This window comes from Callithrix jacchus, chromosome X (genome assembly GCF_049354715.1).
Source record: "Callithrix jacchus isolate 240 chromosome X, calJac240_pri, whole genome shotgun sequence".
NCBI lineage: Eukaryota > Metazoa > Chordata > Mammalia > Primates > Cebidae > Callithrix > Callithrix jacchus.
Window position 1 is genome coordinate 103,147,361 of NC_133524.1, and position 121,896 is coordinate 103,269,256.

Genomic DNA, 121,896 nt, shown 5'->3' on the forward strand with positions numbered 1-121,896 from the left:
TGATTTTATCTTAGTATCACTGAAGGAGGGATTGAAGACAGAAAAAACAGTCTTTTTTTATTAGCTTTAGTTATTTTATTGCTGTATGGTATTCCATTTTATTTAAAATACCACAATGTTTTTATCCATTTTTCTATTTACAGTTACATTCAAGTTTTCAATATTACAAACAACATTGTTTTCCATGTTTCTTTATGAAGACGTCAGTTACTTTATGGTATAAGTACTAGCTAAGCCCTATAAGCACACCTTACATTTTAGAAGGTTTTGACAAATGTTCCTTCAACATGGTTATATCAATTTACAATGTAGAGTAGTGGGAGCACCAATACATTGTAATAAACAGTTTTGAATCATTGACATCACCCCTCCCCAACCCCCGGAAGCAATGGTCTGGTGAGAAGAGCATCTCTATGTGATTGGAAAGGGAGAACATAGCAATTACGAATCATTGAACACATTGCTGTCCTGCTGCACCAGAAAAGAACACCCAACCAAACTCAGTTGATGCCAACCCACAGAGCATTTACCAGCCCTAGCCAGAAGGGAATCCACAGATCCCAGTGGTCCAAACTTGAGTTCCCACAAATGTCACAACTGAGGGCTAAATGGCTCTGTGTCTCTAAGCAAAACTTGAAAAGAAATCTAGGCCATAAGGACTGGAAATCTTAGGTCAGTCCTACTGTTGATCTGGGTCCAGAGACAGTGGACTGGGGGAACACATGAGACACCAGCCAGGGAAACCTAGTGGAATCCTGGCATCACCCCTCCCCTCACTGCAGGTCACACAGCTCATGCCTCAAAAAGAGACCCCTTCCTTCTGCTTGAAGAGTGGAGAGGGAAGAGTGGGGTGAATTTTGCCTTAGATCTTGGATACCAGCTAGGGTACAGCAGGATAGGGCACCTGTCACAGGCACAAAGCCCCTTTCCAGGCCCTTGCTTATGGACAACATTTCTAGACACACCCTATACCAGAAAGGAACCCACTACCATGAAGGGAGGGACCCAGTTCAGGAAGCATTCATCATCTGCTAACTGAAGAGCTCCTGGGCCCTGAATAACTAACTAGTAGTGATACCCAGATACTACATCAAGGGCCTTGTGTGAGCCTCTGAGATTTGCTAGCTTCAGGTAGAACACCAAGAAGATTCTCAGGTTCCCCAGTTCTAGGATCTGACTCTTAGACAACATTTCTGGACCTGCCCTGGGCCAGAGAAGAGCCTGCTATACTGAAGAGTGAGTCTCATGCCATTGAGCATTAATCAAAGGCTGACTTAAGAGCCCTTGGGCCTTAAGGGAACATTGGCAGTACTCTGACAGTACTCCCCATGGCCTGTGGTGTTGCTGGCTATGGGGTGAAGCACCTCTGCCTTTGTTAAGGTGTGGGAAGAGTGACGAAAAATGTGTCTTGTGGTTTGAGTGCCAGCTTGGCCGTAGTACAATAGAACACCAAGAAGACTTCTAAGGTTGTTGACTCTAGTCCCTGACTCCTGGACAGCACTTCTAGACCCATCTAGGGCTTGAAGGATCTAGCCACACTGAAGAGGAGGACACAGGCCTGCCTGGTTTTGCTGCCTGCTGACGGTTGAGTCCCAGGGCCCTGAGCAAACATAGGCAGTGACCAGGAAGTGATTACGACAGGCTTTGGGCAACAACCAGTGTTGTAATTTCATCAGGTTTTATTCTGCACAGTCATACTGGTGGTGGCCACAGGGGTAATTCTGTCACTTCACTCCCAGCTTTAGGTGGCTCAGAATAGAGAGAGAGAGAGACTCCATTTGTTTGGGAGAAAGGAAGGGAAGAGAACAAGTGAAAGAAGGGAAGGCTCTATGAGTCTGCAAGAACTACAGCGTTACTGGGCTTGGGGTACCCACTAAAGCAGACACCTGAGATAACAACACTCAATACTTTTTAAATATCTGGAAAGCCTTCCAAAGAAGGATGAGTACAAACAAGTCCAGAAGTGGGTGCAGTGAAGTCTATGACAAATACCTTACTCTTCTGTGCCCAGACACTAAAGAATATCTACTAACATTAACACCATTCAAGAAGACATGACATCATCAAATAAATTACATACAGCACCAGGAACCAATCCCGGAGAAACAGATATGTGACATTTGAGACAGATAATTCAAAATAGCTCTGTTGAGGAAAATCAAAGAAATTCAAGATAACACAGTGCATGAAGTCAGAATTCTATCAGATAAATTTAACAAAAGACAAATAATTTAAAAGAATCAAGAAGAAATTCCAGAGCTGAAAAATGCAAATGAAATTTTGAAAAGTTTATCAGTCTTTTAATAGCAGAATGAGTCAAGCAGAAGAAATAATTAATGAGCTTGAAGACAGGTTATTTGAAAATACACAGAGAAGACAAAAGAAAAAAATTTAAAAAAACAATAAAGCACACCTACTAGATTGAGAAAATAACCTCAAAAGAGCAAACCTAGAGTTGTTGGCCTTAAAGAGTAGGTAAAGAAAGAGATATGAGGTAGAAAGTTTGTTCAAAGGGATAACAACAGACAACTTTCCAAACCTAAAGGAAAGAAGGATATCAATATTTAAGTATAAGAGGTTGTAAAACACCAAGCAGATTTAACCCAAAGAAGACTACCTCAAGGCATTCAATATTCATACTCCCAATGATCAAGGATAAAGAAAGGATCCTAAAAGCAACAGGAGAAAATAAACAAACAACATACAATGGAACTCCAATACCTCTGGCAGCAGACCCTTCAGTGGAAACTTTATTGGCCAGGAGAGGGTGGTACAACAGATTTAAAGTACTAAAAAAATTTTTTTTACCCTATAATAGTATATCTGGTGAAAATAACCTTCAAATATGACAGAAAAATAGACTTTTCCAGACAAACAAAAACTGAGGAATTTCATCAACAAAATACTTGTCCTACAAGAAATGCTAAAGAGTTCTTCAGTCACAGAGAAAAGAACATTAGTGAGCAGTAAGTAATCACCTGAAGCTATAAAACTCACCAGTAATAGTAAGTACACAGAAAAACACAAAATATCATAACACATCACACTGTAACTGTGGTGAGTAAACCACTCTTATCCTAAGTAGAAAGACTAAATATGAATCAATCAGAAACAGTAACTACAACAACTTTTCAAGACATACACAATACAATAAGATATAAATAAAAACAACAAAAAGTTAAAAACCAGGGGGACATAATTAAGTTATAGAATTTTATGTTTCCTTTTTGTTTGTTTGGAGTTTTTTGTTGTTGTTGTTTATGCAAACAGTGTTAGGTTGTTATCAGCTTAAAATAATGGGTCATAAAGATTGCATTTGCAAGCATCATGATAACCTCAAACCAAAAAACATACAATGCATACACAAAAAATAAAAATCAAGAAACTAAATCACATCACCAGAGAAAATCAACTTCACTACAGGAAGAAAGGAAGGAGAGAAAGAAGGAAAAGAAGACTACAAAACACCCAGAAAACAGATAACAAAATGGTAGCAATAACTCCTTACTTATCAATAATATGAAACATAAATGGACTAAACTCTCCAATCAAAAGACAGGCAGTAGGCTGGGCACGTTGGCTCATGCCTGTAATACCAGCACTTTGGAAGGCCGAGGTGGGTGGATCAGGAAGTCAGGAGTTTGAGACCAGCCTGTCCATTATGGTGAAATCCCATCTCTACTAAAAATACAAAAATTAGCCAGATGTGATGGCATGCACTTGTAATCCCAGCTACTCGGGAGGCTGACACAGATGACTTGCCTGAATCTGGGAGTAAGAGGTTGCAGTGAGCTGAGATCATGCCATTGCTCTCCAGACTGGGCAACAGAGTGAGACTCCCTCTCAAAAAAACAAAAAGGACACATTGATCTGTCGCCCACAAGAAACACACTTCACCACTTCACCTATAAAGACACACACAGACTGAAAATAAAGGAATGGAAAAAGATATTCCATGCCAATAGAAACCAAAAACAAGCAAGAGTAGCTATTCTTATATCAGAAAAAAAATAGATTTCCAGACAAAAATTATAAGAGACAAAGAAGGTAACTATATAATAATACAGGGGTTAATATAACAAGAGAATAGAACATCACTGCTGTTATTCGACACAATACTAGAAGTCCTACCTAGAGGAGCAAGATCAGAAAAACTCAAAACCCAGCAGAAGACAAGAAACAACTAAGATCAGAGCTGAACTGAAGAAGATTGAGATACGAAAAACCCTCCAAAAAATCAATAAATCCAAGAGCCGGTTTTTTGAAAAGATCAACAAAATAGACAGACCACTAGCCAGATTGATTAAAAAAAAAAAAGAGAGAACAACCAAATAGATGCAATAAAAAATGATAAAGGGGAAATCACCACAGATTCCACAGAAATTCAAACCATCATCAGAGAATATTACAAACAACTCTATGCACATAAACTAGTAAACCTGGAAGAAATGGATAAATTCCTGGACTCCTGTCCAGGAGGAAGCTGAAACTATGAATAGACCAATAACAAGGGCAGAAGTCGAGGCAGCAATTAAGAGCCTACCACACAAAAAAAGCCCAGGTCCAGACGGGTTCACAGCCGAATTCTACCAGACACACAAAGAGGAGCTGGTACCATTTCTTCTGAAACTATTCCAAATAATCCAAAAAGAAGGAATCCTTCCCAAATCATTCTATGAGACCAATATCATTCTGATACCAAAACCCGGCAGAGACCCAACAAGAAAAGAAAACTTCCGGCCAATATCCATGATGAACAAAGATGCAAAAATCTTCAATAAAATATTGGCAAGCCAATTGCAACAGCAAATCAAAAAACTTATTCATCATGATCAAGTAGGATTCATCCCGGGGCTGCAAGGCTGGTTCAACATACGCAAGTCTATAAATGTAATTCACCACATAAACAGAACCAAAAACAAAAACCACATGATTATCTCAATTGATGCAGAGAAGGCATTTGACAAAATTCAACAGCCCTTTATGCTAAAAACCCTCAATAAACTCGGTATCGATGGAATGTATCTCAAAGTAATAAAAGCTATTTATGACAAACCAACAGCCAATATCATACTGAATGGGCAAAAACTGGAAGCATTCCCTTTGAAATCCGGCACTAGGCAAGGATGCCTTCTGTCACCACTCCTATTCAATATAGTACTGGAAGTTCTAGCCAGAGCAATCAGGCAAGAAAAAGAAATAAAGGGTATTCAAATAGGAAAGGTGGAAGCCAAATTGTCTCTATTTGCAGACGGCATGATAGTATACCTAGAAGACCCCATCGCCTCAGCCCAAAAACTCCTGAAACTGATAAGCAACTTCAGCAAAGTCTCAGGATATAAAATCAATGTGCAAAAATCACAAGCCTTCCTCTACACCAATAACAGACTTAAAGAAAGCCAAATCAAGAATGAACTGCCATTCACAATTGCTACAAAAAGAATAAAATACCTTGGAATACAACTCACAAGGAATGTAAGGGACCTCTTCAAGGAAAACTACAAACCACTGCTCAACGAAATCAGAGAGGACACAAACAGATGGAGAAACATTCCATGTTCATGGTTAGGAAGAATTAATATCGTAAAAATGGCTATACTGCCCAAAGTAATTTACAGAATCAACGCTATCCCCATCAAGCTACCATTGACTTTCTTCACAGAACTGGAAAAAACCACCATGAACTTCATATGGAACCAAAAGAGAGCCGGCATAGCCAAGTCAATTCTAAGCTAAAAGAACACAGCAGGGGGCATCACACTACCGGATTTCAAACTATACTGAAAGGCTACAGTAATCAAAACAGCATGATACTGGTACCAAAACAGAGATATAGACCAATGGAACAGAACAGAGGCATCAGAGGCAACACAACATATCTACAACCATACAATCTTTGATAAACCCGACAAATACAAGCAATGGAGAAAGGATTCCCTGTTCAACAAATGGTGCTGGGAAAACTGGCTAGCCATGTGCAGAAAGCAGAAGCTGGACCCCTTCCTGACACCTTACACCAAAATTAACTCCAGATGGATTAAAGACTTAAACATAAGACCTGGCACCATAAAAACCCTAAAAGAAAATCTAGGCAAAACCATCCAGGACATAGGAGTAGGCAAGGACTTCATGAACAAAACACCAAAAGCATTGGCAACAAAAGCCAAAATAGACAAATGGGACCTAATCAAACTCCACAGCTTCTGCACAGCAAAAGAAACAGTCTCTAGAGTGAATCGGCAACCAACAGAATGGGAAAAAATTTTTGCAGTTTACCCATCTGACAAAGGGCTGATATCCAGAATTTACAAAGAACTCAAACAGATTTACAGGAAAAAAACAAACAAGCCCATTCAAAATTGGGCAAAGGATATGAACAGACAATTTACGAAAGAAGACATATATGAGGCCAACAATCATATGAAAAAATGCTCATCGTCACTGGTCATCAGAGAGATGCAAATCAAAACCACATTGAGATACCATCTCATGCCAGTTAGAATGGCGATCATTAAAAAATCTGGAGACAACAGATGCTGGAGAGGATGTGGAGAAAGAGGAACACTTTTACACTGTTGGTGGGAGTGTAAATTAGTTCAACCATTGTGGAAGACACTGTGGCGATTCCTCAAGGCCTTAGAAATAGAAATTCCATTTGACCCAGCAATCCCATTACTGGGTATACATCCAAAGGACTATAAATCGTTCTACTATAAGGACACATGTACACGAATGTTCATTGCAGCACTGTTTACAATAGCAAAGACCTGGAATCAACCCAAATGCCCATTGATGATAGACTGGATTGGGAAAATGTGGCACATATACACCATGGAATATTATGCAGCAATCAGAAATGATGAGTTCGTGTCGTTTGTAGGGACATGGACAAATCTGGAGAACATAATTCTCAGCAAACTGACACAAGAACAGAAAATGAAACACCGCATATTCTCACTCATAGGCGGGTGATGAAAAATGAGAACACATGGACACAGAGAGGGGAGTACTAAACACTGGGTTCTATTGGGAGGAAAAGGGGAGGGCCAGTGGGAGGGGGAGGTGGGGAGGGATAGCCTGGGGAGAAATGCCAAATGTGGGTGAAGGGGAGAAAGCAAACAAAACACACTGCCATGTGTGTACCTATGCAACTGTATTGCATGCTCTGCACATGTACCCCAAAACCTAAAATGCAATAAAAAATAAAAATAAAAAAAAAAATCTTCTGCATAGCAAAAGCAAACAATCAACAAAGTAGAGACAACCCACTGAATGGGAGAAAATACTTGCAAACTACTCATCTGACAAAGGAGTAATAACCAGAATATACTAGGAGCTCAAACAACTCTATAGGTTAAAATCTAATAATCCAATCAGAAAATGGCCAAAATATTTGAATAGGCATTTCTCAAAAGAAAACATAGAAATAGCAAACAGGCATATGAAAAGGTGCGCAACATCATTGATCATGAGAGAAATGCAAATTAAAACTACAGTGAGATATCCTCATCTTATCCTAGTTAAAATGGCTTATATCCAAAAGACAAGCAATAATAAATTCTTCTGGGGATGTGGAGAAAAGGGAGGGAATGTAAACATTTACAAACACTATGGAGAACAGTATGGAGTTTCCTCCAAAGACTAAAAACAGAGCTATCACATGATCCAGTAATCTTACTGCTGGGTGTATATGCAAAAACATGAAATCCATATATCAATGAGGTAACTGCACTCCCACGTTTACTGCAGCCCTGCTCACGACAGTCAAGATTTGGAAGAAACCTAAGTATCAATTAACAGATGAATGGCTAAAGAAAATATGGTATATATACATGATGGAGTACTATTCAATCATAAAAAGGATGAGCTCCTGTCATTTGCAACAACATGGATGCAACTGAAGATCATTGTGTTGAGTGATATTAGCCAGGCACAGGAAGAGAAACATTACATGTTCTCACTTACTTGTGAGATCTAAAAATCAAAACAATTGAACTCATGCAAGTAGAGAGTAGAAGGATAACTACCAGATGCTGGGAAGTACAGGGGAAGTCGGGGGGTAGTAGGGGTGGTTAATGGGTACAAAAAAATAGAAAAAATGACTATGATCTAGTATTTGATAACACAACAGAGTGACTATAGTCAATAATAATTTAATTGTACACTTTAAAATAACTAAAAGAGTGCCATTGGGTTGTGTGTAACAAAAATGATACAGGCTTGAGAGGATGGATACCTCGTTCTCCATCCTGTGATTATTACTCATTGCATGCCTGTATCAAAGCATCTCATGTACTCAATAAATACACCTACTATGTACCCACAAAAATTAAAAATTAAAAAAGAATTCAAGTGGCCAGAACATAGTTTGGTATATTTGTAGGAGAATAAAACAATTTCTTTTTTACTTTCATAAACTACTTCAGGGAAATGTCCCCAAATCCACCATAATCAGTAAAGAGAATTTCAAAGAATTGTGTGTGGAGAGTATTTGGTTCCAGAAAATACACCATTTACTTTCTATGACATAGTCCAGTCAATGATCAGTGGACCTCTTATCAGAACCAGGCTGAACCTTTCAAAGATGTAATCTCGCGAAACAAGGAGAAAAGCTATGACTTACATGATCCTCCAGTTGGGCTTGCTGCTGTCATCAGGTCTGTAATTTCTAGTAGCTTACATTTTTCCCATTAACAATCTTATAAAATAGATGAACCCAAGTTAATATTAACAGGAGTTTCACTGGTACATATCCAGGATAACACAAAACAAACTAGCAGCTTTATACTGTTAGGCACAAAAGGTGACGAGGGAGATCCAGTCTCAGCCCTTCAAGAATACCTCCAGCCTTTCAAGAATACCTGTTTTCATGGAGCTCAAATCAAAAGCAGTGGTTCTTGCCCCTGGCTACACAGTAGAATCACCTGACGTTCTTAAAAAATGCTCATGCCTGGACTCCACCTCCAGGTACTCTGTTGTAGTTAAACTCTTTAATTATTTACCAGACTATGAGTTGGTTCCTTATATAGTTTTTCATATGGAGGTAGCAACGTGACCAAATAGATCATTCAAATAGATATTGATTAATATAATAATACAACAGTAGATGTGAGGGAGAAATATCTGTGGGCATAAGGAGAAGAGAACTGGTAAATCTGCTTGAGGGAATCAGGGACTGCTTCACCAGAGACATTATATTTGAACTGAGTTTTCTTTTTTAACATTCAAAAGTTTCAAGACCTATAAAGGAGCTAGGCACAGTGGCTCATGCCTATACTGTAATCCCAGCATTTTGGGAGGCTTAGGCAGGAGAATCACTTGAGCCCAGGAGTTTGAGACTAGCTTGGGAAACACAGTGAGAACCCATCTCTACAGAAAACTTTAAAAATTAGCCAGGAGTCGTGGCACACGCCTGTAGTCCCAGCCACTTATGAGGCTAAGGCAAAAGGATCACTTGAGCCCAGAAGGTCAAGATTGCAGTGAGCTGTCTTCACACCATTGCAATCCAGCCTGGGTGACAGAGTGAGACGCTGTGTCAAAAACATACAAAAAGTACAACAATAAAAAACACAAACAACAACAAAAAACTACAAGGAAGTACTGAGAATAACATAACAGCACCTAGATGCCAGTCACACCATTCTAAAAAAAAGTTTATGTATTTTCTTTTTGTCACATTCCTTGAGAAAGAAATAAACAATTGTAGATATGGTTAAATTATTCTTTATTCCCCTTCTCAAGCCCATTATCTCTCTTCTATCCCCAGAAGTAAGAATTATTATGATGCATTCCCAGTCTATATTTTTACTTCACATATATATGCCCATTAATTATTTAGTATTGTTTTGTGTGGTTTACAATAAGGTAAACAGTATCATACTTTATTTCATTCTTCAACTTGGCCTTTATCAGGTAACATTTTTTGAGATATATTTATATTTAGGCATGTAGCTATGGGTCCTAAATTTTGATGCTCAAACAATATTCACAAAACTTTAAGTGCTCAAAAATTCCAAAGACAGCGAAATCTTTCCAAGATGTACTGAGGAGCTGCAATTTCTTTTTTCCATGAAGATTTTGCCAATTCTGGCAGAGGGTAGCTGATGGGGAATGAACAAACCAGATGAGATTTCGGTGGCTACAGAAAAACAGAGTGACAAATTTGAAAACTTGAGAGGACTCACACACATAATCAGAACCCCTCTAAAGACATTTGCTAAATTCCAAAACTGAAAAAAGAGGGGGCCTAAAAATTTAAGTTGAAATCCCTCTGGAAAGTAGAATGGAATTTCCAATACTTTCTCAAGACCTAGGAGACAAAAACACCCCAAGTGGAGTGATGCTGAGAGTATTTCACCATATTCAAGGGGCAGGAGTTGGACACAGAGAATAATTGACTTTGATAACGTGCAAGAGCTTTCCCTGGAAAAAATCTGTCAATATGAATCAGTAATCTGCTGACAATTAAGGTTCTGGCCTAGGCAGAAGGATGTCTCTGGAAACTGATAATATGCACATGCTATGTCCCTGCAATTTCACTCCTCTTTTTACATACAACAGAAAGGTATATACTTACTCACCAAAAAACCTGTACAATAATATTCAGAGGGGCCTTATTCATAATAGGCCAAAACTGAAAATTACCCAAATGTCCATCAACAGTAGAATGGATCAATAAAATGTGGTATTAATATACAACAAAATACCATACAATGATGAGACTGAACAATCTATAACTACATGCAAAATATAAATGAATGAAGTAAACATACTGCTGAGTGGAAAGATAAAGCCAGACACCAAAATAGTATAAACTGTATGATTCCATGTAATTTTTAAAACATCACAGATAAAGCTAATTTGTGGTGTTAGAAGTCAAGACAATGGTTTATTTGGGTGATAACAGTAAGGGGACATAAATGTGGCCTCTAGGGTATAGATAATATCCTCTTGGTGCTGGTTACATCGGTACGTGCCCTTCATTAAAATTTATTGAGCCAAATATTTATGATTTGTGTACTTTTAATATGTGTTTTACTGCAGTTTAAAAAATAAAAAGTTTAAGATAAGAAAAGCAAAAAAAAAAAATGTCACACAGGTTCCACCTCAAGGGATTTGTTTCTTATAAAGCTGTGATAGGTCCTGGAACAGTATTTTTCATACATAGGATTACTGGACAATCTTTTCTCCTTACCTGATGCTGGGGAGGATGTGGAGAAATGGGAACACTTTTACACTGTTGGTGGGAGTGTAAATTAGTTCAACCATTGTGGAAGACTGTAAAAATTGACATTTAAAAAAATTTTGCCTCCTTTATGGATTGTATGTCATTGTCTTCTAACTTTGTAGGCATTATTATGTCATTGTGCCTGGTGGTATGTTTATTGCAAATAACTTATTCCTATCTATTATTTTATTTTCACTTTGCTTAAGATGTACTTTTTTAATCATAAGGCTTTATTCTTATGGTCAAATTTTCTAATATATTCCTGTATGTATTTAATGTTGTTATTATTTCAAAAATCCTTTCCATCTGTTGTAGTATAAAATATACTGTTATTAATGTTTTCAAGATTTTTTACACTTTAATCTTTAGTCTAACTGGAATTTTTTTACATTGTGAAATGTAGGGCTCTTGTAGTTTTTTTTTTTCCATATGGTAAGTGTATTGTCCCACCTCCAGTACTGATGCAATCATCATTTCCCCTTATATTTATCATTCCACCTATCAAATACCAAATTCCCATTTATGTTTGGTTTGTTTCTGAGGTTTCTACTTGACTACACTAATGCATATGTATACTAACATTTCACTTCTCTAATTTCTATAACTTTTTCACAAGTTCCCATCTTTCACCTTGTCTTTTTCCCAAATTTTCTTGCCTCCTTCTGCATTTTTATTTTATCTATGTGGATTTTAGAATCATTTTATTTGGTCTACTAGAATTCCTATTAGGAGCTTGTTTGAAATTACACTAGATTTATGGATAGATTTAGAGAGAAGTGACACTTTATAATATCAATCTTCTAATCCAAAATCATGGTATATCTCTCCATTTATTTTAGTTTTATTTTAATTATCTCAATTTTTAAATTCCTTCCATAAATATCTTGACGTCTGTTTTAGATATTTATATATTTGCTGCTATTGTAAATTAATGTGTGGTGTAAGAACACTATTCGTTTTTGTATGTTTATTTGTATCTAACAATTTTACCAAACTCTCATTTTAGTTGTATTAATGTACCTGCAGATTTACTGGATTTTCAATGTAGTCAATGACGTTGAGCACGGGCATAACGCAGAGATACTGTGGTTCAGTTCCTGACCACTGAAATAAAGCAAATACTGCAGCCAAGAAAATCACATAATTTTGGGCGGTTCCCAGTGCATATAATAGTTATGTTTATGGCTGGGCATGGTGGCTCACACCTGTAATTCCAGCACTTAGGGAGGCTGAGGTGGGTAGATCACCTGAGGTCAGGAGTTCAAGACCAGCCTGGCCAACATAACAAAACCTCGTGCCTACTAAAAATATAAAAGTTAGCCTGGCGTGGTGGTGGGCACCTGTAACCCCAGCTATTCTGGAGGCTGAAAGAGGAGAGTTGCTTGAACCTGGGAGGCAGAGGTTGCAGTGAGGTGAGATTGCACTATTGTACTCCAGCCTGGGTGACAGAGTGAGACTGTCTCAAAAAATAAATAAATAAAAGTTATGTTTACACTATACTGCAATTTATTAAGTGTGAAATACCATTACATCTTTAAAAAGGATAAGCCTTAATTTAAAACATTTCACTTAAAATGTTAACAATCATCTGAGCCTTCATCAAGTTGTAATATTTTTGCCAGTAGAAGGTTTTGTCGTGACGTTGATAGCTGCTAACTGATCAGACTGGTGGTTGCTGAAGCTTGGAGTGACTGTGGCAGTTTCTTAAAATAACACAACAATGAAGTTTACTGTATAGATTGTCTCTTCCTTTCATGAAAAATCTCTCTGTAGCATGAATTGCTGTTTGATATTATAGCATTTTACTCACAGCAGAACTTCTTTGTAAATTGGAGACAATCCTTTCAAACCCTCTGTTGCTTTATTAACTAAATTTATGTAATATTCTAAATCCTTTGTTTTCATTTCAACACTGTTCACAACATCTTTACCAGGAATAGATTCCATCTCAAGAAACCACTTTCTTTTCTCATTCACAAGAAGCAACTCCTCATTTGTTCAAGTTTTATCGAGATTGCAGCAATTCAGTCACATCTTCAGGCTCCACTTCTAATTCTAGTTCTCTCGCTATTCCTACTACATCTGAAATTACTTCCTGAACTGAAGTTTTCAACCCCTCAAAGTCATCCATGATGGTTGGAGTCAACTTCTTCCAAACTCCTGTTACTGTTGATATTTTGGCCTTCTCCCAAGAGTCCCAAATGTTCTTAATGGTATCTAGGATGGTGAATCTGTTCCAGAAAGTTTTCAGTTTGCCTTGCCCAGATTCACCAGTAGAATCACAACCTATGATAGCTATAGCCTTATGAAATGTATTTCATAAGAAATAAGACTTGAAAGTAGAAATTACTCCTTGATAAATGGGCTGCAGAATGGATGTTGTATTAGCAGGCATGAAAAAAAATGGCACAATTCCTTGAAAAGAATAACTGGCTACCTCGAGGCAAGCTGACTATTTTGAATCTTTCCACTCTGGAAGCAACAGTGATTTTTCTCTGACATGAACAGATATATATTTTGCTTTTTGTGCATGTAGAGCCTTAACTAATACTACTATCAAAAGGCTATTGGAGCACAAGACCTCACATAATATTGTGTCAAAACATGGGACCCATTTTACATCAAAAGTATTACAAAAGTGGGCCAATGACTATGAAATTCACTAATCACAAGAAATATAGTAGCACTTGGAAGCTTCTGTCATGAAAGAGCATTGGGAAAGCCTGCTGAAGGCTTACTGAAGTGCCAATTCAAAGGTGAAAGTTTACAGAACGTGCTCCTTCCTCTGAGACGGTATACACTTGACCCTTTATATCCATAAATCTTGCATCCATGGAATCAACCAGCCATGGATTGAAAATATTCAGAATAAAACTCATCTTTACTGAACATGTACAGACATTTTTCTTGTCATGATTCCCTAAACAGCACAGTAAAGCAACTATTTACATAGAATTTTATTGTATCAGGTATTATAAGTAACATAGAGATCATTTAAAGTATACAGAAGGATGTATATAGGTTATATGCAAATAGTATGCCATTTTATATAAGGGACTTGAACATCCATAAATTTGGGTATCTGCAGGAAGTCTGGAATCAATACTCCATGGATACCAAGGGATGACTGCACTAACTTGAATCAGAGACCAAGTCAGTGGTGTGTCCCTCAATAGGATGAAATCATGGGTCAAGGAAACAATGGATGGAATTAGGAGTAGCCCCAATCTTATTATTCCCAATGACACAGTGGAGAACTTTTTAATTCCTGTCCATCTGGGAACAGTGGAGTTGTGGGTTAGAATCCCAAAAGGACAAACACTTCTGCCATGAAAATCAGAAATAATCACATTAAACTATAAGTTGTGGAAGCTGCCTGAAAACTTCATGATCTTCACATTCAGGGCATAGTAGGTAAGAAGAGGAGTTACCATCTGTTCTGGACTTCCTGCGGACATTGGATGGAAGTCACCCAAAATTTGATTCAGACAACAAAGCTGGATGACATCACGTATACACTAAGATGGTTACTTACATAATGAGGCTTTCTAGACAAGGGCTGGCCTGCTAAATTGGTAAAAAAAAAAAAAATAGCTTGAGAGAATAGGTGAAGCAGATTGGCTTGAGGTTCTTGCAGTGGCTAGGGGGTGGGGCTAGGGTGAAGATCTCTTTGCATGAACAAGGGCTTGTGTGGTTTGAACCTCACAATGGTGCCACAGAAGGGGAGACTTTGGTTTTCTTACCCATTAGCTCATGTGTCAAGCATAAGGGAAAGAGGGAGAAGTGAGGATTAAAAGATGTCAGCAGTCAAACATCAATGTCAGACTCTACTACACACTGTAGACAGGGGCAAGTGACTCTGATCATTAGGAAGAGGAAGGCATGTTTTTAAACAATGAGGGCAAGCAGAATATGCTTAATACCCAGTGATTAAATGGGTGCCTCTTGGTACTTACTTGCCAAATTTTGATGGTAAATGGACAAGAGCAATGACCTTGGCCAAAGATAAATGTAGTAGCCAATGGTTTAAGGCTCATCAGGAATGTCACCAAGTAAATTATAGAGACCATGTGAGGGGAAGGAAAATCTCAAATGAATAGTGGAAGAGGGAAATTATTAGCATGAGTTATGATCATGAGACCAGCCTCTGTGGCAAAAGCTGTAGTACATTCCACAAATTTTCTTTCTGTTTTCCCCTCACAAAGAAAGATGCACCAGAAACCTGGAGGAGCTATTTCCCAGACTTACACGAAGAAGTTTATTTGATCAGCAAAATGGGTGAACAGTGTTGGACATGGAGGTGCCCCATACAGATTCTTTTCAAGAAAGGATGTATTGTCTTAGATGTCAGGAGTCCTGTCAGCAGGCAGTCTTCAGCTTTTAGCCCATCAAAGACAGTCTCAGTTGCAGGAAACATCTCACTCTGATACACTGAGTGATCAAGGAGTGTGTGTGGAGGCCCAGACATTTTGACTCGATGCAAGACAACTCGGGCCACTTTTACTCCAGATCTCTTCATGCAGTCAGCCAAGAGACTGTTGCTATTTGGGCCTGCATTTCACCTTGACTTCTGCCCCTGCCTAATTCTGCTTTCTTCCAATTTTTTCCCCACAGGTATATATCTCAAGAGCACTCCCACATAAACATCCTGTACAATAAATACTGTTTCAGAGTCTGCTTTCAGAAGAGGGGATGGCATATACAGACAAAAGGAGGTCGTCAAAGGATATGGGCATAGAGAGGTAACAAACTTCAGTAACACTAGAGACAAAAATATAGACTAAACAGGTGATTCCTACTTGAACAAGTGGAACATGGGTGAAACATTTAGAAAAGAGTCTGATTAGAATACAGAAAAAGAAGAGTATACAAGATATTATGTGAATAAATGACACTAACAATCTGAAAAGGAAATTAAGAAAATAATTCTATTTACAAAAACATCATAAAAAGTAAAATACTTAGGACTGAACTAAGAAGGAGAAATACTTATACACTGGAAAATATGAAGTGTTGCTGAAAAATTAACAAATACACAAATAAGTGAAAAGACATCCCTTTCTCATAGATAGGAAGACAATATTGTTAAGATGTACACGCTACACAAAACAATCTACAGATTCAATGCTATCCTTACCAAATCATAACAATATTTTTTGCAGATATAGAGAAATTTATCTTAAAATTCATTCAGAATTTCAAAGGCCCCAAATATTCAAAATAATATTGAAAAAGAACAACGTTCAAGGTTTCACATTTTCTGATTTCAAAACATACAACAAAGCTGCAGTAATCAAAACAATATGGTACTGACATAAGGACAGACATACGAGAACAATAAAATAGGACAGAAAGCCCAGAAACAAACCCTCACATACATGGTAAAATGAGTCTCAGCAGACATGCCAAGACAATTCAATGGGGAAAGGACACACTTTCAAAAAATTATATTACAAAACAATGGATATCCACAAGCAAAGGAATTAAGATGGACCAATACCTTACTCCACACTAAAAAAAAATCAACTGAAAATGGTCAGAGTCCTAAATGTAAGAGGTAGAATCATCAGACTCTTAGAAGAAAACATAATAATAAATCTTCATGACATTAAATTTGTCAATGATTTATTGGATATGACATCAAAAGTCCAGGGAACAGAAAAATAAAGTGGACTACATCAAAAATAAAATTTTCGTGCATAGTACATGTATTATGGACTGAATTATGTTTCCTCAAGCTTCACACATTGAAGCTCCAACTCCCAATGTCACCGTATTTGGAAATAGGGCTTTTAGGTGATAGTGTAAAGATAAAATTAAACAATAAGGTCAGAGTTCTAATCTGATAGGATCCAGGGACTTATTAGAAGTGGAGGAGAGGGAGAGATTTGTCCCTTCACATGCAAGGAACCAAGCCAAGGCCGTGTGAGGATACAACAAAAAGGCAGCCATGAGCAATCAAGGAAGAGAGTCCTCACTTTAAGCTAAATGAGCTGGTACCTTGCCTCCAGAACTGTAAGAAATTAATTTATATTGTTTAATCCACCCAGTCAATATTTTTGTGACAGACTGAGAAGATTAATACTACATGATAGAAGAATTTATGTAATTTGCCTCAGAGTGCACAAAAAGTGATGGTCACATTGGATTCTAAGCCCAAGTCTGAGACCTGCCAAATACAGGCTTTTTTCATCTCGCCAAATATTTTTTGAAAAGCTGATGCTCTAAAGAGGTGTGAGAAGGATATTCATGCCATTGTCACGCATCTCCCTGAAAGTATCCTCTCCATTGAAGTTTCTTGGAATAACTAACAGAGCTGTGTGACCCGTACCTCCCCCATGAGAGATGTCCTTACAATGTGCAGCAGTGGCCAGGGGGAGCATGTCACTCTGGTATGAGGAGACCTGTTTATGCCAGTGAGAAGAGATCCTGAATTTCCTCTTCTATTTTCAAATGATCTTAACATTGATCTTTAAATTTACACTTAGGGCTTTACCTTAAAAGCAAATCTAGTTCACTAAAACCTTGATGAACCTCAGTTTGAGGGTGTGGATAAGGCATACAACTTTTCCTTTGACTTACCTTTCCATATTACCTTTTATCTCCTACTGGAATGCAGAAACCCTGGGAAAGCAGGTCTCAGAAAGGATTTTGACAAATGTTCACATCACCCAATAACTTTGCCAGTGGTTCCAGCCATTTTTCAATGAAGAGAATGTTTCCCATTTGCAGTTCTAGTTGGTTCTTTAGAAAATTCAGTGAATAGATCAGGTGCTGGAAGCCATGCAAGATCTCTACTGTTGATGAGTCTCTGAGGTGGAATCCCAAGCACCCCAGGATCTGAGTTTGGGTTCTGGAGTAGGCCACAAGGGAAAGCATTGCCCAAACTGTAAAAATGCTCATAAGAGAAAAGACAGTGTTTTATGTGGGATATCCACAATGAACCTCTAATACAGGTTGATTGCAAAGTCAGAATTAATGAATGACATCTTATATAGAGCAGCATTTTGTTGGGATAAATGGTAGGTGGTTACCTCGCCTTCAGAGCTGTTATGTGATATACAGTTAATTGTAGCATGAAGCTCAATTACCAAGAGAACCAGCTAGAGGGACAGTCACATTTTGGAAAAAAGGTATACTCTGTAAGAGATGAAATAAGAGAATCATTAGGGGAGCTTTGATGGATGAAACACTCATAGCCAGCGAAACAAAATTATCTCCTACCTTGATTTAAAAAAGAATAGCAAATTTTGATGGTGCATTCATCAGGGGCTCAGTGGAGCTCTCTCTTCCTTGAAAAACTGATGATTCGTCAAATGTGGGCAAGGCGTAGGAGAAGTGGCTTGCTGGGGCACAGAAATAATGCCATGGCCTCTCATTTAGATGTAATAGTGAAATTATGAAAATGCTGTGAGTAAATTAAATTCATGGTAATTGAAGCACTTTTTATTTAAATCAGAGGCAGCCTTTTGAAGAAAAAGGAATCTTTGGGTAAAACTAGTATTTCCTCGGCATATACTATTATCTGTAGATTAGAATTTTGGATTGTGTTTTTCTTTAATTTGGCTTTTTCTTAAGATAAAAACTATAAAAGATGAGATGAGAGAACATTCATACTTTCTTTGACTAAAAGAAAATGGAGAATAATTTTTGCATAATATGTTTTGTTGGGAAGAAAGGGTGTGAGTTTGTGGAGCCATGTGCAAGATCCCGTGTTGAAATCCATGCATTTGTGCAATGCATGGAAGCCACAGAAGTATTTTTGAACAAAAAGAACACAAAGATGTAACTGTCTACATTTTACATTGTTTTTTTATCATCATTATCATCTAAAGAGTCATTTTAAGTTGCAAGGCATTTAACACTATTAACCTTAATATATATGTGTATTATTTATAAATTGCTAAAGAGGAAGCCTGAATATGGTCTTACACACTCTGAGCTTGGAAAAGTACAAGGCAATGGAATAAGGGGGTCAGCTGTGGAATCACCAATGATCACAGACATGAGTGGTCAGAGGGAAGAAATCGATGGAGTCAGTACAGGGCTCCTTCCTTAGACCTCCATCCTATTACTGGGTGATATAATCCACTCCCAGAAACTCAACTTCTACCTCACAAAATTACATATCTCTAACCCAGATTGCTCTCCTGTGTTCCTAGCCATTTATCCAGCTGCCTATTAGTTATACCTTCCAGGATGGTCTACACATATCTCAGTCTCAAAGTTTCCAAAAGCAAACTCATCATACCCTCAAGCCTTCTGGTTCTCCTTCATTCCACATTTTAAATCGATCATATCACTCTCTACTGAAACCCCCGTGCCAAAAATCTGGGCATTGCCCTAGGGGTTTTCTTCATTCTTATTGCCCAAATTTAATGAGTTATGATTTCCTGTGAATATTATCTTCTAAATATCTCTCAAAATTTCTCACTTCTTTCGATCCCTGCTGCCACTGCATCAAGTCCAAGGCCTGAACTACTGCATCAGCTCCAAACAAGCCACACTGCCTCCTATCTCCTCTATCTCAACCTCTCTTCTTTATGCTTTATCAAATCTCTATATTGTAATCATAGTCCTCTTTCTGTAAAAGTCACTGAGACAGGTAGGAAGCCAGTGATCAGATGGTTACACTTAGGCCTTGGCTCCTGGAGCTAGCAGTTCAGACCTCACAGTGATTTGGAACTCTGACTTGCTAATAGAGATGTTAAAAGTTCCCAAAAGAAAAAAGTACTTATAAAGTATGCCCAAGAAGCCATTTGCATGTCTCAGAAAGAAAGACCTTTTCAGCTCTATAATACATTCTGTATTGCAAAACTAGGTATTCCTAGCTACTCATTAACCCTAGCATTAATGGCAAAATGATATTTTCAAAGTCAATACCCAAAACCAAGTCCAAAAGGAACAGAGTGAAAAATGATAAGGATGGAAATTTGTGTGATTGCTTTGACTGCCAGATCCTTCATATAAAGCAAAAGAGGAAGAGGACTGTCAGAGCTGGAAGGCATCAGTCCCTGCTAGGAAAAGTGTCTTTTCATCAGGCAGAATGAGGCAAAAGCACCAAAAGCCAGCAGGAGAAAGTTCTCACTATTGGGCTAAACAATGCTGGGACTGGTAGCCTTTTGAGGGAGAAAAGTGTATATACACAGAGGCTGGATGAGCCTCCTAATGGTGCTGTAGAAATTCTTTGAAGATGAAATGATGTCAAAGGTAGCTTTCAACACTAGACCTCTGGTTCTGCACACATATACTTCTGTTCAGGGTAAAAATCAGTCCTGTCTTTTGCTCACTAAAATCCCCTATTCCCTCCCTTGGCCATATTACTCCAAAAGAGGATGCAGAAGGAGACAAAGATAGTGGAATATAATATTCCACTGTCCACTATTAACTATGTACTTATTATATGCAAAGAAGCAATGGAAACAAAGAGAACTGGGCTCAGTCAGGAGACATGAGTTCAACCTTGCCACCAACAGTTTCTAGCTCTAGTAGAGGTAGTAGGAGGAGCAGTAGCAGTAACAGTAGCAGCAGCAGTAGTAGAAGTAGTAACAGAAATTCCTGCATTTGAATATTTACCATGTGCATGGCATTTTGTGAAGCATCTGATTCCAAACACTGCCAGCTTCAGTACTACACTGAAAATGTATATGGGTTTCTCACTGTAGCCAGAGCTCCAGGTCTCATTTTCACTGCTCTGTGTCTTCTGCTCCTAGAGGTCTAGCCTCTGTGGCCCTGTGACCTGCAGGCACTGTTGACATTCAGGGATGTGGCCATAGAATTTTCTCTGGAGGAGTGGCAATGTCTGGACTCTGCTCAGCAGAATTTATATAGGCATGTCACGTTAGAGAACTACAGAAACCTTATCTCCCTGAATCGCTCCAAAATGGCTGACTAGACACAGCAAGGAGGAATGTTGGCCACCAAGGGACTGAGACATAAGGATGACTGGCACACTCCTAGCAGATTTGCAGAGGGAAGACATTAAGAGCAAATGGAGGGCAACCACAAATGCTGGACCGAAGGGAAAGAAAGCTGGGAACACTGCATGGGGTACTATGCACAGGGACTCATTCCTGGCCCCAAACGACTCTTGCAGAAGGGGAGAGTTGAACAGGCAAGGAGAAACCTACTCTTGCCACAGGCCCTGAGAATCCTGGCAGAACCCTTGGCTACCACAGACACTTGAGTTGGCAGGGAGAGTTGCTTAGAGAAATGATAGGGGTGGAACTCCAGCCAGTGCAAGAGCCCAAAGTATTTAATGCCAGAGTATCTGTAGTAAAGCACAGCCAGGGACAACCATTCCACTAGGGTCAATTTGCTCCCATAAGAGACTTCGGCCCTAGGAGAACTATTGGTCCTGAATTCTGCATGGTGGTCTTGCCTATGAGATGGACCCAGTCTGACCTAAGCACATCTCAGACTGCTGGCCTCCGTTGGGGCACAAGTCTGGCCATGCCTCCCTACACTGCAGCCCCCAAAACCCTCCTGGGGGCCCAAATCATAGCTCCTCCACTAGTGGACTGTGCTTGACTGGTAGAGTGCTCCAGCAAAGTGGCCTCTGCAGACAGGCACCAGCCCCCTCCACTCTACCCTCCCGCTACTGCATCCTCTCCTGTGCTACCTTACCTGAACATGCTCACCCACAGCCACCCCCACATAGCTTTGCCAGCATATGTGTGCACAATTAGACCTTACCTTGCCTTCCTTGACAGTGCACATGTGCATATGCACCTTGCCATGCTACTGCTGATGGAGTAATTGCATCCTGTACCACCTCCCAGCCACACCATCATTGTCATCCGGAGCCTGCCAGCCTTACCCCTGCCAGAGCCCTGCCCTGTGACAACACTGCCTTCACTGAGAAACAGGCATGGAGAATAGTGGATCCTCTCTCATCCTAAGTGGCCATTGCTTCCTGCATGAATGAGCATAGAGGTTGCACACAGTCCTATGCCCAAGAGCACCCTACTCCCATGTTAACACCACCACCAATGTGAATGCATTCACAGTCACCAGTGAAAGCCACCTGCCTCCCCAAGCTGTGCTGCCACTGCCACTGCTCCAAATGCCCACAAGGAGATCAGTACCCCAGCACCCACTAGCACCCTGCAGCAGCCAAGGAGCATGCACCCTGTCACATTGCTGCTGCTGCTGCTGCTGCTGACACATACAAGCAGGGATGAATTCCACTGTGACTGCCCTACAAATTGCTTTGGCTGGCACCATCCATCCGAGTGTTGTGACAAACAGTCCAGGAGTACCTTGGCCCCTCCAGTGCAGCAGGTTTCTACTCTCGAGGAGCCAGAGAACAAAGCTCGTGTCTGGTACCAGTCTACCAGGGTTAGAACATGCAGTCCAGGAGTTCTCAGCTAAGCATTGGCCCCCTAAAATCTTCCAGAAAAGAAGCCAGTTGACTGAGTCCATGAAATACCACAATCAAACCCCCAAGGTCATTAAATAAGATAAAAGAAAAAATACCCATCCAAAGGAGAGCAACTTCAATGACTGAAGTACAATCAGTTCACAAAGGTGACAAAGAACCAGTGCAAGAACAAGAACTCTGACAACTCAAAAACCCAGAGTGACATCTTTCCTCTCAGCAACCACACTAATTCTCCAGCAAGGGTTCTTAACTAGGCTGAGATAGCTGAAATGACAGAAGTAGAATTAAGAATATGGGTAGGAATTAAGATCATCCAGATGCAAGAGAACACTGAAACTCAATCCAAGGAAGCTAAGAATTGCAATAAAATGATATAGGAGCTAACACACAAAATAGCCAGTATAGAAAAGAATGTAACTGACCTGATAGAGTTTTAAAACACTACAAGAATTTGATAATGCAATTGAAAGCATTAATAACAGAATAGATCAAAGTGAGGAAAAAAATCTCAGAGTTTGAAGTCTGGCTTTCTGAAATGTAACAGTTAAATGAGAATAAAGAAAAAAGATGAAAAAGGAATAAACAAAATGGCCAATAACTATGGGAACATGTAAAGTGACAAAATATGTGACTTATAATGGCCCTGAAAGAGACGGGGAGAAAAGAAGCAACTTGGAAAACATATTTCAGGGTATCATCCATGAGAACATCCCCAACCTAGCTAGCCAGGCCAACATTCAACTAAGAAAATGCAGAGAACCCCTAAAAGGTATTTCCCAAGATAATCATCCCCAAGACATATAGTCATATTTTCCAAGGTCAAAATAAAAAAAATAAATAAAGGCAGCTAGAGAGAAAGGACAGGTGACCTACAAGGAGAAGTCCATCAGACTAAGACAGATATCTCAGAAGAAACCCTACAAGCCAGAAGAGACTGGGGGCTAATATTCAACATTGTTAAAGAAGAGAAATTCCAACCAAGAATTTCATATCTGGCCAAACTAAGCTTCATAAGTGAAGGAGAAATAAGATCATTTTCAAACAAGCAAATGCTAAGGGAATTCATTACCACAAATCAAAACTACATTGAGATACCATCTCATGCCAGTTAGAATAGCGATCATTAAAAAATCTGGAGACAACAGACCCTGGAGAGGATGTGGAGAGATAGGAACACTTTACACTGTTGGTGGGAGTGTAAATTAGTTCAACCATTGTGGAAGACAGTGTGGCAATTCCTCAAGGACCTAGAAATAGAAATTCCATTTGACCCAGCAATCCCATTACTGGTTATATATCCAAAGGACTATAAATCGGTCTACTATAAGGACATATGAACACAAATGTTCACTGCAGCACAGTTTACAATAAAAAAGACTTGGAACCAACACAAATGCCCATTGATGATAGACTGGACAGGGAAAATGTGGCACATATACACCATGGAATATTATGCAGCCATCAAAAATGATGAGTTCGTATCCTTTGTAGGGACATGGATGAACCTGGAAACCATCATTCTCAGCAAACTGACACAAGAACAGAAAATCAAACACTGCATGTTCTCACTCATAGGCGGGTGTTGAACAATCAGAACACATGGACACAGGGAGGGGAGCATCACACACTGGGGTCTGTTGGGGGGGAATAGAAAAGGGACTGTGGGGGGTGGGGAGTTGGGGAGAGATAGCACGGGGAGAAATGCCAGATATAGGTGAAGGGGAGGAAGGCAGCAAATCACACTGTCACGTGTGTACCTAAGCAGCAATCTTGCATGTTCTTCACATGTACCCCAAATCCTAAAATGCAATTTAAAAAAAAGAAAAGAAAAAAGTCCTGCAAGAAGCACTAATTATGGAAAGAAAAGGGTATTATCAGCCACTACAAAAACACACTTAAGCACATAGACCAGTAATACTATAAAGCAACCACACGAACAAGTCTTCAAAATAACCAACTAATGACATGATGACAGGATCAACTCCACAAATATCACTACTAACCTTGAAGGTAAACAGGCTATATGCCCCAATTAAAAGAACAGAGTGGCAAGCTGGATAAATAATCAAGACCCAATGGTATACTGTCTTCAGGAGAACCATCTCACATTCAAAGACACATATTGGCTCAAAATGAAGGGATGAAGAAAAATCTACCAAGCAAATAGAAAACAGAAGAAAAGCAGAGATTGCAATCCTAACTTCAGACAAAACAGACTTTAAACCAACAAAGATCAAAAAAGGTCATTACATAATGGTAAAGGGTTCAATTCAACGAGAAGACATAACTATCCTAAATATATATGCACCCAATACAGGAGTGCCCAGATTCATAAAGCAAATTCTTAGAGACCTTCAAAGAGACTTAGACTCCCACACAATAATAATGAGAAACTTCAACACCCACTGACGGTACTAGACAGGTCATTGATGCAGAAAATTGACAAAGATATTCAGGACCTGAACTAAACACTGGACCAAATGGATCTGATAGACATCTACAGATCTCTGCAACCCCAAACAACAGAATATACATTCTTCTCATTGCCACATAGCACATAAAATTGACCACACAATTGGACATAAAACAATCCTTGACAAATGCAGAAGAGCTGACATCATAGCAGCTATGTTGTCAGACCACAGCAGAATAAAAATAGAATTTGGACTAAGAAAATCATACAAAGCATGGAAATCAAACTGCTTCTGAACGACTTTTAGGTAAATTATGAAATTAAGGCAGAAATAAGAAGTTTTTTTTAATTAATGAGCAGAAATTAGGAAGTTGTTTTATTTTTTTTTAATTAATGAGAGCAAAGATAATACCATACCAGAATCTCTGGGAAACAGGTAAAGTAGTGTCAAGAAGGAAATTTAAAGCAGTAAATGCCCACATAAAAAAATTAGAAAGATTCCAAATTAAAGACCTAACATCACAACTAAAAGAACTAGAGAAGCAAGAGAAGACAAACCCCAAAGCTAGCAGAAGACAAGAAATTACCCAAATCAGAGCTGAACTGAAGGAGATTGAGACAGAGAAATATTAAAAAGATAAAGAAATCCAGGAGTTTATTTTTTGAAAAAAAAAAAATAAGATAGACCATTAGCTAGACTAATAAGGAAGAAAAGAGAGAAGATCCAAATAAGGATAATTGGAAACAGCAGACAGAACACTAGCACTCACCTCACAGAAATACAAATAATCATCAGAAAATGTTATGAATCCCTCTATGTACACAATCTACAAGATTTAGAAGTGAATAAATTTCTGGACACATACACTCTCTGAAGACTGAAACTTAGGAAGAAAGTTAATCCCTGAACAGACCAATAATGACCTCTGAAACTGAATCAGTAATAAACAGCTCATGAACCAAAAAAGTTCAGGACCAGAAGGATTCACATTTGAATTCTACCAGATGTACAAAGAAGGGTTTGTACCATTCCTACTGAAACTATTCCAAGAAACTGAGGAGGAGGGACCCCTCTCCATCTCATTCTTTGAGGCCAGCATCATCCTGATAACAAAACCTGGCAGAGACACAATAAAAAAAGAAAACCTCAGGCCAATATTCTTGATGAAAATTGACGTACAAATCTTCAACACAAACTGAATACAGCAGCACATCAAAAAGCTTACCCACCTTAATCAAGTAGGCTTTATTCTTGGGGTGCAGGGTCAGTTTAACATATACCAATCAACAAATGTGATTCATCTCATAAACAGAACTAGAGACAAAAACCACATGATTATCTCAATAGATGCAGAAAAGCCTTTTGATAAAATTCAACATTTCTTTATGTTAAAAACTCTCAATAAACTAGGTATTGAAGGAACATAACTCAAAATAATAAGAGCTATCTATGGCAAATCCACAGTGAACATCATACCGAAGGGGAGAAAGCTGGAAAAATTCCCTTTTAAACCTGGCACAAGGCTCTCTCACTACTCCTGTTAAACACAGTATTAGAAGTTTTGTCCAGAGAAATCAGGCAAAAGAAAGAAATAAAGAGCATCTAAATACAAAGAGAGGAATTCAAACTATCCCTGTTTGTAGGCAACATGATTCTATATCTAGAAAACCGCACTGGGTTGGCCCAAATTGGTTTAAGCTGTTAACCAATTCAGCAAAGTTTCAGGATACAAAATAAATATACAAAAATTACTAGATTCCTGTATACCAACAACAGTCAAGCCAAGAGCCAAGTCAGAAATGCAATCCCATTCACAGTTGCCACAAAAAGCACAAAATACCAAGGAATTCAGCTAATACAGGAATTCTGTAGATCTTTCAAAGGTGAAAGATCTCTGCAAGAACTACAAAACACTGCATGAATAAATCAGAGTTAACACAAAAAAAAAATGGAAAACCATTCCATGATCAGGGATAGAAAGAAACAATATTATTAAAATAGCCATATTGCCCAAAGCAATTTTTAAATTCAATGCTATTCCTATCAAACTACCTATGACATTCTTAACATAACTAGAAAAACTATTTTAAAATTCACATGGAACCAAAAAGGAGCCTGATAGCCAAGGTAATCTTAAGGAAGGAAAAAAAAAACTGCTGGTGGCATCACATTACCTGACTTTGACTTATACTACAGGGGTATAGTAAGCAAAACAGCATGATACTGATACAAAAACAGACACATAGACTAATGAAACAGAATAAAGAGACCAGAAATAAGGCCACACACCTATAACCATCTGATCTTCAACAAAGCTGACAAAAACAAGCAATGGGTAATGGACCCTCTATTCAATACATGGGACTAATAACTTGCTAGCTGTATGCAGAAGATTGAAGCAAGAGCCCTTCCTTACACAATATCCAAAAATAAACTCAAGATGGATTCAAGACTTAAGTGTAAAACCCAAAACTATAAAAACCCTTGAAGACAGCTTGGGTAATACCATCCTGGATATAGGAAGTAGCAAAGATTTCATGTCAAAGACATGAAAGCATGTAGCAACAGCAAAAATTGACAAATGGCATCTAAGTAAACTAAAGAGCATCTTTACAGCAAAAGAAACTATCAACAACATAAACAGACAAACTACAGAATGGGAGAAATTTACTGCAAGCTATGCATCTGAGAAAGATCTAATGTCCAGCATCTATAAGGAACTTTAAACAAATTTACAAGATAAAAACGACCCCATTAAAAAAGTGGGCAAAGGACATGAGTGGACTTTTCAAAAGAAGACATACATGCACCCAAAAAACATGTGGAAAGAAAAGCTCAACATCACTGATCATTGGAGAAATGCACATCAAAACAACAATGAAATACCATCTTACATCCATCAGAATGACTATTATTAAAAAGGCAATAAATGATAGATGCTGGTGAGGTTGTAAAAAAAAGCAAACGCTTATACATTGTTAGTGGGAGTGTAAATTATTTTAACTCTTGTGGAAAGTAGTGTGGCTATTCTTCAAAGAGCTAAAAATCGAAATATCATTTGACCCAGCGATCCAATAACTGGATATTTACCCAAAGAAATAGAAATCATTTTATCATAAAGACACATGCACACGTATGTTCACTACAGCACTATTCACAACAGCAAAGACATGCAATCAATGGTAGACTGGACAAAGAAAATGTGGCACAAGGCCTGGGGTGCAGTGGCTCATGCCTATGATTTCAGCACTTTGGGAGGTGAAGAGTGTTCAAGATCAGCCTGGCAAAACTCTGTCTCTACAAAAATTAGCCAAGCATGGCAGTGGATGCTTGTACTCCCAGCTACTTGGGAGGCTGAGGCAGGAGAATCATTTGAGCCTAGGATGCAGAAGTTGCAGTGAGTTGAGATCACACCCAGCCTGGGTGACAGAGTGATACCCTGTCTCAAAAAAAAAAAAAAAAAAAAAAAAGAAAAGTAAAGAAAGGAAGGAAGGAAGGAAAGAAGAAAGGAAGGAAGGAGGAAAAGAGAGAAAATGTGGTACATATACACCATGGAATACTGTACAGCCACTGAAAGAACAAGATCATGTTCTTTGCTGGAACATGAATGAAGCTGGAGGCCATTATCCTTAGCAAACTAAATACTGCATGTTCTCACTTAAAGTGGAAGCTAAAAGATGAGAACACATAGACACAAAGAGGGAAACAACAGACACTGGGGCCTACCTGAGGGTAGAGGGTAGGGAAAATAACCATTGGGTACTAGGTTTAATACCTGGGTGATGAAATTAACTACAACAAAACCCTACGGCATTAGTTTATCTATGTAACAAACCTGCACATGTACCTCTGAACTTAAAATATAAGGTTTTTAAAAAAGAAAGAGTAGACCAAGAAATAAGACACTTGTAGATGGCATATAGTCTATAAGAAATTCATTTTAAAATATAAAAATACATACAGATTAAAAGTACATAGATGGAGGAAGATACATCATGCCAACACTAATCAAAAAAAAAAAAAACAAAATAACTTATGTTAATTTCACATAGAGCTGACTTTGGACCAAAGAAAATTATCAGGGATAAAGATGGGCATAACAAAATGATGAAGAGATCAAATCTGATAATAGATAAAGTGGGTCAATTCCTTGAAAGATACAATCTGCCCAAACTCACACAAGAAGAAATAGACAATCTGAATAGGCAAATATCTATTAAACAGGTTGAATCAATAATTAATAACCTTCTAAAACAGAAAGCACCAGGCCCAGATGGGTTCACTAGAGAATTCTACCAAACATTTAATTACCAGTTATGCTTATTCTTTATAATCACTGTTAAAAGATAAAAGCAGGGGACATACTTCTTAACTCATTCTACAAAGCCAACCTCATCCTATACCAAGGCAGACACAGAAACAACTATAAGAAAACAACTACATACCAACATCTCTCTTAGATACTGTTGCAAAATATTCAACAAATAATATTCAACAAAATATTAGCAAATCAAACCCAAAAATGTATAAAAAGAAGTATACACTACCACCAAGTGGGATTTATCCCAGCAAAGCTGGTTCAACATTTGAAAATCACTTCAATATAATGTATCACATCGATAAGATAAAGAAGAAAAATCATGGGATCATATCAATAGATGGCAGTAAAAGCATTTGACAAATGCTTTTCATAATAAAAACTCTCACTAAACTAGAAACAGAGGGGAATTTTCAACTTTATAAAGAATATCTAAAAAAATCTACAGCTAACATTATACTTAATGGTAAATACTAGAAGGTTTCCCACTAAGTTTAGGAACAAGGCAAGGATAACTCCTCTCGGCACTCCTTGTCAACATCATACTGAAAGCTCTAGCGAATGCAATAAGACAAGAAAAGGAAATTAAGATGTGCTGATTAGGAAGTAAGAAATAAAACTATATTTATTCATAGATGACATTATTGTCTATGGTTAAAACCTGAAATGCTCAACAAAAATCTCCTGGAACTAACAAGCAATTATAGTGAGGTTCCGAGGCACAGGGTTAATATATAATACAAAAGTAAATCAGTTTCCTATATACCAGCAATAAACAAGTGGAACTTGAAATTAAAAATACAATACCACTTACATTAGCACTCCACAAAATAGAATAGTTATAAAACTAACAAAATATGTATAAGGAAATATGTATGAGGAAAACTCTTAAAAGAAATTAAATAACTAAATAAATGGAGCAATATTCTATGCTCATGGACAGGAACACTCAATATTGTTTTGATGTCAGTTTTTCCCAACTTGATCTACAGATTCAATGCAATCGCAATCAAGATACTAGGAAGTTATTTTGTATATTTTGACAGACTGATTCTAACATTTATAGAGAGAAACAAAAGATCCAAGGTAGCCAACACAATATTAAAAGAGAAGAACAAAGGTGGAGAACTAACACTAATCAACTTCAAGATGCATTATAAAGCTGCAGCAATCAACACAGTGTGGTATTGGTGGAAGAATAAACAAACAGACCGATGGAGCAGAATAGAGAGCCCAGAAATAGACCCACATAAATATATTAATAGTAAACTGGTCTTTGACAAAGGAACAAAGGCAATACAAATCGGGGGGGGGGGGTGGGGAGAGATAGTCTTTTCAACAAATAATGCTGGAAGAACTGGATACTCAAATACAAAATAAATAAATTTAGACACAGACCTTAAATCTTTCACAAAAACTGACTGATAAGTGGATCATAGGTCTATGATAAAATGGATCATAGACCTAAATGCAAAATGTACAATTATAAAATTTCTAAAAAATGTACATGAAAAAATCAATATAACCTTAGATTTGGCAATGGCTTTTTGGATTTGGAGAGCTCTAATGCAAAGTATGGACTCTGGGCAATAATAATGCATTAAAGTCAGTTTGTCAATTTAACAAATATGTCACTCTGGTGGAAGATGTTTTTAGCAGGTTTATTTATAATTGCCAAATCTTGGAAGCAACCAAGATGGTTTCCAATAGGTGAAAAGACAAATTGGGACACATCCAGACAAGGGATTTTTATTCAGTGTTTAAAAAGCTATGAAGCCATGAAAAGACATGGAATAAGCTTAAATTCATATGTAAGTGAAATAAGACAATATGAAAAGGTTACATACTGTATGATTCCACTTATATGATGTTCTACGTCAGGCAAAACTACAGAGACAGTTCAAAAAAAAAATCAGAGGTTGTCAGGTGTTAAGCTAGAGAAAGGGGTGTATAGGTGGAGTACACAGGAATTTTATGGGAGTAAAAATATGCTGTATGATATTATAATGATAGATACATGTCATTATACATTTGTCCAAGCCAATAGAATGTATGGAGAAAGCCCTGATGTAAACTATGGCCTATGGGAAATAATGATGCATTAATATAGATTTGTCAGTGTAACAAATATACCACTCTGGTGGAGGATGTTGATAATGGGGGAGGTTATATATGTGTGGGGATGGGGGTATATGGAAAATCTCTGCAACTTTCACTCAACTTTTCTGTAAATCTTAAACTGCTTTTAAAAATAAAGTCTACTTTTTAAAAAAATTTTTAAATCACTATTCTATACCCCAGAGTTAATACTCAATGATTTGAGTGGAATACATGAGGCTGCCACAGACCAATTGTACCAACTGGCAGCAAAGTTGCTCCAGTTACTGCAACTGATGTTTGTTTACCCAGGCAATATTTAGTTAGGCTCAACATGAACTACTACTTTAAACCTTCTAGATATTCACTGCTCAAAGGAGCCTACTAAGCAGCACTAGCAGTAGCAGACACCACAGTACATGGTTGTTCTGTCATACATGCTTTTAAAAACTAAGGCATTGGCTAAAGACATGATGAAGAGCACAGTGGAGTAAAATAAACACATAAAATTCTGTTAGACAAATTTGAAATCTCACATTAAAAAATCAAGATTCCAATGAGCAGCAATTCACTCTTCCCACAAGTAATTACTTATGGTTTCCAGAGGTTCAGTTTAAAATCAACTACATATATATATATATATATATATATATATCTACATATCTGTCTAGCAATATATACATATTGGCATGGGTGTCTGTCTATAAAGTGTTCTGAAGAGTAAACTGGTTTCATAGTCAAGGACAAAGAATGTTCTAATGACGAAATACGAAAATGAATTAATATGACAATATTAATAAAATAAACTACCCCATTCCTGGCATTACAGTGGAATCTTAACATGTGTGTATTTTTCTTATTATATGACATATATATTTGAATGACACCCCTGCAGCTGATACTAGGAGTAAAATGGGATATGCATGGAAAGCTATAGAGTGGGAAATTATTAAATGCTGTATTATAAGCAGTGCATTAAAACTGTTTTACTTCAATCAATGGGAAAAGGACTCTCTATTCAATAAATTGGGTGGGGATAACTGGCTAGTCATATGCAGAAGGATAAAACTGGAACCCTAGCTCTCACCATAAATAAAAATCAACTCAAGATGGATTAAAGATTCAAGGGTAAGACTTCACACTATAAAAATCCTAGCAGAAAACCCAGGAAGTATCTTTCTCAAGATAGGCTTTGGCAAAGAATTTATGGCTAAGTCCCGAGAATCAATTGCAGCAAAAATAAAAATTGACAAGTGGGGCCTAATTAAACTAAAGAGCTTCTGCACAGCAAAATAAATTACCAACAGAGTAAACAGACAGCCTACGTAATGGGAGAAAATATTTGCAAATTATGCTCCTAACAGAGATCTAAAATACAGAATCTACTAGGAGGTTAAACATTCAACAAGAAAAACCCAAAAATCTAATTAAAAAATTGGCAAAGGATATGAACAGATACTTCTCAAAAGAAGACATTGAAGTGGCCAACAATCATATAAAAATGCTCAACATCACTAATCATCAGAGAAATGCAAATCAAAACCACAGCAAGATACCATCTCACACCAGTCAGAATTGCTATTATTAAAAATTCAAACAACAACAATTGCTGACAAGGCTGTGGAGAAAAAGGAACACTTACATGCTGTTGGTAGGAATACAAACTAGTTCAGCCATTGTGGAAAGCACTTTGGAGATTTCTCAAAGAACTTAAAATAGAACTACCATTCGACCTGGCCATCCCACTACTGGGTACATACTCAAAAGGAAAATAATTCATTCTATGAAAAAGACAAGTGCACCCATATGTTCAATGCAGCACTATTCACAATAGCAAGGACATAGAATCAACCCAGGTGCCCATCAACAGTGGATTGGATAAAGAAAATGTGGTATATATACATCATAGAATACTACACAGCCATAAAAAAGAATAATATTGTGTCCTTTGCAGCAACATGGATGGAACTGAAGGCCATTATCCTAAGTGAACTAATTCAAGAACAGAAAACCAAATACTGCATGTTCTCACTTAAAAGTGGGAGCTAAACATTGAATACACACAAGTGTAAAGATAGGAACAATACACACTAGGGACCATTAAGATGGTAGAGGAAGAGAAAGAGATGTGGGCTGAAGAACCACCTGTTGGGAACAATGCTTACTGCCTGGGTAACAGAATTGTTGATACCCCAAGCCTCAGTGTCATACATATACCTATATAACAAACCTGCACATGTACCATCTAATCTATAATAAGTTGAAATTATTTTTAAAATCTGGATTATGTCAAAATGCTTAAGCAAGGAAAAACTGCTTTTTCTATAAAAGTATAAATATAAAATTGTGTTTTCCTAAATCACTTTCTATGGAATGTTAGCAAATCTTTCAGCTCCTATAAACCCCCAAAATTACCACAAATGAAAACATAATAATAGAATTTTGTCTCAGTAATACTAAGAAATACAGGTGGAGCATGGTTGCTCACATCTGAAATCCCAGCATTTTGGAGGTCCAAGGCAAGAGGATCACTTGAGCCCAGGAGTTTGAGATCATCCTGGGCAACATAAAAAAACTCCATCTTTACAAATAATAATAATAATAATAATAAATTAACCAAGTGTAGTGGCACTGCCTGTAATTCTATACTTAGGAGGTTGAGGTGGGAGGATTACTTGAGCCTGGTAGCTTGAGGCTGCAGTGATCTGTGATCATGCCACTACACAGCAGCCTGGGCAACATAGAAAAGCCCTGTATCAAAAAAGAAAGAAAGAAAGAAAGAAATTCAGCAGCAATATTAGTAGTAGTAAGATAATTTTCTAAAAGAAATTAGCTTTGCAGTATACTTAGTTGTCTGAAAGGCAATATACTTAACACTGTAATGAGAATTATCTCATTTGAACCCTCAAATATCCTGTGCCATAAACATTTTAACTTAAATGCACAGATTTGTTATAAAAATAAAATGATGAAGTTAACAATGGTTAAGAAAGACATATGAAATTGATATATTTGAATATTGAATGTATTTGCTCAGGTGCCTTAGTTATGATGAGAAGACAGTTACATTTATCATTAAAAATTAAGAAAACAAATTCATTTATCAATAAATATTAAAACAATTTATATCATTTTATTTCTGTGGGAATTGCAGAATTTTTCTGCAGTCACCAGTGATTCCCTTCTCTAAATGAACAATCACAGTTGTTTAATTTTGTGAAAAAGTAAATATATCACTCAATGCTTACTCATCAATCAATCAGATTGCTTAGTACACATTTCAAGATTATTTCATTTGAGCCAGGCAATACCCATAACATATAAAAATCACTCTCACCTTTGCATCTCAGGTTTACTAGGAGGTTTAAATGTGATAACTTGTCTAAAATACTTATGTAACCTAAAATACAACATAGCCACATCACTAACATATCACAATGTCCATTATTACAGCAATCAAGGCAAAATTTTAATGCCATAGTTATTTCCAAATTAGAGACTACTTATAAACACACAAGATATTAACCTTGAAAATATTACTATCATTAGTAAAGATTAACACTATTTCCTTGGGCTATGTTTAGATTTCAGGGTTCTCTATATTTTCTGAAGTCCAAGTGGGTTATCAAGGTCCAACTGTATCAACAGGTAGCAAAGTTGCTCCAGTTACCATAAATCATCATTTTGCTATTTGACAACTTCAAGTCGAGCCCTATATGTAGGGCTAGCTCAGTGCCAAGAACAAACTCAAAACAGTAAACTCCTAAGAAACATTAGTGATAACATGCAACAAAATATTTACAATCCGCAATCCCATCATTAAAACTATGAGGGTTGGCTATGGGATATTAGCAAGTTAAAGAATGTAGGCGCTTATAAATTACTGTAATAGCTAAAGGGTGGAAATCAGAGTGCTGCCACTACATTATTAAATTCAGGGGAAGCTACTACTGTTGCCACCCACAGCTAATTCCTACGCCCATGAAGCTAGGAACTAAACAATAGGATGCTAATTTGGCCTCTGTAATTGCCTTTACATACTCATAAAACTGGTGGCCAGACTCTGGAATACTGAGTCCAGCCACAGCTGCCATTCTCTTATCCGTGACCTTGCCAACAGCAATAGTAGCAGAAAGATGTCCTCCATCTCACTTCCACCTTACAAATCTAAGACAAGTCTATCTAATTGGCAGAAACTAATTTGCTATCAGAACCCTAACTATAATTAGAAGGGCAGAATGAAGGTTAGGTTGGTCAATTCACAATATTTGCTACATTTATTAAGGATTTATGTACCTCTATTCATAAATGCAATTAGTCTATTTTTCTGAATTGTCTTTATCAGGTTTGTATTAAGGTTATACTACTTTATAAGAATAATTGAATATCTGTTTATGTTTGTGTGCGTGCCTGCGTTATTTTGTAGAACATAGGAAATACTTATTTTTAGAAGTTGTTTAGGAAATATTTAACACTCTTTTCCATTTGCTTTTATAAATACTTTTTATTTAAAAAAACAATTGTTTCATATCTGTTTAGAAAAATAATAGAACAGGTGGTGATAACAACCCAAAACTCTCAGCATGTTCAATTGGCTCTATAGGGCAGTTCTCCTCCAAATGGTGACTCACAAACTAAGCTGCTTTGAGTTTTGGCACTATCTCAATCGAAGATCTCATCTTTTGCCATGAAAAAGAGAGAACACAAAGGCAATTAAATACTCCTGCCAAATAGTGACTGTCACACTGGTCATGTGGCTCTAAAAGAGATGGTAAGTGTATGTCCAGGAAGTAAAGGAGAAATATATATTGGTGAACACAGTTATCTCTATCATAGTTCACCAAATATTTGCTTCATTCTTCTTCCCACAGGGAAAACTCACTCACCTTTTCTCCAAGGAAGACACCACAAACCCCAGTCAGTCACAATTTAAAAGTCCAGAATCTCCCAGTGATTTACAGTACTCTCCATCAGGTGAAGTTGTGATTCCTGTTTCTTGAGACCTATAAACTAAAAAGATAGGTCCCCACTCACCCGATATGCAATGGTGAAGCAAGGATGGAGTAACCACAATGAAAACTCTTATTCACCGAAGCGAATTGTAGCAGGCATTGTGCATCTCTCTTTTCCAGGGAGGTTGGAGATATTCCTTTATCAGGTCTTCATTCTTTTCTCTGTAGCAGTTCTCTTGTTCATTGTTCTCTGTGGCCCCCATGATTCACCCTCTTGGTAAGTTCTTCCTTTTCCATTATCTTCCTCAGCAGTAACTAAAGTGAACATTATGGAATATGTCCTCTTGTGGGATATGTATTTCTCTCAGCCTGTTTCTTGCCTACACAGTTTTGATGGCCTAAGGATTGTTTTAAATCTTATGACCTACATTGTGTCCAATGGCCTAAACTGGTTTATTTCTGGCTGCCCAAATATCATTTTAAATCTTTGTCACAGGCTTTCTTAATTTAGGCTCATGATTTAACAGTTCAATTGTCCCAACCTTAATAGGTTTGGTTTCAGTCAGTTCCACATGTGAATAGCCACATCCAAAACTCTTTTGCAGGCATAGCTCAGATTTGTAGCCCGTTTTTTCATTTGTTTGCTTTCCTGCCATCCCCCATATCTCCCTGTACCTTCAGTGTGGATTAATCTGAGACTGTTAGTCTTCTATGGGAAGTCTATATCCTTAAGATAATCTTGGCATGTAGTAATTTTATTTAACTAAAAGGTTTTATAGGGTGTCACACCATTAGTCTAATTTTTCCCTGAAAGCACTCTAAATTTTTTTTTTACAGTTTGAGGTTGAAACTCAGCTGGTTTTTTTCAAACATGCAAAATCTGAAGTTTCTGTACTCTCTATTCCCCTTTATTTCTGTATGCAAACCAGCTAATTATTTCTGATTTCACCTCATTCTTGTACCATCTCTCCAATCAAAGCCAGTAGCAATCAACAAGCACTACTATCACCCCTATTAACATTACTAACGTTCTGTTTTCTAGACTCTTTTCTACTAACATTTTTCACAATTTTTTATTCTAGAGTTACAGGTTCTCTAATTTTTTTGTGTTGAGTTCGTTGCAGGTGACCATTATACCAAATTTTTGCCACTGCAAAATCCTGCTACAAAACCACTTAGCCCATGTCATATTTCAGGTTTTTGTTAAAATACTCCACTTTCAGTATCAATTTCTGTATTAGTCAGAATAGGCTAAGCTATGCTATGGTGACAAATAGTTCTATAATCTCAGTGGTTTAACACAACTAAAGCATCTTTCTGACTCATACAAATTACACTGTGGATTCAGGCAACTCTCTTGAGTGTCTGCTCTCTAGATGGTGACTAAGTAATCAAGCTACTTCAAATTTAAAGCTATGGCATCTCAACACAAGGCCTCCTCTACCACTGCAACCAGGAAAGATAAATGCTAAGAGAGTTTCACATTATCAATTAAATGTTGTGACCTGAAATCTAAATACATCATTTCTCTTCACACACCTTCGGCCAGAACCAGTTATATGACTCTGACTAATAACAAAAGGAATAGGAATTATAGCTTTCCAGTACCCATTAAATGGAGGAGAACCAGATACTTGTTGAACTCCAGTATTTAAACCTCAGGTACTACTGGATGTAGTATAGCTTGTAGTTAAAAGAGTACACCTGGGGTCACAAACTAAATTCAAGCCCTAGCTCTTCCATTTGCTACCTAACAACTGGTTTAAACCCTAAGCTCTGGTTTAAAATGTGAGTAATAATATGCTTGTACAATGCTTAACATAGTTCCTGGCACACAGGAAACATTTACTTAATTATTTGATATGATGTATGGTACAGAAAAACATTGTGACTCACTAAGCTGTGATCATGACCACTGAGAAAGCTGCTTCAGACAACCTCATGGACATATAGCAGCACCACTTGTAACACATGCATTATGACAGTTCTCAAATCATTTACTAAGTCTTTAACAGACTGGAAAAATGTTGACACTGTTATAGTCCCCATGGCAAATTAAAGTGAAGACTGTGATGATAGCAGTGTGTTGACAGGAAGAAAATTACTGTGACAGAGGCTATTTTATTTGCTAAAATGTCATAAATTTTGTGGAACAATTACCATTTACTATAATCAGGACTTACTTCAAAATTACATGCTGAAATAGAAATCTGAAAAGGAAACATACAGCAAGAACAAGTAAATGACCCTGAAGAGGCTCTCAAAAGAGCTCTGTGTAGCATCCTTTTATTTGGTTTCTGCAAATGCTATTACAAACCGCCTGATAAATAATTTTACCCTAAATGGTATTACAAAGCCTCCTGATAAGTAATTTTACCCTATCTTTGTCTGTCATTAATGAGGATTTTTGAATAAATAAAATTTTATAATTTGTGCTATTGAATGATGATTGGGTCTTTTTAATGAAGGAAGTGTGTGTCACAAATAATTTTTTGTAAGAGAACTCCTAAATTAAATGTATTTATTATGCTTATGACCCTAAATACCAAGGGCTTATGCAACGCTTTATTTTTTGTACTTTCATGGAAAATATTCATTGTAAGTTTAAAACATTATAAATTATAATGCTTGAAATATATTTTTCAACTTATATATCCATATTAAACAAAAGGTTTTCAAATTTGTGCATTTTTTTATTCTGTAATCGAATGTTCTTCTAGAATTATAAAATTAATATGCGTTCACTGAAAGCAATGGAATAGAATAATATAATTATTTTTTTAAAAAGAAATAAAATTTTACATACACAAAAACCTTGTCCTTTCTCATGTCCAGACTCCAGATAAACTAGTGTGTATTATTGTGCATGTTTCTCAATATTCATTGAGTGTGTGTACATTTCACTTAACAATGCATCATGAATACCCTTCTAGTAATTAATATACCTATAACTCATTCTTTAATTGCTGAAGAAAATGGTCTATTATAAATGTGGCACAATTTATTCAAACATCCAGCTATTGGTGTACATACAATTAGTTTCTGGTATTTTGCCATTATAGACCATGCTTCAAATAAGCATTCTTATGCTAATAGAGTACATAAATAAAACATATGCAGCTCTCATTGAGAGAGTAAGCAAAAGCAAAAGACAATTACATTTCTGTTGGTACCAAATCTGGGATAATGTATTTTGAAAACCTGCTGATAGAGAGTATCTTGGAAAGGAGCCTAGGTGTGGGGGTCATAGGGCAACTAAATCTGACTTTAAAGATTTTCCCTGCTATTTGTTTATCCAAAACTATACCACCTTTGTAGTCAGAAAAGTAAAAGACATAAAAAATATTTTGAAGATATGAAGAAATTATTTCTTCTGCAAGTGATTCACAAAATAATGATATAGGTAGTATGGGCATGGAAGTTGTCAAATATGTTGTTAAGATTTTTTTTAATGATTTTCAAATACGTTATTTAAATTGTATGAACAGTGGCATCCTTAGGAATCAGTTTCCTAGACGTACCATAACATAACAACACAAACTAAGTAGCTTAAAACAAGATAAATTTATTTTCTCAAAATTATGAAAGCTGGAAGTCCAAAATCAAGGTGTTGCCAGGTCCATGCTCTCTCTGAAGGCTCTAGCGGGAGAATTCTTGCCTCTTCTGGCTTCTAGTGGTTGCTGGTCCTTGGCTTGAAGATACGTGACTCCAAATCCTGCTTCAGTCTTCATATAGCCATCTCCCCACACGTCTGTGTCTTCCCATAGCATTTTTCTCTCTTTCTTTCCGTCTCTGTCTCTTCTTCCAGTATTGGATTAGGGCCCACCCTAATTCAGTATGATCTCATTTTAAACTTGATTACATGTGCAAATACTTGATTTTCACATAAGGTCACATTCATAGGTAACAGAGATTAAAATTTCAACATATTATTTGGGGTGACACATTCAACTCACAAGCCGGATAAAAGTCTGGAAGTTTATAGACATTTGTTAACAACAAATGTTTCTGGTTGGTGAAATTACTGATAATACATATATCCTCCTTTATAATCAAGGAGAATTTATAAAATCAGAATAAAAATAGAGGCAGAAACAGGCCTATCCTATTTTGTTAAACTCACACGTGACTTATCTTTCAGTGGGAATGGAGTTCTCCAGAGAGCTGGAGAATACAGTGATGCATATGTATTTGACGTCAGGAGTTGCCTGACTTGCTTAGAGTGTGTTTCTATTTTCATCTCACTCTTTGGGTTGCAGTATTATAATCAGAGAAAAAAATAAGCTTAAAATGACATAACCCATTTTGTTACACATCACAACCTGTCACATATGAACACGTACACATACATCCTTGTCTTTAGTTAAGAATGGGATTTTCCATGGCTAAACAATTCAGCCCATAAATCACTGTTTCTACTTGCCCAAATACCCTGGGTGTATTTTCCTTGTCATCTACCTATATAGATGACTAACTCTACTCAGTAGCTGATACCGGTATGTCTATGCTTTCCAAAGACAGAGCTAAGGATACAGAAAGTCCTGCATTCTAATTTAAGCTTCCTCGCTTGGCAGCTCTGTGACCTGGGGCCCAAGAATGCTCATTTCCTTGTCCAACTGTCAACATGGAGCTTGGTCTTTTTCTGATTTGTATATCCAAATAGGCTAAAAATCAATTCAGTACTATTTATATTTGAATCTACTTAATTGTTTTGTTTATTGTTTGTTTACCTAATCATTGGTCATTTCTGTTTTGTTTGTGGATGAGTCACTTCCACTCAAATTTTTTGGCCAAAGCTAGTCTATGGCAATAACTTTAGGGAGCTGAGAAGAACAATCCTACCACATACCTAGAGTAGAAACCAGAAATATTAAGCAAGCAATATTGCCTACCACAGATAGATTCCCAGAAGTGGAGTTGTTTGGTCAATGACAAGTATATTTTTAATTTTCATAAGTACAATTTTCAGTATTCCAAAGGAATATAGTAGTAAAATTTTGGTAAAAATGTGCAAGAGTATCTATTTCAAACAGCTTGATTTTTTTTTTCAAAATGAGCACACCCATGGAACCAACATCCATATGTAGATATAGAACATCATCTGCACCCCGGAAGCCTCCTCCATACTGTTCGGTCATCGGCATCATGATATAAACCACTATTCTGACTTGTATTACCATAGGTGAGTTTTCACTATTTTTAAACTTTGTATAAATGGAATAATATGTGCAAATTCTTTGTATCTAGCTTCTTTTGCTCAATGTTCTTTTTGTGAAATCTATCCTTGTTATTTGTGATTATACTCTTTTCCATTGTTGCTAAAATTCCATTAAAAAATCTGGAGACAACAGATGCTGGAGAGGATGTGGAGAAATAGGAACACTTTTACACTGTTGGTGGGAGTGTAAATTAGTTCAACCATTGTAGAAGACAGTGTGGCGATTCCTCAAGGACTTAGAAATGGAAATTCCATTTGACCCAGCAATCCCATTACTGGGTATATATCCAAAGGACTATAAATCGTTCTACTATAAGGACACATGCACACGAATATTCATTGCAGCACTGTTTACAATAGCAAAGACCTGGAACCAGCCCAAATGCCCATGGATGATAGACTGGATTGGGAAAATGTGGCACATATACACCATGGAATATTATGCAGCAATCAGAAATGATGAGTTCATGTCGTTTGTAGGGACATGGATGAATCTGGAGAACATCATTCTCAGCAAACGACATAAGAACAGAAAATGAAATACTGCATATTCTCACTCATAGGCAGGTGATGAAAAATGAGAACACATGGACATAGGGAGGGGAGTACTAAACACTGGGATCTATTGGGGGGAAAAGGTGAGGGCCAGCGGGGGGGGGAGCTGGGGAGGGATAGCCTTAGCCTGGGGAGAAATGCCAAATGTGGGTGAAGGGGAGAAATGCCAAATGTGGTTGAAGGGGAGAAAGGAAGCAAAACACACTGCCATGTGTGTACCTATGCAACTGTCTTGCATGTTCTGCACATGTACCCCAAAACCTAAAATGCAATAAAAAATTTAAAAAAATTCCATTGTATGAATATAACACAATTTATTCATTCTGCTGTTGATAGATATTTGAGTTATTTACTGGTTTTGCCTATTGCAATAATGTTGATATCAATGTTCTCATGCATTTCTTTTGGTACACATATATAGGCATTTCTATTGTACTTATATACTTAGAATTGCTGGGTAATACCATAAGCTCTAAGATACACAGCCCATCAGTTTTCCAAAGTTGTTGTAACAATTAACATGCCCTCCAAAAATGTATTAGAATTCTCACATTCCACATCATTGATGACACCTGTCTGCTTGCTTTAAAAAAAAAAATGAGCATTTGTGATGGATATATAGTATTATCAGATACTGATTTTAATTTGTATTTACTTAACTAATAAAATTGAGCATCTTTTTATTATTGCATTATCCATTTGAATATACTCTTTTTGATATGGCTGTTCAAGACTTGTCATATAAAAAAACAATTGAGTTGCTTTTTCTTGATTTATAGTTCTGTATGTATTCTGAATACAAGTCATTTCTCAGATATAAGTATTGCAAATATTTTCTCCCACTCTGTGACTTGTCTTTTAACTCTCTTAATAGTGTATTAATTTTAATGAAGTTGAATTTATTTTTGTTTAGAGTGAGTGCATTTTGTGTCTTTTTAAAGGAATGCTTGACTACATCAAGATCATTAAGACACTTTTCCTATGTTATCTCCAGTAACATTTATTTGTTTCACCTTTGACATTTACTCTACAACCCATTTGGATTTAAATGTTGCATGCAGTTTGAAATAGGTGCAAAGATTCATTTGGATACATTTGGGTACCCAATAGATCAAGAACTACTTATTAAAATGATCGTTCTTTCCCCCACTGCACTGTTATGAATTCTTTGTCATAAAGAGTACATACATGATTCTCTTTTTAGACTCTTCTGGTCCATTGTTCCATTTTTCTGTATTTATAACATAATATATTGGTTTAACTATTGTGGCTTTGTAAAATGTCTTGATTTCTGTAAATCATTAAACTTTGTTTTTTGTCAAGATTTTCAGTGCTGCTCTCGACATTTGCAATTCTATTTAAAATTTAGAATTCACTTGTCAATTTCCTCAAAAAATAAGCCTACTGGAATTATTATTTTGAATCAGAGATCAAATTAGGAAAAAAATCTTTAAAATATAAAGTCTTCCAATCATGGTCAAAGTTTAATTCTTTTTATTTATGTTTATGTTAATTACTTTCAATGTTTTGAAGTTTTCTGTGTAGAGATCTTGCATATATTTTGTTAATTTTAATTCTCAATATTTGATGATTTTGAAACTAATGTAAGTGCTATTATTGTTTTTTATTGTATTTTCTCCTTCCTACTAATATATATAAACACAGTAATTTTTTGTATGTGACCTTACTTCTGGCAAACTTGCAAAATTTACTTCTTAATTCTAAGTTATTTGTAAATATTTTTGAAATTTCAAAACACGGTTATGTCATCTGTGAATAATGAAAGATTTATTTCTCTTACTTTTCAATCTTTGTAAAGTTCATTTATCTTTCTTACCTTATTTTACTGGCTAAAATATGGAGTACAATGTTCATTAGAAATGGTGATACAGACAAGCAGGTCGATTTCTGATCTCAGAAGGAAAGCTTTCAATATTTCACCAATATGCCATGTGTTGTACTTTGTAAAGACTCTCTTTATAAAATTAAGACATTTTTCTTCTATTCCTAGTTTTCTAAAATTGTTTCATATGAACAAGTGTTGAGTTTTATTAAAGTTTTTTTCTGCCTCTATTGTAAAAATCATATGTTTTTGTTGTTAATGTATTAATTATATCATTGCTTTATAAATGTTAAACTATTCTTTCATTCCTGGAATAAATTCAACTTGGTTGTGATGTATTAACCTTATAAATCCCTGGATCATGTTGATAATATTTTCTGTAAGATTTTGCATCTATATTCACAAGTTATCGGTCTATGGTTTTCCTTTCTTATAAGGTCCTTCATAGATTTTTAGTATTAAGGTTATAATAGCATCACAAAACAAGTATGGAAATGTGTTGCTCCCTCTTTTCTAGTTTCTGAAAGGGTTTATATAATATTGGTGGCTTTTTTCCCTTAAATATTAGGGAGATTCACCATGAAAGCACCTGAATTCAGTATTTTCTTTGCAGGATAGTATTTACTATGAAATTTGTTTCACCAATGTCTATGAGACTATTTGGATTTTGTATATCTTCTTGAAATCAGTTTTGGTAAAATGCATTTTCCAAGTAATTTATGCATTTTATGCAAATTATCAAATTTGTTGTTCATTATATCTTCTCATCTTTTCTATATTTCTAGAATTTGTAGTGATGTCCCTTTTCCATTACGGATACTTATAATTTATGCCTTCTGTTTTTCTTCATTGATATTAATGCAGACTTATGAATTCAATTAATCTTTTCAAAAAAACAAGGTTTGACTTTGTTGATTTTCTTTATTGTCTCTTTTGTATTTCTTTGGTTTCTGCTCTTATTATTACTCTCCTTTCTTGGAATTTAACTGTTTATTTGTTTAACCTTCTTGATATGAGTGTTTACATCATTATCTTTTCCTTTCTTCTTTGCTAATATATGTATATAAAGCTTTAAAGCTCTCTGAAAGCACAAGTTGTGATGTCATATTTTTATTGCAAATCAGCACAAAATATTTTATGATTTTCATTTTGAGTCCTTCTTTGACTTGGTTTCTTTAGAAACATATTGCTTAATTTTTTAATATTTGGGGATTTCTATTATCTTTTAGATATCATTTCTGGCTTAATTCCACTGTAGTCAAAGAACATATTCTGTGATTTCAGCCAATGAAAGTTTATTGAGACTTGCTTTGTGGCCCAGCACATGGTCAATTTTGATAAATAGCTAATGTACACTTGAATGTGCATTCTATATTTATTGCATGCAATGTTCTAAATATGTTAGTTAGAACCTACCTGTTAGTCTTCTTATCCATTCTTCTACATCCACACTTTTTTGTCTGCTTCTTTTACCAGTTACTGGAGGAAATGTGCTAAAATTTTAAACCATGCTTGTAGGTTTATCTATTTATATATAGAGTTCTGTCAGTTTCCACTTTTCATATTTTTAAGTTTAAAAAATATAAAAACTTGTGACGAGGTGCGGTGGTTCACGCCTGTAATCCCAGCATTTTGGGAGGCTGAGGCAGGCGGATCGTCTGAGGTCAGGAGTTGGAGACCAGCCTGACCAACACGGCGAAACCTCACCTCTACTAAAAATACAAAAAATTAGCCGGGTGTGGTTGTGGGAGCCTGTAATCCCAGCTACTCAGGAGGCGGAAGCAGGAGAATCGCTTGAACCTGGGAGGCATAAGTTGCAGTGAGGAGAGATCATGCCACTGCCCTCTAGCCTGGGTAACAAGAGTGAAACTCTGTCTCAACAACAAAAAAAAAACTTGTTAAACTGACCCTTTAATCATTGTGAAATGTCTCTCCAATATCTCTCATAATGCTTCCTGTCTTCAAGTCTAATGTGTCTGATATTACTGTAACTACAGCAGCTTTACTTTGGTTCATGTTTGTATGGCATATCTTTTTTAATACTTTTACTTTAAAATATTCTGTTTTATTTAAGGTATGGCTTTTATAAGCAGCACATAGTTGTAATTTATTTTTTTGAGACAGAGTCTCACTCTACTGCCCAGGTTGGAGTGCAGTGGCATGATCTCGGCTCACTGCAACCTCCGCCCCCCCCAAGTTCAAGCAATTCTCCAGCCTCAGCCTCCCAAGCAGCTGGTACTACAGGCACATGCCACCACACCCAGCTAATTGTTTTTGTATTTTTAGTAGAGACAGGGTTCCACCATGTTGGGCCAGGCTGGCCTCGAACTTCTGACCTCATCATCTGCCCACCTCAGCCTCCTAAACTGCTGGTATTACAGGCATGAGCCACCGCACCCGGCCTGTAATTTTTTAGTTGGAGTATTTGATCTATTGCTATTTAATGTGACTCCTCAAAAGTGTGGGTTTTAATCTACCATTTTACTATTTGCTTTCTATTTGCTCTCCTTTATTCCTTTTTTAACTTTACTTCCTTCTTTTTAATTAATCAATTTTTTAAAATTTCATTTTAACACTCCTATAACTTGTCTGTGATATATTTTTTATTACTAGTTTAGTTACCACAATACACCATTCCTTCTTGCCTTATTAAAATCTACCTTGAGACTATAGAAAAAAGCGAACACTTATACAATATTGATGGGAATGTAAATTAGTACAGTCACTGTGGAAAGCAGTCTGACGATTTCTCAAAGAACTTAAAACAGAACTACCATTCAATCCAGCAATCCCATAACTGGGCATATACCCAAAGGAAAATAAATAATTCTATAAAAAAGACATAGGCACTCATATGTTCATCATTGCACTGTTCACAAGAGCAAAGACATAGAATCAACCCAGGTGTCCATTATGGTAGATTGGATAAAGAAAATGTGGTACATATACACCATGGAATACTGCAGACCCATAAAAAGAATGAAAGCATGTCCTTGGCAGCAACATGGATGGAGCTGGAAGCCATAATCCTAAATGAATTAATGCCAGAACAGAAAATAAAAATGGTAGTTAAACATTAAACACACATTAACATAAATATGGGAACAGCAGACACTGGGCTACTAGAGAGTGGAAGGGGTATGGGCTGAAAAACTACCTACCAGGTACTATGCTCACTACCTGGGTAATGGGATCCATACCTCAAACCTCAGCATCACTTGGTATTCCCATGTAAAAAAACCAGGTAACCCATGTATCTAAATTAAAAGTTGAAATTTTTAAAAATCAAAAATAAATGGTCACATTTCAATTAAAAAATAAAAACAAAACCTACCTTAAGATAGTGCTTTTACTACTTCCCATATTAGGTAAGAACCTTAAAACACTTCAACTCCAGTTACAGTCTCCTACCTTTTGTGCTGTAATCATGTATTTTAATTGCACATACATTTTAAACCTCCAGAGATGTTACTGTTGTTGTTTTAAACAGCTAATATTCATATAGATTTACTCATATTAATCCTTTCTAGTGTTCTTTATTCCTTCTTGAATTACTTTGCTTCCATTTACCATCACTTCCCTTTTGCCTAAATAACTCCCTTTAGTATTTTTTAATGCATATCTTATAAATTCTCTCAAGTTTTGTTTATCTTAAAACACATTTGGTTCACTTTCATGTTGAAAGAATGTTTACTAGATAGGCTCTAATTTTTTCCAGCACTTGACGATGTCACAACATTGTCTTCTTTCACTATTTCTGTTGAAAATTCTGTTTGACGTTTGTTGTTGCTCCTTTAAGGATAATGGATCTTTCTTGTCTAGTTACTCTTAACATTTTGTCTTTGTTTCTGATATCGATCAGCTCCACTTTGATGTACCTAAGTCTGTTTTTTTTTTTCTCACTACATTAGTTTTCTATTGTCATAACAAGTTTCTACAAATGTAGTAACTTAAAACAATGCAAATGTATTGTCTTAGAATTTCATAGGTCAGAAGTCCGGAAAATGTCTTACTGAGCTAAAATTAAGGTATCAGCAGGGATGAGTTCCTTTCTGTAGGCTCTAAGGGAAACTTCGTTTCCTCGCTTATTCAGATTGCTAACAGAACTCAGTTCTTTGCACTTGTATGACTGAATTCCCAGGTTTCTTGCTGGATATAAGTATCATAATTTCCATCTTCTAGAGGTCACCTGCATTTCCTGACTCATGGCCACCTTCCTCCTTCTTTAAAGCCAGCAACAGTTGATCAAATCCTTCTCATGCCACAGTTTTCCCTAACCAATATTACTACCTTCCTTGTCCATGTTTAAGGGCTCATCTTAATTAATCCAGGATAATCTCCTTATCTAACATTCATCTAATTAACAACCTTAATTCCATCTGCAACCTTAAATCTTTTTTGCTATGCAACCTAACATATTCACAGATTCTTCGAATTAGGGTCATTATGCTGCTTCACAGTTACATAGCCTTTCAAATGTGTAGCTTGATATCTTCCTTCAGTTTGTGGGAAATCCTCAGCAAGTGTTGGTTTAAATATTGCTTTTGCCATTATCCTCAGCAAACTAATGCAGGGACAGAAAACCAAACACCACATGCTCTCACTCATAAGTGGGAGCTGAACAATGAGAACACATGGACACAGGAGGGGAACAACACTCACTGAAGCCTGTCAGGGGAGGGTAGTCGGGGGAGAGCATTAGGGAAAAAAGCTAATGCAAGCTGGGCTTAATACCTAGGTGAAGGGTTGATAGGCGCAGCAAATAACCATGGCACACATTTACCTATGTAACAGACCTGCACGTCCTGCACATGCACCCCAGAACTTTAAAAAATATATTTTTTAAAAGTTCAAAAAATATATATTGCTTTTGCCCTCTTTTCTCTTTCTGTTGCTACTGGATTCCAATTCCACATATGTCAGACCTTTTTGTCATGTTGTCTATGTCCATGTTTCTTATTCTTTTTCCTGTATCATTTTCATCATGTTATCTGTGTTTCTTATCCTCTTTTTTGTGTTATTCCATCTTTTTCTCTGCTGATCTATTAAAGGAGAAAATTCATGCGGAATGTTGATCACAATTCTCTGTAGCTGTGTCTTAATCTGCTTAGCCTGCTATGACAAATTATTATATATTGGATGGCTTTAAAAACGAATTCATTTCCCAAAGATCTAAAGGCTGGGAAGTTCAAAATCAAGGTGCCAGTATGGTTAGATTCTAAGAGAGGCCCTCTTTCTGGTTTACAGGCAGCCGTCTTCTTAGATCTTCACATACTGGCAAGAAACTGTCTTATGTCTCTTCTTACAAATCCACTAATCCCATTCATGAGGGCTCCACCTTCATGAACTAATTACCTACCGAACACTGTGTCTCCTAATACTATCTTTTTGGAGGTTAGGATTTCAATATACGAATGTGGGTGCAACATAAACGTTCAGTTCATAACAGCCTCCTTTATTCCCCCAGTGACCTTGGCCATTCAAGTCCCAGCCACTTGGTAGGTGTGGCGTTCAGTTTTGGTCTTCCTTGCCCATCAAAAGTGCTATAATCTCTAATTGCTGCTTTCTGTTTGGCCTTTATATCAAACACTCTGTGAATTGGGCAATTCTTCCAGGGGAGAAAGCATCAGCAAATACAAAACTCATCTCAATGTTTTTCCCTTCACTATAACTTGTCCTGTCATGTCCTAGCTGCCTTGGTTGGTCTCTAGCATCTTCAAACAGCTTTGTAAAATATTTGTCAAAGATTTACAGCTATTGTCAATAACAGAGCTAGTTTGATATTAGCTGCTCCATGCTAGCTGAAAGTAAAAGCCTGATGCATAATTTTCAAGTTATAAATTTCATATTTTAAAATATATCTCTGCCTTAGAGTCACCTCTGGTAATATAGGAAAGAACAGAGATGTCTTTTTGCCTTAACATGATGTCTAGAGTTTGGATCAGTCCATAGTATGAAAGGAGAAAGCATGGAATATCCATAAGCAGACCAAGTGCCTTCCCTACAGTTTGGTTAACAAGTCCTTCTCTTTGTTGCTCTGGCCTCACTAAGATTCAACCACCTGGAGATGAGACAAAATGGCTACCACATGATAACCCATTATCATTCTTTTAAAATTTTCTGGCAATTTAGTATATAATTGTAATTGGCATTTCTCTGACTACTAGAGAGTTTAGGATACTTTTGCAATGTTTATTGACCATTTAGATTTCATACACACACACACACACACACAATTCAAACTCATGTATTTCTTACCACATCTCTGGCTTATACTATATACTACACCTTACATTATGAAACATCTTTTTACAGACTACTGCTCTTAGGAATTGCTATTTACACCATGTAAATAGTGTTAACTTTCAAACAGGCAAGGTTCTGGACCTTCTAAGTACAGTAGAATTCAAATCTCATAACAAGCTTGTGAGGCAGGTGATCCACTCCACTTTTAAAAGGAGGAAACAGGCCTAGAGAGTTTAGATAACTTAGTCAAGGTCAAACAACTAGTATGTGGAATAAGAATTTGTATTTGTAGTAGTTAAATTAAAAGTTAGCTTTCCAGTTCTAGTAGTGAAAATAGAAGCAAACTATAAATAAAACACACAGATTGTTGTCAATGACTGTCTTCTGTCGTCCAGTGAGGAAGGAAGCAGAAGGTTTTCAACCAAAGAGAAGTTATGAGTCACAATGTCTCATCATTCTTCAGAATACAAGGTACACTGATAAAGGAGAAGAATGGATAAAATTATTTCAAGAGCCTAAGGGTACCTCAAAGAAACCTAGTCATCCAGAAAACTGTGTCTGGTCAAAGAAGAAATCATACATTTTAAAGTATGTGTCAGAGATTATAATAGTACCAACACAAACTAGTAATATGAATTATTTCCAGGCTATTTAAAAATTAAAACATTAGGCCTTCTATCTTATGAAGCCATCTAAGTCCTGCTTATTATGAAAATTAGCAAACATTCAAGATTTAAGCTGTCCAATCACATGGAGGATCAACAGATATTCAGAGTCTGACCAATTTAATTATATCAAAGATTGCAAGTAGCCAGACATTCAGAGACTAGGTTGCTTTGGCATAGTAATCATATAGCTAAAAGGCAGTCACACACTTTCATTTCAAAAATGTGGGTGCCTCAATTCAGAATGTTGTATCATAATCAACTTGCATCAACCAGCATTATATCTAAATCCTATAGGTTTCATATACTTTAGGGGATAGTCTGGTGTGGTGATTAAAGGGGCAAAATCTCATTACTATACCACATTTTTCTGGCAGAGTCCCCACTAAAGGACAGGGCTCATTTCCAAATCATAGTAATTTTCGAACTAGTATATTTTTACAGACTGGAAAACTAGCTAAATAAGACAGATTATTTTGCTCTTATATTACAAAGCCTGGCCATAGGCAATTGAGGGCTGGTATGCTGATATCATGAGGGCATCGAGTTATTCCATTGTGTGATTAGAGCACAATTTATTCAGTCTACCATTATGGACATTTGGGCTATTTCCAGTTAAGAGCTATTGTGAGCATTCTTTTACACATCTATTAGTGCAGTTATTTAGATTTCTTTAGGCCAGTAGGTCTCACCTGAGAAGGGCTGATTTTCACAGTGATTGAGGAGTACAACTGACATTCCGAGGGTTAGGACCAGGGATGTTAAACACCCTAAAATGTCTGGTACTTTCCAGCACAATGAAAAATCATTTCCCTTGAAATGTTAATATCACCCTCCACTTTGACAAACACTATTCTTGAAGACACACGCACACACACACACACACACACAAACAATTTATGGGTCATAAAGTCTGCATGTGTTCAATTTAACAATGAGTTGAAACAATTTACACTCCCACTATATGTTTATTGGTCAATGCCCTTTTTATTGCCAATCTAATATATATATAATGACTCTATTTAATTGCTTTTGTCCCCTTGAAGTTCTTAGGGGATGATCTCTGGATGCTGCGGCTGAAAAACTATCCTTGCTGCAGGGTAAGTGGAGTACTTTTTCCAGGACTCCCAGAAGCAATATGACATCTCTCAAAAGAATGTGTCACAGATGATATTGATGCCTCTGATGAAGAGGTTCAAGATCTTAATAAAGATGGCAAAGAATCAGATGAGTAAAATTAAGAAGTAAGAAGAGGAGAAGCAGGAGGAGGATAACCAGACAGGATACGAACCAAGAGAATGCAATCCACAGTAATCAGGATGTATACATCCTTAAGGCTAATCTATATTGGAAATACTCTAAATATCTCTATTACTTTACTTAGAACATTTTTTTCTTGTTAGAGTTATTTATTTTAATTTTAAAAATGGACTTAAAATAATTGTTTTTTTATAGAAATGTAATAATAATATCCTTTTTTGTTTCATGTAGGATGCAGAAAATTCTCTAAAGTATATTCACTCATTATAAGATAGTTTAGTTCTGAAAACTTGCTGTCATATAGCTATTTGGGGGGTGTCCAATCTTTCTCTTGAATTAATATTTTCAGCTGAAGAGTCCCCCCATTTGATTAACACTCTTGACCTCTCTTCCCACCCTTTAATTGCTCCTCCCCACAGGAGGAATAATGAAACTGATGACTCTGAGGGAAATGATCTCAGCAGGCACAGCTTAGCCTCATCCTCTGGTTTCTGTGATGTCTGCCTGCTGCCAAGGGTACATTCTGCTCTGTTCTTTCAACTACATGCTGAAACTGGTGGGCAAACTCTGCTCTTGTGAGATAAAAATGTAAGTTAGGAGGTAAGTTGGGTTTAATTCATGTACACCACCTACACCATTTGCCTATTATATCTACTGAGAAAGTTGAATTGTCTTTAATTTTAAAAGGTCCTGAAAAAGAAATCTTCAGGCTCTGATAGTTTCACTAGAGATCTCTACCAAATTTTTTTAATAATAACAATTCTACACAATTTCTTCCAGAAAATAAGAGTGAAATTGCTTAACTCCGTTCATGAAGCCACTATTACCCTAATACCAACGCAAGACAGACAATACAAAAAATGAGAATTACAGACCAATATCCTTCATAAATGAAACATAAAACTTCTCAAAAAATATTAGCCAAGCAAGTTCATCAATGTATAAAAAGAACTATGCATCATGACCAAGCAAAATTTATTCTCGGTATGCAAGCCTTGTTTAATATTCAAAATTCACCCATTGTAATCCGCCATATCAATGAACTAAAGAAAAAAATCATATGACCATACTAATTGATGCAGAAAATGCATTTGGTGAAATCTAAAATCCATTCATGATGCTTTATAAAATTACTGCAAAATAAAAACAGAATTTGATAATGAGCATTTGCAAAAACCATATAATTAACATCATGCTTAATGGTGAAAGACTGAATGCTTTCTTCAAGACTGAGAACAAGGTAAAGCGTCCACTGTCAATACTATTCAACATTATACTGGAGATCCTAAATAAATAAAATTTTCCCTATTTGCGAATGACATGGTGGCCTATGTAAAATATGCCAAAGAAGGTACGAAAAAATTCTAGAACTAATATATAAATTCAGCAAGTTCACAAGATACAATTTCAACATACAAAAACCGATTTATTTCCACACACAAAAACCGATTTATTTCCACACATTAACAATGAAGATACAGACACTGAAATTCAAAACACAGTATCATTTGCAATTGCTCAAAAACTGAAACAGTTGTAAATCTCATAATACACCCATGAAACTTACATGCTAAAAATATGAAATGCCAATAAGAAAATCTAAGTAAACAGAGTTCATGTATTGAAAGGCTCAATATAGTAAAAATGTCAATCTCCGCCATATTATATAAAGGTTTAAAGAAATTAGTATCAAAATCCTATGAAGATTTTTGTGGATATAGACAAAATAGGTCTATAAGTTCTACGGAAAGGTAAATAGAATAGCTAAAATAAATTTGATAAAAGGAGAAAGGAGAAATCTAATCTCAAACCTGGAACACCTACAATAATAAAAACTGTGGCCAGGCGTGGTGGCTGACGCCTGTAATCCCAGAACTTTGGGAGGCCAAGGGGGGTGGATCACAAGGTGATGATATCAAGACCATCCTGGCCTACATTCTGAAACCACGTCTCTACCCCCAAAAAACAAAAAATACAAATAAATTAGCTGGATGTGGTGGTGCGTGCCTATAATCCCAGTTACTCAGGAGGCTGAGGAAGAATCACTTGAACCAGGGAGTCAGAGGTTGCAGTGAGCCGAGATCATGACACTGCACTCCAGCCTGGTGACAGAGTGAGACTCTGTCTCAAAAAAAAAAAAAAAAAAGACTGTGTGGTATTTCTGGAGGGATATACACATACATCTATGGAATTAAATTGAGAACCTGGAAATATCCTCACACAAGGACTGGCCACTGATTTTTTGACAAAGGTCCAAAAGCAATTCAACGGTGGAAGGTTGGTCTTCAACAAATGGTGCTGAAATAATCAGACATCCATGGGTAAAAAAAAAAAATGAATCTTGACTAAAGTCTCCCATCTTACACAAAAATAAACTCAAAATGGATCACGGACTTAAATGTAAAAATGTAAAAGGATACAACTTTTAGAAAAAAAAACTCAGAAAGATTATTTTTTAAATCTAGTTCAAAGCAAAGGCTTCTCAGACTTGATACTAAAAGGAAATATTAGATCCCACAAATAAGGGGTTGGAGGAAAAAGGGGATGGTTAACGCATACAAAAATATAGTTCCACTGCACTCCAGACTGGGCGACACAGCAAGACCCTGTCTCAAAAGAAAAAAAATGAATAAGATCTAGAATTTGATAGCACAACACAGTGAATGTAGTCTATAATAATTCAATTGTATATTTTAAAATAACTAAAAGAGCATAATTGGATTGTTTGTAACACAAAGGATAAATGCTTGAGGTGATGAACACCACATTTACCCTGATGGGATTGTTATGCCTTGCATGTCTGCATCAAAACAGCTTATGTACCATGTCAATATATACACCTACTATTTATTCACAAAAATTCAAAATTAAAATATATATAAATAAATTGGACTTCATCAAAATTAAAACTGAAGAATTTTTGCTCTGTGAAGAGGATAAAAAACAAGCTACAGACTAGGAGAATATATTTGCAATATTTGACAAAATATTCTATTTCACACCCACAATGATGGCTATAATAATTAAAAAGGAAAAATAACAAGTGGCAAGAATGTGGGAAAGTGGAACTCATACATTGTCAGTAGGAATGTAAAATGACGCAACTCTTTGTCATACAGTTTGGCAGTCCCTCAAAAAGTTAAACATAGACTTGTTGTATGAGCCAGCAATTTTACACTTAGATATCTACAAAATAGATTTGAAAACATATGTCCACACAAAATCTTATATGCTAATATTCATAGCAGCTTTATTGATAATAGCCAAAAGTGGAAACAACCCAAATGTCCATCAGCTGATGAATGGATAAACATAATGTGGTGTATCCATACAATGAAATATTATTCAGTCATAAAAAGGAATGAAGTATACTATAACATGGATGAACCTTAAAATTATTATGCAAAGTGAAAGAAGGCAAGTACAATGTATATTTCCATTTATATGAAATGTCCAGAGTAGGCAGATCCATAGTGACAGAAATTGGGTTAGCAGTTGCCAGTGGCCGGTTGGAATTGGAAATCACTGCTAATGTGTAGAGGGTTTCTTTATAGGATAATAAAATGTTCTATAATTAGATTGTGGTGATGGTTGCACAAGTCTTTAAATATACCACAAACAACTTAATTTTCCACTCTAAATGGGTCCATTGTATGGTCTGTGAATTATATTTTAATAAGGCTGTTTTATATATTTATTTATTTATTTGTTTGTTTGTTTGTTTGTTTGTTTTAAAAACTAACAAAGACATCTTTAGATAAATAGCCTATTTTGAACCAACTTGCAGTCCGGTTCTATTTCAGGTACAGCAACACAGGGTAGACGCTGGAGTTCAGATTTCCAAAATATCATCAAATTTTAGCCACACATTTTAACAAACAAAATTCTGAAAAATAATATAAGCATTGAAGCATGCTAGACACATCATGACAAATGAGGATGATAAGTGAGTGTAACAAGGACTAAGTTAATCTGTAGAATCCCAGTTTACTGGCAATACCACTTTCTCTAATAGTCAGAGAAAAGAAAGACCTAATAAACTTAAAACAGCAAATCTACATTCTAAAATACAAGTCTCTTACAGATATATAATATTAAGACCCAGAAGAAAAGCTAACATGTCTAGGTCTTTATTAAAAATAGAAGTAAGATTTAGATGGAAGAAAGGAAGGGGGAACAACATCAATCATCCATTTATAGTATGTTTGATAGGTGCTCAGGTTAAGCAAAGGAAAGGAACAAATATGAACATTTGCTTGAGATACTGAAAGGCAAAAGGAGTCAAGAACCACTTTAAGGGTAAGTCTGTGTTAAAAACTTCTGTTTGTGTGCTTCAAATGTATCCATCAAACCTCATTCGACAACAGATAGAAAGATAACATGGGAATAACCTTGATTTCAATGAGCTATTATAAGCTATACAGATCGCTCCTTGTATATAGCGGCAATTTAGTTAATAAAATCATCAAGAGCAGCCTTAAAAGGGAAAGATGTTGGAAAAGGGCAGCACTGCGCTGGAGGTTGTAGTGCTCTGGTTGCCAGGCAGCCACCCTCAGGCCCTCTCTTGTTACCGTGGTGATGTTTGGAGAGCTTACCTAAATACTCTTTGAGATAGCAGCCGAACTCTCCACATCCTTTTAGCACCAACTAGTCATGCCACTTCTTTTTCTTCCTCTCCCACAATTCCACACACTCTCATAATCTTATGAATTTGATGAACCTACATGTACCTCCAATGTCCAAGGCTGGAGAATGATGCTAATTTGTCTACCCAGGCAAATGAATGAAAGGATTGTTAAGTGAATGTGAGGATAGGAAAAACAACGTTCTTCAAAGAAAAAAAATTATATATGTGGAAGATAATGCGGGATCTGCACTACCTAATGTCATGCAAAGCCCTTTTTTAAGGCTTGATGATCAAAAGGCTTGGCTAATAGTTCTTACGCTCTGCCACTTATCACACTATTATCTTGTTCATATTCATCCCCCTTTCTAGCCTGAGTTTCTTCATTTATAATAAGAGATAGTTGAACTATAGAAGTTTCTTTTAAACATTTTGGCCAAACCCATAATAAGAAATATATTTTACATCACGACCCAGTATACACATATATATACATCAAATTTAACACAAACATTTTACAAAGCAATTCTTACCTTTAATATATGTGATGCACTCTCAAAGTTTCTGTGCTATTTTTACATATTTTAATTGCTGTTTGTGACCTAATAAATTGACTTCACCGCCTCATTAATGTTTCACAGTTCACAGTTTGAAGTACACTGAACAAATAGGCATCTAATGGCTCCCTATAGTTCCAGTATTCCATGATATGCATTTATCTTCCTTTTAGAATAATAGTAACAATAGCTAACAATTATTGAGCTCTTACTATGCGCCAGGCATTGTTTTAAGCACTCTGCGCATATAAACTAACTTAATTATTCAACAACTGTGCCTACTTTTATTGGTTCAATTTTAAAAATGAGGAAAGTCAATGTGACTTATACCTGCACCAAATTTAGTGGACTACCAAAATACATTTCATAACCTATTTAAGGTGTTTTGAATATATTTTAGTATTCCCATTTTATAAAATTTTTTCTTGCTTACCTTTATCATTTTAAACCCTGGAAGGCACTATAATAAACCTTCCAGATCTGAGAAAAGAAAAAGATCAATAGCCTTAATAATACTTATTACTGGCTTTGAAGTTCATATCCTTTACTTTTCTATTATTGTGAAATTGATCCTAAAACAGGTGTTTAGTAATGCGAAATCAGAGAGCATTCATACTTTCATAGGTGTGACTGCTACTCAAGTAGACATGATAATTCTTGGGGAGAAGCACACTATCAGTAGATTGTCAGTAGAGCAATACAAGTCTCCAAATGTGTGCCCACAGTCACCATACATCTTTGTTATTAGTAGTGTAAAACTGCACATAGTGCTATTTCTTCCCAATGGCAGCAATTATCCAAATACTAAGCACCACTGCCAATACCCATCTTTCATGAATTAGCTGGAAGGACCCAGAATGTGATGAGACAATACTATTATTCATAAATTTCACTGAGCATACATAATTTAGGGGCTGTTGATGGAATAGGATTGAAAGATATCAAACATGTTCTCTTTGGATAAACAACAGAGATAGTTGACATTTAATGACCCATATAATAAATGCAATACCAATCCATAATTTCATTTATTCATTCCACAATACTATTGAATACCTACTATATGCTAGATACTGATTTTGCCGCTGGAGGTTCAGCAGTGAACATAACAAAGTATCTACACTCAGGAAACTTATTTTACGTTTGACAAGTTTGGATTTTTGTGTATTGTATTTGTTTATGGAGAGCCACACTTGTATATTCCCTTTGGTACAGAGACACTGGGAATAGTATGTTTTACTTATTTAAACTACTTGAGTGTCTTTTATGCATAGCAGTAATGAAGGAACTACAGGAAGCAAAAAAGAACAAATCAATTTCTGCTTTTGAAAAGTTTAAGATCTAGTTAATGCAGATCGTAATCAGATGTTCCAACTTGGAGCAACTTTGCCCCCCAGGGGACATTTGGCAATGTCTGGAGATATTTCTGGTTGTTGCAACTGAAGGTGGAGGTACTACAGGCATCTAATGGGTAGAGACCAGAGATGCTGCTATATATCCTGCAGTGCACAAGACAACCCACAACAAAAAGCTTTGGGGCCCAAAGAATCAAGAGTGCCCATGTTGAGAAACTTTGAGTTATGCATACATACATTAATTTTTTTTTCATTGCAAGTTTTAGATGATAAATATCAAATGAGTGATACAGAGAAGAGAAAGATTATTCTAGACTGAATTGGTTAGGGGAGGCATGATGAAGGAAGTGAGGTTCAAGCTGAAGTGTCATGTCACTCTTTGCTCATAACAGAAGAAACCCTGTTACCTCTCTGACCTCACCACTTACCACTCTCCCCCTGCCCCTCCACAGCTGATTGGCTTTTGCATTTCCTTGAAAATATCAAGTATGCTTCTATCTCACGGAATTTGTTCTTCTTGTTTTCGCTGATTCAAGTGTCATTCCCCCAGATATCCATATAACTCACTTCCTTACTTCCTGTACGTCTCTGTTCTGTTCATTCTCTTACTAGAGAGCCTTTCTGTAATCATACTTTTTATAAATATTAAATCCTGTTCCCTCCACTTTCTTTCCCTTTACTATGTTTTTTTGGTCTCCCTAGCAAGGCTATACCCGGCCCAGACCAGTCACTAAAGAATTCTGTATAGAATGAGTAAATTAATTAAATATATTAATAACGGCAGGATTCTTTAGCCCAAGCAATGAGAAGAAACTTGAGGGTAGGACCCTGACTACAGTTATCCCTAGTGGCCTAAAACAGTGCCTACTTCATATAGAGACTTCATAAATAGTGAATAAAGAATGATAAACTAGAGAGCCAAAAGAAATTAACATAAACAAAATTAGCTCACGACTATCTTTAAAAGTATTCTTAGAACAGTTACTTCTTTCTGTGTATACTGGTACATCTAAGAACATCTGATAAATATTTTATCCTTAATTTTTACTATTCTTACCAGCTTTTTCACTTTAAATTCATTCCTGATATATGCCTTGCATTAAACAAACTAAGTTTCTGAAGTCTTTATATTAAAATTATGTGCATTTTAAGAAGTCTCATCTAAAGGCAGCCCTTTAGAATCAAATTCTAGTTCTCTATTTTCATTTGCACTTAAACACTAATTCACCCACCCTACACTCAGGGAACCACTAAAGATAATTATGCTAATGCTAATCGCAATAGCAGCTAATGTTTATTGAGGACTTTTTGTGCTAAGAACCGTCCTGGAGGCTGCGCATACATTATCTGGTTTTGTTCATACTACAGGAAACCCACGTTATTACATTAATGTATATTAACCAACTCTAAAGTACTTTCTGTTCCCGGCGCAAAGCCAAAACCCTCAAACTCCTGAGCACTGACTCTGCACCCGGATTCTTGCCACTTTCTCTTTTCCCTTGCCTCTAGGTATCCTCCTTTCCAGGGGAGCCGCAAGTGCTCCTCCCCTTCTCTCTTTAAGAACCATGACAACCACCGATTCCCCCTCCCCTTCCCCTGTCGTCCCTCCCCACACTATCAATAGAACCCCGCCGCACGAGGTGGGACGACCTGCTACGTAATTCGCACGTGTGACTGCCTAGTAACGGTGTCTCGAGTCGGAAGCGCACGGAACCAGAGGCGGGGTGTGAGAGCTGGCGCGCGCACGCGTAAAGTCTTTGCAGCTTCGGTACGGGGCGGAGCTTTGCCCGTCAGCAGAGGCAGAGTAGCGATCGTCGCCAAAGCGCGCGGTTTTATTTCTCTCCGCTTTGGACGAGGCAAACTAGCTTTTGGTAGTGAAGCGGGTACGCAGTTATTCAACAATGTCTGGTGAGTCAGGACAGCCTGAAGCTGGTCCCTCACATGCAGGGACAGGTTGGCCGAACCCTGAGAGAAATCGGGCTGGGGTCCCGGGAGGGGTGATCCGAAGAGCTGGTGCCCAAGGGCGCAGGTCCTGGATCCAAAAGATTCTTGAACAGATTATGGACTCACCTCTCCAGTGTGTCACCCCCTCGGAGGTGGTGCCTGTCACTGTGCTGGCCGTCCAAAGGTACCTGTTAGAGGATGAGCCACGCGACACGGTGCCCAAGCCTCCCCTTTATTGCTATGATGTGACTATCTCAGACGGGGTGTACCAGGAGAAGTGCTATTTGGACCCCAGCTTGAATTCTCTCGTATATCAAAATATTCTTAAAGTTGGCATACAAATGAGAATTTCCAGAGTCTCATGTCTTTACAATGAGAAAAGGATAGGCCAGGGGATCCTGTGCTTAGGTAACGTCCACTGTGGGGAGACCTTAGACACTATTTCTTTAGAAACTCCCTTCAGAAATAGAGCGCACGAGGAGAAACCAGAGAGGCCTTTAAGAGGCGGGAAGAGTCATTACTTGGCGCTGTGGAATAACGAAGATCCGTATGGAGATATCTGGTTAACTGACAAGCAACCTGAGGAGCTCAACTTCAGCGGTAAGTGTTTGGAAAGAATGGCAGAGGGTTTTTTAAAATAGTTTTCAGGAGCTTGCTTGAATGGGAAAAGAAATGAAAATGCTTTTGTATTGTTAACTGCAAGCCAGGAGTGACAGGTCGACAAGTTTTCTTGAATGACCCAGGGATGCTTAATGAAATTTGCACAGCCCGTGGTTTTTGTTGGTGTTTGTTTGTTTCTTTGATTGCAAAAGCAGCCATTCAGGAAGTGTCTGACTACATCTTAAAATTCAGTCTGGCATACGTACCGATGTGGGAGTCAGTATTCCTCATACGTTCTTTACATGTTTGATTGTGGTGGAATTACGCTTCGTTTTATTTCCAATCCAGTTGTGGAAATAGTACGTTGTGACGGTTGAAGAGCTTATAGATTTTAATTTAGCATAAAGGTTGTAAAAATTTGCGTTTTTGCATGTTTTAATCTTCATTGGAAAAGGATGTTCCGTGAGGTATTCCTTAGTACTTTACATTGATTGAAACGCTGTGTAACAGTTATGTAAATGTCACGTTTTAAATGTGTGGTTTTATGGGAAGGCTTGGCATTCTCATTTTCTTGTTTTTTATTACTCACCACAGACAGTACTGATCTAAGAAGTTCAATTTTTCTGTATCAGAAGTAGGAATTTAACCTGAAAACACTAGCTTTTCATCAGCAACTGCTTGTCAATTACATTTTCTTCTCTAAGAGATGAAATTAAGGGGAATGATAGTACTGTAGGCATGAACACATTTGAAATGGGGAAAGAAATAAAATGCAAAAAATAAAATAAGAGAAAGTACTGGAAGGAGAAAGATTATAATTTTCTGCATTACTGCTTTTCAGTCCCTTTTAAAATGTTGTCACAATACTAAATCATAATCTTGCTGTGACGTGTAAGCAACAAACTTGAAAGTAAAAGGATAAGTAGCTCAAAAAACATGCAATTATATTCACATCCAGTTAAAGATGTTATAGCAATGTGTAGGCAAGGATGTCTTAAATAACTAAATTTTAAAAACAAGATAACTATTTCTGGGATTTTAAAAAATGGAATGATTTTATCTCAAGAGTGAAATAAGGCAGTAGTGCACTATTACTCTAAATGTTGATTACTTTAATTTTTAGAATTGAATATGTAAATGAAAAATTTGTGTCCTAAAGAAGAGTTGAGGGGATTAATACTTTGTGTCTATTTTGTCATGCTATCTATTCATTAAAACCATATTTATATTACAAAAGGTAATGTCTGTGTGCCAAAATAAAACACAATCTGTATATTTAAAAGCATATTGTGTTAGAAATATATGACCCAAGTGTAGTAAAATGTTAGTGATAAAACCTAGGAAGTGATCATATTTGATGTTCACCGTAAAATTTGTTCGATTTTGCTGTATGTTTCAAATAGTCAATAATAAAATATTAGGGAGAAGTGAAAGACCTCTTTCGTCTTCCCTGGTGCCTTCACTTTTCCTCTAAAAATCCCAAACTGTCAGTAGTTTGGTGTACATCTTTGAAGAAAACAAAAGGAAGTAATGTCTCATTGTGTAATTTGCTATTTCCACTAAACACATCTCAGGCATCTTTCCTGTGCATCTGTACATACAATATTTCATAGCATGGGTGTGTCATAATTTCTGTAATCATGCCCATGTGAATGGGTAATTTGTAATTTTAGGCACTTACTAGTTTATTAGTATTAAATACAATGCTAAGCATCATTAGAATGTACACATATTTTTGTTTTCTATGTTCAAATGTTGCTATTGAACGGCTTCCTCTAGTGAAATTGCTGCCTTAAAGGGTATTAGTATTATTTTTTTTAATTTTGTGGATATAGACAAATCATCCCCTGAAAAGGTTGTACAAATTTACATTCACCAGCATATGTATAAGAATCCCCATTTCTCCATATCTTACTATTTTAAAATATATCTTTTGTCATTTTTCTAATTAATTTATAGAATTTCTTTGCTGAGGAGTATTAAAATTTTGTCTGCAAATTGTTTTCTTGCAATCTATTTTTCTCTTAACTTTGTTTATGGTATACATTCGTGCTTTTGAAACTCTTCATTAAGGTTTACCTTGTACACAGTAAAAAAAAAGTTTTAAAAATGCAGCTTCATAAATTTTCATATACATATACACCTGTGAACCACCACCCCGCTCCCTTCAAGATATAGAATATTTCTGTATCTTGTTACCTCAAAAGTCTCATGCCTCCTCCTGGTCAGTACCCTATCTGAAAGGTAACACATATTGTGACCTCAAAGATAGCTTTAAAAAGTAGAAGTTAGCCTGTGCCACACCCTCCTGCCTAAATCTCTCAGGTGGCTTCCTATTGCATTTAGACAGCAATTCAAACTCTACCGGGGTCTGTTTGGCTGTACATCAGAGGATGGCGAACTTTCTGTAAAGAGCCAAACAGTAAATCTTTTTGTCTTTTAAAGACATATAATCTCTGCCACAACTATTCACTTTTGCCATTGTATATAGAAAGCAGCTTTAAGCAGTATGTAAATGAATGGGTCTGGCTGCGTTGCAATAGAACTTCATTTACAAAAACAAGCAACAAGCAGGATTTGGCTTATAGACTATATAGTTTGCAGACACCCTGCCCTACAGAAGAGTCTTTTACTCATCTCTCTAATCTCTAACCCCTCTCCTCCACCATTTTGTTCTAGCAACCAGCCTTCTTTTTGATCCTCAAACCTCCAGTCTTTTTCCTGCACCTGCTTTTTCCTCTTTCTGGAAAGTTTCTTTCCATCCTCCAGTTTCAGCTCAAATAAAAACATAATAAAAGTGCCTTTTTAAATAAATATTTCCTCCCCATTTATTCTTATTATACCACCCTGCAAATGCTCTTCATAGAATCATAGCATTCTGAAATTATTTTCTTTAGCTGTTTCTCTTTTTCCCCCTACCTTTTTATAAGAGCCATGACTCTTTATTTTCCCCTGTGGGCCATATCTTATAGCAGAACAATGTCTGGCACATGGTAGGCATTCAGTATTTTTTGAATAAAGGAATGAATGAAATAAATTGATAGTTTTACTAATGTTGAGCCACTTTTGAATTCCCACTTGGTCATGATTATTTTTTCATCATTTTAATTTGGTATATAGGTTTGGTTTTTGTTTTTGTTGATTCTTGCTGGGAGAGTATTTTTTCAATGCAATTTTTATATTGAGTTAATATTAGCCTAGTAGAATGAGTTGGAAAACTTGCCCGTCTTCCTGTGCTTACAGAAATTATATGTTCATTAAAGGTTTAGTAAAATTCCCCTCGAAAACTATCTGAACCTCATTTCTTGGGCCAGGATTGGGGGTTGAGTGGGATGACTCTTGCAATTTCTTTTAGAGAAAATGATTAAACTAATAATGCTTTTGCAAGAGCCCACTTTTGAGAGTTGGTAATTCACTAGGGAATCTCATTTCACCTAGATCTCAAAGTTGTACATGGTAATCAATATTTTTTGACCTATCTTGTCAATTATGACTCGTTTCACAATTCTCTTGTTTGCATGTTCACCTTTTCTTATTATCAGCCTTACCAGAAGTTTATCTATTTTATTGTTGGTTTTTTTAAAGACACTTGGTTTTGCTAATAACAAAATCTATAGTAAGGAGATGTTTTCTACTTAATTTCTGCTATTATCTTTAATATCTTCTGTATACTTCCTGTGTTCATATTTTTCTTGTACTACTTTCTTGAGTTGAATGCTTGGTGCATATATTTCCTTGTTTATTTCCTCCAAAAGCATTTAAAATTCTGAAATTTCCCATGGGTATTGCTTAGGCTGCATCCTCCAGGTTTGGAAGTACAGAGATTTTATTGTTACTCATTATTCATATTTTCTTATTTTATCTTATTCTATTTTTGTATTTTTGCATTATTGAATTATTGTAGTCATTTTTGAAATAATTACACTTCAGCCCAATCGTCTTCTTTAGTGTTTTCCATCTTTCAAATCCATATAAAAAATGACAGAAGTGATTTAAACAACCATGTTGGAAACTAGTGTTGTGATAACTTAATGTGCATCAGTTCATTTTGATTATATACTTTTATTACCTTCCTGTATTCTGTTTAGCTTTTTGGGATCTAAATTTCACTGATATTTTCAGACTTTGGTGGTCTTCGCTGCCATTTCAAGTGACAATTTTATTGAGATGGTAATATCTTTAAACCCCTCTCTTTTATTTTCTTGGCATACAATTGGCATTTCTTTTTTATTTTCTCCATTCCTTCCTTCCTTTCATTCTTCTCTCTCTCTCTCTCTCTCTCTCTCTCTCTCTCTCTCTCTCTCTCTCTCTCTCTTTCCTTCTTTCTTTCTTTCCTCCTGACAGAGTCTCATTTGTCTCCCAGGGTGGATCACTGGCACAGATCTTGGCTCACGGCAGCCTTCACCTCCCTGGTTTTCCAGCAACGATTCTCCTGCTTCAGCCACCTGAGTAGCTGGGATTACAGGCATACTCCACCACACCAGCTAATTTTGTATTTTTAGTAAAGATGGGGTTTTGCCACATTGGCCAGGCTGGCCTCAAACTCCTGACCTCAGGTGATTCCCCCACCTCAGCCTCCCAAAGTGCTGGGATTACAGGTGTGAGCCATCGTGCCTGACTCCTTTTTGCTTCTTTAATCTCTGAATATTTAGAAAAAGCTTATTAGGCTTAAAGTTTATTATTATATCAGGGTTTTAAAAATGTAATTCACATATTCCAGAGTCTTGTTTTCAATCTATTTTATTTGCTTGTTTATCTGAGAGGAATATTGACTTCTGTCTAAGGTGATAGTTTTATTTCTCCTTATATTTCTAAAAGGTTTTGCTCTAGACGTTATTATAAGTTATACAGTTTCATAACTGATTAATTAATATATTACTGGTGAGTTTTACACTTATGAAATTTGCCTCTTTATCGCTTTTGCCTTGAATTCTATTTTTCCTGATAGTAATGTTTGCCACTTCTGCAGTCTTTTTGGTAGCATTTTAGGTTAATGATTCTCAAACGTGAGTAGGCATGCACATCACCTCAAGAGTGCCAGTCAGAAAAATAACTTAAATGCTTCCTAACTCTAAGAATTCACAAATAACATCAAGAAACACTGCAAAGAATGAATGAGGCAAAAATAAGCAATTGGAATCGGAGACAAATAAACATTCAGGTACTGACAGATTCAAATTACACGTTCAAAAATGAGAGAAAAAAATTAAACAGAAAAAAAGATTTGGAAAAAGTTGCAAATATAAAGAATACACCAAAACTTAAATAAATTATTAAGGCAGTATGTTTGAAATGTTGAAGCAAAAAAATGCCAAGAAAATAAAAGAAAGGGATTTAAATATATTACTGTATCAGTAAAATTCTCACTTGAAATGGCAGAGAAGACCGCAAAAAGCTAAACAGAACACATGAAGGTCATGAAAGTATATAATCAAAATGAATTGATGCACAATAGATGATCACAACATCAGTTTTCAACATGATTGTTTAAATCAGTTTTGCCATATTTTGTAATGGATTTGAAAGATGGAAAACACTAACAAAAGGCCATTAGGCTGGAGTGTAATTATTTCAAAAATGACTACTATAATTCAATAATGCAAAAATACAAAAATAAAACAAGATAAAATACAGATTGCTCGGCACCATTCCCAGTGTATGATTTATTAGATCTGGGGTAGGGCCCTAGAATTTACATTTCTAACATGTTCACTGGTGTTAATGATGCTGCTGGTACAGAGACCACACTTGGAGAACCACTGGCAAGCTGGCTGCAGTGGCTCACGCCTGCAATCCTAGCATTTTGGGAGACCCAAGCAGGCAGATTGCTTGAGTACAGAGTCCATGTCAAGACCAGCCTAGGTCCAGACCAGCCTGGATGAGCCAAGGCAACATGACAAAACTCTGTCTTTAATAAAAATACCATAGTCCAGGCATGGTGATTTGTGCCTGTAATCCCAGCTACTTGGTGGGAGGGTGGTGAAGGGGGAAGCCTGAGTCCGGGAGGTTGAGGCTGCAGTGAGCCTTGATCATGCCACTGCACTCCAGCCTGAGCCAACAGAGTGAGGCCCTGTCTCAAAAAATTTAAAAAAAAGAGAGAACCACTGACCTTAGTGCATGCTTGTCCATCCCTTTATTTCCATTTTGTTTTAGGGTTGTTTCTTTTAAAAAGTATATAGCTAAGACTCTGCCTTTTGAACAAAACCAATTATTTTTCTTCTAAAATATCAATTTAATTGATCTATATTTAATGTGAATAATGATGTTTGTACCTGTTCCTGAAATTCTTTATGTATAAAATATACCATCTTCTATGTTTTTTTTACTTTTGCAGGATTAAAATATTCTTTTTTTTTCTAGTAGTTTGGAAGTTATACATTATTTTGTATTCTCCTACACTCCTAGTGGTTTCTCAATGTTTTTGAAAAAATTTTTGGGTATATAGTAGGCGTATATATTTATGGAGTACATATATTCATATTTTAACAAAATTATTTAAACTTGCATGTCTCTTTCAGTCTCCAGAATTATTCTGAATATATAATATACTCCGAATGAACAAGAGAAGTCATTTAGGACTCTATTTGATCATGATACAGTTGTCTTTGAGCATGCTGCTATATTAAATTTGAAGTATTGTATTTAGGATTTTTGCCATCATAATTGATTTTAGTTTATAGTTTTCTTTCTTGTACTATTTCTGTTGGAATTTCTCAGGATTATTCTAAGCTTATAAAGTGAAGTGGTACAATTTCTATGCTTTATTGGGCTCTGGGACAATTTAGAGCTCAGGGAAAGAGCTATTCTTTGACATTTGTTAGAATTTTCTTGTAAAACCACATGAACCTGCTCCCAGTTTTGGAAGCCATCATTAGTGAACTTTTTTCATTTTCTTCCATGGGTAAAGACATAGTTTAGTCTTCTTTTTCTTCTTATGGCAATACTGGTAATTCATATTTTTCTAAGAGATTATCTATGTCACTGATATTTAAAATTTACTGATATAAAATCATATATAATAATCTTTTAATAATTTTTCTTTGTGTGTATAGTTGTTTACATTCTGAGTATTACATTTTTGTTTTCTTTTTCATGATTAGACTTGTGAAAGATTTACCTTTTTATTAATTTTTCCAGAGAATTGAATTTATCAATACTGTTGGGGTTTTTTAATTGTGGTAGAGTGTTTTCTGATTCATTATTTTTAGCTTTAATATTCATTCCTTCTTCATTCCTTAAATTTATTCTTCTGCTGGCCGGGCGCGGTGGCTCACGCCTATAATCCCAGCACTTTGGGAGGCCGAGGCGGATGGATCATGAGGTCAAGAGATCGAGACCATCCTGGTCAACAAGGTGAAACTGTCTCTACTAAAAATACAAAAATTAGCTGGGCATGGTGGTGCGCGCCTGTAGTCCCAGCTACTCGGGAGGCTGAGGCAGGAGAATTGCTTGAACCCAGAAGGCGGAGGTTGTGGTGAGCCTAGATCGTGCCATTGCACTCCAGCCTGGGTAACAACAGCGAAACTCCGTCTAAAAAAAATATATATATATATATATATATTATTCTGCTATGATTTTTACAGTATGGTCCAGGGACCTCTAGTGGTGCCCCAAGACATTTTCAAGGGATTCATGAGGTCAAAGCTATTTTCACAATACTAAAGCTTTACTCACCTTTTTTCACTCTTACTCTCTCACAAGTATACTGTTTTCCAGAGGCTAAATGACGTGTGTCACCGAAGCCAACTGAATATCAAAGAAGATATGAGTATCCACCTGTCATTTATTAAGCTAGGTACTAACAAGGTTTGCAGAAATGTAAAACAATACCACACTTCTCACTACATTACTTTTTGGTTTTGGAAAATATATTTTTTCAAAAAAATATGTTATTTGTAATTATACATATTAGTTTATTATTGTTATTTTTAATGAACTGATAATTTTAAAAAAATTCTTAGTTTGATTTATAGTGCAGGAAAATGCTCTTCAGGCTGGGAGCAGTGGCTCACACCTGTAATCTCAACACTTTGGGAGGCTACGGCAGGCAGATCACTTGAGGTCAGGAGTTGGAGAGACCATCCTGGCCAACATGGTGAAACCCCATCTCTACTAAAAAGACAAAAATTAGCTGGGCATAGTGGTGCACGCCTGTAGTCCCAGCTACTTGGGAGACTGAATTGCTTGAACCCAGGAGGTGGAGGTTGCAGTGAGTCAAGATCACACCACTGCACTCCAACCTGAGCAACAGATTGAGACTCCATCTCAACAAAAGGAAAAAAAAGCTATTTAAGATCTTCAATAATTTTTAAGAATGTATAGGGATCCTGAGACCAAAATGTTTTGAGAATCACTGTTCTATTGCATATTGAATATCCAGTTTATTTATTTTCATTATTTCTTTTTTGATAATGAACACATTTATTTCTAAGAATTTACAGAAATTCTTCCTTGTCTATACACAGCCTCTAATTCTTTTTGGGATTTGAGAGATAAAATATGTATTCTATTAAGTTTGTGAGTTAAAAACCCAAACTGGGAAAAATGTTAACCAGAAAGACATCTGATTACACCTAACTCTCTGCACCTTATTTTATTATAACAGAAACAGAGGCTCTTAGAACTCTAGTTTTAGAAACTACGTAGCTCTTGAATTTATTTCAGACAATAAAGGAGCTGTACGTGCCTTCATTGATCAAGAGTATTCCTCGATCAAGACAATTCAAAGCTCATCTGAGATTCATCTGACATTAAAATGAAATCACTTAATTATATCAGATCAAATGTTAGGAACTATGATTCTGGGCTAGTAATTTATTGGGAGAATCTGGAAGGAAAGTTACAGAGAAAAACTGTGTGTGTTTTTTGTGGTATAGGCATAATTATATAATACCACTTAAATCCTTATTAAAAAGAAATTACAAGTGTGATTTTCGTGTCAAAAGTGTTGACTAGGTAAAGCATTATGTTAAAAAATATAGAACTGAGGGGAGCCTTAGCAAAATAAACATTGGTATTAATGCAAATTCAAGTTTTAATAGTTAAGACTGTGAGCTGTGAAAAAGAAAAATGTAGAGACAGTTGCAGATGGAACTTCTCTTAATCCAAGGAAGACTACATCAGGATTACAAATTAATTCTTTAAATTGATGAATAGCTTTTAAGCAGGTTTTTAACTTGCCAGCAAGCTTGCAGATTAAAATGTTTCTAAGTAAATCATATGGCATTTGAGAAGATAGTTAGTGCTATGTAGAAAAGTAAAGTGCTATGGAGGATAAGTAAAGGGGTCAGTTTTTAATAGGATAGTTAGGGATAATATCACTGAGAAGGTGACCTTTGAGCAAAATTTGGAGAGGAGAGAGAAAGTCACTTGCATATCTAAAGGGAAGACAATAAGTGTAAAGGTCCTGATACAGGCTCATGTCTGGTATATTTTGGGGAGATGGAATTTATACGTATGAAACTGAGGTGAAGGCAATACAAAAAAGTATAATAAAACAAATATATATAGATACAGGCTCTCTCTCAGTCGCTCAGGTTGAAATGCGGTGGTATGATCATGGCTCATTGCAGCCTGGCTGAAGTGGTATTAGCACAGTTCACTTCAGCCTTGCTGCAGTGAGCTCAGCTGCCTGGACTCCGGTGATCATCCCACTTCAGCCTCTAGAGTAGCTGGAGCTATAGGCATATGCCACCACGCCCTGCTACTTTTGTCTTTTTGGAGAAACAGGGGGGTTCATCATGTTGCCCAGGCAGGTCTCGAACTTCTGAGCTCAAGCAAGCCACCGGTCTAGGCCTCCCAAAGTGCTGAAATTATAGGCATTAGCCATCGTGCTTGGCTTAATTCTATAAATTAAATATATAAGTTCTTAGTAATGGGAAGAACATTCCATGACATTGAGGTCTTTTCTTTCACAAAATATCTTATGGGAGGTGAGTTTAGATTCAGGTTTTCCAGGAAGTTATTAAATGATTTGGTAAGATGAAGGCATTCTGGATGGAACAGTGTGTTAGTTAATATAGGTTTACCTATGTTCCAGGCACATGGTAAGCCTTATATATATTTCAGCTGTTAATATGAGTGATCAAATGTAGTTTACGTGAGAGACGTATATAGATTTAGCTGGCAGGGTTTAGCTGGCAAGAAGGAGTCGCTTTAGGTATGATTGGGCTACTATTTTTAACCGTTAAAATAGATCTTTGAAGTTACCATTACAAGTTAAACAGGATTTCTTTTCTCTTTTTTACATTCTAGATACCAAAATAATTTCCCTTTCTCACCTTGAAATGACCTGGGCTAACAGAAGAAATTTTCCTGCATTGCTTGTGAGGATCATACATAAATCAAAACTGCGATACTATGGGAAACCTGATAAAAAGATGATTGAACCATATCAGGTACAAGTAATGATAAGATATCATATGTTAACTTAAAGTTATAAATTATAACTTACACACTTAATAGTATGATATCCTGTTCATTTAAATAGCATAAGTCACTTCAATGTAATTTTAAAATGTACATAAATATATGTTGTATTTTTGTGCATAATTTATTGTACATAAGAAATTATTTCTGTATTGGTACCCTTTATTTCCCTGATCTAGGTGGTCTCCTTCCCACCTTTTTATTTTCCTTCAACTTTTTCTTCTCAGCTATGCTTTCTGCACCACCATATAAACATACTCTAGCCTCCCATTTGAAAAAGAAAATAAAATAGTCTCCCTTGGCCTTATGACTCTTTTATTCCCTATCTCTTTCTCTTCAGGTAAGCTTCTTCAAGAAGTAGTCTACACTAGATGTTTTTACTTTCTTACCTCCCATTGCTCAACACAATTAGTTTGGCTTTTTACCTTAGCTTATCATTCACTAGTAACTCACTGTCAAATCTGTGTGATACTTTTCTATTTTCTTGACTCTGTGCTGTATAATACTCATGAGCTCTACTTTCTTGATATATTTGTGTTCTGTTTTTTTCTTACTTAATATTATATTGTATTTTCCCATGATATCAAGAACTATTTTACATATTTCATTAAACTTTTATTATAAAAGTATACAGGCTTATTATAGGGAATTTGGAAAATGTAGAAAGCTATTTGAAGATCTTACCACTCAGAGAGAGCCGCTGTTAACATGATGTGTTTTATTCCCTTTCTTGTGTGTGTGTAAATCACATAGATACACATATATAAGCATAAACTATATTTACATATACATATCTATTATATTTATATCATAAATATAACATATATGTGCATATGAATAGGTATATACTTCGTGTAACTATGTATGTCATATATCACATTAAATTTTCTTTAAAAATGAGAACTATATTCTGAATACAATTTTGTATTATTCCACATTTTCTTAAATATTTGCTCTTATCACTAAAAATTCTTCATTCGTAACTGTTTACAGTTATAAAGCTTTAGCACATGATATCATAAATTATTCAGTCATTCCTTGATATTTTTTTGCCTTCTCACTGTTGCAATACTTTCCTCCCTGATTTTTAAACTCCACTTATTTGTTGCCTTCCTGCCTCTTTGTGTCTTCATCATTTTGTCCCTGCTTGCCTCTCTAGTCTCATCTCTTCCTGAGCTTTCTATGCCTCATAATAACCAAACTGCCCTACCTGGAATTTTCTAATGGTAACCAATTGTTTCATACTTTTCATACCTCTACTCATGTTACTTCTTCTGCCTAGAATGCTCTTCCTCTCAATTCTCATCAGATTGGCAAAGCCATCTTTAAGATTCAGTTCAGTGCTTACCTCTGATTTAAATCTTTCCATGTATACCCATATGCCTAGTCACTAAGGAGAATCAACTATATACTACTCAGGACCCCACTATAGAGCATGTATAACCCAGTTACACATATCTGTTATTAGATTTGCTAACCTTACCCTACTGTGAGCTCCCTGACTGTAGGGAAGAAGTATTTTATAGTGCTTAAGAGTGCACTTCCTCTAGTCATATGAACTGAATTCAGGTTTTGGCTCTGTTTACCATTTCTTAGCTTTATGATATAGGGAAAATTATCCTTTTAAAGCCTCAGTTTACTCATCTGTAAAATATGGACACTAATTTTACTTACCTTACAGGCTTGATGTGAGGATTGAATTAGTTAATATAAGTAAAGGATTTACCTGTGTTCCAGGCACATAAGTCCTATATATATTTCAGCCATTATTATTAGGGCTAATGTTTGATTCATCTCTTCATTCCAGTGCCTAACATAATGTCTGGAGTAGGGATGCAGTAAATGTTTAATGAATAAAGGAATGAATTACCCAAAATGTGTATTCATCATTAAGAGAAAGGGTCTGAGAAAATAACATCATTATTTAAGAAGAAATTAAGAATTAGAAACTACTTTAATTACTGCCTTTTAGGCAGAACTGAAGTTGTCTGTCACTGTATTTTAATACCGAGAAAAACTCCATCAAATACTTTCTACCTCAACAGATTTCTCTATTTTAACTATACTCAGAGTCAGCAATAATGCATGCTTGTTCTAACATTCCCCTTTCTGATAGCATAATTTCTCAAATAGTGTCTTAGACATGATTTCCATGTCTTATGTACCAGCCTCGTGTATTGCTATAAATAAATTAATGTAACCAGGGCATTGATAGCATTGTGCCCACTCAATTATATGTTTATCTAAAGTTCTCAAATACAAATATCAAAGCCGTCCAACAGTTCAGATAACCAAGAATGATGTCAAAATTTTCACGTAAAACTTCTAACATGTGATTTGTCTCATTGATTTGACAAATGTATTGTGGGATCACTCTGTAAGGCCATACTAAGTGCTATGGAAGAATCAAATATAAATAAGATTTGGCCTGTGCCCTCAGAGTTTCAGTCACACCGTAAGTTAGTAGTACATTCAGTACTCCCATAGATCTGGTGGCCATCTCTTCTTTAGATTACCAGTATTAGCAGATTTGACAACTGAATCATTATTAATAATGAAAATTTAAATGTTATTTTCCATCACTCTAAATGATCACAGATAATATGCTATATACCATCTGTATACATAAAAGTGACAGATATGTATGTGCTTTTACTCTTTTTTTCTAGACCTTTTTGGAGGTTGCTGACAGTTCAGGCACGGTGTCGGTGATTATGTGGAATGCCCTGTGTCCTGAGTGGTTTAAAAGTTTGCGGGTTGGTTTAGTTCTTCTGCTTCAAGATTATTCTGTTAAAAAGAGTTATCCATTCAGAATGCAGCCTGTCCCCGTGGATCCACAGATCAAATTAATTTCTACAATGGGTTAAGTATTCAATGAATTTGTTGTCTTATGGCTGTTTTATTTGTATAAATTTGCAATATACCATATTAGGAAAAAGACCATAAAAATTACTGAAACTGTTAGAACCTAACAAACCTTTAAATTTATTTGTTTATAAAATTTTCTAGCAATCGCATAACCTAATAAATATACCTGTTTATTATTTCATTTATTAAGAAAAATCATCTGAGTTATTTATTGTTGATTGAAGAATGAGCTCCACTTAGGTTGTATTTATTTTGTTTTCTTTTACTTTTGGTCACATAATACTAAGTTAATAATGAATATATTTTGCAGTTACTACTAGGTGCTATCTCAAAAGAACTTCTGTTAACTTTTGTATTGAAATAATTTCAAACTTACGTAAACGTTGAAAGAATGGTACAGAGAACTCCCGTATACCCTTTACCCATACTCAACAATTACTAACATTTACCTTTGCTTTATCATTATATCTCTCTCTTCATATGTATACATTTCTATACACACGCACACACACACACCCATACACACAGACATACATACACATGTATGTATATATATTCCCTGTGATCCAGTAAGAGAAAGTGGCAGCCATCATACATACCCCTTTAAGCCGAAACACTTCACTAGTATTTCAGTGTATATTTCCTAATAACAGGAGTATTCTATTACATAATCTGAGTACAATTACCAAAATTGGGAAATTTAAAATTGATACAATACTAGTATCTAACCTATAATCAGTATTCAAATTTTGCCAATTTCTGCAATCTTGAAAGGGCTTTTCCTAATTAGTACTGATATCTTGACATCTCAAATATTTTTGAACCATTAAAATTAATATATTAAGTAATTGTTTTTAGATATGAACATGATTTTTTTCATTTTCATTTTCAAGAATTATAGATTACATCGCTTAAGTTTAAATACTGTTTTTGGTTTATAATAGCTTTATTCTGAACCTGAATTTCTGTGTATTCTAAATTTCCCAGCTAATGCATTCAGCTTAATTACTTAGAGAATATTCAGATAAAGGTAGCAATTGTTCATTGTTTTCTTAAATATGTGTTTATTTGCAAAAACATTATATGATTATTTATTAAAATCTTAAGCATTTTGTAGACATCGTTCAGATCCCCCTAGATGAAGAAGTTATTACCTAGATAGTCTGGTACACATAGTCTACTACCTCATTAGTTGTTGCTATAGAAAGGTGAGGAACTGAACTGATAGAGATATTGTGACTTACTAAGAAAACACAATAAAAGGTGATGAGGGGATGCTGATTTACAGCACACTACCTCTGCTATATAGAATTATAGGACCAGATTTTCATCATGGAAACTCTCTGAGGTATGAGAAACAATTTATTCTTTTAAGTAAGTAATTGCAGATACAGAAATTATTTTTTAAATGATAGCCTTGGTGAGAATATATTTAAAATGTACATTTTGGTATTTAAAACAGTTTTACTTCTTATTAATATTAGCAGCAGTCTCTATTTTCTCCCTCGTATTTTTGATAAGTAACAGGACTTTGCCCTATTTTTCAGGAAGCAATAGACTATTTATGTAAAGCACCAAGTAGTAAATATTTTGGCTCTCCAGGCCATATGGTCTCTGTTTCAACTACTCAACTCTGCCTTGTAGACTGAAGGCAACCATATGTATGTAAAGGAATGGCTATGGCAATATTCCAATAAACATTTATTGACAAAAACAGGCAGCCATCTGCAGCCTGTAGTTTGCCTAGCCTACATGTATCAGTAGATTTCAGCTCTGGCTGTATATTGAAATCTTGGGGAGCTTTAAGGAGCCACTGGTGCCCCACCCTCAAAGATTCTGATTTAACTACTCTGAGAATGGGACCAAGGCATTGCTATGGGCGTAAAACTCCTCAGCTGATCCCAAAGGTATAGTCAAGGTTGGGAACTACGGCTTTATGATCATCAAAAATTACCTATATGAAACTAATGAGTTTTTTATCCTAGCATTTTCTTCATTTTTAATTGGCAAATAATAATTAAACATATTTATAGGGTCTAGTGTAACGTTTTGATCTGTGTATATACATCGTAGAAAAACTCAATCAACATGTCCATCACCTTACCAACTTACCACTTTTCTGTGGTGAGAACATTAAAAATCTACTAGTAATTTCGAAATATATAATACATTATTATTAACTGTAGTCACCATCCAAGGCAATAGATCCCTAAGACTTATCCCTCCAATCTGACTGAAATTGTACCCTTTGATCAATATCTAGCTTTTCCCTATCACTCCCCACTTGCCCCCCGCCGACCCCGCCTCTGGTAACCACCTTTCTACTTTCTGTTTCTATGAGATTGACTTTTTTAGATTCTTGGAGAACGTTATGCTAATTGAAATAAGCCAGGCACGGAAAGACAAATACTATAAGATCTAACTCATAAGTGGAATCTAAAAAGCTGATCCTATAGAAACAGAGTAGAAAGGTGACTATCTTATTTATTTATTTATTTATTTATTTATTTATTTATTTATTTATTTATTTATTTATTGAGACATAGTCTTGCTCTATCACCCAAACTTGGAGTGCGGTGGTGCAATCTCGGCTCACTGCAACCTCCACCTCCTGGGTTCCAGCGATTCTTCTGCCTCAGCCTCTCAGGTAGCTGGGATTACAGGCACACACAACCACGTCCAGCTAATTTTTATATTTTTAGGAGAGACAGGGTTTCACCATGTTGGCCAGGCTGGACTTGATCTCCTCACCTCAAGTGATCTACCTGCCTTGGTCTCTCAAAATGCTAGGATTACAGGCATGAGCCACCATGCCTGGCCAGAACATGATTAATTATCTTTTAATGAGAAGAAAGGGCAGTTCTATAAATCATGTTAGGCACAGGAGATGCAAAAAAGTAAGTAACATACAGTTCTACCCTTAAAAATTAGTCTATTGGGGCGACACCTATGTAAGATAAACAAATTATAGTAAAATGAAAGACTAATGACAGTAAACCATATTAAAAATGTAATAATGTAACAAAGTAATAATATAAAAAAAGGAAAAGGAAATGAATAAAAATGTAGTTGAAGAAAGAATGAACAGTGAAGTAGGAAAATGTGTTGCATGGGATAAAGTGTTAAGCAAGGATTAGGAAAAATACCAGTGTAGTTTAAATGGTCTGAGCATTATAAATGAGAAACGGTAGTGGGAGGAGAGTTGGTCAGTAAATGAATAAGGATTTGTGGTACCATCACTGCCTTTTAGGTGTTCATGTTGAAGGAAAACTACTGGGATCATTTGTTTTGGTTTATTTTTCATATTTCCACACACAGTTCCAAGTTAGAAGAACAAAGATGTAATTTTTCTTTTTGAGACAGAGTCTCACTATGTTACCCAGGCTGGAGTAGAGTGACGTGATGTGATCTCAGCTCATTGCAAACTTCACCTTCCAGGTTCAAGTGATTCTCTTGCCTAACCTCCCAATTATCTGGGATTATAGGCGCCCACCACCACACCAGGATAAATTTTGTATTTTTAGTAGAGACAGGTTTTGCATATTGGCTGGGCTGGTCTTGAACTCCTGACCTCAAGTAATTCACCTGCCTGGGTCTCCCAAAGTGCTGGGATTACAGGCATGAGCCACCATGCCTGGCCAATGCAATTTTTTTTAAAGACTTAATAAATGGAAGCCTATAAAGATGGAAATTCTATTGCAAAAGAAAGGATATATTATTTGTTGGATATGTATAGCTTTGTGTATTGCCATTTTGTATATTCTTCTGTATACATTTTACAAAATAGTACTTAGCTGGCATACGGAAATAATATACCCTTTAAAATCTTGAGATTTTTAGATTGTATTACATAATGCATATTGATTGAGATGATAGCATCAAGTATGTTTGGTTTTGGCGGGCAGGGGCTAGTTCTTTAATTAGGAACCCTAGAATTTTAGAGTTGTAAGGGAGTTTGAATGTAATTAAGTGATACTATGACAATGAAAGTACTTTGGAATACGCAAACTATGGTGCAAGGCAATATTATGTAACACAAACTTTGCTTGCTTGTATATGAATAGACTAAAACTCATAAAGGTAAAGTGAATATTTTTTGTCACAAGACTAGTAATAGGCAGAACGAAAAATCAAATGTCTTTATCCTTGTTTAATCCTTGTTTGCTACACGGAAAGTTCTTAGAAAAATATAACGGACCAAGAATCAAAAAACCCAAATAACTTTATAACTATTAAAGGAATTGTCAGAGGTTTAAAATTTTCCCACAAAGAAAGTATCAGGCACCCATTATATTATAGAGAAATTCTACCAAACATTTAGGGAATACATCATTCTAAAACTATTCCAGAGAATAGTCTAAGAAAGTATGTTCTCAAACTCATTTTTTGCTACCGATATAACCTTGATAATCAAAACCAAACAAGAATAATATGAAAGAGAAAAATTGTAAGTCAGTTTCAGCCTCGAACATATAAACTTATATAGAGATATCCTGAATGGAATATTGGCAAACTGCATCATGTGAAAAAAAATCACATACTGTGATGAGGTTGCATTTTTTCTCAGAAATGCAAAATTGATCTTACATATAAAAATCTGTGGCATCCACCACTTTAACAAATTAGATAATGAGCATCCTAATAGATACACAAAAAGCTTTTCTTAAAATTTTGCAACCATTCATTAATTTTAAAAAGAAAATAACAAGAGAAGGAACCTTCCTTAAACTAAGTAGGGAGCTGAGCATGGTGGCTCATGCCTGTAATGCCAACACTTTGGGAGGCCAAGGTGGGAAGATCACTTGAGGCCAGGCGTTTGAGACCAGCCTGTGCAATATAGTGAGATCCTGTCTCTACAAATAAAAATTAAAAATTAGCCAGGTGTGGTGGCATGCACCTGTAGTTCTAGCTACTCAGGAGGCTGAGGAGAGAGGATTGCTTGAGCCCAGGAGGTTGAGGCTTCAATGAGCCATGATTGCACACTGTGGCATTCCAGCCTGGGTGACAAAGCAATACCGTCTCAAAAAACAAACAAAAACTAATAATGGGTATTTACAAAATCAAAACCAAACAGCAAACACAATTCTTAATGGGGAAAAGTTAGAAACATTCCTTTACAAATGGGGAAAGTGGATGCCTCCTATTATTACTATTTCTATTTAATGCTGAACTGGCTGTCCTAGCCAATGTGAGAAGATAAAATGTGTTAAAGGTATAAAGATTTTAAAGAAAAATGCCAAATTCTTTATTACTCACAACTTAAATTTTCTATAGAGAAAATCCAAATAACACAAAGTTTAAAAATAATAGGATTTATTATCCTTACCACACTAATGCACGAACAGAAAACCAAATACCACGTTCTCACTTATAAGTGGGAGCTAAATGATGAGAACACAAAGAGGGGAAGAGCACACACTGTGACCTTCTCGAAAGTGGAGTGTGAGAGAAGGGAGAGAATAAAAAATAAATAACTATCAAGTACTAGGCTTGGTACCCGGGTAACAAAATAATCTGTACAACAAACCCTCATGGCATGAGTTCACGTATATAACAAACCTGCACATATACCCCTGAACCTAAAATCAACATTTTTAAAACTAAAAATTAAAAATAATAAGATATTGGCAAAGCTACAAAAGAAGTCAACTGATTTTGTATATTCCAATAATAGTTAGAAATTATAATTTAAAAACATCATTGCCATTGTCAACAATAAGTATGTCTACAAATAAATATAAGAGATGTGTAAGACCTATGCAGAGATGAATATGACATTATTGGAAGACATTAAGAAAGCCTTAAATAAGTAGAAATAAATAAACTGGGTAAAGACTGTATTTACCACTACATAATCAATGAAGAATTAATATCGCACATATAAACAACTTTTGCAAATAAATTTTTTTATTGCATTTTAGGTTTTGGGGTATATGTGCAAAACATGCAAGATAGTTACATAGGTACACACATGGCAGTGTGATTTGCTGCCTTCCTCCCCTTCACCCAAATCTGGCATTTCTCCCCAAGCTATCCCTCCCCAACTCCCCCATCGCTGTCCCTCCTCTATTCCCCCCAATAGACCCCAGTGTGTAGTGCTCCCCTCCCTGTGTCCATGTGTTCTCATTGTTCATCACCCGCCTATGAGTGAGAACATGCAGTATTTCATTTTCTGTTCTTGTGTCAGTTTGCTGCAAATAAATTTTTTGAAGACAAACAATTAAATAAAACAATGGCCAAAAGACCCAAGAGTTTCCCAGAAGAGAATTTATGTATGAGCCGTAAGTATATGAAGTGTTGTTCAATATGATTAGTAATGAGAGAAATATAAAATAGGACCACAACAAATTGTCATATCACTAGACTGACCAAAAGTACTAAATTTGACCAGGTGCATGATCTTACAGAGCCCCTGAGACTCAAGTGCTTTGGGAGGCTTATTCTAGAGGATACCTTGAGGCCAGGAATTCAGGATCAGCCTGGGCAACATAAGGAGACCCCTGCACCATCCTACTCTACCAAAAATTAAAAATAAATAGCTGGACATGATGGTTGTAGCTACTCAATAGGCTAAAGCAGGAGGGTTGCTTAAGCCCAGGAGTTCAAGGCTGCAGTGAGCCATGATTGTGCCACTACACTCCAGCCTGGGCAACAGAGTGAGACCCTGTCTCTAAAAAACAAAATTAAAAGAAAGAAAGAAAAAATTGACAATACCAAGGTTTGGAGAGGATGTGTATCAATGGGAATTTTTACACATTGCTGGTAGAAACACAAATAGGTTCATTACTTAAAATGATTAGGGATTATGCTATAGAGCTGAATATTTACATATCATATAATCCAGTGTTTCTACACCTACCTATAATACCTTAGAAAAACACTTGCCTATGTGCACATAGAGACATATAAAACAATTTTTAACAACCTATGTATAATAGTAAAAACCTGGAAATAATCTAGATGTCCATTAACACAATAATGTATAAATTTTAGTTAATAAATTGTAGTATGTTAACACACTGGAACATTACTCAGCTGTTGAAATGACAAGAAAACTGCTACATGCAGCTAGATGGATGCACTTTATTAATATTATGTTGAGTGAAAAATTAGTCATAAAATATTGAATGTAATTCACTCGTATAAAGTTAGAAAATAAGGCCCAATAGGATTTTGTTTGGGCAAAAACGTGTAAGTGATAAAACCCTTTTTAAGTTAAAGACATAATAGAACACAAAGTTCTCAAAGTGTGGTTAAACTGTTTAAACTGTGGTGCAGAGATAAGTGGATATGATAATGGAAGTAGAATAACGTTGATAATAGTCTAGTTCTTGAGTTTAGCGGTGGGTTCAAAATGTTCAGTCTACCATTTTGCTGTTTAATATATGCACATGTATATTATGGTGTGTATTAAACAGCATTCTAAAGTAGTATATTTGTTTTTCAGAAATCTGCCTGAATCTTCGAGATCCCCCAACAAATATAATTATTGTTCCAGAAAAGCAGGTGAAACCAGAATGGAGACTGCCGAAGTTAAATCACCGATTTACCACAAGGTAAAATAGTTCCTTGTAAAATGTCTTAAATACTAATCTTCACTCTCGGTTACTGAAAAACAATGCATTATAATCTGCTCAAAGTCTACCCAGAATGAGGCTATAGCAATTATGTAGATATACATTTTCAAAATGATAATTGTAGAATGCTTTTTCCCTGTTTAAAAATAAAATGTCAATTTAATTATTTAACCTTTTTAGGTCAGAGCTGGATAATATGCCAGAAAATTGTATCTGTGATGTTATTGGCCTTTTAGTTTTTGTCGGAAGGGTCCAGCGGTCAAAGAAGAAAGGTACGCTTTTAACAACGACAATCATAAAAAGTATTTCAGTAAATAATTTGTGTTCATATGTTATAGAACAGTTACCTTCATTTATTTTAATATTCTATTCATATAGAAAACCGTGAAGATTTTTGGTCATATCGCTGGATTCACATTGTTGACGGGACGTCAGAGCAACCATTTATAGTGGAACTGTTTTCAACATCGCAGCCAGAAATCTTTGAAAATATTTACCCAAGTATGCAATTTTTAACATTTTTATTTTATGTTTGGAAGTAGTAGAATTAACTTTTCAAAAAAATAGAGGAAACTGGCTTACAGAAGTGGCATGACATTGAGTTGGCAAATTCGAGCAGTCTGACAGCATGTTTCAATCTTTTCTGTATTAATATCATATTTAGTATTACAGACATTAACAACCATTGGCTGTCTATTCAGAATTACCTTGGGATTGAAACCAGTTTTTCAGAAAACAGGTCCTTTTATCAATTCTCACTGAAAGAAATTCAGGCATAAAAAAAGCTTAAGTTTCAGTAAGACTAAAACATAGGCAGTCAATTCCATTTGTTTCCATTTGGAAATTGATTAAGCAGATCCCGTTAAAGACATCAAACACTTATATGGCATTAATTGGTCGATGATTGGTGGACTATGTCATTACATGACGTGGTAAGTATGATTCCAGTTGAGTTTTAAATTGACATTAAGTTGGTGGTGTTATTTATACCAGCTGGTGAGTATTTCACTTTGGCTTACTTCAGCATTGACTTTCTCCCCCTGGATTCAGATATAAAATTATTTTTTTCATTAGTTTTATTTACTTGAAAATATTACAGGTTTGTCCTATTACATATTACATATGTTAGTCTTCAGATCTTTTATGATAAGGAAAAATTATATTTAATACTTTTCAACAGTTTCAGTGAATATTTCCTTATTTAAATTTAGAATATAAAGCTATTTTAGATATGATATGACATTTTATTATTTTCCAAATGATTACATGAATAAACACTAATCGTTACCTGTGTTAAATGCTTGGCCAACATTGAAGAAACTTTCAATATTTACTACATCCAATTTTTTTTTTTTTTGAGGTGGAGTCTCACTCTGTCGCCCAGGCTAGAATGCAGTGCCACAATCATGACTCACTGCAACCTCCACTTCCCAGGTTCAAGAGATTCTCCTACCTCAGCTTCCTGAGTAGCTGGGACTACAGGCACACATCACCATGCCTGGCTAATTTTTGTATTTTTAGTAGAGACAGGGTTTCACCATGTTGGCCAGGCTGGTCTTGAACTCCTGACCTCAGGTGATCTGCCCACCTCAGCCTCCCAAAGTTCTGGGATTACAGGCGTAAGCCACCGCACCCATCCTACATCTTTTTTTTTTTTTTAACTAGCAATAAGATAGACATTGTACAACACCAGGAGACCTAGACAGCATATATAGGGCTGTTCTTCTGCCCCTTTTTTCTGTACAAAATAGTATTACACGACTCTGCTTTGTTAGATTCCACCCTAGGTTTGTGAGATTAAATTTTAAAAATATATCTGAATAGAACCAAACCTTACCCCAACTTTTGGGGAATGGAACAGAAAGAGAGTTGTGGCCAAACCAAGGCATAGATTTCCAAGACAAGTGTACTATAAACTCTGATATAACTTTCTTTAGGGCATAAGTAATTGACAGTGATGACTTCTGGTGATAATCCCATTGCCTAAATTTAGGTGGGTTTTATTGCCAGGTTCCTTTTTGTTCGTTTGTAACTACTTTAAGCAACAAGCTAAGAAGAATTTTGGATAAAGATTTCTCACAGAAATTTTGCCAAGCATATACATTCTATTTCTTGTGATAATGTGAAATGTATCCCCCTAAGAAAGGTATATATGGACCTTGGTGAGATTTATTCTACTATAATAGTTGACAGTGGTCACAATTTATTTTCATCTTTTGACCAAGAGCAAAGGAAAAAAATCATTAAATTAATGTTGAGTATTAAGGGGGCTTTGGGGCTATAAAGAAGAGTATGGCCAAGAGTCTTCTGGAATAATACCAAAATTATTTGGTAGTAAGACTTTATTTTTTGATAAGAAAAATGAAGAACTAAGGGTGACTAATATTGTGTGTTTACCGTGTACCAGATGCTTATAGATATTTTCTCATTTTGTACTCTCAATTACCTTTTAAAGAGTTGATGTTGTTATAAATTTTCAAGTCAGAAAGCAAAGATCCAGAGGGAATAAGTAATTTCCTGGATTTCGTATAGCTAGGACGTGTGAGATGTGAATCTCAGATTTTTAGTGGCCATGAATTTAGAATTAGAAGTTTATTTTTTTTCTAAATTTATTTTATTATTGTAAGAACACGTAACATGAGATCTACTGGCTTAACATGTTTTAGAGGTTTCTTTAATATTCCTATATTACCATCTTTAGCCATTAATACTCTTATGTTTGTAGTTTTTGAAATAAAGGAAAAATTAAGATCATTCTTAATATAAATTAAGATAATTCTTACCATTTGAACAGATTTTGTTTCTTTTCATTGCTACAGAATAAAGAACTTAGTAAATATGAGACATAGCAAATGAATTTATAGTTGTGCTTTGGAGAAATTTTTATTCTCAAATAAGAACTTACCTTTGTGTGATTATAAGAATTTACATTTATTTCTTCATTTCCTAGTTTGTAGAACCATAAGTGTTTTGGCATATAATGAGTTAAAAAATTTTTTAATGTTGGATTAATGAAACTGTAATAACTAAATATCCTGTTAGATAAAAGCAATTGATAACTTTTGAAAGTAGTTGAAATCTGAAGACATTATACTCTCATTTTTAGATATTCTTTTTAGCCTATGAAGTTAGCAAGGTGAAAAGAAAATAAATTGATTATATAAGCCCTGTCACTGGCCTTAAAATCTAATTAAGATAAATACATAAAAGATAAAAAATGCTTGCATAAGCAAATACAAATCAACAATGTATAGCTTTATCTGGTGGAAGGAGTTAGAGTAATTCAGAGTCTAGTGGTAGCTAGGGTTAATCAGTGAAAGTATCATGGAGAAACTAAGCTTTTTTTTCTCTGTAGGAATTAACTATTCACACTCAGTCGTACACCCAGTTAAAATGACTTGCACTCTTTATCCGTGCAACAAGCAAATGACTTTAGTTAGGTGCAACTGTTATAGTTTCTGAAAAAGGGGACTCTGACAAAAAGCAGACTAGTGTTAAGTCCTCGTTGCTCCTAGTGTGGTCACAGGACTGGCAGCTCTAATAATTGCCTAGGAGATTATTAGAAATGCAGAATCTCAGGCCCCACCCTAGACCTACTGAATCTGAATTTGCATTTTAACAATGGTGCCACGTGATGTCTTTGTTCATTAAAGTTTGAGAAGTGCTGTGTCAGATCCTGATCTTGTTATGTTCTATTTGAAATACAAAAGTAATTTCATAAGTATTTTTATTTTCCAGTGGCAAATTTTGTGTGTACACAGCTGAAAGTTGTCAGAAATGACAATCAAGTACCTAAACTGCTTTACCTCACCACTACAAATGAGAGTGGAGTGTTTATTACTGGTGAGTAATTTCTTTGTGTATATTATTAAAAATATATTCTCTCTTCCCAAGAATCCTCAGTACATATTAACTTTCACGTAATAACATTCAACTACAAGACAGCTTTCTTTTGACTTCCTTTGTTACTATAAGAATGCTTTAGCAAATAATTTTTGGCCTATCAAATACATTGCTTATGGATTACTTACAATTGAGGCTATGATTTTGTGACTCAGTGGAAAATTGTATTTATATCCTTCAGCCAACTTTAATTCCTACTTGGCATAGAATGTAGATGGTCATAAATTACTTGATAGACTGAAGACCTGGTTAGGCCTGGTATCAAAATATGGATTCTTTTTACAATATTTTAAAATTCTGAATGAAAACAAAAATCAATGGTGAATTTCAACCCCAAGATATTATGTTTTATTTATATAGCAAGAGAAGTTTCATTACTTGTCTGCAAGTATATTATTTCTTTCTATTCCCTCCAATAATAGGATCAAAACATTAAAGAAAAAAATTTCCAAATGAGAGAGTGAGGAAATAGTTTGGAATGGGATGTTTACCAGACTGTTACCATGTTGGTAATTAAGAAATTTGTTAAAATTTCCTAGGAAAGGTGTAACATACATCTTCATCAATGCATATCTTATTTTATAAATACTACCAGATGTGAATATGGAACTTTTAAGTATGTTTTAAGAACATAAATTTAAATGCTGAGCCATATTCAATATAGCAAGTTTCATTCATACATGATACCATAATGTCAGGTTAATTCATAGTTTAAAATCAGTTATTTCAGGAGATGTCAACCATTTGGATATTTAGAAAAATTCAAATTGTTAGTTTTTCTTCTTCCTGTGATTTTTAGCATCCTATAGGTAGCTACAGTTTAGTCCACTTAAACTTTAATACACTGTGTGTCTGATTTCCTTCTTAGGATTTATTTACTGTCTTTGGATAATTACCTGCTACATAGTGAATAAGTGAATTTGACTGTTTTTTCTTTATGATAAAAGAGTGTTTTAATATTAAACTGTTTTTACACAAAAATATTCATGCAGATTGTTACAGTGACATTTTTATTTCTCATTTTTTTTATTATTTACCCCTCCCGCAAAAAGGTCATAGAGGCCAGCCGTATACGTATGATGCCAAGGTGAAAAACTTTATTCAATGGATTAAAACGAAGTCTGATTCCGGGGAACAGAGGAATATGGTTATTGGTGGATATTACCCCTATCCTCCAGTGCCAGAGACATTTTCCAAGTATAGTAGTTCTACCAAAGGTACTAATGTAATTGTCAGTCCTTCCAAATATATTCGTAATTTATATGTATGGCATATCCTATTTCAATTAGTCATCTTTGCTCTTTTCTTTTATGGGAGTGGACTAAAGTTTAGCAACATTCACTGATAATAGCTTTGTCTTAATGCATATCTAAAACTACATGTCACATATTTTCTATATAGTTTTCCCTGTATTTCACATGGTAGTCCAAAGATTAATATTTTGATTTTATCAGACTGGAAGAAAACTGACAACATAGAAGATGAGTTATTGAAGATATAGGTTAAGTATTCCTAATCCAAAAATCCGAAATCTGAAATATTTCAAAATCTGAAACTTTTTTATCTTGTGTTTTATTCAAAGTGACACTCAAAGAACTACTCATTGGAGGAGTTCCAATTTCGGAATTTTACATTAGGGAACCTAAACTGATAAGTACAATACAAATATTCCAAAATCAAAAAAAAATCAGAAATCTGAAATCTTCTAGACCTATATATTTCAGACAAGGGATGTTCAACCTATAAATATCTTAATTTAATGACACTGAGATCACATCTGACCTTGGTGTAGATCTCAACTCCTATGATGATACACAGAAAGACTAAAGATATCTAAAAGAGACACTGGGTGATTTGATATTCAGATACTGACAACTGTATTATGCTAGTCTTGTGAAATGATATATATTGTGTTTAACAAAATTGATTGCCACCTTTAAATTAAAAGTGATGCCAAAATAAATGAAATGCTGAATTTGGAACTGAAGTGCTGATGAGAAGCCTACTATTAATATAAAATTTAGTAGAAGTAACATATGACAGTTTAACACAAGCATGTTCTTTTTTAAAAAGCTATGAGATAATTGCACCGTTTTGGAAAAAAAGAGAAACTTTAAAATGCCAACTTATCATCATCTAAATATCGGCATCCTCTTATACGTCATAATGCTAGCAATATGTAATAGTGGTTGAAATAATTAAAATGTGTTTTTCTATGCAGTGGCTAGGTAACACTTCAGTGTGAAATATAACATGTAAATTGCATTCACTATGCAAAATTTATTTTGCAAATGAAAAGTTGGAAGCCTGTCTTCAAATTTAACTGATAAATGTATTTTGCCTATTTCACAAAATTGTATAAGAGAATGCCATATATAAACACACTGTCTCGTTAAGTTAATGTAATAAGTTTATAATTTTGTGTTGTGAAATTATATTGCCAATCGAATTCTTACTTCTATCATTTCAGTTCTTTCAAACTTACCAAGTTCTTTAAAACTTACAATTTACTCTTTTGCAGTTCAGTCGCTCTTGACAGCTATGAGTGAAGTCAGGAAGGAGATTGAAGACTTGCAGTATAGGGAACAAAAGCGCATTGCAATTCAGGGGATAATTACTGTTATAAAGTATATCCCCCATAGCAGTGGGACTGAAAGTGCCTCAGCATCAGATACACTTCGGGTATGGTGCCAGAGAATTAACAGTATTTCTCTAAAAACACTGTGATCATGATTACAATTGATACCTTTTACTTTTCATTCAGAACTCACGTGTATTGACTCTTAAGAGACTCTCTAAGAGAGAACATTAGGTTGGTGCAAAAGGAATTGTAGTTTTGCCTATAAAAATAATGGCAAAAACTGAAATTCCTTTTGCACCAACCTGATATTTTTACTTTTTTGTTTGTTTTTTAGGGTTTTTTTGTATCATTTATTTGGGGGCAGACTAGGCCAATAACAATTATAACCTCTGACATTTCCCAAGGCTCTCAAACTTGGTATCCTGTTTTTGCATTCTGTGTAAATTGAGGCTATCGTGGGTGTTCTAAATTTCCAGGTGGTATCTATGACTATGTTAATTTCCTCCCTTTTGTCCAGGCCAGTACTACAGAAAAACTTCCATGGGAAGTTTTCTCTACATCTGGCATAGTAGTCTTACCTAAGTTCTACAACTCTTCTAGAATAAATGATTTAGTATTATAGAAGTTGCCAGTTCTGGAATCTAAGCACAATCCGGACAAGTTAGTTTCTCCCATTAGTTTATCTTTTTAAACACTATGTCTAGGATTATTAATATTTATATGGAAATATGTGTTTAATCCAGCTTTCAGATAGTAGTATAAGAAGGACTTTTATCTTCCTTTTAAAAAATAATTTAAGAGCAGATGGGTTAGATTCAATCATTTTTATAAAAGCACTGTTATGATTTTAAAAGTTTTGACAGAACTCTTCATTATTAAAAATGAATAAACTAAAATTATAGTCTTTTATGAGGTCAGTAATTTTTGTGAATTCGTGTAAAATGTTTTCTCTAAATTATCGGTTTTAGAATGCTAATAGACCCTCGACATCTCAAGCAGTTAGAGTAGAAAATCAAGAAAGAAATGCTAAACGGCATCACGATGATGAGCCAATGAGTTCTCAGTGTTTCCAAACTACATCTACAAATTTGAATCTGAGCAATAAAATAAGAATTCTTCAAGGCCCACATACTAATCCGTAAGTCATTTATATTAAGTATATGTAAAATATATATTTTTTTCTTTTGGTTTATCTCTGTCTACCCTGTAAAATAAGCAATTATCATAGAAGCTGTAGTAATTTGTTAGGGCTCCCATAACAAAATACCACAACTGAGTGGCTTAAACACAGAAATTTGTTGCCTAAAAGTTCTAGACGATAGAGTTCAAGGTGTCAACAGCGTTGGTTCCCTCAAGGCTGCAGAGAGATAATCTGTTCAATGCCTCTCTCCTAGCTTCTTACTGTGCTGGCAATCTTTGGATTCCTTGACTTGTAAAAGCATTACCTCTGACTTCATGTTCACATGGAGTTCTCTCTGTGTAGTGTCTGTGTTCAAATTTTACTGTTTCGATAAGGACACCAGTCATACTGGATTAGGGGACCACCTTAATCCAGTATGACCTCATCTTTACCAATTACATCTGCTATTATCCTATTTCCAAATAAGGTCATATTCGGAAGTCCTGAGGGTTAGAACTTCATCATTTTCTTTATCCATTCACCTGTTGATGGACTTTTAGGTTGCTTCCAAATCATAGCTATTGTAAAAGCTGCTGCAACAAACATGAAGTGCAGCTATCTCTTTGATATACTGATTTTCTTTCTTCTGGGTATATACCAAGCAGGGGGATTGCTGGATTATATGGTAGCTCAATTTTTAATGTTTTTAGAAACCTCCAAACTATTCTCCATAGTGGATGTACTAATTTACATTCCCACCAACAGTATATAGAGTTTTCCCTTTCTCCACATTCTTGTCAGCATTTGTTATTGCCTGGCTTTTGGATTTAAGCCATTTTTAGTGAGGTGAGATGATATCTCATTATAGTTTTGATTTGCATTTCTCTGATAATCAGTGATGTTGAGCACCTTTTCATATGCCTATTTGCCATTCGTATGTCTTTTTTTGAGAAATATCTATTAGAGAAATGTCATTTCTCATACAAATCTTTTCCCCATTTTTTAAATCAAATTATTATATATTTTTTCTTTACAGCTTTGTTTGAGCTCCTTGTATGTTCTGGTTATTAATCCCTTGTCAGATAAGAAATTTGCAAATATTTTCTCCCATTTTGTGGGTTGATCTCTTCACTTTGATTATTTCATTTGCCGTGCATTTACTAAATTTTAAATTTGTATTAGAGAGAATAAAAATATTTTAATCTTCAATTAATATTTACTAACATTAAATGCTCCCTTTAATGGAATAATTCTTAAAAGAAAATTTAAATCTATTGCAGTATTTGAGTTATATTATATATGGATATTTTTCATAATTATTAGTGTATTTTAATGCATTATTCAACAAACTTAACCTGTATATTTTCTAAATTTATTGAATTAGAATAAATTCTGAATAGAACCAATTAATATGTTTTTCATTTGAGGCTCTTTTTATAATGATTGGCTATACTCTTCTTATCCTTTATAGAGTTGCTGTACCTCAACCAGGAACTTCTGTACAAGCAAAGGGAATTAAGCCAGGCATGCCAACCATCTCCAAGGGTATGTTACTCTTTATTATTATTATTACTATTATTATTTATGAAAACTTTATGAAACATTATTGTATACAGATTACTATTTATTACTAAGCACAAGTAATACATGCTTAGAATGTATGCTTTGCATATAGTAATATTAGCTTAGGTCACTGTCAAAGTGTACTGATCAATTGGGTATCATCCCCAAAATGAAAGTAATTATAAACAACCTTATACTTATCAATTTGTTTCTTTAGTAATAGTATATCTGTTCTCCAAATGTCCTATTTTTAATAGAAGAATAAGTAGGAAGTTTAACTTTTAATTGACAACAAATATGGATATCTCTTAAAAGTAAATTGTATCTCTTTTCTTTGCTATTGGGTTGACTGGTTTGAACTTTGGCCTCATTTCCGAAGTGATTTCATAACACAATTTTTTTCTGGTGGATTGTTTTTACAGTGGTCTGGTTTTAATCAGATCTTATCAGGTATTGTCTCTCTGGACTAGACTTTTATGCACTTTGTCTCCTTGATTTGTTTTTGGCGTTATTTTGTTTTCATCCTCCACCTAGACAAAAGTGATACTGTCATTTTATTGCATAATGCCTTGTTAAATTTGATGTCTCAATGAAACTTTCTACGGTATTTAAATGTGATTTTTTTTTACTGTTACATGATATAAAATTGGGGCATTGTAAACAAGTCCATTCTAAACATTTTAAATCTTTTTAAAAATATAATATTCATCTGTGCTCACCTATTAGATTTATGTGGGTTAGCTAATAATACATTTTTATTCATTTCTCATGTCATATTCTAGACAGATTATTCCCTACAAGTCTGAATACTTTGTCCAAATGTTTCAGTGAATGCTTTAGATGATTTCAGTAAAAAAATGTAATCTTGGGACTTCTGGAGAAAAAGATTATTATTCCCAGCTAAGCATAATTTAAAATAAAATTTTAAAAAGTTCCTCAGACAATGGATCTTACCTGGACTCTAAATTATAAAAGTGAAGGAGAAAACCATAATTGTTTCTGGGTTTTGTGATTCTCTGCTTAATATCCAAGAAAGCAATTAAGTTATATTCTTCACCTTGTCAGCTTGGTGATTAAACTTCATAAAGATCTCTATAATAGCATCTGCTAAGATTATCCCCTCTGCTTTACCTGCAGGAGATAATATGGTTCTTCTCACAATCGTATAATTATAGTACAAGCCATTTATTGAGCATTTATGTGTCAGGCACTGTGCTGAGCTTTACGTTCACATTTTATCCCACAGGGAGTGGTTATTCAAAATTAATCTCATCTTTTCCTTCCTATTCCATGCTGTTTTGTAGAAAACTTTTGTTTAACTGTAAGTGAATTGCTCACTTGCTAACTAAAATTGAAAGATAAAATTGATTGAGTCTTAGTCTAGAGAAAGAAAGAAATCCAGGAATAGCCTGACAGACCAGTAGCAAAAGGGGGAATTGCCTTCTGGTAAATCTGGTCAATTGAAAACTCACAAAAGAAAAACATTATAAGTGTATAATCAGGCTCAAAACAAGAATGAAAAATCACCAAGTGCCAGAAGCAAAAAAGAAATTTAAATTTAATAGTGAGTAGGAGCCAAAATTAAAAGTGTTCATGGGCATTTCAGAACTACTTAGAAGCCTTAATTTTCATGGGCTGAGGTATAATAACCACATGGGAAGGAGATTCCAGACCGCAGGCCTCCTACTTTTGGAGTAGTAGAACTAAAGTAAAGTTGGAAGGTTGTGGAAGGCCAGAAAAATTGTAACCATCAGTGTGGAGAAGTATCAAAGAGCTTCCTGTGTCTCCTGGGCAATGGGTAAGAAAAAGTCATCTGAGAGAAAGTGGAATCCCAGACCTGTGCATCATGGAAGTGTAGTTGCAGTTCACATGACTAAAATGGTGAGGCTGCTGACCTAAGGAGTAAACACTATTATCTGGTCCAAAATCAGTGAAATCAAGACCCTAAGGTCTAGATAAAGGCAATTGTGAAACTTCCTGAAAGGGAGGTTTCTTGTAACCTAAGGTGCTTGGGATTCCCTTGGAAAACCATGTCTGCAGAAAATGGATTCAAGGTTAAAAATTACAAACTTCCAAAGGAAATGAGCTACTACCATAAGGCAATGTGATCAGATGTAACACATGGAAGAATTTATACCCCAGGAACTAGAAACACTAGCCCAATAAGAAAAAGGCTTTTAAACATATGGTTTTTGTTTTTATAAATTTTTGTATAGAGATAGGGTCTCACTGTTTCCCAGGTTGATCTCAAACTCCTGGCCTCAACTGATCCTCCAGCCTCAGCCTCCCAAAGCACTGGGAATACAGGTGTGAGCCACCACACCCAGCTCTAAAATAAACATGTTTAAAAAGTTAAAGGAATAAATAAAAATCGGTAAGTCAGAAACAGATCAATATGAAGAAGGAACTGACATATGTGAAAAAGGTATCCACACACATTTATCAGTGGAGGATGAGCTGAAGAGTAGTTAAACATGGATGAAAAAATAGTTTACTGTATTTGGAGATACTGAGGAAATCACACAAGAGCGTGAAAGAGTTTAGAAAGGTAAAATAGAAGTTGAGAGACATAGTGGATAGGATGGGAAAGTCCAACTTACACCTAATAAAGGTTCGGGAGGTCAGAACAGCGATCATTAAGAAGAAACAGTATCTGAAGAGGGAATTTTTTTCAAAATTACATATATGTGTGTGTGTGTGTGCGCGCATGTGTATTATTAAATTAAAGGATCACAGTGAATTCTGAGTAGAATAAAAACACTGTCTATCTAGACAGACATATGATATGTGACAAATGATACAGACCATGGTGGTGAACCTGCAGAGCACCAAAGATAAACATCCTTAAAAACTACCAAAGATAAAAGACAGATTTATCTACAAAGAAAACAAAAATAGACAGAAAAATTTCCCAACAACAATGAATGCTTTAGGCAGTGAAATAATGTATTCAAAGTGTTGAGATAATACCTAACCTGGAATTTTATGTCTACCTAAACAATCAAGCAAGAATGAGGGTGAAATAAAGATATTTGCAGATAGAGACTAAAAGAGTTAGAACTTGTAGAGTTTCAATGAATGAATTACTGAAGAATTCTGAGAGATGGAAAATGAAACCAAAAGGATATATCAAAATGTAAGAAGCAATGGTAAGCAAAGAAGTTGGTAACATATTGATAAATATAAATAAATATATGCAGTAGAAATTAATAACTGTGCTAATGAATTATTTCACGGGATTTGAAACAAAGTAGAATGAAAATATTATTTAAAGTCAAATGGATAGAAAGATGAGAATTAAGGCATTCTAAGATCATTGTATCTTTATGGAAAATAGTAGAGATTTACTTACTGCAGGCTTTGTAAATTTGAACATGTGAGTTAAAATTTAAGATCAAGCTGAAAGAACAGGATAGAACGTATAACTTCTGAAGCAGTACAAGAAAAAAAGGGGGGAATTATGAAAATTTTTTCAGGGCCGTAAGGACAGATAAAAAGGGGGAAAAAGTAAAGAAAAAGCATGACAAATATAAAACATGGGGTGAGCATGGTGGCTTATGTCTGTAATTCCTCTGCTTCTGGAGTCTGAGACAGGAGGATCACTTGAGGCCAGGAGTTCAAGACCAGCCTGGGCAACATAACAAGACTTCATCCCTATTTTTTTTTTCAGATAAAACACAAAATAATATAGCTGAGATAATTCTGAATCATCAGCAATTTCAATAAATGTAAACATATTAAACTTCCACATTTCAATCTTAAAAATTAATCCAGTTACATCCTACATATAAGAGACACACTTAAGCCTGGTGCAGTGGCATGCACCTATAGTCTCAGCTACTCAGGAAGATAAAGCAGGAGGATCACTTGAGTCCAGGAGTTTCAGACTGTAGTGTGCTGTGATTGTGTCTATGAATAGCCACTGTACTTCAGCCTAGGCAACATAGTGAGAACCCATCTCAAAAAAATATATTTTTTAAGAGAGAGACATACTTAAGCAAAATTATATGAAAGGCTGTAAATAAAGGAATGGCAAAATATATACCTCATATATACTAACCAAGAGAAAAGTGGTGTGGCAATATTCTTGAGAAGTAAATAGAATTTAAGGTAAAAACTATAAGTAAAAAGGGACAATATAGAATATATAGGATGATAAATGGATATTCCACTAAAATGATAACAATCATGAATGAATACAACATATAATACAATCTTAAAAAGGTAAATAACTTGGTAGATTTTAAAAGAGCATTGATGCACATAACAATCATGGTGCACTACTCTCAGAAGAATAGAACAAGGAGACAAAAACATCATTGAGTGCACACACATGCACACATGCTACTGAAAAGCAGGATAAGAAATTTTAAAAGAAGCCAGAGAAAACAAACAAACAAAAAGACACGTAAGTCACAAAGGAGCAAAGACAAGCATGACAGCAGATTTCACTTAAGAAAATGTATAATCATAGTGCACACTTGTAATTCCAGCTACCTGGGAAGCTGAGGCTGGAGAATTGCTTGAACTGGGCAGATAGAGGTTACAGTAAGCCCAAATTGTGCCACTGCACTCCAGCCTGGGTGACAGAATGAGATTCTGTCTCAGAAAAAAAAAAAAACCTGTAAACCTAGAATTCTATACACAGTGAATATAAGGCAATAAAGACAAAAGCTGAGATAATTCATCACCACAGTGAAAGATATTAAAGGAAGTTCTTCAGCAAGAAAACATATAACACCTGATAGAAATTTTGATCTAAATAAAGAAAGATAAAGCACTAGAAATAGTAAATATGTGGATAAAATAAAATATATTTTCTCATTTTTCTTTTAGATCAGAAATCATAAAAATTTATTGTGGAGTTTATAGTTTTATATAGAAGTAAAGTGTTATGAAAAATAGCATGATGACTGAGGGAATATGGAAATACACTCATAAAATTCTTACACTATATGCATGAAGCTGCAAAACATCATTTGAAGGTTGATTATAGTAAATTAATGTATATTATAGACTTTAGAGAAAACACTAAAAAAATGTAGCTGGTCAATAGCAGGGTTTAATGAGATTGTTTTTTAAAACATTCAATTCAAGAGAAGGCAGGACAAGAGAAAAGTGATCTAAGGAACAGATGAGTCAAAGAAAAAGTACAGCAAAGTAGCAAATTTAAGCTCATCCATGGTTAATTACAGGCATACTTCAGAAATATTGTGTGTTCAGTGCCAAACCAGTAGAATAAAGTGAAAATTGCAATAGAGCGAATCACACAAATTGTTGAGTTTTTCAGTACATATAAAAGTTATGTTACATTCTAATAAGTATGCAATATCATGTGTCCAAAAATGTACATGCTTTAATTAAAAAATATTGTATTGCTAACAAATGCTAACCATCATCTGAGCCTTCTGTGAGTAATAGTCTTTTTGCTCATGGAGGGTCTTGTCTTATGTGGATGGCTGTGGCAGTTTCTTAAAATAAGAGAGCAATAAATTTTGCCACATCAGTTCACTTTTCCTTTCAGGAAAGACTTCTCTGTAGCATGTGATGCTGTTTGACAGCATTTTACCCACAGTATAATTTCTTTCAAAATTGGGGTCACTCCTTTCAAACCTTGCCACTGCCTTACCTATTATAGTAAGTTTATGGAATGTTCTAAATCTTTTGTTTTCATTTTAACAATATTCATGACATCTTTGCCAGAAATAGATTCAATCTCGAAAAACCACCTTTGTTCATCTGTAAGAAGCAACCCTTCATCCATTCAAGTTTTATGATGAGATTGCAGCAATTCAGTAACATCTTCAGACTCCACTTCCAATTCTAGTTCTTTTTGCCATTTCCACCACTTCTGTAGTTCCTACCCTAAAGTGTTGAACCCTTCAAAGTCATCCATGGGGGTTGGAATTAGTTTCTTCTAAACTCCTGTTAATGTTAATATTTTTACCTCCTTCCATAAATCGCAAATACTTTAAATGGCATCTAGAATGGTGAATCCTTTCCAGAAGATTTTCAAATTTCCAGGAGGTATTCAGATTTCACTTTTGCCCAGGTCCATCAGAGGAATCACCATGGTAGCTAAAGGCTTATGAAATGTACTTTTTAAGAATTAAGACTTGAAAGTCAGAATTGCTCTTTGATCCATGGCCTTCTGAGTGGTCGTTGTGTTTGCAGATATGAAAACATTGAACTCCTTGTACACCTCATCAGAGCCCCTGAGTGACCAGGCACATTGTCAATGAGCAGTGATATTTTAAGGGGAATCTTTTTATCTGAGCAGTAGTTCTCAATACTGGGCTTAAAATATTCAGTAAACCATACTATAAACAGATGTGCTGTCATTGAGGCTTTGTTCCATTTCTAGAGCACAAGCAGAGTAGATTTAATATCATTCTTAAGGGCCCTGGGATTTTTGGAATGGTAAATGAATACTGGTTTCCGCTTAAAGTCATCAGCTGCATTAGACCCTAGGCAGAGAGTCAGCCTGTCCTTTGAAGATTTAAAGCCAGGCATTGACTTTTCCTTTCTAACAATGACAGTCTTAGATGGCATCTTCTTCCAATAGAAATCTATTTCATCTCCATTGAAAGTCTGTTGTTCAGTGTAGCCACATGCATCAGTTATCTCAGCTGGAATTTCTGGATAACTTGTTACAGCTTCTACATCAGAACTTGCTGCTTCACCTTGCACTTTTATATTATGGAGATAGCTTCTTTCTTAAACCTCATGAACCAATTTCTGCTAGCTTCCAACTTTTCTTCTGGGGTTTCCTCACTTCTCTTGGCCTTCATAGAATTGAAGAGAATTAGGGCCTTGCTATGAATTAGGCTTTGGCCTTAGGGAATATCGTGGCTAGCATGATCTTCTATTCAGACCACCAAAATTTTCTCCAGATCAGCAATAAGGCTGTTTCACTTTGTTATCACTAGAATAGCACTTTTACTTTTCTTCCAGAACTTTTTCTTTGCATTCACAACTTCATTAATTGTTTGGCTCCGAAGGCCTAGTTTTCAGTCTGTCTTGGTTTTTGACATGGCTTCCTCACTAAACTATTTCTAGCTTTTGATTTAAAATGAGAGATATGTGACACTCCTTTGACTTGAACACTTAGCAGACATTATAAGGTTATTAATTGGCATAATTTGAATATTATTTTGTCTTAGGGAATATGAAGACTTGAGGTAAAGAGGATAGACAGGGGAATGGCCAGTAGTTGGGGCAGTTAGAACACATACAGTATTTATCAGTTAAGTTTGCTATCTTATATGGGTGTGGTTTGTGGCACCTCAAGACAATTATGATAGTAGCATCAAACATCACTAATCAGAAGTCACCATAATAGATATAATAATAATTTTAAAGTTTGAAATATTGTGATAATTACCAAAACATGACTCAGAGACACAAAATGAACACATGCTGTTAGAAAAATGTCACCAATAGACTTGCTCAACACAGGGTTTCCACAAACCTTCAATTTGTGAAAAATACAGTATCTGTAAAGCACAATAAAGTGCAATAAAACAAGGTATGCCTGTATATTGAAATAAATAGTATAAACACCCCAATGAAAAAGTGGAGATTATCATATTGGATAAAAAAGTGAGACCCAACCATATACCATCTAAAATCCTCCCCGTTTCTTAGACACATATGCTGTAACTATCATTTGAGAATGATTTGGCAATACCTAATTTGTTGGGAATGTGTTGTACCCTGTGACCTAGCAATTCCATTTATGTCTTTGGCTACATAGGGAGACATATTCCAAGATGTTTATTGGAACATTATTTATAATAGGGAAAAATAAAAGCTAAATGTTAATTAACAGAGGATTATAAATACAGCATATTAATATACTGTGATACTATATTGCAGTTTTAATGAATGAATTAGATCTACATGTGTCAACATGGTCACTAATGTATTCCCAGTTAGTTTCATGTTAGCTTTGGCTTTTTCTATGCTTGTAAATTCAAAAGTCATTCATTTTGTAAATATACCATTAATATGTTTGTGTGATTTGTTCGTGCTTATATCTAGTAACTCAGACATACATTTGAAAAGTTAACAGTAACACAAGACATTACAGGTAGCCTCTGTCTTTCACGATTCTTTAAAAAGTCTGTTATATACTTGTTACGAAACATACTGACTGGAATACCCTGTTATTTTTCAGCCTTGTCTTGCATCAAGGTGGGATCAGTGGAGGCAAGAAGGAAAGGCAAAGAAAATAGCTTCTTTCCCTCCCCTATGCCTCTGTACACCCCACCACTTTCCTTTTCTTTCTTTCTTTTTGAGACAGAGTCTTGCTCTGTCACCCAGGCAGGAGTGCAATGACATGATCATGGCTCATTGCAGCCTCGGCCTCCCAGGCTCAAGGGATCCTCCCACCTCAGCTACTCAAGTAAATGGGACCAATCGGCATGTGTCACAATGCCTGTTTTTGTTTGTTTGTTTATTTTTGTCATTGTAGTTTTGTTTGTTTTTTGTAGAGATAGGGTCTCCTTATGTTGCCTAAGCTGTTCTTGAACTCTTGGCCCCAAGCAGTCCTCCTGCCTCAGGCTAGGATTGCAGGTGTGAGCCTGCCTCTACCTACCTACCACTCTTATCCACATAATGAAATGCTTGGAGTAGATTTTGTAAAAATAAAAAATAAATTTTAAAAAAATCACCATGCCTATGTACATACATTTGAACTGCATCCTTCTTTAACTTACAACCTAAATGTAGATGTTCCTCATGAAAACATTGAACCAGTCTCACCAGAAATAAGGGTAAAATAGATCATTGAAATAATAGAGTGAAAATTATAATTATAAAATATAAAAATATAATTTTGCTAAGTAATTAACCTATATTTAGCTATGCATTAGGATTAAAATATAACATGTTTCATGTAGTTATTTTATTAATATTCAAGAAAATACTCTAGTTCCCAAACACTGGGGTCTGTTGGGGGGGGTCAAGGAAGGGACAGTGAGGGGGTGTGTGGGGAGGTCGAGGAGAGATAACATGGGGAGAAATGCCAGATGTAGGTGACAAGGGGATGGAGGCAGCAAACCACCTTGCCATGTATGTACCTATGCAACAATCCTGCATGATCTGCACATGTACCCCAGAACCTAAAGTACAATAACAATCAATTAAAAATTTAAAAAATTTAAAAACTCTAGTTCATGATTTTTCATCTTCCTTTTAGAAAAACCTGAGCTCTAGATATACTTTGTATCTTTCCTATTTATTGCCTTTGATTTTTTGCTATTCATAATTAGTAACTGCCAATGTCTCCTGTATTGATTTCATATTCATTCTTATTAATTAATTATGAATATATAATTTGAGTAGGTAATTGTAGTCCCCAGTTACTAAAATAAAAATAATAAAGCATATTTATTTAGAGGAATTTTTCATATAAACATTATTTGTACCTTGGCAGTTCTTAATATTAACACTCAAATAAGAAAATATGCATAGAAAATATCCTGGCTTCTTCCTAACAGATCAATCATGTAATTGTTTTCTATAAAGTAGACATAAGTACTTAATTTTTAAAAATTAGAATAACATCACTTTTTCTTTTGCATGGTGTATTCTAAAATAAGTCAAGCAGGAATGTTTAATATTGGTTTGATCATTGCAATAGCTACTAATTTTTCTTCTGATTATGTACTTTTATTGGTTTGAGAGAGATTTATTTCTAGAAGATAAAAAAGATGAAGTCATTTCCCAATCATCAGTTTAATCCTACTAACTCTTTTTCTCAGCTTTGATTTATTCCTTTTGATCTTTTCATGTGTGATTTTTTTATCCCTTTTGTTATCAATCATTATCATAGGAGGCTGTGTGTTCATCAACTGAATTTTTAGTTTAAAAAACTCTCTTATAATATTGTAGTACTTTAAATTCCTGGTGAGTAAGAAGTATGTGTTCAACTTCTTCATCTTCCCTTACAGCTCAAACTAATACTTTACCTTATAATAAATTTTCAATAAGCCTCCAGCTAGGCTTAAGAAACCAAGCAAGTACTCTGGGAATATGTAATGAAGTCTGATAATCAGAAGTAGTATATTAGCCATACTGAAACATTGCTATTGAAGCCACCTTCTGCCTCAGCAAGGTTTCTTATAGGATAAGAATACCATGGCAGAGGTAAAAAAGCAAGTCAGCAATGTTGGTAAACTCTGAAGCTGTCAGCCTATATCAGCTAGCAGAACTGTTGTTCCAAAAGCAATTCTTTTCTGATTTTACTGTATTTCTGATTCTACCATGGTATATTATTTCATTAAAATATTATTTGTACCAAATTCCTTAACACAATGTCTGGCACATAATAGGTGCTCTGTAATTGTTGAATGGATAAACGAATGTCATAATGTGTACGTGTATTAGTCTGTTCTCACACTGCTATAAAGGACTGCCTGAGACTGGATAATTTATAAAGAAAAGAGGTTTGATTGGCTCACAGCTCCACATGGCTGGGGAGGCCTCAGGAAACCTACAATTATGGCAGGCACGTCTTATATGACCCCAGGCAAGACAGAGAGTGTGTGTAGGAGGAAATGTCAAACACTTATAAAACCATCAGATCTCGTGAGAACTATCTAATTATCATGAGAACAGCCATGGTGGAACCACCCCTACGATCCAATCACATCTAATTAGGTCTGTCCCTCAACCCCTGGGGATTACAATTCAAGATGAGATTTGGATGGGGAAACAAAGCCACATCGATAAGGGGTAAATTAAATTCTGCCTTAGAAACTAAATGTGTTAGATTAATCATACATAAATGATAATTTGACTTGATAATAGAGAACAACAAAAATTGAGGGGGTCTTTCATCTCAATTTAGTTCCCTTTCTGTTTTTCTTATATTATTTATATCTGAAAGGAGTATCATATGTAATAAATAAATGGCCCCTTTGTTTTTTGGTTTTTGTTTTGTTTTAACTTTTTTTTTTTAATAGATAGGTCTCTATGTTAACTAGGCTGGTCTTGTACTCCTGGCTACCTGTGATCCTCCTAACTCAGTCTCCAAAAACGCTGAGATTATAAGCAAGAGCAACCATGCCCAACCCCTAAGTGGACCCTCGGAAAGAGAGAAGTATCAAAGAAAGAAACTGTATTTGTTCAGGTTACTTTTAGCACAGATTGACAAAATTTTATTTTAGGTTCAAATTTCCACCAAGACTGAGTGATCTCTAATCATAATTTTAATTTATTGCTGAATATATAAAGAACATATGTTTATTTAAGAGCACTTTGAACATTTAGAAAAAGTAGAATGAAGATCTACATAATTCCAACGACAGAGAAAACAATGTCACTTTAGTATTTTAGAGTAAAAGTTTATTTTGAAAGTGAATTTAACTTCTCACTTTAATAAGAATTTTCTTTCATATATTCATTTTATATTTTGTAGGTGGTTGTTTGACTTTTAAAGTTACTTAAACTATTCCTCATTAATCTGTGTTGTTGTTGTTGTTTTTGCAGTGAACGACTTGATTAGTTTATAGATCAAATGTGTCTATCTCATTGTGTCTTTAACAGGTCGACCAAATACAAACCCCAGCTTGCAAGGGAAAGCCAGAAAAACTATAAGTGATAGGTGGGAGAGTCAGCTGTGGAGGGAGAAAAAGTTTGGCTTAATAGATCACCTACACTACAGCCGTGTTTATCCGGAAAGTATTCCACGGAAATTTACATTTGAACACAGAAAGTTTCTTAGTCAGCAGTATAATTCTCAGCCTTCTAAATATATACCACCAGAAGGAAGGCCCCCAAAACTTGATGATTTTAAGAGTGCCCGAAGCCTTGGACATTTTGAAGTAACCATCCTAGGTAAGTCTTTTGAATATCACTAATTTAACATATTTGAAATATACCTGCCATTTTGCTTTAAAATTTTAAGCCCTTCCCACAAAAATATTAAGAGCAAGGGGAGTTCTTGTTTGGCTCAAACAAAAAGAATGGAACACTAATTATGGAATAAATGAATATCTAATTGTGTGCTTCTAAACATTGGCAAGTCCTTGGAAAGTATCTGGGGAGAGAAGAATGGGAGAACTAAGGGAATATTCCTCATTCCTATCTGACTACTTCTAAGGCGGCTTCTGTTCTCCCTTACCCACCACTTTCTTGCCTATATTCTCTGCTTATTCATTCATCTGAACCACTAAAGGGTAAAGTGTAAGTAAAAGAGAAGAAAGGATGCTAATCAAAAGAAGACCGTACAAAAAAAAGGCCTGTTTAGCCCCTCAAGGTAATAAAATAATCAAGTAACTAAGGTTGACTAGAAATAAGTTGTTGAAAAGATTCCCTTACCTGATAAAAATAATCTGATTTACCTTAGAGGTAGCTATAGAACTTAAAGAAATTTTAAAAAGTCAAAACATTTTAAAACTTAGATTTTGTTGTTGTTGTTGTTCCTGAAAGATGAAAAATTTACACACACCAAGATTCAAAAATAAAATTTTAGCTAAAATGACTCTCAGAGTCAAGGAAACAATACATTTGTGTTTCACAGTAAGGTCTTAGTACTAGGTTTTGTTACCTTAAAATGAAGGAATGAGGAAACAAATATTAGCAAATTAACTTAATGACTGAGCAATTTAGTTCACGGATTTTTGCATTTGTAGTACTGAACATCTTGGCCGGTTAGCTCAGTTGATGAGAGCATGGTGCTAATATTTGTAGTCCTGGGATAAATTACCTTGACCTTTATCAAGATTCTCTTTTCCCTATTATTCTCTCCCAACCCCTCTTCCCCTAACTCCTCATATATGAATATGTACAGACATGTGAGTATGTATACAATCTATGAAAAGTCTGAATTCCCACTGACTTCATTAGACAATCACAGACCTAAGTTTCAAATGCTTTTTCACTAGACTGCATTACTTGTTCTCTTCAAGTAGTTCATCAACTTTAGTTTTCTACCTAGGAAACAAAAATTATAGCAAAATTTCCCATCGACTGAAAAAAGTAATCATGGTTAATGGACATAAAAAAATAGTTAGAAAGAATGCATAAGACCTACAATTTGTTAGCACAATAATGTGACTATAGTCAATAATAATTTAATTGCACATTTTAAAATAACTAAAAGAGTATAATTGGATTGTAACTCAAAGGATAAATGCTTGAAGGGATGGATACCCCATTTGCCGGGATGTGACTATTACATATTGCATGCCTGTATCAAAATATCTCATGTACGCCATAAATATATACCCCTATATACCCACAAAAATTACAAATTAAAAAAAGATAACCATGGAAATGATGAGTTCATCTAGAAACATAGAACTTGAATATTTTCCTTACTTTTAACATGTTACTGCTCTATGAAAATAGCTTGATTAATACTTCTCAGCTGTATTACATGTAATAATAAACATGTGTAGCTTTGGCTATGAATCAGCTAAAAGGAGGAATCAAATGTGAAGAAGGAAATTTCATCATTCTGCCACTAGCTTTAATCCATGTTAGATGGATACTGTTTTTATATACATTTTGTATCCTACATTTTTCCAAGGATGGTTTACATAGTTAAAGGACAGTGGAAAATAAGGCATTTATGAATGAAACAAAACAGAACATTTTAAAGGAAGCACAAAAGCTAGATATTACTAGATATTAGCAAATAACAAAATTTCTACCATTGGCAATAATTTTCTCTGTGCTTTCTGACAGAAAGGCAGAGGGGTTTTTTCAGTTGTTATTGTTTTTTTTTTCCCCCAATGAGATATTTAATTTTAGAGCCAAAAGAAACTTGGATATCTTCTCATCTTACCCTTGGCTAGGTAAAAGCCAGGCCATGATTAGAAATCAGATCTCCTTAGTCTCTAAACATATCATCTGTTGCACCGAAAACAATTATATATAGGAACCCTGCTATTTTTTCTCTCAAACAAAATTCAAGTCCGAATTAACTGTATGAAATTATTGTGTAAGTAGCACAGGATAACAAATGGGTTATCTTCAACTGTAGTTTTTTTTTGAAAGTATGTAAATGCTCTTCAGATAGTTGCTTCATGCATCAACCTTTTAATATACCTAATCAGTATAATCATTAGTCATATCTTAATAAAGCATTTCCATAAAGGAATATATTTTCACTTTATTATTATATAACCCAAGTACTTCACTCTCTAATAGTTTAACTTAATATAGGGATAAAACCTAGACAGCTGAGATAAATGGTACTGGATCCAGTGATTCTCAAACGGTCTTCGTAGGAGGGGGTAGCTTATCAAAGTCATCTACAAGAGGCCTACTCATACGTCTTAGGATTCTGATACATACAAGAGAAGCAGCCCAGTCTAATGCCATTCATGAGAGACTCATTGCCACCGAGAGAATGCCCCTGCCAAGAACACATCCCGTCCATCAGGTATAAAGGAGTAGATTAAAGGTTGAAAACCACTATGCTTTAAGTAGTACTTGAAGTATAGACATTATATACTTCATGTACTATCTATATTCATGTCTTCAGTCATTCAAGTACTATCTACATCTATACTTCACGTACTATTTAGAATGAGAGCTGAATATCAGATGTGAAAGTGCTGAATTTGTCATATATTTTAGGATTCTAGTATGAACCCAAGTTGTATTATAAAACCAGACAAATGGTTGATATATATTTTAAGCATGGACATGAGCAATAAACTCAGAAGAGAGGAATAAATCTCTTATTACTGTGCTATTTGTTAAAAGGTAGAATCCTAAAACTGAAGGATGAATTTAAGTATATCTTATACAAGGCAGAACACTTGGTCAGTAAAGGGCCAAGTAGTAATGTTTGAGGCTTTACAGACCATACAAGGTCTCTTGCAACTACTCAGTTCTGCTGCTTAGTGTGAAAGCAGCCATTGACATATGTAAATGAATGTTCCTGGCTACTTGAAAAATGCTTTATATACACTAACATTTGAATTTCATGTTTTTATGTATCATAAAATATTCTTTTGTTTTTTTAACTATTTAAAAGTGTGAACACCACCACGATAAACATACATGTGCATGTGTCTGTATAATAGAATGATTTATAATCCTTTGGATATATGCCCAGTAATGGGATTGCTAGGTAATGGGCAAAACTGGAAACCGTCATTCTCAGCAAACTGACACAAGAACAGAAAACCAAACACCGCATGTTCTCAATCATAAGTGGGTGTTGAACAATGAGAACACACAGACACAGGGAGGGGAAAATCACACACTGGGGCCCAGGGGGTAGAAGGCTAGGGAAGGGATAGCAGGGGGTAGGGGGATTGGTACCGTGGCAATGTCAGAAGCCTGTCCTAGAAGCACTGGTTCTTGTCTTTAAATTCTTGCTGTGCCATCTCACTTGCCTCAAATCAATAGATAGTAACCATTAAAACCTCAGTTCATTGCCTACCATGTAAGATCACACACTTTAAATAGAATATATTGAGATGAAGTAATGCTAGATTTCCAGTGCCCTTAGCCAAAGTACAAAATGTAAAATATTTTGGTCAGTCTTTCCCAATTTTAAGAATTATTTCTCACCTTAAATATAAGCACACACGTTTCAAAAGTTTTAATTGAGCTTACAAATGTTATAGTGTATCATTGGCTCTACTAACACTAATTTGGTTACCCATGAAATCTGATGGGTCAATTGAAGATTAAAAGTCATCTCCTCAATTTTCATTTGACTTATTTAATTAGGAAAATCAGCCAGCCCTTCCAAGTCTCTGAAGGCGACCTGTTTGTCTTTTAGACGTCAAAAGACACAAACCCCAATAATAGCATTAATTGGTGAGGGAACCAACATTGAGGGAACCCAGTGCTACTCAACTAATCTTTCAAATAGGCTTTGAGCAAGGAAGGTGGCATACCCCAGAGGTACAAATAATTGATCCTGAGCCCATAGGCTAATACCAAGAATGGAAGAAATTGGTACTGCTATTGGCCTGCTTGGCTGCTTTAATAAAAGAAAATATAAAGATGAGTAAAGCCTTATTATTTCAGTATAACTATAGCATATTAAATTACTTTGATGTCATAATTAATGCTATTAAAATTTGAAATTATCTTCTAAATGCATTTTACAGTAAAGGAAAAGAAAAAACCATATGACAATTTTTTTCAAAAAATATTTTGACAAAATCTAGAAAAGATTATTTTGACAACTCTCCTTACATCATAGCCATTTTTATTGGAGTTTGTACAGGATATTTGTGTTCATTTATTGGTAACAGGAATATGGATGAATTTGCATTTGAATACTCTTACACAAATGTCTTAAACTCTAGTATTTAAAAAATAGATAAAATGCACAAATGTATATTTATTTAGTCAATTTAAGAAATATTTACTGAGCATCTACTATGTGCCTAGCACTGTTCTAAGTGCTAAAGTTACGTTAGTGAACATAACAGATAAAAACCCTGCTCTGTGAGAGCCTGTAGTAGTGTGAGATGGTGACAGGTGCTAAGAAAAACAGAAGCTGGGAGTGTTGAAGTAGGAAAGGGTTAAATTTTAAATAGCAGAGTCTCCGGGAGAAAGGAACATTTCAGAAACCTGGTGGAGATGTAGTTAGCTGGGGAAAAACCATTCTAGGCACAGAAGCAGCAAGCAAAAGCCCTGAGGCCTATTGATTTATACGTTTGTACTTTGAACGCTAGTGGTTTTTTTATTTGTTTGTTTGTTTGTTCTTGAGACAGGGTATCACTCTGTTGCCCAGGCTGGAGTGCAGTGGTACAATCTCGGCTCACTGCAACCTCTGCCTTCCAGGCTCAAGCAGTTCTCCCACCTCAGTCTCTGAAGTAGCTTGGACCACAGGCACACACCACACCACATCCCGTTTTTGTTTTTTTTTTTTTGTTTTTTTTTTGTGTGTGTTTCTATTTTTGGTAGAGACAAGGTTTCACCATGTTGCCCAGGCTGGTCTCAAACTCCTGGACTCAAGCAATCTGCCTACCAAAGTGCTGGAATTATAGGTCATAGCCACTGCGCCCAACAAGAACTCTAGTTTTAATCAAACAGCTCAGTAAAAAATTCACTGATAGTGCTAAAGCTCAACTCCCAATATTTTATAATTTAGAAAGCAACTAAAAATAGTATCAATGACACACTAATATGTCAACCGTCGTGAAAATATCATGATTTCCAAATTCTGATAGTTTCTCAGTTTCATCCTTCCTTTTTTCTTTGCAAGTTGGAATGGCCAATGGTACATTTAATGCAGTGTTTTCTTTTTTATTTATTTTTTTATTGCATTTTAGGTTTGGGGGTACATGTGCAGAACATGCAAGATAGTTGCATAGGTACACACGTGGCAGTGTGATTTGCTGCCTTCCTCCCCTTCACCCACATCTGGCATTTCTCCCCATGCTATCGCTCCCCAGCTCCCCCGCTCCGCTGTCCCTCCCCTATTTCCCCCAGGAGACCCCAGTGTGTAGTGCTCCCCTCCCTGTGTCCATGTGTTCTCATTGTTCATCACCCGCCTATGAGTGAGAACATGCATTTTCTTTTTCCTTAAAAAAAAAATAGGCTGGATGCAGTGGCTCATGCCTGTAATCCCAGCACTGTGGGAAGCAGAGGTGGGCAGATCACAAGATCAGGAGATCGAGACTATCCTGGCTAATATGGTGAAACCCCATCTCTACTAAAAATACAAAAAAAAAAATTAGCTGGGCGTGGTGTCATGCATCTGTAGTCCCAGCTATTTGGAAAGCTGAGGCAGGAAATCGTTTGAACCCGGGAGGTGGAGGTTGCAGTGAACTCAGATCACATGGCTGCGCTCCAGCTGAGGTGACAGAGCAAGACTTCGTCTCAAATAAATAAATAAATAAATAAAATTAATGATATATATCTGATTTAAATTTAGTATTAGAATCAAGGATATAAGATACCAGCATGTACACATTTATATGAGTCTTGCAGCATTGCTAGTTGTGGGGTGGCTATGCTTCTTATAATACTGAATTAGAATTCTTGGATAATTCTAAATAACATGATTATTCCAGTTTATGGCTACCAAATTTTAGTAATCCTTAGAAAGCTCTAAATGGCCCTTATCTATATGCTAAGTTAAATATATGAGATTCAATGTCACTTCCCCATAAAAAGCAAAGAAGTTGCATTTCTGAATTGGTTCGCAGCTTAATGAGAAGGATTTGCTTATGGATCATTAGCCTGTACTCAGTACTTAAGAATCACTGTAAGAGATGAATCAGAGAAATATTAAGGTCATAGACTTTAGATGACTAAATATCTGGAAAAGACTGAAAAGGCGGAGTTAAAGGTAACTCTCAGGTTTCTGATTTGGGTAACTGGATGGAATTCATAGTTTTAAAGCTGAGCTCTGTGTGTTTGTTTACCCTTACTCCAATCAAGATGGTCTATTTAGTCTGGTCTACACCTTTGGCTTGTGCTATTCCCTGCCATGTGTGAAATGCTCTCCTCTCTGTTATTTAAATGATACTCATCCTTTCGTACATAGCTAAAACCTTTTTCTTCTTCTAGGAAATCTTTTTTATCTATCCTAACTGACATTGACCCACATAAAAAGATGACAGTCAAAGGTCAGGATTCCCTCTTAGCCCTTAGTTGTTCCCCCTTAGCCCTTTTTCTACCACAGCCTTTTGTGGCCCTAATGGTGAGTGTGTGAACCTTGTCTTTTATATTTGAGGACAGATGGGACCTAGTTACTACTTCATCCCTGACCTTGCTTTAGTCAGATATCCTTGAGTCCAAATGACAATAAGGGAACCAACAGTCATCTCCAAATTCCCCTGCCCCAGAATAGCACCAGTCCTAAATGACCAAGGAAACACTCTACATGTCTTCATTTATATGACCATGCTATCCCCTGTATAGTAAGATTCCAATCTTCCATCAGTAGAGGAAACCTTTTGAACTGTTATTTCCAGCAGTGGTGAAAAGTTGCACTAAAGTGTCTACTCTTTCAACCAATGCCATGTATTCATAAATTGTAATGCTAAGAGTTTAGTCTACAGTTTTCAAACACAGTTTTTTTTTCAGATCTGAAGCTATTTGGAACATGTTGGGATCAAACCAACAAATTTGGCATCCGCACCACATGCTAACCCACTGATCTTTTAATAATGTATGAATTTTCTTTAACAGGTCTGAACCATGAGATAGCAATCGATGTTGCATTTCTACCCATGTATTGCCCAGAAGATATTCGAACATCTCAAATAGACACACTGTTGACCTCCATGAATTACAGCTGTGCATATCCACAGGATGCAAATGCCAATGACCGATTGCCAGGTTCGAGAGCAGTTGCAGGTAAAACAATCTCAGTGTTCTTTTCACTCAGAAAAAAAAATGATTATAAACAGACCTAACCTTAAGATTTTATTATGTAAACAGTTCTAACCTTAACATTTAATGTAGTTTTAATTAAAGGGTTATTTGGTAAATGTTCCCCAAGACTTACAAATGAGAATATGTATTTAAAATAAATTGAATAGCTGTTTCTACTCTAGTCAGGCATTAAGAATATTATAATATAATTTCAAGTATAATTACTTCATCAGACATAAGTGGTATGCACATGGAGCAGTACAAATTCTACTCTTTTTTTCCTTTTTCTGAGGCAACACAATTTGTCATTTTGCCTTGTAATTGCCTGAAATTATAATACCTCCATAGTATAGTAGAGTAAAATTGTTTTCTCTTATAAATGTTTAATTATTCCAGTGCTATGCAATAAATTCTTTGAGAACTGCTAGGAGCATATGTATTCCCAATAGTGAAACTCTTCAACCAGCTAATTGTTTAGGTTGCTGCATAATATACTGAAATCTAAATTGTTTCTATGTACCTATAAAATTATCTGTCCAATCATAATTACCCCCATTCACTTTTTTTGTTGTTGTTATTTCTAATTCCTAAGCATGTGGTAAATTTTCTAGCAGTTTTCATTGAGCTTATCAGGATATTACATTTAAAATAACTTTTAAGAAAGGCCTTATTATCTTGGAATTTTGTGGCGGGTCTTTCTAAGCTGATGAAACTCTTGAGTGTATGCTGTTTTTGAATAAGTCTTATGAGCTGTGTCTGATGATAAAGTAATTATTGGCAGTAATAGTTGCTGCAAATTGAACTAGAGTATCTAATTTTGTAAAAGATGATTTTTTTATTTTTCCCACAGTCCATTTTAGAGATCACGTGTTAGTTGAACTGCAGTATTACTTTCTACGTTGGAGTTCCTTAGACTTTCAGTAATTTCACATTTCTTAATTAGTGCCCTAACATGCAGCTTGAATATATGTGCACTCATGTATGCTCATGTTTCATATACTATCCACTTATGTCACATATCTTCTGCTATATGTCTATAATACTATTGATATAAAATACCAGTTCAGCATTCTCAGATAACTGCTTGGTGCTAGTGCCAGTGTTCTTCCAGTAGTCACTAACATGGTTGTATGAAAAATACCTGGTACCCTTCTGCCAACGCAGGTAATATTTGATATGTGAAGGACAAAAATCACCAGGGAAGAACAATTATTTGGTAATCACAAACAAAGTGATTCATTTTGAGAGGAACACCATGATTTTTGTGACATAGCATTAATAATAATATGTATAATATAATAATAATAGTAGTGTCCGTTTAATTCTGTACCAAGCACTGTGCCTAGGCATTTTATGTAAGTTAGAACTAATCCTAACAAGAACCTCACAAGGTAAGCCTTACCATCCCCTATTTATAGATAACTAGACTGAAAATCAGAGAGATTCACTAGCATGAGTAACAAAGTTAGATTTTGAAACCTGATCTAATTCCAAACTTTTTCTTTCCTTTCATGATTCTAAACTGAAAGATAAAAATAGTTACAAAAATGATGTGATACGTTGGCTCATGGCATAATGCTAGTGTCATCTTTCAAACATTCTTTGTAAGGTAGTTTCTTTTTTATTACAAAAGCCATACATATTAATAATTTAAAAATTCAAATAGTACAAAAAGGTACCAGGTAAAAATGAAAGCTCTCCTCCTTGCCTTCCCATTCCTGCTCTTTCCACCAACCCACTCCTCTATTCTCAGGAGATAACCAGCATTATTTGAACCCGTTAAGAAATTATTTTTGCAAATGAAAGTATGTATTCTATTGCTCTCTCTCTCAAATAATTAGGTAAAAATAGAATTAGTAAACATATGAATTCTATATCCAGCTTTTTCCCTTTTACAGTATATCTTTGACATATTTCATATTAGTATAGAGAAAGCTACCTCTTTCTTTCTAATAACTACAAAGTATTCCACTGTGTGGATGTGCCAAATTTATTTAACAAGTCCCCTACTGGTAGACATTTAGTTGTTTCCAAATGTTTTTGCTATTAACAAACAGTACTGCATGAATATGTGTGTGTGTCAATAAAATCTTTACACTTGTTTCACTTAAGGTAATGACCTCCAGTTCCACCCATGTTGCTGGAAAAGACATAATTTCATTCTTTTTATGGCTAAATAGTATTCCACCGGGCATACTTATATAAGAGATATGTAACTTTGGTAGATATTGTGAAATGGTTCTCCAGAATGGTTATACTAATTTTCACTGGAACCAAAAGCAAGAGTGCCACTTTACTCATGCCCTTGTAAAAACTAGATATTGTTGGTCTTGCTAATCTATGACAGATAGATAGGCAAAAATAACATATTATTAATTTGATTTGCATTTATCAATTATTTCTGAGCATTAAAATCTTAATATGTTTATTTTCCATTTATATTTTTTCTTTCTATAAGCTTTCTATGCTAGTCTTACCTTTCATTTGTCTCTATTCTTTCTTAATAATTGGTAAGTTCTCTCTGCATATTAAAGAAATAAGCCTTTTATCATATGTTACAAAGACTTTTACCCAGTTCGACATTGTTTCAATGGGACATTTGCTTTGGTTAAGTAATTTTACTCATATGTACTAAAATACGTTAGATTTCTTATCTTGTGGGTGCTGGTTTTATGTCACCTTCAGACATCACTCTGGTCAAGAATACATTTTTTTTAATTCACTGTCTTTTTCCAGTACTTTTAGAGCTTCATCCATACATACTGATATATTTTTATTGTGATAAAACATATATATCAAAATTTACTATTTTAATCATTTTTATATGTACTATTCAATGACACTAAGTACACTTACAATGTTGTGCAATCATCATCACTTCAGTTCCAAAACATTTTTATCATCTCAAAGAGAAACTCTGCACCCATTAAACATTAACTCCCCATTCTCCCCTCTTTCCAGCCCTAAGTAACAGCTATTCCACTTTCTATCCCTAGGAATTTGCCTATTTTTCATTCCTTTTTATGGCTCTGACTGAGTAATATTCCATTGTATGTGTATACCACATTTTAAATTTTTGTACATACATTTGCCTTTTCTTTTAATTTTTACTTCTATAAATTTATGGGGTACAAGTGCAATTTTGTTGACATGCATAGATTGTGTAGTGGTCAAGTCAGGACTTTCAAATACCCATTACCTGAATAACATACATTGTACTCATAAAGTAATTTCTCATCATCCCTTCCCACCTCTCACCTTTTAGATCTCCATTGTTTATCATTCTACTCTCTACATCCATGTTGACACATTTTTAGCAACCACTTATGAGTGAGAATGTGAGATATTTGATTTTCTGTGTCTGGCTTGATTCATTTAAGATAATGACCTCCAGTTCCACCCATGTTGCTGGAAAAGACATAATTTCATTTATTTTATGGCTAAATGGTATTCCACAGGTCATATATACCACATTTTCTCTATGCATTTGTCTGTTGATGGACATGTAGGTAGATTCCACATCCTTGATATTGTGGATAGTGCTTCAGTAAATGTATGAGGGTAGGTATCTTTTTGATAAATTGATTTAATTTTTAATTTTTTGGTTAAATAGTAAGTATATGTATTTATGGGATACATGAGATGTTTTGATACAGACATGCAATACATAACAATTACATCAGAGTAAAAGCAGTATCCATGCACTCAAGCATTTGTCTTTTGTATTACAAACCACCCAGTTGTAGTCTTTTAGTTATTTTTAAATGTACAATTAAATTGTTATTGACTTTAGTCAGCCTGTTGTGTTTTTTTGGTGTCCGTTAACCATCCCCACGTCCTCCCCACCCCACCCGTGCTACCCTTCACAACCTCTAGTAACCACCCTTCTACTCTTTATGTCAGTGAGTTCACTTATTTTGATTATTAGGTCTCACAAATAAGTGAAAATATGTGTTGTTTATCTTTCTATACCGGGCTTATTTCTCTTAGCATAATGATCTCCAGTTAATCATGTTGCAAATGACTGGATCTCATCTTTTCTGACTGAATAGGACTCCACTGTACCATATTTTCTTTATCTATTCTTCTGTTGATGGACACAGGTTATTTCCAAATTTTGGCTATTGTGAAAAGTGCTGCAGCAAACATGGGAATGCAGATATCTCTTTGATTTACAGATTTTCTTTCTTTTAGGTATATACCTAGCAGGGGCATTGCTGGATCCTATCGTAGTTCTATTTTTAGTTTTTTGAGGAACCTCCAAATTGTTCTCCGTAGTGGTCATACTAATTTACATTCCCACTAACACGAGGGTTCCCTTTAGCCCCATACTTGCCAACATTTTTTATTACCTCTCTTTTGGATTTAAGCCACTTTAACTGGGGTGAGATGATATCTCATTGAAGATTTCATTTGCATTTCTCTGATGTTCAGTGATGTTAAGCACATCTTCATATGCCTGTTTGCCATTTGTATGTCTTCTTTTGAGAAATGTCTATTTAATTCTTTTGCCCAGTTTTAATTGGACGATTAGATTTATTCGCATACAGTTCTTTGAGCTCCTTATATATTCTAGTTATTAATTCTTTGTCAGATGGGTAGTTTTGAAATATTTACTCCATTCTATAGGTTGTCTCTTCACTTTGTTGATTGTTTCCTTCACTGTGCAGAAGGTTTTTAACTTGATGTGATCCCATTTGTCCATTTTTGCTTTGGTTGCCTGTGCTTGTAGGGTATTACACAAGAAATCTTTGCCCAGACAAATGTCATGGAGATTTTCCGCAACGTTTTCTTGTAGTAGTTTCATAGCCCAATGTGTTAGATTTAAGGCTTTAATCCATTTTGAGTTGATTTTTGTATATGGCAAGAGATAGGGGTCTTGTTTCATTCTTCTGCATATGGATATCCAGTTTTCCCAGTACCATTTATTGAAGAGACCCTCCAGTGTATGTTCTTGGCACCTTTGCTGAAAATAAGTCCACTTTAGGTGTGTGAATTTGTTTCTGGGTTCTCTATTCTGTTCCATTGGTCTTTGTGTCTGTTTCAATGCTAGTACCATGCAGTTTTGGTTACTAAAACTCTAGTATAATTTGAAGTCAGGTAAAATGATTCCTCCAGTTGTGTTCTTTTTAGTTAGGATAGCTTTGGCTATTCTGGGTCTTTTGTGGTCCATATAAATTTTAGGATTTGGTTTTCTATTTCCCTGAATAGTGTCATTGGTATTTTGATATGATTACATTGAATCTCTAGATTGCTTATGGTAGTATAGGCATTTTAACAACATTAATTCTCTCAATCCATGAACATGGAATGCATATCCATTTTGTGGGGGTGTCCTCTCCAATTTCTTTCATGGTATTCTATAGTTTTTATTATAGAGATCTTTTACTTCTTTGGTTAATTTCTAGGTGTTTAGTTTTATGTGTGTCTATTGTAAATAGGGTTAGATTTTAATTTAATTTTTTCCGATTGTTCACTTTTGACATATATAAATGCTACTGATTTGTGTATGTTAATTTTGTATCCCACTACTTTACCTAATTTGTTTATCCATTCTAATAGTTTTCTGGTGGAGTCTTTAGGTTTTTCCAAATATAAGATCATATCATCTGCAAACAAGGATAATTCAACTTCTTCCTTTCCAGTTTGGATACCCTTTATTTCTTTCTGTCCAATCACTCTAGGTAGGATTTCCAGTACTATGTTGAGTAACATTAGTGAAAGTGGGCATCCTTGTCTTGTTCCAGATCTTAGAGGAAAGGCTTTCACTTTTTCCCCATTTAATATAATACTTGCTATGGGTCTGTTATATATGACTTTTATTACATTGGGGTGTGTTTCTTCTATCCCCCGTTTTTTAAGGGTTTTTATCATGAAAAGATGTTGAATTTTATCAAATGCTTTTTCAGCATAGCATCAATTGAAATGTTCATATTGTTTTTGTCCTTCATTCTGTTGATATGAAGTACCACATTGATAGATTTATGTATGTTATTCTGTCCTTTCATCTTTGGGATAAAACATTGATAATTAAATTTCAAAATAGAAAACTTTGTCTTTGCACTTCTTTGAAGTGTGCCAATAAGCTATTTATTTGGAATCTTCTAAATGACCTTGAAGATATGTAGATTTATTTTGCTCCACCAAAAACAAAACAGACACCCAAAACTAAATATGGCTTTCAAATACTAGTTCATGCCTTGACATTGTTAGTATATCTGTTTGACATGTTCACCTTTATATGCAGAAGTTGCCGTGTAATTTTGGTAAATGCATGTAATAAATTGGAGGGAAGAGGGAGAGGACAAGGCACAGTGATAATATTGTAAGAAAAAAATTATCAGCTTATGTGATACTAAAGTCGAGTAAATATTTAACTATTTTACAGTACTTACCATCTGCTTTTTACTTTTAGGTGATATTATAAAAGCTGTAACTGAACTGGATAGAGTGCATATCGTCGGTATCTTGGACATCTGTAATTTGGGTAATAATAATGTGGAAGTCTATTTGCACAAAATTTATAGTCCAGACAATACTTCTTAAAAGTTAGCAAATGAAATGATTACGGATTACAAGAGGGCACTGCTTTAAATATATTCTGTCATTTTGCTGGTAATTTCAGTAACTGTTTTCAGCAAGAATATTACATGAGCTCTAAAGTTATTAAGCAGTTTCATGCTCGTCTTGTATTTGGGGTGCTAAGACACTTCATTTTCGATTTACTATTGAGAAAGATCCTCAAAATAAGTTTGTGTATATGGAAATTTACCTTACTTATCTTACTAATATGACTATGATCTTGACTTGTAATAATTTATGTTCCATTTGTGAAGTGTACTTTCATTCTAAAGCCTCAGTACAAGCCATCCTAACTTACAAGAGTAACTTTTCATGGAGATGTAACATCCTTTCCATTTTATTCACATACAATGGTAAATTCTGAATTGTTAGTTTGAAGACTATTCTAAAGTGGTCAACCTGCACTTCTCACAACTAAGGTAGTTTGTATCATTTTCAAAAGTACATATTATTAGGGTTTATTTGCCCCTGGTCTTTGGTTTGCTCAGCTGCAAAATGAGCGTGCTAAATTAAATTGTCTTAAGGATTTTCCACTTCATTTTGTGACTTTGTGTGGTCCGAATGTCTCAGTATTTTCACCAGTGTGTTGATGTTAAAGCCAAAGGCTGCAGTATGCCTGTATTCTTGCTGTATTCATTTGTAATTTCAGTATTTGTAATGTGAGTTTAAATAGTGAAATTTTATCTCATATTAACATTTCAAATGCTCATATTGAAAATGGAAGATAGTATAGATGGGAACTGATTTTATTCTGGTTGTCTATTATACTTCGTTTTAAAGGTAAACGGCCACTCTGCATTTGCAAGACCCTGTGGTTGACATTTGTGTAGTTTGTTAGATGAGACAAAATGACCATCATACGAGTTTCTAGATTATTCTGTATCAAGATAAATCTGATTCCAGTTAAGCTATAAACTTGTGGGATTTTCTTGTAGCCCTATAGTTCTGTGACTTCATTTGCTATACACTTTAAATGTGTTGGGCAGCATATGAACCTAAAGATATACTGAAGTTTATTCATAAATGTGTTCAGTCTTTTTCTCTTTATAATTGTGTGTAAATGTTAAATAAAATAGTGGATTCTTCTCATGTTACAATGTTAAGTGAATTATTAAAGAAGTTAAAATGCAACAACTTTTTGGTCTCCTGTCTCATTTTGAATGCATTTGATGTGTTTCTGTCATATTTTTGGCCTAAATATGTACTTACTAAATGAGCCAAGATGCTTCTTCCATATGTGTTTAAAGACTGTTGTCAAAACAAATCTTAAATATATTAGCTTTTTGAAAAATTATATGCACATTTTCAGTGAAAATCAAGCAATATCCTTAAAAGGAACACAAGTACCTCTGGTGTTATTCTAAAGTTATCATATCTGACTTCTAGTAGCTTGATATCTAGAAGTTGCCCCTAACAAGGTTTTAATATCTATTTTGTAGATGGAGAACTGAAAAAGAAAAAGACTACATTACTTATGTAAATTAGTAAAAACGAGTTAATGGTAAAGTCAACCTTATATTTCAAAGTCTATTTCTTTAAACTCTAATTCGAGCACAAAGTAAAATGAGGCTGAGCATAATGGCTCACATCTGTAATCCCAGCACTTTGGGAGGCCAAGATGAGTGGGTTGCTTGAGCTCAAGTGTTTAAGACCAGCCTGAGCAACATGGTGAGACCCCTGCCTACAAAAAAAAAAAAAAAAAAAAATAGAAAAAGGCCAAGTGCGGTGGCTCACGCCTGTAATACCAGCACTTTGGGAGACTGAAGGCTGGTGGATCACGAGGTCAGAAGATCGAGACCATCCTGGCCAACATGGTGAAACCCCGTCTCTACTAAAATACAAAAAATTAGCCAGATGTGGTGGTGCACACCTGTAGTTTCAGCTACTCGGAAAGCTGAGGCAGGGTAATTGCTTGAACAACCCAGGAGGCAGAGGTTGCAGTGAGCCAAGATTACACCATTTCACTCCACCAAGGCGACAGAGCAAGACTCTGTCTCAAAAAAAAAAAAAAAAAAAAAAAAAAACAAAGAAAAAGTAAAATGTTTAAATAATGATACAATTTCTATTGGTATATTAGGTCACTACTAGACCTATATGCCATGGGGCTCACAAAATAATGAGCTAAATTATTGCAGCTTATATCCAAATCTTCAAGTGTCTACTCCATGCCTAGCACTAGGAAAACAATACAATATAAGCAAAGATAAACATGGCCGCTATTATAATGAAACTTAATAGTCTCCTGAAGGAGAAACACATCCGAGTAATTGCAAAAATAAGTGAGACAAATATATCAGTAGAAACGTGATTTATATTAGAGCTTTTTAACAAAGTGAAGGGCACTAGGAAAGTTTTTCCTGAGGAAGTGAACTTGAGGTATAAAGGATATGCACCAAAAGGTGTGTTTGAGAATTTATAAGGACTGACATGGCTGAAATGAGATACAAGATGAGACAAGCAAATAGACAAGGACTCTTACAGACTATACTGTCTTACAGGTCATGGTAAAGGCTTTAGTTTAAGTTTGTATCTTTAAAGCACTGGGAAGCCATTGAAAGATTTGTGGCTAGTATATGCCATGATTCAATTCCTGTTTTAGAATGGTCATTGTCTACTGGAAGGAGAATGGATTATAAGGAGGTTGGCAGAGACTGTTATAATAGTTGTACCCAAATACCTGTTCTCTTCTTCTATAGTAATAGATCTCCCAATATTATCTGGGAACATAGCTACCAAGAATAAAGAATACCTTGCTCTGCTTCCTTTGTAGCTAGGTACGGCCTTATGACCAAGTCCTGACTAATGGGAATGAGCATACATGATATGTACAATTTTAGAACCGATCCCTTAAAGGTTAAGAGGGAATGCTTTATTTCCTTCCATCCCCCACTTCCTGCTAGCTATAAAGTGAGCATAGTCATGAGATATTGTGGATCATGCAGAAAAGAGCAACACCCTAGGGACTGCAGAGCAACCAGCTATTAGGAGCCTAGGTCCCTGTCATTGTGGAGCTGCTATGCCAGCTTTGTACACTGCTTACCTGTTTTGGCTGTTACATGAGAAAAATAAATAAATAAATAAATAAACTTCTATATTCTTTAAGTCATATTATTTTGAGTTTCTGAACAGAAGTTTAACCTTTTTTCTATAAATGCAGGAGGCAAAGGTGAAAGCAAGGAGACCAGCTAGGTAACAAATGATATTAAGAGGTACATGTATTCAGTATAATTTTTCAAGGTAACATTAAAATGCAGATTTTATGCTTATGGTTAAAATACAGATATTTTTTGAGACAGAGACTTGCTCTGTCACACAGGCTAGAGTGCAGTGGTGTGATCTTGGCTCACTGCAAGCTCCGCCTTCCAGGTTCAAGCAATTGTCTGCCTCAGCCTCCCGAGTTACTGGGATTACAAGTGCCTGCCACCACGCCCAGCTAATTTTTGTATTTTTGGTAGAGACAGGGTTTCACCATCTTGGCCAGGCTGGTCTTGAACTCTTGACCTCACGATCCACCAGCCTCGGCCTCCCAAAGTGCTGGGATTACAGGTGTGAGCCACCACACCCAGCTAAAATACATAATTTAAAGATAATAAGTACTTTCATTAAGTTACTTGAGTACAAGTAGTTGAAAAAGTCTAGTAATGTTAAATTTTGACAGTACTATATAGTAGTGGTTCTCAAACTTAGCTTCATATTGGTATCACCTGGAAAGCTTCATAATTACTGTGCCTGAGATGCACCTCTGATTGGGGTGCAGCCTGGGCACTGGAGTAGTTAAGAGCTCCCCGGGTGATTTTAATATGCAAAAAGTTTGAGAACCATTGATATATAGTACTGTTTCAAGCATTTATTAGTTTTATTACCACTGGAGCTTCACACAGTACTTTGAACTGACCTCCTATTTAATCACTGCAATTTCATGTACTCTTAATGCAGCTTTGTTATGAATTGTGCTGCTGGGAAGGAAAGCATTAGAAATTGGTAATTTATAAACAACTTTTTTACAGAGCTCTAGTGTGTTGCATTTGGAAAAGACCTTATAGATAAATCCTAGTATAACCTTGTTTATTGTGCAAATAAAGAAAAGAGCCCAGAGAGATTTTTATTTTCCTGAGGATATGATACTAGTTATTTCAGAGTTGGCCCTTGTGGAAAGTTTTGGTTTGTGAGATGCTTCATAAATGTTCAGAGTACCACTTAAAGTAAAAGTAAACATCAAACATTTATAGATTGGAAGCTGAAGCACAATGAGTTTAATGTGAAATGGCAGAAACTCGTCTGTCAAAACTAGAACTAGATCCAGCTACTATACATCATGTAGAAGTTGTACTATCTAAAGTTCTTAAACTTGAAAGTTATAGAAATTACCTGGAGAGCTTATTTTAAAAGCAAGTTCCTAGGTTTCCCCTCAGGTTTTGATTCAAGATGATGGAGGATGGGACCCAAGAACCTTCATTTAATAAGCTTCCAAGGGATCCTAATGTTGGTGTTCCACGGACAAACTAAAAACACTGAATAAACACTTAGACCATTCACCATCTGCCAAATTACCTCAAGAGTTGAAAAAAATGTATTGATGGGTATTTAGTATTTTAGGACTAATTCTACTCAACTGCAAATTTTTGAAAACAATTTAAAATTATATTTGCAAGTTATGACTCTCTCCAAAAGCCATAAACGGAAAATGTAAAAGCACTTGCGT

The 121,896-nt window shown here is 35.5% G+C and overlaps 1 protein-coding gene across 1 annotated transcript; it reads left to right on the plus strand.

The window, feature by feature from the left end:
• The first annotated feature begins 60,509 nt into the window (after positions 1-60,509).
• On the plus strand, positions 60,510-118,328 carry RADX (RPA1 related single stranded DNA binding protein, X-linked). Its single transcript, XM_002763144.6, has 14 exons — positions 60,510-61,258; positions 71,513-71,655; positions 74,356-74,548; positions 82,002-82,110; positions 82,312-82,403; positions 82,510-82,632; positions 85,870-85,974; positions 87,087-87,251; positions 88,556-88,716; positions 89,584-89,753; positions 91,207-91,280; positions 102,852-103,142; positions 110,427-110,594; positions 117,028-118,328. Exons 1-14 carry the CDS (start codon positions 60,616-60,618, stop codon positions 117,156-117,158), a joined length of 2,568 nt encoding a protein of 855 aa, XP_002763190.1. The 5' UTR covers positions 60,510-60,615; the 3' UTR covers positions 117,159-118,328.
• Positions 118,329-121,896: the final 3,568 nt, after the last annotated feature.

Bases quoted from the DNA above. Each gene is read 5' to 3' on its own strand.
- RADX (XM_002763144.6), top strand. From the start codon at position 60,616: ATGTCTGGTGAGTCAGGACAGCCTGAAGCTGGTCCCTCACATGCAGGG. The intron at 74,549-82,001 runs GTTAAGTATTCA...TTTGTTTTTCAG, and splicing joins CAAATTAATTTCTACAATGG to AAATCTGCCTGAATCTTCGA. The intron at 88,717-89,583 runs GTATGGTGCCAG...TATCGGTTTTAG, and splicing joins CAGCATCAGATACACTTCGG to AATGCTAATAGACCCTCGAC.